The sequence below is a fragment of the Gorilla gorilla genome, chromosome 14 (assembly GCF_029281585.2).
Source record: "Gorilla gorilla gorilla isolate KB3781 chromosome 14, NHGRI_mGorGor1-v2.1_pri, whole genome shotgun sequence".
Lineage (NCBI taxonomy): Eukaryota > Metazoa > Chordata > Mammalia > Primates > Hominidae > Gorilla > Gorilla gorilla.
Window position 1 is genome coordinate 103,922,651 of NC_073238.2, and position 144,179 is coordinate 104,066,829.

Here is a 144,179-nt window from a genome sequence, read left to right on the forward strand (position 1 = left end):
AAATATGATGTGTGAGGAAGATTTAATATTATTATATTTGTGTGCTAAAACAAAGTTACAACTCCCTCACCTGGCTTTACTTTTCAGGCTACATTACCAAAATGCTCGTTTCTAACAGACATAAAGCATTATTAAATCTTGGGAGGAGAATAAGATGACTATTTGTATTTACTTTATGAAAGTGTCACTCTTTCCTAAATATCTCATGTCTTTATTTTACTTTCACAGAGAATCTGAAAATTGAAATAACAAAAAACTCATGGTAAAATACTTTACATACAAATTCAGATATATCTGTACAGTTCAAATATTAGCTGAAGAAAACAATATTATTTAGCCTCACATTTAAATACTGTCCTTGTATTTTTTCAATAATTTGTTTTATTGACTATATTTAAGTAATATATTCAAGTGAGATCAAAGTGTATCACATTTCCCTTGTTCTGCATAGACACTCTGAGAGAGATTTTGCTTCTATTTCATTTTAGAAAGATGTGGATATAGGTAAATCATTTACCAGTTTTTGGAATTTTGATAATTTCTCTACAGTGAAGGAATTGTTTCTCCCAATCTTTATTTTCCTTCTTCTGATATAGTCAAATCAAAGTTACTCTGAAGTAACCTGTAGAATTTAACATATTTCAAAGTGTCGAGCTCCACGAGACCACTTCTACTTTCCGTGAATACAGATTGAGAGGTAAGTGCCTGAATCCAACACATTAGCAAAATGTAGGATTGGATAGATTAAATAAAGCATATGAGCCCCATGAGGCATGGTGATATTTTTACCATTTTTTAGCTTACTGTGTAACTAAATAACGTAAAATATTTTGATATCACTTCACTATTAAGTGTTCCAAGATAGCAAGCCACTTTAATAAGATTCATATGGTACTACGATTATAAACATATGAGTTACTTTCATGTACATATTTCTGTATATAATTTTGTAAGAATAAGAAGCAAAATAAAACATTTTTATTAAAGATTGTACTTCAATATGATAGACATTGGGTTATCTTACAATGAATTTCTACTAATAATATAAATTATGTATAAAATACATATTGATGTATACATTTTATTATGTCCCAACACTACTATATTTGTAAGACTACTGAGTTTTTTACAAGCTCTTTTAAAATTAGTAAATCAAATGTAAAGGTGATATGTATGTATGTATGTATCTATCTAAGTATAATTTTGAGTGAACTATAAGTGAACCCAGAGTGAACTTAAAAGAAAATTTATTGTTTTGTTTAACAATAACAAAACATTTAAAATATTTTACATATGCAAATATAGGTAAACAAAGTCATCATGTGAGGCCACAAATTGAATCATAACTTTCTAGAGAGGACAAAGATCTCATCTTCTTTGACTATTTTACATAGTACACAAGGAAATAATACATTATCTAACTCTTCTGTAAGTCTCAAAATAAAACCAAATGACTATCACTAATTAAATGCTTTTTATTATTAATTATTCCAATAATGAGTCATAGTTAAATAAGTAATATGAAGTAACTATCCTTTGTATATCATAATACAGGAATAGGTGATAATATACAGAAAGTTACAATTAATAATGTGATTAAGAAATTATGATTCTCCTTTTAATTCTCTACTTTGTAAAGTAATACCAAGAACATTTTTCCCTTACACAAAGATTCAGAAGACTTATGACTTCTTTGCTATCTCTCACTAATCTTGGAACACAATGTGGTAGAAGATATTAGCATTCATTTATGGAAATATCACCATCTCATCATATCTCGTGTGTGTGTTTGTTTGTTTTGGCTAAAAATGTATTGAAAGAGGATGTAACCTCCTGTAGTTTAAAGTTGTGAAGTATAAATATAATTAATGCCACTGAATTACACATTTAAAATATTTAAAATGGCCTACTTCATGTTATATGTATTTCACCACAATAAAATAAAAAAGGAATGTAAATTTCTATTTAGTGTCTGAAGTACATGTTTATTTCAGGGATGTACACAGTGAAGATAAGGGTTTGTAATTCCTTGCATTGATTTGAAAGTAACTGATTATTATGTCTTAGAATGAATTTGTCATAATTTTAATAATTGTTTAAAACCTAAATATTTGGGTAGTGTGATATATTAGTATTAGGTATTAGTATTACATTTATATTTTATCCTATTATTATGCACCTTTCATGCTTTGTTCATCCAACAAGCCATATGTTAGTGTGTATTTCTGAATGGCTACACTAAAATTGGTGAAGGGTCAAACTTTTTTCTTTTTAATGTCAGAAGTAAGGCAGGCTTTGTAACACCTAATTGTGTAGCAAATAAGTTGATCACTAAATATTGTATCACAAATTTTACCCTTCATAGGTTTATGAGCAAATACAATTCTTTAAGCATAACTGAAAAGTAATAAGCGAATGAAATTTTAGTTATAGTGATTATAGACTCCATACAATCAATATCCAAACAATAACTTAATAAGGAATTAATTATTTTTAAAACAGTCTAACTTCAGAATTACTACTGTCAAACAAGAAGGTATTTTAAAAATAGTCTAAAGATTTTTAAGAAAAATATAGACATATAATACACACCCCAGTAGGGAATGACATAACCTGCTCATCATTCTACCCTCTCAGTATCACCACTAGCAAAAAAAAAAAAAAAAAAATTAGCATACCTCAGTAATGCTCATGAGATTAGTTATTTTTATATTGAAATGAGAAGAGCTATGAGAGTCCTATAAGAAAATGCAATGTTGATGAGGGAGAAGGCTCTGAAAACCCGCAGTGGATAACAGAGAAGAATAACCTAGAGTAACACAAGACCACCTAGAATGAGTCACATATCTTTGAGAAAAAATGTGTGTCTCTATAATCTGCTAAACTTGGAGGATCAATGTAAATTTACCAAGATTTAAACATTTAGGAAAGTATCCAGCCAATAACAGTATATGCCATATATTTTCTTTCCTGAATGAATTCTGACATAATGAAAAATTACATAAATTGGGAAGGAAAATAAAATCAAGCCAAGGTTGTAAACTCTATACCCACCACCTCTCCCCCAACACACACACACACACACACATAGAGAAGCTCTAAACATAGTTACTATTGTTTTGAATTCCTATTTCTCTTCGAAATGGCAACTGATTCAAAGAATATGTCAAAGGCCAGGTTGATAAATTTGCTACTAGAACAGTGATTAAAATATTTCTGAAAAAGGTTTTCTTTGTTAAAGAAAGAAGTAGAAGGATATAAAAAGCTAACTGAGGGAGGTAAATAATAGAAATAAGCTCATCCAGTGGAAAGGACATCAAAATTGTCCTAGCATTTCTTTATTACAGGTAGGTGCTCATCGGTATTCAAAATCTGCTGTACTGAGTAAACAAAGCCAAACATGAAGACAAACCACACAGGATTCCAGCAGGTTGCTGGGCTCCTTCCTGTTAACTGTACACTGTCACATTAACAAAGTGAACAATTAGAAAGGCAATAAAATCTCAGACGGCGGGAATATCATGATCATAAAAATAAAATGCCTAGTACAGCGCTGTATATCATTATTATGTGAGTGTGACACTGCGGTTTTCCCCAGCATATTAATTATCAAAATTTAATTACAAAGTAAGGAAAATTTAAACAGACTTAATAATGGATGAAGAGATAGGAAAAGCTTTCAAAGAATTATATCCAAGGTAGGCAACCTGCCAACATGGTACTAGAACAATTTTTTTTTTTTATCATTTTCATGGCATAGAAACCATTTTCATGTTGCAGAGAAGAAATTTAGATGAAAACATTCCCATTTAATGTATTGATATTAGTGAAGTTTAATATCAAATGCTGACAAAAAAAGAGATTGAAAAATTAAAATACAGATTTTTTATAAGAAAAAATGGTGGTTACTTTAAACATAACAATAATAATTTAGTCTTTCAACCCATTGTGAATTACTTTCTAAATAAGTGTAGTAATATAATTTATCTTATTAGAAAAAAAGGCAAAATGTAAAATGTCTTCAATGGCTATGAGATACTTAAAAGCAAATTTTTTTTGTTTTTTGTAACATGACACCTAAAATCCTCAAAGTAAATTAAGAACATTGGAATAATTCCGTTTTTAATTTTTTTTTAAATGTTGCCCTGGTTGGCCTCGAATGCATAGCCTCGTCTCCTTGTGCGCCAGGACAACTGGCCTGAGCACCTCAGCTCCCTGAATAATTCTTTAATATACCATTCATGCATTTGAAGCCAAAACACAATTACTTATTTTAAAGACAATTATCCAAGTAATTGTGTAACTCATATACAAGATACAGAAGCAAAAGTTATAATGAAAACATGTTGCGCGCCCTTGGATATTATCATATAACTTTTTTTAACATAATCACACCCAAATAAAATATTTTTTAATTTTTCACAATTATTCTAATTATGAAAATAATAAGAAAATTTAAAAATCTTTTTTGAAAACTTGGAATTTAGCACTTGTCTGCCATATATTAGGGTCACAGAATTGCTCAATTTGTCTTAAGAGTAATTTGTGTAGAACTCAAAATTTTGTGCTCAGAACACTTCGAATGTTAAAAAAGTCAATGGTGCGAAATAGGAACAATGGTAGTTGATTGTGGGCAGATGCAATAAATTGTCATCTGTGCCCTCTCTTCCCACCACCCCAGTTGCTATGTCTATATGGCTAGCAATACTTGCATAGACAATTCACTGGAGTTAACAAATGGTCAATGGAAAGTACCAGGTCTAAATTCAAAGTCAAGGGCTATCTGGTATCTTTATACCAGGCACCTTTATATTAGAGGGCAAAAAGTGACAGTATACCTCTCCAACTGAGTTATATTAGTCAGATCAAAAAGAGCCAACATAGTTTTATCAATGAATATATTCCTTCTGAGGCTAGAAACATGTTTGTTTGTTCCTTCACAAAATATGTATTTTGTGATGTAATACGGCCATGGCCCTTAATAGCAGAATCGGAAATTGAGTTATGTACTCTATTACTACTCCTGAGGTAATATGTTGTGTATATCAAATTTAACATTACCAAAAACAAAAATTTAAATGTACTGTGTCTATTCTATTGGTTAAGCTCCCTTTTTCTCAGATCTATATTCGGGTAACTTTTTTATTATTTGTATCTACATGTTTCTGCTAAATTTAGTAAAAGTTTACAACTGAACACAGCACATAGTGCATGTTAATCTTTCATTCAGCATTTGATAAAGTTAATAAAATAAACAGTTGCCATTACACTGCAAAGCTGATTACTAGGGAGTAATTAATTAACTACCAAGACTCTACAAAAGCCCTCAGGAAAGTTGGCAAATTTGCAGATTTCTGAGTGTTTCAGCAATGCTTAACTTCAAAGAGATATTAAAATGCTGCAACCCCTGATTTCATTCTGACTGTCCTTGGAAAGACTCCAACAAATTGGCTAAAAATCCTACCACAGGAAGCCAAACATATTCTATAGTCTGAAGAACAGAGTAACATTTTTGCTGAATAGAGCACTTACGGCTTTTCACAAAAACATGATTCTCTAATACACATCTAATAATGCATAATCTATCAATATACACATATGAAAGCTTTTCAAATTTTAGCATCCCACATGGTCTCTGCTGTGAGAGACAATAATGCACTTGTAAAATGGATGACATAAAGCCCTATGCATATTTCAAATGAGACAAGAAGATATTTATATAGTTGATGATGTTTGCTATTGTAATAATGGCATTATTTTTTCAATACACCACTCGAGTGCTATTGAGTATACAATTCCCTTGAAGCCTTTTCTTGTGTTATAGAGACTATTGCAGGACCTACTTTAACACTTACAATAATTTGAAATTATAAAAGAAACACATTCTGAAAGCTTTATTAAATAAACAGTACAAGCCACTCTATATTGAAACCTATTTTTCCATAACTGGCACTGGATGAGTGATATCATTGATACATAACATGCAAAGGATGAATTTCTTCTTGAGGATGAGTTGGTTTTCCTTTGATAGAATCCATATTGAATGTGATGCCGTAAAATGAGTCATTCAGTGGGACCCAGACAAGTGCCCGTTCTAAAACAATTACGTTTTAGGATCGTTTAAAATGTTGACCTTCACAGCACATACACCCTTTTGCTCAAAAGCTTCTATATTAAGTCTATAATTTAGGTAATTGTAACATTCCATGAAAGATGAGAGAATAAAATGAAACTCAAATTCAATACAACAAAAATGTATAGGGAGAGAATCTGCAAATCAGCTCCTTTCATCTTTCATCTTCAGGTAGTGCTCTTGATCTCAGCCAAAGGCCAAAAAGTGATCTGTAGGGAGTGTAGAGATATGAAGCGGAGTGAATACTGTCCATTCAACCCTGCTTTATTTCTTGACTAAGGTTGTGAATTTCAAATAACAAAGTACAAATTTTAAATGTTGCTATTTAATAAATTGTGTTTAAATGTCTATGTGGGCCGGGCGTGGTGACTCATTCCTGTAATCCCAGCACTTTGAGAGGCCAAGGGCGGCGGATCAACTGAGGTCAGGCATTCGAGACCAGCCTGGCCAACATGGTGAAACCCCGTCTCTAATAAAAATACACAAATTAGCGGGGAGTGGTGGTGGGCACCTGTAATCCCAGCTACTCGGGAGGCTGAGACAGGAGAATCACTTGAACCCGGGAGGTAGAGGTTGCAGTGAGCTGAGATCGTGCCACTGCACTCCAGCCTGGGCCACAGAGCTAGATTCTATCTCAGAAAGAAAAAAAAAAAAAAAGAAAGAAAAGAAAAAAAAAGTGTATGTGAAAGTGTGGGCCAGGTGAGGTGGCTCACGCCTGTAATCCCAGCACTTTGGGAGGCCGAGGTGGGCAAATTGCCTAAGGTCAGGAGTTTGAGACCAGCCTGGCCAATATGGCGAAACCCCGTCTCTACTAAAAATACAAAAATTAGCTGGGCGTGGTGGCGGGTACCTGTAATCCCAGCTGTCCAGGAGGCTGAGGCAGAAGAACCACTGGAACCCGGGAGGCAGAGGCTGGCAGTGAGCAGAGGTTGTGCCACTGCACTCCAGCCTGGGTGACAGAGCAAGACTCCGTCTCAAAAAAAAGAAACAAAAGAAAGTGTGTGCTAGTGTATGTGTGTGTGTGTGTGTGTGTGTGTTACAGTGGAGGTTTCTATTCATTGGTACATCATACACAAACATAACGTTTTAGAACAATAATTATCTATATATTCGAAGTGAATTTGATCAGCATTTGTTACTGAAATGACTACTAAATATAATAGATGGTTTGATTGAGTTATATCCACAAACACATTCTCATTAGGGATTCATCAATTCATAATAGATGAAAGATATGTTGTGGAGTCAGTATTTGGTTCCACTTCCTGCCATCTTATTTATTGATTGTCCTGTTACCACACAATGCCTTTCAAAGAACTGTAGTGTTCTTTTAATATAGTTCCCTTTAGCTTTCCTAGTTAAGTTTCTGTTGTCATGTCTTTAATTTCATAAAAGTAAACGAAAATTTCTGCTCTCTTCTTTTAATATATTAACTATTTTTATGCATAGTCAACTTCTGTAGTTTTTGTACTATTATTATCTAATAGGATCTACATCTTATGCAATTACTTTGTCTTTACCAACTCCATTTTGAGGGAATATATTTCATTAGATTTTAGTAAAGCCATTTTTTAATATGATTTTTTCCTTCTCATTATCTGTCGATCAACCCTATTTTATAACAACTTTTTAGCTCTGCATCAAATTGCCTACTGGCTACCAGGAAAATAATAAGCCTTACCAGACGGTTCAAAACTGGCTAAGTTTAAGGTGAAAAAAAGCACTGTATCCTCAGATTCTATGTTTAGCTCTATAACTATCTTTTTCCATCTTGCTCAGTTACTACTTTTCCTTCTTTTGTTCCTAGCTATAAAATTTCCCCAAAGATTTGTGTCCAACCCTCTATCCCTTTCTCTTTTCTCCCTAATTTCAAGAGATCCAATATTTTCTAATTGTAGACGTGCTAATTGGTAAAAATAATTCTCTGTGTTTTTCATGTTCCCTGGGAGCATTCTACAAGCTATGAGTGATATTATATTTGGGCATATAGAGTATTGATTTTTATAATTGCATACAATCTACATTTAATATCTTCTATATCAAAGTATATGCATAGATTAAATGAAATAATCCTCATTTGCACAATTTAGTTTTCAGATAAGTGAAATTAAATATCAGTCATAGATTCTTTCAAGAGTTAAGTTACTTATTTGCATTACAGATATTTAATTACTGTTAAGCTTATATAAAGTTTAAGAAATAAAAATGACTTCAACAAAAAAAGTTTTAAAATTAGTAAAACATTTCATGTTATAGAATTTCCTCATATATTTGAAGCAAAAACTAGCATAAACATATTATGAAAGCATTACAGTTTTAGTGGTAATTTATAAACTTACAATTTTGCATACTATCGAATTATAAAATTTCTCCCTTAAGGCTTTGCTTAATGGTAAGTGAAAGAGAGAAACAGTTAAGCCAGGTATTATAAAAATAATTTGAGACCTTTAATTCATTCAAGGGTAGTGACTTTATTATTTTTAGAAATATTTAACTTTAGTCTCTCGAAAAATAACTATCATCAATTGTGTGTCATCATGGCACATTATTAAATAAAGTAGAAATGGCCTTTCATTTTCTTGGGGCCAACTCCCAGACTTAAATGCTTCAGAAATTAGGATAAATGATCATTTTGAAGGGAGAAATTTTCCCATTGCAAAAGATGTATTCAAAGCTTTCTTATAGATATTACTTGCTTTGAAAATGAAGTGTCTGATGAGGCTTGTCTGTAATTAGAAAACATTAGATAAACTCTTCCCATTGTAGAAACATACTGGAACAACTATTTCACAGTAAATCAGAATTTCACTATCAAGTTATGTGATAAGCTCTTCTGTATTACTCAGTAAATCATGAAGTGTGACAATAAGGACACTCAATAAGCTCTAAGAACTGCATAATAAATCAGGAAATTTCACAGTAAGTTGCACAATAAGCTCCACTGTATTAGTCTCTAAATCATGGGCTTTCACAAAAAGTTATATAAGAATTTCTTTCTTCTTTACCATGTCTACTATTATTATGGGGCATCCATCAGTTAAGGATAAAACTTACCAATAAATGGAAGTCTTTCACTGTAGCCATGTGTTATTGAGAAAAATAGGTATAATTTGTCTGAAATAGAAAGAAGAGCTATTGTTTTATAAATATGAATAAATAATAAAATTAATTCCAGCAACAGTGTTAGCTTATGACTGTGATGTAGAATTCATTAATTTATAGTAAATACTATATTTTAAAACTATTTAAAATTAGTTTATATTTACTTTTTATAACGAATAACATATATAAATACATAAACATAATTATTGACAAGGGAAAGATGTAAGTATCTAAAATAGAGTAAGTAACCACAACTGTAGTTCATTTTTACTATGTGTACATGTGAAGAGAAAGAGAGATGCTTATATGCAATAATCTAAAATGTATGTTTATTCTCTAATCTTGATGGTAATAAAATGTAATTAAGCTTTTGATAAATTGAAAATTTGCTGTATACAGTGGTATGTGCCTGAAGTCCCAGCTAATCAGGGGACTCGGGTGGGAGGACAGCTTGAGCCCAGGAGTTCAAGTCCAACCAGCGAAACACAGTAAGACTTCATTTCTAACAAAAGTTGAAAATAATTTGAAACTTTATTTGAGAGATACAATATGTCTTTTTGTGAAATAGAAGTTACATAACTACTGAATTAAGATCCTAATTCCATTGCTTAAATGATAAGTAACTAAATGTAATTAACTACATTATTTAAATGTCAATTTATTTTTAAAATTACCTTTAGAAAAATCTATTAATTATTTTTTCAAGAAAATATTTTGAGAAAATAACAAAAGTAAGTAGATTTAACATAAACATGGGACTTCCCAACTAAATACTACTTAAGACAATTTCATCTTTGTAATGGAAAAAAGCCAAAATATATTTTTAAAATTTTAAATGCAGGTAATTTAAGAAAGTAGGATTTATACAAAAAATAAGATTTGTTCATAATTCGATACCTAGAATTAGAAAATCCTGTTACCCCAAATATGATAAGGCAGATGTTCCTATAATAATGACAACTGGGATTCTATGTGAAGAATAGGAGGACAGGGAAGTTCTTACTGCAAATGTCAACATCACTGGGGAGAGAGTTCTGTGGAATTTAGGCCCTACTTTCATGGGGAAAATTTAGGGAGTTTTTTGTTTATTTGTTTGTTTGTTTTTTGAGACGGAGTCTTGCTTTGTCGCCCAGGCAGGAGTGCAGTGGTGCCATCTTGGCTCACTGCAAGCTCTGCCTCCAAGGTTCATGCCATTCTCCTGTCTCAGCCTCCCAAGTAGCTGGGACTACAGGCGCCCGCCACCACGCCAGGCTAATTTTTTGTATTTTTGGTAGAGACGGAGTTTTACCGTGTTAGCCAGAATGGTCTTGATCTCCTGACCTCATGATCCGCTCGTCTCGGCCTCCCAAAGTGCTGGGATTACAGTCATGAGCCACCACACCTGGCCAGGGAGTATTATTTTTAAAGTAGTATTGAACTACTGCCTCCTTAAACAGAAACACATACATAAACACAGATATATTGTTGAGTTATCTTATGATACTCTACACGAATTCTTCTCCATGTTGATAAGCCACTGAAAATAGGAATTCTGAAGAAATTCAGATATCATCCAAGAATAATCACCCCTACTACATCCATTGCAAGCTAAATTCTTTGATAAGAAGTCGTCCCAGATCTTACAACATTTTACCCTGGGCCCAGTTATTGTTGAATAAAGTAAATTAACAGTAGTTACTTTTTTTATTTCTTCCCTACATCAAATATTTAAGGTTTTTCATCTCTTTTTATTTTCCCTCTTTTGATTTCCTTTAAATTGCTTGAGTTAAAAGAGCTCAATTTAGTGGGATCATGTAAGCCCCATAGAAGATTGAAATCGACTATAATTATCCTGAAAATCTCAATTTAAAAGCTTCTTTCAATAATTCTTAAATATTGTCAATTGACCCTGAGTTTGAGATAACTGTCTTTATGGAGATAAACAGCATAAATGGATTAATATCTCATCTCCAATTCTGCTTATTGCATTAAAAGAAAGACCAGTAACTACTTCTGACACCTATAATCTTTACATCTTTTGTTTTTTTATCAAAAAATAATCTGATTATATCATAAAGATAAATAAATATATAGTAGAGTTACATGGAATGATAACATCTTGTTTCCATTTATTGATATTGGATAAGTTTTTAAAACAGAAATTTTAGGAATTCCCCTCTCAGAAATAAAGCAACACATTCTAAATTACAAATGAAAACATTGGTTGAATTTGTATGTAAAACTGTACATATGTAAGTTGAAAGAAAATTCACTTACCTTTAAAATTATATTTCCTAAAATCCCTAAGGAATAGAGGAAAAGCTAATATGAGCAGAATATAAACTTGTTATTAATCATTATTACAATGTTTGAAAAGCTTTGAAACATTTAAATAAAGCCCACTACATATTCATCTGGTATTAATATACATAAACCATAAAATATCTAAATATTTAAGTCAACACAAAAACTCTAAAGTTGATGCCTTATTAGTTCACATAGGAGATATTAAAATCTAGAAAGTAATCATTAAACTCTGCATGAGTTGATGTCAAGAATATTAATGAAGAAAATGGCATAATTGTTATTCTCAAAGTCCCACATGTAATATTTCTATTTCAGCAAAACTAGAAAAGATGTCAAAACTACAAGCTTAGAATTTTGAAAGATCTTTTTTTCAAAATGTGTGGAACATTGCAGCATTTAAAAAAGTAAAACAAAGCCCCTTATTCAAAATAAATATTTGGTCATTTGCATTTAGTTTCAATATTTCATTCAGCATAATTAATCATTAAAATTCAATCCATACACATCTGCTTCCAGCCAAGATAGATTAGCTCCATTTTCCCTAGGTTGTTTCTCTTACAAGTAGAAGACCCAGGACATAGCATAATAATATAATCAAGAAGACTGAAAATTTCAAACAAGTAGGTAAACTTCATAAGGACATAGGAGCTTGAGGAATCACACAGTGTTGTATTCCCTAGGTCTTCTCTTTCCCTTCTATTTTTCCTACACAGAGCATCATAAAGGTCTCTGTCCTAGAACCAATAGGCATAAAACAAACAAACAAACAAAAAAACTCAAAAAAAAGTATGAGAAAAAAAAGCTCCATATTCCTATGCTTTACACTGCTTTTTAGCCGAGATGTGGGAAAATGGTGGCATCACCACAGGCCTCTTTTGGCAACACTGATCCAACTGTAGCCAAGCACCAGCATAACAATCATACCCTATTTATGGTTTTCATGCCAAGAATAAAGTAGATCTTCAACCTCACCCACTTGCTTGGTAGAAGGAGACAAGATGGCTTCTCCCACTGTGTGGTGCTAGCAAACTGAATGGGGGCTGATCTTCTCGAGGAAGAAAAATGGTGCTCCAACTTAATGCTCAAGTAGTGTCACTGGAATACAGTTAGTGATGTGAAGAACCTCTGTAACAGGCCAAGTTAATCTTGCATGCTGCCCAAAAAAGCCAATGCACTGGGAACAGCAGGTATTGCAGCAAGGAAAGTTTAATTAACACAAGGCCAGCCAAGCAGGCTAATGGGATATTTATCTCAAATCTTTCTCTGGAAAGCTCAGAGGCTAGGACTTTAAAGAATTATTTGGTGGGCAGGAAATGAAGAAATGGGCGCTGCTGATTGGTTGGAGATGAAATCATAGGGATGTCCAAATGGTCTTCATGTGCTGAGAGTTTCTAAAAGAAGGTTCCAAGACAGGTTGAGCCAGTTTCTTGGTATGAATCATGGGTCTGGAAAGAGTCAGCTGGTTTCCATAATGCAAAAATCTGAAAAATATCTCAAATACCAATCTTAAGTTCTGACAACAGTGTTATTTTCTATAGGAGCAATTGGGGAAGTTACAAATCCTGTGACCTCCAGCTATGTGATTCTCAAGCAGTGAGTGATTATAGAAAGGCAAGATAGAAGACAATGACCAGTTATCATTTTACTATGCTTACATTTTAGCAGAATTCAGGGCCCTCCCATAATCCTATTCTTGTGAACTTTCATAGTCTTACAAAGATGGTTTTAGTCTCTGAGCAAAGAGGGGTTTAGTTTTGGAAAGTGACTATCATCTTTGTTTTAAAATTAACAAAGGCAATTAGCTTGTGAGGTTAAAAGCAAGATGGAGTCAGTTAGATTAGATTTCTCTCACTGAGATAATTTTTGCAAAGGTGTTTTTACTTCCAGTCCCACTCTATAAAAATGAGACCTAATAAAGCATTGCAAACAAGGGCTAATTACCACTCCACTTCGCAGTACCCTTCCATATTGTTGGCAGGCACTAACAATGAGCTGAATCTCATCCAGTAGGCATCATCAAGACTGAACTCAAGACTCAAGGCTATAGGACTGAAGGCCAGTAAGAACGCCACTTGTCTTTAACCCTGTAGTCAACTGATTGCAATAGGGAGCTGACCCTCTACCCCTACCCAGCAGCAAAAAAAGTAGAATAAGAAAATGGAAGACAGATCTAGATTACATTTTAGTTTCATCAACTTCCTGTGGTGACAATGAACTCAGCAGAGAGCTGAACTTCTGCCTCTACCCTACTGCAAGAAATAAATGATCAACAAAACGAAATAACAGGATCTAATTGCTCTATGTAGAACATGTTAGCCAACAATTTTTTTAGTGCTCATAAAACATTCATCAAAGATAGAAGACATTATATTCCATAAAACTGTAACTAAATTTAAAGAAGTTAAAATTTTATTGCATTTTTTTCTGACCACAATGGAATCAAACTAGATTTCAAAAACACAGAAACCCTTGGAAATTCTCTAAAATATTAGAAATTCAATAATACACTACTGAATAATGTATACATCAAAGAGATAGTCTCCAAGGAAATTTAATAATATAAATAGGACTGAATGAAAATAATAATACAGCAAATCAAAATAACTGGGATGCAGCTAAAACAGTGCTGAGAGGTAAATGTATATCAATAAATGTTTACATTTTAAATGACAAAAGCTCTCAAATCAATCATCTATAGTTTCATCCTCAAGAAACCAGGAAGAAAAGAGTAAAATAAACTGAAAAGTGGTAAATAATAATGATTGATCAGAAATCAATGAAACTGAAAAAAAAAAAATAAACCAGTAGAGGAACAAAACACTACTTCTCTGACATAAAATAAAATTTATAAAACTTTAGCAGGAAGAACAATAAAGAGAGAAGACATAATTTAACATGTCAAGTATAAAATAGAGATATCACTGTAGACACTGCATTTAGTAAAAGGATAATAAGTGAATATGAGGAGTAACTTTACATGCATAATTTCAACAACTCAGAAGAGTGGACCGATTTCTCGAAAACTAAAATCTACCAAAACTTAGCCAAGATCTAATGAACAGTGTAAATAGTTCTATAACTATTGAAGCTGTTAAATTTAAAAGTGAAATCTGTTAAAAAAAATTGCCAGAGTAAGATTATTTCAATAGTGAATTCTATCAAACAATTAAAGAATAATTAACTACGCTCTTTTTTTTTTTTTTACAATCTATTGTAAGGGAACACTTCCCTACTATTTTGTAAAGTTACTATGACCCTGATACCAAACCTAAACAAAAACGATATTTTTAAAAAGAAAAAAAAACTGGAGAACAATGTCATCCATAAACATAGATGATAAAACCATCAACAAAATATTAGCAAATCCTATCGAGAAATGTGCAAAAAGAAGTACACCCCATGACCAAATGAACTTTATTCAAGTCATGCAAGACTTTGTTAACAGTTGAAAACTAATGAAATCTTCATAATAGTGGGCTGAAGAAAAAAATCAGAGGAATCTTACCATTTTACATGGTACTAACTTCCACATCCATTTCAGAATGATTTTTTTTTTTAAATTAGAAATAGAGGGAAACGTCTTTGACTTGATGTAATCGTGCATCTACAGAACACCCACAGCTAACATTACACTTAAAGTGAACGTCAAATGCTGTTTTTCTAAGATTGGGAACAAGGCAAGGGCGTTTGCTTTTGCAACATTTCTTCAACATAATACTGGAAGATCATGCCACTGTGAGAAGGGGAATAAAGGAAAAAAATTGTGCATACAGATTGAAATAAATAAAGCTTTTTTTCAGATGACATGATTGTCTATGTAGAAAATCCCAAGGGAGATACACACACACACACACACACACACACACACACACACACACACACGCGCACATGTGAACACACACAATCTCCTAGAACAAATACATGAGTTAAGTAAAGTCACAGGATATAAGAGCAATTGTATAAAGAAATATACAATTGATTAAAAAATACAGTTGCTACATAAATTGATACATGAATATAAATTAATTTATTTCTATATGCTGACAACAAACAAGTGAAAACTGAAATTAAAAATGCAACATTACTTACTAGTGTTTCAAAGAAAGTAGGTAGCTCTGTACTTAGCCAAATATATATAGTATTTGTATGCTAAAAAGTATAAAATCCTGATGAAATAAACCAAAGCAGTCCTAAATAGAGAAATATAGTGTGTAAATGGATAGGAAAACCAAAATAATTCATAAGTTCCTATATCTGTCCGTCAAAATATCAGTGATGCTTTATAAAGCGCCGAGAAGCTCATTCTAAAATTTATATGAAATAGCACAGAACCAAGGATAGCTAAAATTATCTTGAAAAAGAAGTGGTGTCAATTGCTCTGTCAGATGTTAAGCCTTACTGTGTAACTACAATTTGTAAAAAAATGTGGCATTCATGAAGGAGAAGCCTCAGATCAATGAAACAGAAGCAAGAACCATGAGAATAGAGAATCCAGAAAGAGTTTCAAAAAATTAGACCAACAGATTTTTAACAATAGTGTAAAAATGATCCCATGGAAAAGGAGAAAGTTTCTACTACATAGTAGTGGAGTAATTGGATATCCATAAGTACAAAATCATTTACAAAAAGATCCTTTAACTAAAACTCACATATTTTATAAAAAAATAACTAAAAATAGGGTCATGGGCCTAATTTAAAATGCAAAGCTGAAAAACTTTTTAGGAAAAAATAAAATAGTAAAGAAAAAAATCTTATGGCTAAGACATAGGGCTAGGTGAAGAGTTCTTGGTCTTAACACTAAAAGCACAATCCATAAAATAAAAACTGATGAACTGACATCCACAAAATGAAAACTTTTTTTTCTGTGAAAACTCATGTGAAGAGAAAGAAAATCTAAGCTATAGACTGAAAGAAAATATTTTCAATCCATGTATCCAACAAATGTATTTCATCTAAAATATATAACAGACTCTCAAAACTCAACAGTATAAAACCAAATTTTCCAATTAGAAAATTGGCAATAGATGAGGAGAAATTTTCCAAATAGTGTATACAGTTGATAAAAAGCACATAAAAAAGATGTTCAACATCATTAACCATTAGGGAAAAGCAAATTAAAGCCATGGTGAGATATCACTACACATTTAGAATGAGGAAAATCAAATAGGATTAACATCAAATGTTCATAAGCATATGAAGTAACTAGCTGGACCACTCTGACATTGCTAGCCGGAATGTAAAACAGACCAGTCACCTGGAAAAGGTTGTTGCAATTTCTTACATAACTAAACATTTGTTTATAATATATTCTGGGAATTGTACTTTGGGCATTCAATTCAGAAAAATGAACACTTATATTCATTAAGCTTGAAAGTAAATATTTATAAGCACCTTTGTTCATAATAGCCAAAAACTGGAAATAATCCCAATATCCTTCAATACATGAATAGTTGAACAAACTGTGATATATCTATGCTATAAAATAATACTCAGTGATAAAAAGCAACCAAAAGGATATAGCAATTTAGATAGATGTTAAATAATTATTCTGACTGAAAATGCTAATCTCAAAAGGTTGCATACTGTACAATTGCATCTATATTACATTCATGGAATAATAAAAATACAGAGATTCAGAGCAGGTTAGTTATTGCCAGGGATTAGGAAGCAGAGGTTAGAAGCAGCTAAGGTTACAAAAGGAGATCCTTATGATGCAGCTGTCCTGTATATTGACTGTGAGGGGGTGGTAAAACAAATCTGCAGATGGGACAAAATTGCATGGAAGTAAGGCCACATACACATATATCCATGCACACACACGCAAGAATTCATGTAAATCTGGTGAAATCTGAATAAGATGGATGGATCAGGTCAATGTCAATTTTCTGGTTTTGATATTATACGGCTGCTATGCAAGAGGTTACCACCATAGGAAACTGGGTGAAGGGTATATAGATTTTCTCTCGGTATTAGTTTTTCCAACTGAAGGGGAATCTATAATTATGTCAAAAATAAATAAATAAATCCATCCCGTGGTGACACAAATGTAATGTATGATAAAATCATGTAATTTTTAATGTTTGATGGGATATTGCTTAACGCTAAGAAAATCGTTTCTGTTTACCTACTTTTATGAAAAATATATGCTCTTGAGAAGAACTTCTCACATTTTCTTATGTACATTCCTGTGTCATCAACTCATGAAAGGTAGCAAGTGATGCAAACTGATGTGTGAATTGCCATAAAACAATACCTGAAATATTTAAATCAAATAAAAATTTGTTACAAATTTGATTTCAAAGATATTTTGCTTCTATTCCAGAGTTGAACTGCCCCTTAGAGCAGTGATTACATTTTAATAGTTTTTCTAACCTTTAATATATAAATATTACATATTATATTAATATATATATTCTTACTTAGATAATTACTTAAAAAATAAATTCAGTTTTCAATTACTTTAGGATAACCTGGTGCAAATAGTCCCCTGTATGTATTATGTGCCATGGTTTTCAACCCTGCCTCTAAACCAATAACCTTACTTTATTCTATATTTGAACATCATATTTCATTTATTTGCTGCATTTTTGTTCTCCAAAAAATTACTATTGTTCTATTTAGTGCTAATTTCCGTTTTTTCTCTAAAATATTTTAGGGATTGATGTGTATTTAAAACCTTGTCATGATTATGAGGGGTGAATGACTTATAGTTTTATCTTGGCTTGAAAATCAATTTTATCTTCCTGTTGACTGCATTTTATGTTTTCTGTACTCTCATCCTAAAAAAAGTTCTGAAATTAAGCCAAGTTATGATGAGATGTCCTCTGAAGTAATCAAATATTACACTGAGAGTCATCCATCACTGAAGGCCCACAAGTTTTTGTTACCTATATCCTTGGAAAATGTGAATTAAGTAATTACAAATAAACAGTGGACAATATCATTTATGCTGTTTCATTGTGTTAACTTAAATGGCTGGTTGGCAGCTCTAAAGCTGGGCCAGAGACAGGGGAATGCCATACATTTGTATGAGTGATTCATAATTTGAGGTCAATATCGTGCTTCAAATACAAATGACATATCTAATGTGGAATGTAAGAGCAAAACCATATGTCCAAATTATGTATATTCCTGTTTTATTTTGGGCGAGGTCAGTTTGATCAATATACATAGCTGAGCTTTAAATACAGAATGGAATCAAGAAATTAGGTTTGGTAAAAAGAAGTTTTAAAGAGAACAAGGTGGTCAATTCTACATTAATCATAGATTACATCAAAAGTCATTCAATGGCAACAGCTAAGAGAAAAATATCTTAGTTAATTCTTTGTTTTAAAGATATTCTATAATTTATATTTCATTACTCTTTTATTGTAAATTGGAAGGTAAAATATATGTTTCTGTGTGATGTGGGCATGGGTGTGTAGAAGTCCACTGTGCCTTGTCAATAAAACATCACGTAGTAATTTTAAATAGGGTTTTCTTTCTGATGAGCTCTAAAATCATCACCATTATATGCAAAATATGAAAGTAGTAAATAATATAAAATAAACCATTATGCGGCTGGGCACAGTGGCTCACGCCTGTTATCCCAGCACTTCGGGATACCAAGGCAGGCGAATCACTTGAGGTCAGGAGTTCGAGACCAGCCTGACCAACATGGTGAAACCCATCTCTACCCAAAATACAAAAATTAGCCAGGTGCCATCATGGGTACCTGTAAGCTGCTCGAGAGGCTGAAGCATGAAAATCACTTGAACCCAGGACACGGAGGTTGCCATAAGCCGAGATCGTGCCAATGCACTCCAGCCTGGGCAACAGAATGAGACCCTGTCTCAAAATAAATAAATAAATAAATAAATAAACCATTATGCTTTCTTAAAGGGCAGATAAAACATTTCTCTTAAAAGTGAAAAGTATACTGTAGTTATAATAAAAATTTATTTTTCTTTTGTCCACATATTTGTGCCATGGTCCTCAAACCTTTCAGAATATCTAGCCCATGTATTGATTCTAAGATGAAAGAAAAAATTTTGTGAATGAATATTGGGTATAAAAAATAATTATGCAGTTGGGGTTATCAGCCTAATTCAGTGGATCTACATAAGAAATAACATGGGTATCTCATGTGACTTAAGAAACTGCATTCCCACCAACAGTGTATAAGCATTTCCTTTCCTTGGCAGCCTCACTAGAATTTGTTTTTTGACTCTGTAGTAATAGCCATTCTAATGGGTGTGAGACAGCATCTGTTTGTGGTTTTGATTTGCATTTCTCTGATGATTAATAATGCTGAGCATTTTTTATATGTTTGTTGCCATTTGTATATCTTCTTTTGAGAATTATCTGTTCATAATTTTTGCCCATTTTTAATGGAGTTATTTGTTTTTTGCTTGTTGTTTTAAGTTCCCTAGAGCGTCTAGATATTAGGCTATTGTCAGATGCATAGTTTGCAAATATCTTCTCTCATTCTGTAGGTTGTCTGTTTGCTCTATTAATAGTTTATTTTGCTGGGAAGAAGCTCTTAATTTAATTAGGTCCCACTAGTCTAGTTTTGTTTTCACTGCAATCGCTTTTGGGGACTTAGCAAAAAATCTTTTGCCAAGCTCGATGTCGAGAAGAGTATTTCCTATTTTTGTCTTTCAGGATTTTTATAGTTTGAAGTCTTACATTTAAATCTTTAATACATTTTGAGTTAACTTTTATATATGGTGAAACGCAAAGGTCTGGCTTCAATCTTCTGCATATGGCTAGCCAATTATCCCAGCACCATTTTTTGAATATGGTGTCCTTTCCCCATTGCTTGTCTTTGTTGACCTTGTTGAAGATCAGATGATTGTAAGTGTATAGCTTTCTTTCACAGTTTTCTATTTTGTTCCATTGGTCTATAGGTCTGTTTTTGTACCAGTACCATGCCATTTGGGTTAATTTAGCCTTATAGTATAGTTTGAAGACAGATTGGGTGATGCCTCTAGCTTTGCTCTTTTCGCATAGGATTACTTTGTCTGTTTGGGCTCTATTTTGGTTCTATATAAATTTTAGAATAATTTTTTTCCCAATTCTATGAAGAATGATGTTGGTAGTTCGATTGGAATAGCACTGAATTGATAGATTTCTTTGTGCATTATGGCCATTTTAAAAATATTGATTCTTCCAATCAATAGTGGAATGTATTTCCATTTATTTGTGTAATTTCTGATTTCTTTCAGCAATGTGTTGCAGTTCTTGTTGCAGAGATCTTTCACCTCTTTGGTTATATATATTTCCAGGTATTTCTATTTTTTGTGGTTATTATAAGTGGGATTGTGTTCTTGGTTTCACTCAGTCTGGACATTGTCGGTGCATAGAAATTCTACTGATTTTTATACATTCATTTTATATCCTAGAACTTTATTAAAGTCATTTATCAATTCTAGGAGTCTTTTGGCACAGTCTTTAGCATTTCCTAATTATAGAATTATATCATCAGTGAAGAAAGATAGTTTTACTTCTTTTTTTCCTATTTTGGTGCCTTTTATTTATTTCTCTTGCCTGATTGCTCTGGCTAGGACTTCCAGTACTACGTTGAATAGGAGTTGTGAGCATGGGCAACCTTGTCTTGTTCCAGTTCTCAAGGGGGATAGTTCGAGCTTTTGCTCTGTCAGTATGATGTTGGCTGTAGGTTTGTCACAAACAGCTTTTATTATCTTGAGGCATATTTTCAACGCCCGGTCTTTTGAGAATTTTTATCACGCATCTTCTCGAATGCTTTCTCTGCATCTATTGAAATGATCATATGGTTTCTATTTTTGATTCTGTTTATGTGGTGAATCACATTTACTGATTCTTGGATGTTGAACCAGCCTTGCATCTGAGGGACAAAACCTATTTGTTCATAGTGTATGAACTTCTTGATATGCTGCTGGATTTGATTTGCTAGTATTTTGTTGAGGATTTTTGCTTCTATGTTCATTTGGTATATTAGTCTGAAATTTTCTTTTTCTGTTGAGTCTCTGCCAGATTTTGGTATCAGGCTGTTGCTGGCTACACAGAATGGGTTAGGGAAGAGCTCATCCTTCCCAATTCTTTAGATTAGTTTTAGTAGGATTGGTACCAGTTCTTCTTTGTGTGTCTGATAGAATTCAGCAGCGAATCCATCCTCCAGAACTTTTTTGCTTGACAAGTTCTTTATTAGTCATTCAATTTCCGAAGTCACAGTCTGGAGGTTTCTCCAAGAACTTCAAACAGGGCTAACGTTTAACCCAGCAATGCCATTACTAGATATATACACCCCCCCAAAAAAAATCATTTTACCTAAAAGACACATGCATTTGTATGTTCATCACTGTGCTATTAACAATAGCAAAGACATGGAATCAACCCAAGTGCCCATCAATGTTAGATTGGATAAAGAAAATGTGGTACATATAAACCATGGAATACCACACAGCCATAAAAAAGAATAAAATTATGTCCTTTGCAGCAACATGGATAGAGCCATAATCCTAAGCAAATTAATACAGGACTACCCAACTAAATACCATATGTTCTCATTTATAACTGAGAGCTAAGCATTCAGAACATATGAGCATAGCTACAGAAACAAAAGACACTGTGAATTACTAGAGGGTGGAGTGAGGGGAGGTGGGTTGATGAACTACCTATCAGGTACTAAGCTCACTACCAGGGTGACCAGATCTGTACTCCAAACCTCAGCATCATGCAGTATCTCCATGTAACAAATCTGCACCTATATACCCTGTATCTAAAATAAAATTTGAATTTTTTTCAAAAAAGAAAATTCAGATGACTTACCTCCTCCAAAGAATTCCACCTTCAGCCAATTTTATCTCAATTCCACAGTGGAACTTGTATGTTATTAAACTTAGGCACCTCCTTAGCTAGATAAATCTTGCCATTCCATTGCAAATACCAGAGTGTTAGCATACGTCAAACAAATAAGAGTTCCTTGGGAATAGGCAGGACCTCTTGTTATGGTAGGAAGATAAACGGGCTCAAAGTTAATGCATAGGACTCCCTGTGTACAGACAAGGGTCTAAGTGCTGATCAGTGTCCAGAGACAAGATTGGCGCCATTTTTAAAGAATAAAAATACAAGTCTGTGTTCTGCTTGGTGTGCTAAAGAGCAAGTTGATGCATTTTCTCATGTATTTGATCAGCCTAGACTTGGTCTGCAATTAAACTAATAAACTACTATTAAGTGAGTTCTGAAAATAATACTGGAGAATATGTGTAGTTTTATGTAGAAAAAGTAAATTAAATTAATTCCTCTAATTTTTCTGTGTATTTTTAATTTATTTTCACTTAAAAATGAGACTAGCCAACTACCCTGTGATTGTAATTTTAGGTAATTAATTTTACTAGAGGAAGGTAGATTGCACATAACAAGAACTGATTACTTACAATACAAATAAAATTATTTAAATATGTTATATTCATATATAACCCAGGAAATTTTAAAAAATGAGTGTATGTTCTGATTGGTGTGCAAAAGGGCAAGTTGATGCATTTCCACATGCATTTGATCAATTATTACCAACCTTTGAATAGACACAGTGAAGGGAGGTATTTTTTAAAAATCTTTGTTAGATAAATTTGGTCTGTACACATATTTCACTAATAATGTAGTTCTTAAATTACGCTGCCTTAATAATATATTATATAAATGAGAAATTAAAATAATAACCTCAAAAAAGCATCTTTTGTAATGTTTGAATCTATAGGTTAAAGTAATACTATGCCAAAATTTAAACTAAGCATTTTAGATGGCCCCAAGGTACCAGTGTACCAACAAAAATTATCAGGTTGGAAGATTCTAGATTTGACCTCGTGTAAGTGTTTAAGAGATATCCTTAAAGAAGACTCCAGATAAATCACAAGGAATAGAAAGGGTATTTCTGCTCGCCTCATTTCTAGGCTGATCTTTTGCACTTTTACAGCCACCCACGGTAACAATTTGCAGTCTTATACTCCCCTTCCTTATGCTGAAAACATGTTTGCCCCCTTCATGTGTGTTAATGTGCCTGAAATCCCCAAATTGGATGGAAGTAAATGGGCTCTTTCAATATCACTTTTCCCCTTGGGATAATAGTTTATCACAGTCTTGTGGAAACTTATGTTAACAGTTTACTTAAGTAGACACAACAATCAGCAGTTAAAGCTTGGCTTATTGGGGAGTGGGAAAGACAAATAAGTAGGTAATAGAAAAATCGGATTGTTTGGTTTCCCTTTTCTCTTCCTCTTAGCTCCTGGAATGAATGCTCTTACAGCTCAGACGTCTCTTTTTTTAAGACGAATTGTGACTATACTGAGATCAGGGCTTATCAGTTTTTTTATCCAAAGAAATCTTTATATTTATAAATCGATGCTTTAGGTTAAAGGCAGCTTTCTATAACTGTGGGTTAGCGCTCTTAAAGTGCTTATCCAAATTCCTATTCTACAGGAATGAGAATTTACATTTCATCTGTGTCTCCCAAGATTGCCACAATGGTGACCTCACTTGTGTCTAATAATTTTTTTATTACTAAATTTAGCACATTAGAAACAGGAAATTTTGGCCTTTTCTTTGGAGTTAGCAACTCTGTTACTTCCATACGCTTAAGCATTTGTTACTTGCTCTCATGCCTTCATCCCGTTTAATTAGCTAATTCGTAAATTTTAAACTTCATGTCACTCTGCAAAGCATGATAAAATCTCATGCTGTCCCTCCCTTTAGTCATTCTCATCCCATGCTGCTGTCAGAGGCATTTTATCATTTCACATCAACACAAGAAGGGTGAGTACAGTACAACAAGATACTTTGAGAGAGAGACCACAGTTACATAATTTTTTACAGCATATTGTTACAATTGTTCTTTTGTTTTTTTGTAAGTTATTGTTGTTAATCTCTTATTATTCCTGGTGCATTAATTAAACTTTATTATAGTTATGCATATGTAGGGGAATAATGGCATCTATAGGATTTGGCACTATCCATAATTTCAGGCAATCCCTGGGGGTCCTGGAGCACATCACTCATGGATAAGGGCAGATGACTGTATATTATGCTACATGATTATTACTCAGAATAAATAGTATACTACATATGTTTTTACTTGAATCTTTTAAATGTTCTATTGTGAAGTAAGAATGTGGAAAGCTGCATAGAATCAAACCATACAATTTAGCCAATAATTATGAAGCAAACACCCGAGTAAATACTATTTACTTCCAGAATTTGCCTTCGCCTGTCCTGTCAGTTATAACTCGTCCCTCCTCTATTTAGCTAGTCACTATAATGGATATATTTTTCCTGCGTAGCTCACTTTTAAGCATAATAACACCTGGCAAGTGTGTTTTCAAATAATATATATAAATATGAATTGCAAATTAAGCTCTAGCAAGCTATTAGAAGCTAAATTACTACTATCACATCTTCTTATAATCTAGGCACATTACAGGGAAAAGTATTATTTATCCCAATTGAACCTGATGAAATTGAAATTGTTCTCCATAAAGTATCATAATTTACAGAGTTGTAAATTTTAGAACCAGTTCTGACACCCAGTCTTCATGCCTCTTTCACTCATTTCTTTTTTTCCTGACAAAATAGAAAGACAATGTTGTAAAAAGAAACTGCATCATGAATACAAAGGTGTTCTTGGTTCTCTTCCAAGGTCAGCTATCATCCTTGCTTTGTGTACTGGGTAAATCACTTAATGTTTTTTAATATAGAAATGAATATAAAGTTAAATGGTAGACATCAAACTACCTACTAAATTAAGTGACTGTCAAAACTGTGACTGTTATTTTTCTCTTAAACAGAAATTCTAGTCAAGGGACAAAATAATTATTAAATATAGTACTGATTATGGTGATAACTATCACTTATGAATTGCTTATTAATTGTCAAGCTTGCTAAGTACCGTATATACAGTTTATGATTTATCCTTATTGACTTAAAATCAAGAATGAAATCCAAATCCACTCCATCCAGATTCCTCACTTTTATCAGTTCTCCCGAATCATCAGCTGTATATGTCTATAGCTGTATCTATATTTATTCATCTATGTATCTAGATACCTATACATGTGAATACACAAACCTATACAATAAAATAGGAAAAATTTTATACAGTTTAATTTTTGATTAAGATAATTATATACATTGTATATGTGCCTATAAATGTGATTTTTACTGCAAAAAACATTCTAGATTATTTATTAAATCAAATACTTGAACTATTTTAAAAGTTAATTATAGTTCCATATGTGAATACATTTTAAGAACTAAAAGAAATGAAAGCATTTTAACTTAAATGATGTGTCACTAAACCTATTTATTAAGCTGTTATCATGTAGTAGCTTTATAGTTGGCAATCTCTTTAGAAAAGCATGTGATAACCAGTGATGTGGTCAAGATTTCAATAAAAAGCATATTCCTTTCATTAATATGTTTATAGAATGTCTAATATTGATGAGGATCTTCTATGTAGAATTATATGTAAAAGGACTTATGTCTTATTTTACCAAAATAAAATAGTGTTTCAAAGGTACTGTTATAGTTTGGCTGTGTCTCCACCCAAATCTCATCTTGAATTTTAGTTCTCAGAATTCCCACGTGTTGTGAGAAGGACCTGGTGGGAGATAATTGAATCATGGGGGCGATTTCCCCCATACTGTTCTCATGGTAGTGAATAAATATCATGAGAATTGATGGTTTTATAAGGGGTTTCCACTTTCACTCCTCTCTCATTCTCTCTTTGCTGGCTGCCATGTAAAAGACATGCCTTTCACCTTCCACCATGATTGTGAGGCCTCTCCAGGAACCTGGAACTGTGAGTCCATTAAACCTCTTTTTCTTTATAAATTACATAGTCTCGGGTATGTCTTTATCAGCAGCATGAAAACGGACTAATACAGGTACTATTCAAAATCAATAATGATTTCAATTGCTTACTTAATTGACTAACTTTGTTTAATTTATGTGATATTTAAACAGCTTGATAGTTTTTATTTGAGCTAGTTTATCTGCTAGTATTTTTATGTTTTTATGTATTTCATGGTAATTATATATTTCTCCTTTCTTCTTTTTCTTCCTGTCTCCCTTCCTTCTTTTCCTATTTTACTCCCTCCCTTCCTTCATGTGGACAGAATATGGTGATCAAATTTAATTTGAATTTTAAGTGATAATGGTTAAAATTAGTTAAGATTCAATTAAATATTACAGTAATTTAACCCAGTGTTTACCAATATTTGGCTATGTAGCAGATAACTATGTTAGCAAATAAATCTGTGACCTTAATTCACTCTTTCAATAAATAAAGTTTTAGGAAAATCATTTCTTAAAAGAGTAACTAAAATTAGGAAAAAAATGTGATATCCCCCTCCGTTGCTTTTCTGCTGTATTTGAACTTTCATTGCATTCTGTCCTCATTTATAACTAGATAAAATGAATATAATTGATTCTTGCTAGCTTTATTATTAGAGAGTTAAGTAGAAGAACTAATGGGAAAAAAAAAAAATAACAGCACACCGTTCCACTATTTACTGTTTCATTCTTGGGATTTTGTGTAACTTATTATTTCTAAGTTTAAAACTTCCCAAGCCATTTTTCTAACAACCTTGGCCAGCGTGCTTGAGGTGGATAACCTGCTTTAAATTGCTTTGATTAACTCATGAAGAAATATTCTCAATGCATCCAATTGTATTGTGTATTTATAAGCTCTAGTGCTCTACCATGAACTTTGAATTAACAAAACTATAGAAATGAGCTGATAATGCCCTTAATTTCTTAAACTATACCTCTTATTTCAAGACTTTCCCATCAGTGCTTTTAGAAAAAGATACAATGTCTCTGATTTTTATTCACATTTTCCTAGAATAAGAACACAATATGCATTTATCTTTATTTTCAACATCTTTCTTAATATTAAAAATCACAATTTTTGACATTTGTATGCTACCTTAATTTTTACAGTATGGCCAGCATGTTATAATAGGTACTTTAAGGTATCTCCAAGTTACAGGTCTACAAATTAACACAAACAAAAATATTCAGCAATATTTCCCTAAAGAAACCATTTAATCATGGTAACGCAATCAAATCTGTTAACTCGTGTAAGCCTGCATATTTATTATAACTATTTAATTTTAGAAATCAACAACCCTCCATGAACATTAAAAGTGTCATCCACGCACTTTTAACAACTATATTGTTGCCATAAGCATCAGGTGGTTCAAAGAAATCACCATAAGGGAGCTTTTATGAATTTTCAATGGACTCTATGCTTCGTAAAATACATACCTCAAAAATATGTGACAGTCTTTCTGTCCTACTACCACTCATATTAATAATCTTCTATCAAATGTTTGGTTTCCCATCTGTCCAGATAGAAGCCACATTGTAAAGAAGAATCATGGGCCATGGCTTCATTTTGCCTAGATTCAAATCCCCTGCATTTCTTATTGTATTGAAAACCTTACTAACGTATATAGAAAGGAGGTAAGCACCTATGAGACATATCTGTCTCTTTGTGTATTTTATCTAAATGTCTTTAATGCTATTATTTTAAAATGAGTTTTTAATTTAAAGTAAATATGTCAACAATTTCTTCATGTTATAACATATGTATCTATGTAATCCTTGTGCACATCTCCTTCAGCACATACATGACCATTTCTCAAGAGTACATACTGGTGGAACCATAAGCAAATAATTAGGGAAATAAAAAGGAGGAAATGAATCTGGAGAGAATTTGGAAGGCAATGAATTCCATCCTTTTAAACTGAATTTTGAAAAACACCAAGAATAGCCAAGCATATGTAGAATTCAAATAAAAGTATACTCAAATACAGTCATATGTAGTATTCTAATAAAAATGTATTCAAATAGAGGCATATGTAGAATGCTAATAAAAATATATTCAAATAGAGGCATATGTAGAATTCTATTTGTTTACTAATTGTAATTCTAACTATGTAGGAGAGAACTTAATCGAGAGCTATAGTTTAGGGAAATATTAAGTGTTAGGAAAGAAAGCAAATGATAATGGGCATTTTTATTTTCATGGAGATGTAAAAAAGTAGACTGCTTTAAAAATATTTAGCAATAGTTGATGTGTGGATAATAGAAAACGTGAGAAATAAGCTTAGATTTGTTGAAAGAAAGCATGAAAGTATACTACAGACATGATATACCAGGCTAGTGGAATCAGTATATTTTCATCTTAGAAAAAAAATAAGTCTAGGTATAAAATAGACTAGATCTGAGGGTCAGAGTCCAGACACAGGACTACCTATATTTATTTTATTTAACAAAAACATGCACATGGCATTTATCATGCTTTAAGGACATCAGTAATAATCTGTAAGTCATAATAAATAGTCCATACATCACCATAACAACAATGTGAAGTAAATCAAGAGCTTCAAGCAGAGGAGTAGGCACAGGCATATATTGCCTTTAAACATGCTATGCCCGTGTCAGTATTAGCAAGAATGAAACAGGAGCACTAACTCAGAAACCTGTGCAGTACTCCTGCTTGGACAGAAGCCAGGCTGCCTTAGAAAGAGGGCATGTGAGTGGTGAGAAATGGACGGATATTAAATATATAACTGAAGTGGAATAAATAATAACTGATGCTGAAACTAACAAATAACTGTAGCCCAAACTTTATAAACATATGGCTTTTCAGAAGCTGTGTGCTACCAGATGGGAGACTTTGCGCTATGCACATGTTAATTAGGTCCTAACATCTTCTGGTTAGGCAGAAATTTCTTTTTCTTTTCCTTTTTTTCTTTTTTTTCTTTTTTTCTTTTTTTTTTTTTTTTTTTTTTTGAGATGGAGTCTCACTCTTTCACCCAGGCTGGAGTGCAGTGGAGCGATCTTGGCTCACTGCAACCTCCGCCTCCCAGGTTCAAGGGATTCTCCTGCTTCAGCCTCCCAAATAGCTGGGGCTACAGGTGTCTGCCACTACTCCTGGCTAATTTTTTTTTGTATATTTAGTAGGGACCAAGCTGGTCTTGAACTCCCGACCTCAGGCGATCTACCTGCTTCAGCCTCCCAAAGTCCTGGGATTAAAGGCGTGAGCCACCGCGCATGGCCCAGAAATTTCTTATACAACATTACTCTCTGGCACTCTCTTAAATAAGCCGTGAAGTACATTTAGGGACATGTACCAACAAGTCTGTCACACCTGGTTTTTCTGCCAGCAACAGAACAGATCACAGCTTCTTGGCTGAGTCCATTATAGTTTGTGTTTAGGGGGCATGAACAAAATAATTTTCACTGTATCTTTAAATATTGGATTCACACTCAGGAAAGTGAGAATGTCACACTGTGAGATACACAGGAGACAAAATTGAATGAAGGCAAAGGCACGTAACATCTCCCATCTCATTTTCATTCCATGGCGTATGCTCATTGAATAAAATAATTCATGAATCATGTTAAATACTTGTCTCTGTTACATTACCACTTCTTTCATCCTTTCCTCTCTCTCCTTCCATCCTAACTTTCGTTCTTTTCTTCCATTTTTTTTTGTTGTCTTCTCTTAGTACATATCTTAAATACATGTACACTAAATGCATAACTCATTTAACCTGAAACCCAGCAGTTTCTCTTAAAAATCATTAGTATGTATAGATAAATTTTTTATTAAGTTTTTTTAGTCTCTTCTACTTACCTGAGTAATATCTGATTAACTGAACACTGAGTTCCTACATCATTGCTATGTGATCAAATAGATACCCGTTATCTACAAGCTGTCTTTTAGAACAACAAATTATTTTTCTTCAATCAGAAGTTAATGTGGATTTAAGTGACTTAAAAAACACATGGTTTATGTATTGATATCTTTCCTTATTATGACTTCTTTCACCCAACATTTTCCACAATGGGCAAGGAGGCAACTAGAACATGAAACATTAGGATAAAAAGAAATGGTGAGCAAGGGAACTGAAAACACTGTCTGCATAGACCGTGTCTTTAGGCAGCTGTGGATGACTTTCCTAAAGCTGTCTCATTGTTTCTCTCTCCACTATTATGGAGTGTATTTCAACACATTTCAAAGTCTATGAGCCAACAGGATATTACAAAACACAGAGGATACTCACTTTTCTAATTTAGTAAGGCAAAAAATTCAAAGATTGATTGATTTTTCTGATAACAAAAAGAAAAAAGTTATCAAAATAGCAATTTTGGTATTTCATAAAAAATGTATCTAATACTCTTTTAAAAAAAAACAATTTTCATGAGCCCAAGAATTTCCATGTTTGAGTGCACTGTCTCCTCCTGGGATGGAACAGTTTATCTTCATGATTCACTCAACAAAGATACATTCTGAAAAGTGTGTCATTAGATGATTTTGTCATTGTGCAAACATCATAGAGTGTAATTAAGCACACCTAGATAGTATAGGCTACTACACATCTAGGCTGTATCCGTATGGTTTAGCCTATTACTCCTAGGCTGCAAAGCTGCACAGCATGTTACTGTGTTGAATACTGTAGGCAATTGTAACTATTTGCATATCTAAACATATCCAAACACATAAAAGTTATAATAAAAATATAGCATAAAATACAAATAATGGTACACCTGTATAGGGCATTTACAATGGGTAGAGCTTGCAGGACTCGAAGTTGCTCTGGGTGTCAGACAGTGAGGGGTGAGTGAATGTGAATGCCTAGGACATTACTGTACAATACTGTAGACTTTATAAACATGGTATACTTATGATACACAAAATTTATTTAGTTTTTTCTTCAATAATAAATCAACCTTAGCTTATTTAAACTATTCTTACTTTATAAACTTTAAAACTTTTTTAAAAAAACTTTTGCCTCTTTTGTAACAACTCAGCTTGAAACACAAGTTATACAACTTAACAACAATATTTTTTCTTTATATTCCTATTTTTATTTTTGTATTTAAAAAACGTTTAAACTGTTTTGTTAAAAACTAAGACCCAAACACATACATTAGCCTAGGCCCACATAGGGTCAGAATCATCATTACCACTGTCTTCCATTGGCACATCATGCCCCACTGGAAGGTCTTCAGGGACCATATGTATGGAGCCGTCATCTCCTATGATAGTAATGTTTCCTTCTGGAATACCACCTGAAGCTGTTTTACAGTTCACAATTTTTATAAGTAGAAAGAGTGCACTATAAAATAAAAATAAAATATACTAAATACATAAACTAGTAACATTATCGTTTATTACCATTATCAAGTATTGTGGACTGTCCATGATCTCATGTGTCCTGTTTTTATACCACTGGCAGAACAATAGGTTTATTAACACCAGCATCACCACAAACACATGAGTAATGGATTCTGCTACAAAATTAAGATGGCTATGATGTCTCAAGATACTTGGAATTTTTCAGCTACATCGTAATCTCATGAGACCACCAGTGTATATACAGTCCCTACTTGACTGAAACATCATTATGCAGCATATTACTGTGTGAATGGGCCATCAACAGGCCTAATCTACCGATTTATGGCCTTTCTCCCTTAGCAAGAGCAGTCCAAGGATTTAGCCTTACATAAAGCTTTTTAATATAAATTATATGTAAAAATACAATTAAATATATAAGCACATAGTGGAACTCATTGACCAATCATGAGCATGATAAGAATTCTGCAACTAACAATAGTGAGTTGCCAGGGAGGCAAAATACACTTCCAAATCCTACATTGAACCAATGATATCAAAGAAGCTTGATATTAGATAAATGATAGAATAATCTTAGCTCAGATATCTTTTCTAATTATAAAAATAATGCAAATGATGTAGAAAAATATTTTTATTGTAATTATGTATCAAAATTTTATTTTTTGCTTTCTTTTTGGACTATTGAATTATACTGTGTTGTAGTTTTGGAAAAGCTCTCAAACTGTGTTTTCCTTGTGATCTCGCACCAGCACAACAACATAGAAGACTTCTGTGACCTCAAAATATGTGGCAATATCTTCCCACCAGCAAGCAAGCAATCAGTTTTGCAGTGGACAGCAACTGGGTTTTCTCCATTCAATTCCAACACTATCTACCTGGAGATAATGTCGGATCCTACAGGCTGGGGTCTCAGTCCCCTAAGCTGACCCTTCTTCAGACACCAGTAACAAGTTTAAGCCTCTGCAACTTCTGACCAACTGGCTTCAAGTTGGGGTTCCTACAACCCTCTTTATGTTTAATTTACTGGAGCAGTTCACAGGACTCAGAGAAGCACTGACATTTACCAGTTTATTCTAGAGGATATTCTAAAAGATAAAGGTGCAGAGATACACAGGGCAAAGTATGGGGGACAGGGCAGCATTTATATGTCACCTCTGGGTGCGCCACCCTCCAGGAACCTCCATGGGTTTGGTTATCAGGAGGCACTCTGAACCCAGTCCTTTTGGGTTTTCATGGAAGCTTCATGATGTCAGTATTCCTTCTCCAAGGGTATGGGGTAGGTTCTTCTCTAGAATGGGAGTCTTATGACCTGCAATCAGAAAGGCAGGCAGCGGAAGTTTAAAGTCCTGCTATGGGGCAGGTGAAAGGAGGGTAGGAGTAGGTCAGAGAGATTCTCATTCCTGAGGCCTGCTCCTGAGGCCAGGCACATGCAACATCAATTATAACAAGGGCTATGGGTGTTAGGAACAAGGAACTGGGGAAGAAAAAGCAATGTTATGAATATATCCTTACACCACAATTGCATTATATTTTATCAATTATTTTCAAAAGAACTCCATTTGGTAGGTACAATTATATTTATGTTATATAGAAAGAAGCCGCAGCAGAGACTTAAGCAATTTACTCAAGGACACACAAATGTTAAATATTAAAGAAGTAAAACCAAGAAAAGTACTAGGATTAAAGTACTCATAAATGTAACCACAGTAATTATTCAATATTTATTTGCATCTTTTAGTATATTAACATTCTGGCCTCCTTCCTATCCTGTTTAACTATCTCCTTAGCACTGGCTCCCTCATATTTTTCTTCAATGTATGTATTTTAAAATGTGTGATTATAAACTGTTGCAGGAAGTCAGAGACCCCAAACAGAGGGACCGGCTGAAGCCATGGCAGAAGAACGTGGATTGTGAAGATTTCATGGACATTTATTAGTTCCCCAAATTAATACTTTTATAATTTCTTATGCCTGTCTTTACTGCAATCTCTAAACATAAATTGTGAAGATTTCATGGACACTTATCACTTCCCCAGTCAATACCCTTGTGATTTCCTAGGCCTGTCTTTACTTTAATCCCCTAATCCTGTCATCTCGTAAGCCTAGGAGGATGTATGTCACCTCAGGACCCTGTGATGATTGTGTTAACTGCACAAATTGTAGAGCATGTGTGTTTGAACAATATGAAATCTGGGCACCTTGAAAAAAGAACAGGATAACAGCAGTGTTTAGGGAACAAGAGAGATAACCTTAAACTCTGACCACCGGTGAGCTGGGCAGAACAGAGCCATATTTCTCTTCTTTGAAAAGCAAATGAGAGAAATATCGCTGAATTCTTTTTCTTAGCAAGGAACATCCCTGAGAAAGAGAATGCACCCCTGAGGGTGGAGGTCTCTAAAATGGCCCCCTTGGGTATGGCTGTCTTCTGTGGTCAAAACTGTAGGGATGAAATAAACCCCAGTCTCCCATAGCGCTCCCAGGCTTATTAGTAAGAGGAAATTCCCACCTAACAAATTTTGGTCAGACCGGTTGCTCTCAAACCTTGTCTCCTGATAAGATGTTATCAATGACAATGGTGCCCAAAACTTCATTAGCAATTTTAATTTCACCCCGGTCCTGTGGTCCTGTGATCTCACCCTGCCTCCGTTTGCCTTGTGATATTCTATTACCTTGTGAAGTATGTGATCTCTGTGACCCACACCTATTCATACACTCCCTCCCCTTTTGAAAGTCCCTAGTAAAAACTTGCTGGTTTTGTGGCTTGTGGGGCATCACGGAACCAACCGACATGTGATGTCTCCCCCGGATGCCCAGCTTTAAAAGTTCTCTCTTTTGTACTCTGTCCCTTTATTTCTCAAACCAGCCGACACTTAGGGAAAATAGAAAAGAACCTACAAGAAATATAAGGGGCGAATTTTGCCCAATATCTGGCTGAATTTCCCCCGATAATAAACCATCTTAAAAGTTGCATAATCATGTTTTGTTCTTAATGTGTAAAAATCTACTAAAATATTTTTCAAAGGTTTCTGGTGATATTTATGTTAAACCCTTAGAGAGAAATTAATTGAGATTGACTTTTAAAAATTATCTTCAAATCTCCCTTTAAATATTTTAATTATTTACATATAACATCTCTATCACAGACTGTTATAATAGCATATAGTATTTATTTTAATATATATGAATAATATATACAATATATTTAATATATGCAATAAATTTTATACATCATATGCTATACATTATCTATAGTGTATAATATATAAATATAAATATCAAATAAAATACATTTTAAACATTTGCATGCATACAATAACTGTTTTAACTATTATACCAGAAGATCCTACACATGTATGATATTGCCTATTTCATTCATTCTCACCAATGTTATTATTTTGTCTTTGACTTAATTTTAAATTTTATAAAAGGCAGGTTTGTTTGTTGATATGGTTTGGGTTTGTGTCCCCCAGTGTTGGAGGAGGGGCCTGGTGGAAAGTGAGTGAATCATGGGCAGATTTACGGCTTGCTGTTCTTGTGATAGTGAGTGAGTTCTCATTAGATCTGGTTGTTTAGAAGTGTGTAGCACCTCCCTCTTCACTCTCTTCTTCCTGCTCTGGCCATGTAAGATGTGCCTGCTTCCCCTTTACTTTCTGCCATGATTGTTAGTTTCCTGAGGCCTCCCCAGCCATGCTTCCTGTACAGCCTGTGGAACCGTGAGCCAATTAAACCTCTTTTCCTTTTATAAATTACCTAGTCTCAGGTAGTTCTTTATAGCAGTGTGAGAATGGACTAATATCTTTGTCTTAAAAATAGAAAGTATTCATAAGAGTAAAGTTAAAATAATATAAACAATAAAAGTTTAGATATTGGGAAAATGTGTCTGTGTATAGAAAATTAACATTACTATTTTTAGCATTTTAAATTTATTTTGTACAACATAAGCATGAAATCATACTTCATATACTGTTTTGTAAAATGAATTTCAAATATGTTATACTTTTTATTAAATTCAAAAGTCAAAGCCAAAATATAGAAGACATTTTTCATACTTACACAGATTAATGAAAAAATCCATTATTGAAGATTGAGGTATCTTGCCCCATTCTCCTCCTCTGTCAACCCATGTCATCATGTTGTATTCATCATATACATGAATGACTTTATAATCTTACTACAAATACAATAGCCCCCTAAATTACATTTCCACTAAATTTACATCATCTCACTGATCATACTTTATCATCTTCCTGAAACAATGTTTGATATTGATGATGGTGGATGAAAACTTTTCCTCTTCTCTGTTCAAAATTAATAGTATAAAATACAGACTAAGATGGTGATTGAAATGCAATATTACATTGACTCAGGGCTCTAGTTTTAGCCCCATTGAAAAATGTGCTGAGGTGTTAGAACCACTCCAGATTTACCCAGTGATGGGCTGAGAAAGTGAAAAATATCTCCCTGCCTGTGATCAAGGAAAGTGGGTTAATCCTTTCCCTAATTTATTTAAAGAATTGTACATTATTGGCATGAAAAAACAATTATCAGGTTAAATGCAAGAGAAGCAATAGTCATAAAACGTGATGATTAGTGAGCAATAACATATATTAGCCTATGCCAGCATACAAGTACAGATACATGAAAATTAGAATTTCAACATCAAATAATGCTCTCTGAATACAGCATTAAAAAATAAGTGGATGGCCAAAACTTTTCTCAACATCTTGAGTGATTGCTCACCTATTATTAAAAGTCACTTTATATTTCCTCTTGTGGGTAAAAATATTGTTGAAAGTTTCTCAATTGTGGCCAATGATTGTGTTTTGGAATGAGGGAAATAACAGTGTCTAGAATGTCATTCATTTGCACGTGACAGAATTAAGAAAAGAAAGATAAAAAATATTCTTGGACATATCATAAAACTCAAGTTAAGAAAAATGGTTGAATATCAAGGACAAATGTACATAGGAACCAGGTTTTTGTCTATATTTCTCTCTGTGACTTCCTCTGTCTTAGCTCTCATCCTTTCTTCTTTGTTGCTGTTGTTGTTGTTGTTGTTGTTTTCTTTTTCTGGGTTCTGGAACTCTCAATTTTTCTAGTTTATAAAATAGCAAATTACACAAGTTATCCTCAAAGCTTTGTATCTGACAAGCCAAGATACCAAATTCTCTCTGAATCCTTGTTTGAAAAGTTCTTATTTAGAACTCTGATTTATTATAGTACAGCAGCCACCAATTGCAGATGGCAAAAACACTTTGCAAGTAAACTAACAGGAAATGAAGGGAGAAAAAGGGCAAAGTCAGGAAAAGTTGTATTGTGCAGATAATGTCATTGTTTGCATGAAAATCTGACATCAGATAATCAAAGCATAAACTCAGTCTTAACACTTATGCTCTTGTTGCCACAAATGACTTTTAACAATATTGAATGCATTGCAATGATTCCACATAAAAGGCAATTACATGCCTAAATAAGGAACACAATCCAAATGAATATCCAACTGTAGTAACTACAGGGGTTGAGGGGTGGCTACTATTGCGAGTTCACACACTTACTTCGGCTTTTGGTCTAATGGTTCTGCAAACTAAGGTCTTAATGACGATATTTTACCACCATCAAGTACCATGTATGCAATAGGCGGTTAAAGGAAGATCGCTCATAACTTTCATATTTACCAAACTGGGAAATGAATAGCAGTTTTGCAATGGTCTTTATGCTAGAAAATATGTTAAGTGGATAAGGGCTCTGATGTACATAAGAGAAGTAACAGTCAACAGACACAAATTATTGACCTCCTCCTATTATTTTTTTAATAAGCAAGATATTGAGAAGAATAGCTAATTGTAGCTTATTTTGCCTTAATTGACGAATTTCTGTTTATGTAGATTCTTGCATCTAGCCTTTCCCAAAAGGATAATATTAACAACCTCTTGTTCATAACACTTGGTGTTTTGTTGGACTCATAACCCTTTTAAACATCAGTTGACTTATTTATTTCACATTGTGGACTTTATTAACACTGAATTTCATAATTATTCCTTAAACATACTATTTGAATCCCCCAAATACTTTTTTTTTTTTTGAGACAGAATTTCACTCTTGTTGCCCAGGCTGGAGTGCAGTGGCATGATCTTGGCTCACTGCAACCTCCACCTCCCAGGTTCAAGCTATTCTCCTGTCTCAGCCTCCCGAGTAGCTGGGATTACACGCTCCAGCCACCAAGCCCGGCTAATTTTTTGTATTTTTTTTTTAGTGGTGACGGGGTTTCATCATGTTGGCCAGACTGGTCTAGAAATCCCGACTTCAGGTGATCCACCCACCTCGGCCTCCCACACTGCTGGGATTACAGGCATGAGCCACTGCACCTGGCCAAATTCCCCAAATTCTTAAAATCACTATCTAAAGCTGAGGTATATGCTTTAAGCTTTTATTGTTAGTGGAAAATGTTGATTTTATTTTCATCTTATCAAGACATAAAAAATTGCTTCAAAGGGCATGGATCTAAACAACTTTAAAAGATATGTTTATCTGGTATGACTAATATTCTTTGTGAAATGTGATCACAAAGATCAATATGCATTCTAATCTAACATTGTTTAATCATAGTGGAAAAATACATAAGGACTGGTCAGGGTGAGATGTAGCACACCTCAGAAGTAGTTTTCAGATCACTTTGTTCCCACTCCTGAGGCTCCCCTGAGATATCTTAATTCCAATGCATAGATGTCCATAATTTCCTAGCAAGCATTGTAATTTCAGGTATAAATGCTGTGTAGCAGTGTTTCATCATGTTTCATGATTATCTGAGTCTTGTTTTTAGATCAGTGATTCTATCTAAAAGTCTTCCCACCTAACAAAATCACTGATTGTTTGCTTTGACTATTTTAAAGCAAGGCATCGAGGACGGGTGTTTCTCTTCTGTGAAGGCTTCTTAAAGGCTAAAATTTCCAGAAAAGAGGGTCTAAATAAGTGATACCATACAAGCTCATTCTGTTTTGTTTTGTTTTGTTTTGTTTTTGTTTTTGTTTTTGTTTTTGATATGGAGTCTCGCTTTGTCACCAGGCTGGAGTGCAGTGGTGCGATCTCGGCTCACTGCAACCTCTGCCTCCTAGGTTCAAGCAATTATCTTGCCACAGCCTCCTGAGTAGCTGGGATTACAGGCACATGGCACCACACCCAGCTAATTTTTGTATTTTTAGTAGAGATGGGGTTTCACCATGTTGGCCAGGATGGTCTTGATCTCCTGACCTCGTGATCTGCCTGCCTTCACCTCCCAAAGTGCTAGGATTACAGGCGTGAGCCAACGCACCCAGCCATATTGTATTTTTTTAATTAAAAAGAGTACAAGATGTTGTATTAATCAAGGTTTGATAAAGAAACAGAACCAATAGAATATATATGTGTATTTATGTATGTGTGTATATGTACATGTGTATATATCAATATATGGATATATACACAGAGAGAGGGATCTATTATAAGGAACTAGTTCTCCCAGTTGCACAGGCTGGCTAGTCCAGCATCTGCAGAGAATAGCAGCAGACTGGAGATCCCAGGGAAGAGTTGATGTTGCAGCTCCAGTCTCCAGAAGGTTGACTGTAGGGAGATTTTTCACTTCCTCAGGGGATTTCTGTCTTTTTTTTCTCTTAAATCTTTTGACTAATTGGGTGAGGCCCACCTCTATTATGAAGAATAATCTGCTTTATTCTGAGTCTACTGATTTAAATATTAGTCTTCTCTAAAAAATAACTTCACTAACAACATTTAGACTAATGCTTGATTGAATATTTTGATATAGCCTAGCCACATTGATACATAAAATTATAGTAGCATAAATTTCCTAAATAATATAAATCTCAAATATTTCGTCTCAGAATCTCAAAACACTTGATAATGAACACCCAAAGCGTCTATGAAATTTGTATTGCTACCATGTATTTATAGTTGCTGAAAATGAGGAAAAAGAATCTATTCTGGTTTTTTAGGTGTAAAACTTAAAACGAATCAAAATCACTGAGACTAAATTTACTGGCTAAGTTATACCTGCAAATGGAAAGAAAATGAAAAGAAACAGTTGTGTTCCAGGTACTTTGTCTTCCATAGTCTGTTACCAAAAAAATTTTTAAGAGCTTCAGAAATCTGTTCTAGTATAAAAATAAAGTCAAAAGGCTTCTGTAAAATAACCATTAAAAGTGTACAGAAGAAATCTGTAAATTCTTAATATTAAAGGGAACCTCACCAAACTCATAGTATAGAAAAATGCCCATCTTACTGGGTCTTATTATTGGAAGAAGCCGGATTCTCTTCAACTCAATACAATACAACTGCTCTGAGCATATCCCCCAATTGCCCAAAAACACCCAGAAATAATAGCTGATTCTGTCATTTCTGAGCAAGACAGTCTTGAGAACCCCTCAACATCCATTTAGGGTTGTTACTCAATTTTACCTCCCAGTAATGCCTGCCATAATTACATTTCTTAGAATCTGGACAGCAGAGCAGAAATAAAGCTTTCTTGTTTTATAATAAAGATTGTTTTTTCTTTCCATATTCCATAATTTTTCTATACTCAAAGATGTTAAGGTGAGGATGTGCTGTTTCAAGATACAGAATCACATCTGCTTGAAATAGCTTAATAATTTCATCCAACCCAGAATATTGTAGAAGACAGAATTCATATTTTTTAATCAAAATAAAAATAAATTAGGATATTTTGAGTTTCTATCATTCAGGTGAATGTTTGTAACTTCAGTAATTCCAGTTCAGAGTGCACATATGTGCTTTCTACCTCACTCCCTAGATATTTTAATGTGAATACATGATCTGAGAATTGTGTAAGGTTTTTAAGTTGTTATAATATCCATCCCTTCATCTTGCATCTGCCTAATAATAGTCTCTTGATCACTCAGTAAAAACAATTTAAGTTGCTCAAATTCAGAATGTATTTCTTCTCTCCTACATTTTTTTTCAGCTCCACTGATTTGTTGGCTTACAAATTTATCACTGTTCCAATTCCTTCCACACTATTCTTCAAATTCAATGCTACATTTAAGAATTTTCCTGTGGTGGAGGCAGCATTCTTAATGGGGCAAATGTAGCGCTTCCATTGTTTTGAGGAGAAATTGCACTGTATTTACAGAACCTCTAGGTTCTTTTCACAGAGAAAAGCCAGAAATTGATTATATTTATTATACCTGGTATTCTATCCTGTGTTTTCTTGTTGTTTTTTCTCATCTGTAGTATCTTATCAATTTCAGTCAAATTACCAAGCTAGAGATTTTGCCTGAAGTTTTCGTCTGGGCGGTAAAAATGGCAGACAGAACTGAAAAAGGTATTATCTAGAACTTTCCATGATATATTGATGCAGGAGCCACAGAGATTGTGCCCATAGTTGAGTCTTTCAAGTAATCCAGAAGGGATTACTTGGGCCATTGAGTCTTTCAAGTAATCCAGAAGAATGTCCAGCTAAACTCCTCTCGGAGGTTTGCAAGGGCTGTCACAAATTCCACTAAGCCATGACCAAATGGGGTGGGCTACAGAAAGCAAGGCCTCCATCTCTAGAGCTCAAGGCTGAGTGAAAATGGATACCTCCCCGGAAACCTCAAAGACTGACTGGCTGTAGGTTTCACTGGTCCTACCAAAGTCTCATTTAGGCCTCTGCCTCTTAGCTCCAGAAGCAGCTTGCATGTAGATCACATATCAGCCCACCTAAAGTTAAGTACGATGACTTTCTTCAAGAAAGTAGCCAGAGGTCCAAGAAAGTAATCATTTCTTTACAATATAGACATGTAAATACACTAACTTTATCTGGTAATGGGACAAACTGATTGCCTGGAGTAAATGGCTCAGAGACTTTGGCCTGAGGTTGTGCAGAAGCCTCTGAGTTATGTTCAGCCTAGGACTGGTGAAACCCCAACACGCCCCTGAGGATGGGTTTCTGCAAAAACGGTGCACACACAGTCCACACCATGATTGAGGATTACCCTGGAAGTAGCCTCCATAGTCTTTTGAAAATCATGCACACACACACACACACACACAAGCACACACACACACTACTCACACACACACACTAACACGATACAACTAAAACACGTAAACCTGAAAATAAATTCAGCCACAATCTTCAGAGGAAGAAGTTTCCCACCTTTGCTTTTATCCTTGACCCACTTTAGTCTATTGCCAAAAGTAAACCAGATTAATTGCATTACAACATGTCATGTTACTCTTCCAAGCCCATGATATTTAGTGTGGCCATTGGTCCAGCAACACGTTCTGGAGACAGATTTATGCCTACTGAATCAGAAATTCTGGAGAGAGAGCTCTGCAATATTTTTGACTGTCTTTTCAGGTAATTTTAATGCAACTAAATGTTAACAGCCATTGCTCTCCACAAAATATTGCATTGGGTCCTCATAAAGTAAACACCCTTACAATTCTCTAGAACTGAATGATATTTTTTCTTCTCATACTTTTTCTCTGCTTGTTAACCTCGCTAGATGCACTGCTTTCTTGGCTGTTTGTTCCTTAAATAAACCACTTTCCATAACATGTCCTTACACTGTACTTTTTCTTTCCATTGCCTGATGTTTTCCCCAGAGATCCACATTCTTCAATAGGCCACCTCTTGACTTCAATGCCACCCTTCCAGTGAGTCTCTTTTTACCTCAGGCCCAAAATTTACACCTTCCCACTGAGCATCTCTATCTTCACTCCTTGTTGAAGATTCTCCTTAATACTCATCACTACTTACCATGCTCTATTTTCATTTAATTTTCCTAGTAATTAAATCTATCACATTAGGCTTATTAATATTTTTTCTAATTCTCAGTATTTATCCATTTTCAGAAAGTTTATTCTGACCAGATAGGGAAATATATGTTAATATATTTTCTGTTTTAACAGTTTGGATTCAAATGGTTTTGTAGTTCAAACTTTGCAGTTCATTATGGGACCTCTATTAGGTTCAGTAATGATAGCATACTTACTGTATTTCTTCTAGGTTTTTTGTTCTTTTTTTTCAGTTATATGAAATAAATTTTGCAGCAAAACTCGTTTTTGCTAATTACTTTTTTTTCAGGCATCATCTTTTTTCTTTTATTATTCTTGGAAAAAGTTGAGGGAAGGATGAATAAAGAGGTGGATGGTCAGTTTCATCCATGAAAATAATATTATATCTACAGATGCTAAATAACATAAAAACAACAGTGGCACAAGAACAGATAGTCATATGAAATCACATTGCTCCAAACTTTTTAGGAGACACAAACATTTTTATAGAAAATCTGGAGGATGAGAAAAATATTTTATTTGTTTGCTTGTTAAGAAAATGCTTTGTGTGACATACAATTTTAACTATAAGTGATTTTCTTTATAGGAAATGCTAAATGAAAAGGATAGGTGTTTTATGTAGTTCTGCAGCCCTGAGGTTTCAGTTATATAAACAAGGATTGAACAAAAGAATATATTAAAAACATATAAATTTTGCTTATTTATCAGAATTATATGGTGCCTTTTCTTTTGCCACGTCAATAAATATATTGCTTACTTCCAGCATTAAGGCCAACTTTCCTTTGGAGGGACCATAGAATTTCTCCAAGTGCTGCTATTAGTTACTATTGCTAGTTCCTTTTTGATCTCCTCTGCAGATATTATCTGTCTGCAGTTCTTTACTTATCAAAGTAAGCCTTGCCATTTTATCAACTGTAGGTATGTCTGAGGGATAAAAGAAAAAAAAAAAAACTCAGAATATACAATATAATACTTTTGTTCCTCATCTTTTGAATTTATTCAGAACTGTTTCACCTGTAATAGCAACTGTCATAATGGTTCCCATGTGACTAATTATTTTCCTATTGCAAAAATATTAATTTTCATAAAAATTCTATTTAACAAATGAAAATTCTTACCAAAAAAACCCATATCTAAAAGGTCTGATTTTGAAACATATTTTTCTGCAATGTACTTATATTTGTGAACTGCCTATTTTTTTACTGCTTAAATAATTATGTGCTAAACTTTTTCTTAAATAATTATGTGGTAAACTTGATGTATTTATGACTCAAACTTTCTGACAAGATTTTTTTATCATCAACAAAGAAATGGCAGATGAAATAGCTACTTTAAACATATGCATACAATTTTTAATACAATCAATAGTGGTGGTAATGAATAAGCTAACTTCTTAATCCCAAAAGAGTTTATTTTAACATTTAGTCTGTATTTTGTGTTTACTTAGAATTAATTTTTAAAATGCAATCGATTTCTTTTTCTAAGAATAAGCCTTCCTATCCTACCTATAGGTACACTTACAAGACCTAAACTAATCCATTATGGTTCTTCTCAAGAGTGCTGTAGGTGGTGACTATTGAGGAATAGACAGAGATTGAGGATAACATGAAAGAGAAAAGTAATGAAAGTGATATAAACTAAACTGAATACCTAGAGGCACTCACAGACCACTAAATGAGGATAATTATCAATTTATGAGAGATAATGACTAATAAATGAGGGGTATGATTAACTTAATGTACCTGAATTATCAAAGATGTAAAGAGAAAAAGGAGACTACAAGAAGGACATTTTAGTTTTGGTGATCAAAGAAGTTCATGGGAGGAAGTGATGTAGACCAATAAGGAGATAAAGGAAAGATGGGAATGTGAGTAAAGATTGGGCTGTTGGGGAGAGAATTCCAGAAAGAGAAAGGAGAAAGCACATTTTTTCCTAAGTTGGGAAGGATTCTGATTATGCATGACATTGACTTTTTTTTTTTTTTTTTAAGCATGGAAGGGTGCATAGTCTCTTTTTAAATCTTTCATTCCTTTCTTGTGCTTTTCTTTCTGTTCTTTTTTTTAAATATTGTTATTTCTTTTACTCTTTAACAAACATTTGAGGGTTTATTTTTCTGAGCACATACTTAACTATGTAACATGAGTTTTATTGTATAGTACCTTTTTTACTGTTCTCATCTATAAAATGGAGATAAAAATAGCACACATTGGGCAGGGCGCGGTCTCTTACGCCCGTAATCCCAACACTTTAGGAGGTCAAGGCAGGTGGATCACCTAAGATCAGGAGTTCAAGACCAGCCTGGCCAACATGGTGAAACCCCTTCTCTACTCAAAATACAAAAAAATAGCCGGGTATGGTGGTGGGCGCCTGTAATCCCAGCTACTCAGTACTGAGACAGGAGAATTGCGTGAACCCGGGAGGTGGAGATTGCAGTGAGCTGAGTTCGTGACATTGCACTCTAGTCTGGGTAACAGAGTGAGATTCCATCTCAAAAAAAAAATAAAAATAAAAAATAAATAAATAGCACACTTTTTCTAGGGTTGTTGTGAGGATTGAATGAGTTAATGAATATAAAGGGCTAAAAAGACAGACAGCATTTGATATGGTTTGGCTGTGTCCCCACCCAAATCTCACCTTGAATTGTAGCTCCCATAAACCCCACATGGGAGGTACCAGGTAGGAGGTAACTGAATCATGGGGGTGGGTTATTACTGTGCTGTTCTTGTGATAGCAAATAAGTCTCATGAGATCTGGTCCTTTTATAAAGAGCAGTTCCCCTGCACATGCTTTCTTTGCCTGCTGCCATGTAAGATGTGTCTTTGCCTGTCCTTTGCCTTCTGCCATGATTGTGAGGCCTCTTCAGCTATGCGGAATTCTGAGTCTATTAAACCTCTTTTTCTTTATAATTTACCCAGTCTTGTGTATTTCTTCGTAGCAGTATGAAAATGGACTAATACTGCAATATCAAAATTGTTCACTGTATGTTAGCTACTTCCCCTTTCCTCTTTCTCTTCATTATTCTTAATAATATCCATGTTTCATTATGCATTATTTGTGCACTATTTTTCATTATTTGGTTTCACTTAGTGCACATTGACAGATCATGTTCTTACATTTACATTTTGTAATTTTTGAAATCTAGATAGTATTTTTACTCCACTATAACATCCATTTAAAAATTAGAACACATATATTTATACTAGCACTTCACTCACACTATACTATTTCTTTTGTCACCTCCAACTACACTATCCATTTTAGCTTTATTCATATTCATAAAAATTATATTCAGTTCCATAACAGAAGCCATTTAACATTATCCCTATAGTTAAATATTTTTTATTGCCATGTAAGCGATTATCCCAAAGCTTCATGGTGTAAACTTGCAAACATTTGCTGCTTGTCCATTTCTGTGGACCAAGATTCCAAATGTTGCTTAGCTGAGTGCCTCTGGTTCCTGATCTTTCATAAGCTACAGGCTGGAATGCAGTTGTTGACAGGATTCCACACCTGATGGTAGGCAGAAGCCCTGAGTTTCTCACGGACTCAGGGCCTCCCCACTTACGCATCTCCTTACTGCAGCTCACATAATGACAACTGGCTTATTTCAGAGCAAGCAAGGGAGAAACAGGACACAAGAAGAAAGACATGGTCTTTTTGCAGTCTATACTTGAAATTGACTTCTGCCATACTCTTTTCATGAAAAGGAAACATCTAAATGTAGCCCACATTCAAAGGGAAGGAATTACTCAAGGGTGTTAAGTACCAGGAGGCAGGGACCATTAGGAGGCCTCTTACCAGCTGCCTATCCTATTGCAAGTGGGTACAGCACTCAGCGCTTGATCTTTTGTCACCACAGAAACAGCAAGTGTGCATTATTTATTTTGACTTTTCTTATATTTGTTCCAAGTTTTCACCATCAAATAGGTCTTCCTATTTTGAAACTTGAGATATGAATTTTATATTTTAGGATTTGTGCTTTATTGTTACATTTTGCCTCACCTCCTGACCGAAAAAAAAAAAAAAAAAATCCTAGGTCGGGTAATTCTGGAATCTTTGCATAGTCTGAAGACATCATACCACTCTTTTATGAATCTTGATGCTGAGAAAAATTCTATCTCAAGTTAACCTTATTTTTTCATTTTATATGGTTTTCTTTATAGACATAGGCCATCTGTATGCTAAAGAAATGGAAGTAGGGCAATGATCTAGGTCAGATAGAAATTTCAAGTTACTTAGAATATCTTATAACAGTTTCTTTACAAGTCAGTTTTGACTTTTACCCTGAGGGTATATTAATGATAGTAAACATGGACTGAGTAATTATTAAGAGGCAGATATTGAACTCAGTAACTAATCGACATTATTTTAATTGCCATGAAAATTCTATATGAGAGATACTTTTTTCCTCCAATTCTACAATTGATAAAAAAGGACCAAGAATGTATTATACAGAATTATTTAAAGTAGACATGCTAGAGCATCCAAAATATTTTAGAAATATGATGTGACCCATTTACTCTCTATTTGATAACAACTCTAGAGGTGTCTATAGCAGTACAATCAAGCATATTGAGAAACATATGAATAAAAATATTAGCATGTCTGTATGAAACATTTGGATATGCATAGGTAACAGAGTTAATAAAATTTTAAATTTCCTTTTAAAGGACACCAAGTAAGTTTGTACCAAACCTTTACAATCTTTGATATGTTAAAGCTACTGAATTTTGGAATTGCAGAGAGGGGGATGTTAGCATGTGAATTTAGAGACCTGTGTGCAAAGGCTAGCAGCTGGCCAGTGGTTTCCCGGGGATTTTAAGCCAAGTAGCCTAACTTCAAGATCCACATTTTTAAGTGTTCCATATCAGTGGCTTGGACAAGTCTGGCGACACTCAATTTGGAGGTTTTTCTTCCACTTAGAATTCCTTTCACCTGGAATCAAATACTGCTTCTGAGACTTACTAAGTGTTTGTGACTTTGAGCAATTTGCTAACTCTTTTCGACAACCCCGGGTGACGAAATGTGGTACTTGCTACTGTGGCCACCCCAGATATCTTTCAATACTAATTGTGCTACTTTAAGACATTGTTTAACCAAGTCCCCAAAGCTCTTATCTCAGGAGTCAAGTGGTCTGAATCCTAAGATAACACTTAAAACTGATGATTCATTACTACCAACTTCATTGCTAATTTCCTTGCTAAAATAAAAGCATTCATAATGACTTCTACTACACATGGATTCAACTCACTTACCTTTTAAAAGACTGATATGGTTTTGTTGTGTCCCCACCCAAATCTCATCTTGAATGTAGTTCTCATATTTCCCACGTCATGGGAGGGACCTGGTGGGAGGTAATTGAATCATAGGGCGAGGGTGATTGCCCTCATGCTATTCTCATGATAGTAAGTTCTCACGAGATCCGATGATTTTATAAGGGGTTTTCCCTTTCATTCAGTTCTCATTTTTCTCTTTCCTGCTGCCCTGTGAAGAAGAACATGCTTGCTTCCCCTTCTGCCATAACTGTAAGTTTCCTGAGGCTTCCTCAGCCATGCTGAACTGTGAGTCAATTAGACCTCTTTCCTTTATAAATTACTCAGTCTCTGGTGTGTTTTTATTAGCAGTGTGAGAACAGACTAATACAAAGACGATCATGTGATAGTCCCAGTTTCTGAGAACAGTTTTAATAACAGAAAACTGAGTAGTAAATTTAAGAAGTATTATTAAGATGTGTGTAATTAAATATGGTTGCAGAAACAAGTTCTAAACAAGTCCTACACTTAAAATACGAATTTCATGCAGTAGTGCTTATATTCATTTTTTCTCTCTTGCTTTTTAAATTTAATGATATTTAAAATATAAGAATAATTTGAGCACTATGCCACAAGGAATGTTTAATGTCACATTTGATGTATGTAGTATTATGAATTCATTAGGTTTGTTGATAAAGGTCAGGGAAACTATGTGACTTTGCTCATCCCTTCCACTTTCACTGAGTACATCACTCTTCTGAAACTGGTGTGTAACTTTTCTATTCATAGTTCTGTAGTTTTACTTCACACATACAAGTGTATTACAGCATTATTTGTAAAATTTTGTAAACAACCTAAATGTTTATCAATATGGGAATGGATATCTAAATTTAAAAATTATGCGTATAATCATTAATAAGTATTTTTAAAATATATCTGATTGTATTGTTTACCCTTTAAAAATTCATGAGTAACAATATAGGAAAAAGGCTTGCCAGGTTTGCTGATAATGTTATCTGCCTTATCAAATTTGATTAGAAATTTTTTAAAGCCAAGGAGTTTCCTGTAATTTATTCAGAAAGTATTCTTCACAATGACCGTTAAATAAAACTGCAAAAATTATGTTGCTAACAGAAGAAGTGCAATTGGAAAACACTGACTGTAATCCAACTATGCCATAGGGTAACAATATTTAATTTGATTTGCCATCTCCAGCAACGTAAATTATGCTGACATGGAAATATGGGAGCAGTTTTATCAACTAGATTTATATTTGGCTTAGCAGAGCTGGAAGTCATGTAATGATGTCCATCCAGATGACTCGAGGGTTGAAGTTTAAGTATATCTGGTTAAATAATTTGATCTACTGCTAAATATTATCCATAGATTTTACAGTTTTCTGGTTTGGGTTGTGAGATTTCAGGGAACTATAGATGTAAAATAAAAATTAAACATTTTCAATACTTTTTTTATTTACTTGTGCTTTTCCTAATTAATTGAGGAAGAAAATTTGTAGGACTCATGCTATCAAATTTTAATTAAAAAGGAAAAAGAACAAATTAGTATTCATGAGCCTAGAGAAATCCTTAATATTTTTAATCAGTGAATGCCTATACCACAGAGAAAATCATGCTGATATACATAGAAACATACTAATTGCAGATTTCAAATAAATGTTCTTTAAATCTTCATGAATAAAAAAATATGTTGTGTTTTCAGAATCAGCTATTATTTTTAACAATATCCAGTAACAGGTAAAATTATAATATCATATTATTAGGTTGTATTTATATAAAGAAAGTGTCTCTTTACTTCCAGTTTCCCAGATTGCTACACATTTTCATTCATCATCTACTAAGAGGACTTTTACTGGGTTGCTAATTATTTGGGTTGCCCTTATTGTGGCTAAGATTGGGCGCTAGACCTAGGTGGTCCGAATCTAAAATGCAGCCAGATTTTTGTCCAAGCAATTGCAGTTTTTATTGCTTGATTGAATCTAATTCTTGCTTTCTTCTTTCTTTCATGATGTAATCTAGAAGCATTGAAAGAATTTGCTAGTTGGAAGTGTAACAAGAAAAATGGCTTGAAAAATGTTAAACTGGAGCACTTAGTTAAAATATTCCAGTTTGTTGTCATACAGTTTTGCTTTCCATTGGCATATGTTTAAACGTCTATAGAGTGGACTGTATAATTTTATATGGGTTCTGTTCTCATATCCTTATAATATTTCTTCTTCTCAGCCAGCATACAAGATTAATTCCTTTTGTAACTAAAACCGCTTATCAAGTAGCCTCTGTTTTCACTGCTTAAAAAAATGGGTTTTAAGGAATACATTCATAAACAGGGAAAAAATTCAAACCATGTGTAGGTCAGAAAGTAACCATCCTTCTACTTTCCAAGTCCATGAGTTCAGCTGTCTTAATTTAGGTTCCACAAATAAGTGAGATCATGCAATGTTCGTTTTTCTGTGCCTGGCTTATTTCACTTAACATAATGATTCCAGTTCTTGCCATGTTGTTTCACATGACTAGATCTCACTCTTTTTTATGACCAAATAGTACTCCACTGTGTATATGTACCATATTTTATCCATTCATCTGTTGAGGAACAATTAGGTTGCCTCCAAATCTTAGTTATTATAAACAGTGCTGCAGCAAACATAGGAGTGCAGGTATTTCTTTGAGATTCTGATTCCCTTTCTTTTGGGTATATACCTAGCAGTGGGATTGCTGGATCATATGGTACCTCTATTTTTAGTTTTTTGTTTATTTTTTGTTTATTGTTTATTTTTAGTTTATTTTAGTTTTTTGAAGAGTCTCCAAAAGGGTTCTCCATAGTAGTTGTATTAACTTACATTTCCACCAACAGTGTAGAGGGATTCACTTTTCTCCACATCTTCACCAGCCTTTGTTATTACCCACCTTTTGAATATAAGCCATTTTAACTGGGGTGAGATGATATATCATTGTATTTTTGATTTGAATTTCTCTAATGATCTGTGATATTGATCACCTTTTCATATATCTGTTTGCCATTTCTATGTCTTCTTTTCAGAGATGTCTATTGAAATCTTTTGCCCATTTTTGACCAGATTATCAGATTTTTTCCTACAGAGTTGTTTGAGCTCCTTATATAATCTGGTGATAAATTCATTGTTGAATTGGTATTTTGCATATTTTCTTCCATTTTATGTGTTGTCTCTTCACTTTGTTGATTGTATCCTTTACTGTGAAGAAGTCTTTTAACTTGATGTGATCCCATTTGTCCATTTTTGCTTCGGTTGCCTGTGACTGTGGTGTATTGCTCAAGAAATCTTTGCCCAGAACAATTTTCTGGAAAATTTACCCAATGTTTTCCTCCAGTAGTTTCATAGTTTGAGGTCTTAGGTTTAAGTATTTAATGCATTTTAATTTCATTTTGTATATGATGAGAGATAGAGATTTAGTTTCATTTTTCTGCATATGGATAACCAGTTTACCCAGCACATTTATTGAAGAGACTGTCTTTTCCCCACTGTATATTCTTGGCACCTTTATCAAAAACGAGTTCACTGTGTGGTGTGTGGATTAGTTTCCAGGTTCTGTATTCTCTTCCATTGGTCTATGTGTCTGTTGATATGCCACTACCATGCTATTTATGTTATTATAGCTCTGTAGTAGAATTCGAGGTCAGGTAATGTGATTCCTCTAGTTTGGTCCTTTTTGCTTAGGATGCCTTTGGCTGTTCTGGGTCTTTTGTGGTTTCATGTAAATTTTAAGATTGTTTTTTCTATTTCTGTGAAGAATGTCATTAGTATTTTGATAAGGATTGCATTGAATCTGTAGATTGCTTTGGGTAGTAGGGACATTTTAACAATATTGATTCTTTCAATCTATAAACATGGAATAACTTTTTATTTTTGTGTGTCCTCTTCAATTTATTTCATTAGTATTTTATAGCTTTCATTATAGAGATCTTTCATTTCTTTGCTTGATTCCTAAGTATTTAATTTTATGTGTGGCTATTATAAATGGGATTACTTTCATATTTCTTTTTCACATTGTTCATTGTTGGCATACAAAAAGGCTACAGATTCTCATATGTTGATTTTGTATCTTGCAAATTTATTTTTTTATTTTCATTTTTATTTATTTTTATTTTTTTGAGACAGAGTTTGGCTCTGTCACCAAGGCTAGAGTGCAGTGGTGCAATCTTGACTCACTGCAAGCTCCGCCTCCTGGGTTCATGCCATTCTCCTGCCTCAGCCTCCCGAGTAGCTGGGACTACAGGTGCCCACCACCACACCCGGCTAATTTTTTGTATTTTTAGTAGAGACGGGGTTTCACCGTGTTAGCCAGGATGGTCTCGATCTCCTGACCTCGTGATCCACCCTCCTGGGCCTCCCAAAGTGCTGGGATTACAGGCGTGAGTCACTGCGCCTGGCCCCTGGCAAATTTATTTAATTGTTTACCTGTTCCAATAGTTTTCTTGTGGAGTCTTCCAAATATAAGATTACATCATCTGCAAACAAGGATAATTTGACTTAATTCCTTCCTATTTGGATGCCTTTCATATAATTCTCTTGTCTGATTGCTATAGCTAGGACTTCCAGTTCTATGTTGAACAACAGTGGGAATAGTGGGCATCCTTATCATGTTCCAGATCTTAGAGAAAAGGCTTTCCGTATTTCCCCATTCAGTATGATACTAGCTGTGGGTATGTTGTATATGGCTTTTATTATGTTGAGGTATGCTCCTTTTATATATTGTTTTTGAATGGATTTTATCATAAACAATGTTGAATTGTATCAAATGCTTTTTTGGCATCAATTGAAATGATCAGCCAGCCGCGGTGGCTAGCGCCTGTAATCCTAGCACTTTGGGAGGCCGAGGCCAGCGGATCACGAGGCCAGGAGATCAAGACCAACCTGGCTAATACAGTAAAACCCCGTCTCTACTAAAAATACAAAAAACTAGCTGGGCGTGGTGGGGGGTGCCAGTAGTCCCAGCTACGGGGGAGGCTGAGGCAGGAGAAAGGCGTGAACCTGGGAGGCGGAGCTTGCAGTGAGCCGAAATTGCACCACTGCACTCCAGCCTGGGCGACAGAGTGAGACTCTGCCTCAAAAAAGAAATAAATAAATAAAATAAAGAAAAGAAATGATCATATGGTTTTTGTACTTCATTCTGTTGCTATGATGTAGCACATTTATTTTCATATGTCAAACAATCTCTGCATCCCAGTGGTAAATCCCACTTGGTCAGGATAAATAATCTTTCCAATGTATTGTTGAATTCAGTTTGCTAGTATTTTTTTATTTTGAGATATCTTTGGTTTTGGTATCAGAGTAATACTGGCCTCATAGAATGAGTTTGGAAGTATCCCATCCTCCTCTGTTGTTTGGAATGGTTTGAGTAGAATTGGTACTAGTTTTTCTTTAAATGTTTGGTAGAATTCAGCAATGAAGCCATCAAGTCCCAGGGTTTTCTTGTTTTGTTTTGTTTTGTTTGTTTTTTTACTGGGAGACTTTTCTTACTGATTTTCTCTTTTTTGCTTTTATTTCCTACTTGAAAGTATATATGTGCTTATCTTTATTCCCAATCTCATAATCTTTTGCCTTTAATTTTAATGCTTTTTCTACCTTCTTCACACGGATTCTGAGACTGTTGAATTTTAAGATTCCTTTTTTAAATGCATATATTTAAAGTTATAAGTTTCTTTTCAAGTAGAAATGTATTTGCACCCCCATAAGTTTAATGTGTTATATTTTATTAATATTAATTTCAAGCTGTTTCTAATTTTTACTGTAGTTTTTTCCAGCCACTTAATATAATTTGGTTGTTTTGTTTCTAAATATTTGTGCTTTTTTCTGTTATTGTTTTTATTGTATTAATTTGTAACTTATCAAGGCACTTTTTGTATAAATTCTTTTTTATTATTAATTTATAAACTTTATTTTAGAGAACTTTTAGGTTGACAGTAAAATTTAATGAAAAATACAGAGTTCCCATGAACCCCACACTATAAAAATGCACAGCCTCTTTCACTATGGACAAACCTCAACCAGAGTAGTACACTTGTAAAAATTATGAACCTACATTGACACATCATTATCAACTAAGTCCATAGTTTACATTAGGGTTGTACCACAGTTTAATTATTCATTCACCTGTTGAAAGACATCTTGGTTGCTGAGGCAAATGTCCATGTGGAGGCTTCTGTGTAGACATAAGCTTTCAGTTCATTTGGCTAAATATTAAGGATCATGATTTCTGGATAATATGGTTAGAATATGTTTAGTTGTGGGAATGTACCACTTTGCATTTCCACAAGCAATCCATGAAAGTTTCTGTCATTCCACATCTTCAGTAGCATTTGACACTATCTCTGTTTCAGGTTACAGCAATTCTAATACATGCATAGTGGTATCTTATTGCTGTTTTAATTTCCAATTTCCTAATAATATATGACATTAAGTTTTTTTATAAACTTACTTGCAATCTGTGTATCTTTTTTAATGGAGTGTCTGTTGAGCTCTTTTGTTTATTTTTAATCAAGTTGTTCATTTTCTTTTCGTTTTATTTTTTCTGGTTTTACTGAGATATAAAACTAAAAATTGTGTGTGTGTATATATATGTATATAATGTATCATGTGACGTTTTGATGTATAAAAACATTATGAAATGATTACCATAATCAAGCTACTTAACATATTCATCATCTCAGTAGTTATATTTTTTTGCATTGTGGGGGAGAAAGAGGACATTAACACCTACTGCATTAGTGAGTTTCAAATTACAATACAGTATTATTAACTCTATTTCCCATGCAATACATTAGATTCTCAGAACATATTCATCCTGCTTAAATAAAACTTTTTATCCTTTGTCCATTTTTTATCCTTTGTCCAGAATCTCCCTATTTCCCCCACCCTCTAGCTCCAGCAACCATTATTCTGAATTCAAATTTTTAAAATAACATATGATCTACTGTTTTTTACTTTTTGACATAAACTTTAGAATAATCTAGATATTACATTTTATAAATATCATTTAGTTGGGGCTTGCTGAGTGTTGTTTAAATGTATACTCACGGATTTTTCTTTTGTGTGCTTGTTGTGTTGTTTACTGAGATAGTTGCATGAAGAACACCAACTACTTCTGAAATATTTCTGTCTATTCTTCAAGCTATTTTGCAGTTTTTCCTTTAAAAATCTTTAAACTATTTCATTGAGCATTTACAAAATTAGGGTTGTTTTAGCTTCTTGATGTTTAACTTTTTAGCATTATTAGATTGTTATCTCTAGAAATGCTTCTTCCTTTGAAGTATACATTCTCTAGTATTAATGTAGCTATACTGCTTCCTTTTTGTTAATGTTCTCACATTACGCATGTTTTTATCCTTTGCTGTCAACCATTTTATTGATATTTAATATGGTTTTCTGTTATGCCAGCATATGATTAGAATTTTGTTTCTCAGCTAGTTTGACAATGTTTGCTTTTAATTGCAGAATATATCCCATTTACATTTTATGAAATGAAGGGATTTCATATTTAAATGTACCGCTTTATCATTTTATGTTTTTGTACTATTCTCTATTCTTTTATAAGTATGTTATTTTTATGGAATACTACATGTTATAGAACAAATACATTTTTTCTTTTCTTCCTCTCTGTTAACTTGTTAATTGAAACTACTTTTACTTATATTCAATGGTTATTGCACACATTGCAATATTTGTTCTTGATTAGTAAAATGAAATCAGTATATGTCTAATTATTTCCAAAAAATTCAAAGACCTCATAATTTTTGCCTACATTTATGTCCCCTCTTAGCTTTCCCACTCTTTTTCTTGCACTTTATATTTCTGCATATATTTTAAACCTCAAAAGATATTGCTATTATTGTTCTCAGTAATCGATGTTATCTTAGATTTATTCACATATTTGCCATCTGTATTCCTTTTCATTCCTTTCTGCATTAGTTTCTATCTGGACTAATTTTATTTCTGCTTAAATAATATACTTTACAATTTCCAAGGGCAGAGCTCTGCTGGTGAATGTTTTACTCTGTTTTTGTTTTTGCCGAAAATATATTTGTTTACCTTCATTTTTGGAGAATATTTTCTGTACAAAATATTCTTGCTTGGCAGTTATTTTCTCTCAGCACTTTCAAACAATGTTTTTATTTTTTTCTTATCTCCACTATTTCTATTTGAAAATTAGCTACCATTCTTATTATTGCCTCTTTAAGGAAAATGTGTTTTCTTCTTTTTGCTTTTAAGATTTCTTTTTTTCCTTTTTTAGCAAAGTAACATAGGTGTGTTTTTATTTTGTATTTCTCCTGCCTCTGTGTGTGTGTGTGTATGTGTGTGTGTGTGTGTGTGTGTGGTGTTTTGCTTCATATTGTTTTAGATCTCCTTGTAGTTGTAGATTCACATTAGGTTTTCATAAGTTTTAGAAAATTGTCCAGTTTTATTTTTTCAAGCATTGTTTCTGACTCAAGTTTTCTCCCTTCCCTTGGGAGCTTCATTAGATCTTATCATCATGAATTGTATGTCTTTTGAATACTATTGTGTATTTAAAATCTATTTCGGATGCATCAGTTCAGATAGTTTATCTTGCTCTAACTTTCAGTGTATTTGCTCTTTTTAATGCTGTGACTACACTATTTTTAAACCAATCTTTTAAATTCATAATATGTTATTGAATTATTCAGTTCTAAACCTCCCATCTAATTGATTTTTGTTTTTCTTTGCTGAAATTCCATTTTTGTCAATATTCTTTAATATTTAAATCACAGTAATTTTAAACTTCGTCTCCAGTAACTCTATTATCTTTATTGGTTGTGGGTATGAATTACTATCTTATGCATTTCTTTCGGTTTTCGTTCATTTGGACCTCTTTCTAACCACTATTTGTTTTTGAATTAAATTCTCTAAACTTATATATGGACAATTATATAGTGTGTGCAGGGTATTATTTTTCTCTGCAGAAGATCTACCTATTTTCACCACCTTGCACAGAACAAGAAATACATACCTGGTTTGTGCTTACATCTAGAGTTTAACCTTTTCAAGTCTCCCAAGTGATATCCTAGGGTATGTACAAAGGTCCTTCCTCTTATGTTGAGGGGTTCCTAAGCTCTGTATTTGTCTCTCCTGAGTGGTGAGACTGTTGAATCTATGCTTCGCTTTGTAGTTTCTGAGCAGCTGTTTTTATGCTTTCTTTATCTGAGTCATCACCTGTACTGGAACAGTGTAAAAGTTGAATAATGTCTTACAGCAATACTGTACTCACACTGTGTGGGTCATTTCTCTATGGTTTTCCTTTCTCTTAGGATATTGCCCTCATTCTTGGTTGTTCAGAAGTCATACATTTTAGTGACTGTTTTCTCAGCCAAGGGAATGCTGCAAGTCCTGGATTGCTACTCTCAGTTTGCCCCTATGTCTCGCACCTAGAATTGAATAAAGGCTCAAAAAGAAAAAGCAGCAGTAAATGCAGGGAACACCTCAATGCATGACCCTGTCCTATAGGATTGTGGCTCTGGAGTTCTGGCAGCCTTTGTTGTTTTATAAATGCCTTCAGTGATTTTTAAATATTTTATTCATCTTTTGTAGTTCTGTTCATCTGGCATCTGTCTCATGCCAGGTACACCCTGCTGAAATGGGTTTTTGTTGTCAACATCAGCTTTTCCATTTTAATCATTTATACATGTTTTATATATGAATGTGTTTGTGTGAATATATATGTACATTATTGTGCATAAATTATATATAAAGTATATACATTTCTATTCATGTATCGTATGTATATTATATATTCATGTATAATACATAAATTATTTATATATTATACATGAATGACAGATGATACAAAATATATATATTATGTATAATTTACATGAATTTTTAGTACATAGTTCCTATTTTAAATTATAACATAGAATAATCAAATTTTAGATGTAAATATGGACTAAGGGCTCTTTCCAATCAATTTCAAGTACATTTCTATTCCATATATCTATTAATTTAATAAGAATCTAGGTGGTTATTGCTGTTGTTTTTGTTTAATAGCACTATACTCAAATTTATATTTATATTTAAAAAAAGTTTTGCATGCATTATTAAAATAGTAACTGAATGTAAAGTACAATTATAATAATGAAGATTTTCTACTTTGACAAAATGAACTTTCAAAAATTTGACTTTGATTTAATAAATTCCATTAAAAATTCAAAACATTTATTAGTATTTATTCTTACTGATTTTCATTCTGAATTCTCTGATAATATTGATGTAAAACTAGTCATTTGTGGAAGGTTTCTGATAATAAAGTCAATACATAATTATTGCTTCACTTTGCATGTATGTGCCAAATACTTGCAAAAATGAGCAATATTAATATGGAAGTATAATTGTGAGATTTAGATAAAACTATTTCTAACTACATATAGAATAGATAACCATTATATTTCTGTGACAGGGTTCACAGAAATAGAAATGCACTTTCTATAATTGTACCTTGTGAAAGCATCACTGTTGGGCACATTTTCTTTAAATACATTTTTTACTTTTGAAGTAAATGATGGCATTTCTTAATTAGTCTGGTGTTATTTGGTTTTCATCTTGTCAGAATTATTGGTACAACCCCTAACATGAATAACTTTCTCAAAGATTTTGTTTCTAGTTACAAATTCATGAAAAATGTCCAAAGTAAATTAAAGTCAGTAGTTAAATGTTATGTTAAATTTTATTATTTCTTTTAGTTAAACTCTGTGGGCTTTTTGCTGATAAATGTGATTATTGCCTAAAAAGATACAAATAAATAATAAATTATATAAATAGATTTAGATTTACATTATGCAATAAAATACTAATCCACTCTTTTAAACGTTTGCATATACTTTATGTACTCCACATAATGCTGTTCCACGAAGATTTCCTGCACAAATTTGCTTTCCCCTAGCCTATAATCTTCCTGCATTTTCAGTGACCTCACTGAATGGAAACTGGGCACCTCGTTCCTTCTCACAAGGTAAGGAACAGTCTTATCAAAGTAATTATAAACTTTGTTTCTGAAAAATTGAATATATGTATTAGTTGTGGGAATGAATTGCTATCTTACTCATTTCTTCTGGGTTTTTTCATTTTGATCCTCTTTCTTGCCATGCCTTGTTTTTTATAAAATTAAAACCGGATTCCTGACAGAGAAAGCAGCATCCTACTTCTATGACCCCTGGCAACAACCCGGAGTAGCTAGCTTTCCCTGCAGACTCATGTTTTATCAGTAAGCACCCTGCAGTCTACACATGCAAATGAGATGGTAGCTATGATAGCTTCTGGGGAAGATGTTAGCTTCTTGGGGAGGTCAATAAAAGAAAGACAGGTTTGATCTCCTTTGCTTCAGATTTAGTGATGCGTTATTGTGGTAAATCTTTTCGTTTCACATGCATCCACTAATACATGACACTTCATCAGAGACTCAAAGTCCAATTGGGAGGTATAGCAAATCCTCCAGCTTGTGCTAATGAAAATATAAATAAAACATTTTTAAAATAAAAACGTTTAATATATATTAAACTGGAGGTAAAAGGGACTTTGAGTATGAGCCAGGATCCTCCCAGGCAAGTCATGATGTGTGACTTGTTCATGATACATAGGTAAAGTGTGATTATTTGAGAAATATTAAACATCATTGTTCCAGATCGAGGTGAAAACATAGACTATCTAGTTATCAGCATTAGCATACAATATAAACAATAGGCATTTTAAACAATGGATTATTTCAAAATATCAATTTGGCAGCTATATGGAATCCTCCACATTGCTTATTGAAAATATTAGTAAAAGTCTTATAGGGAAATATATTTACATCAACCAATGCATCAAAATCAATGTGATACCTTTATTTCAAAAGATATTATAAATAATATATGTGTTTCACTCTGCCCTATAGCAAAAAACTGCTAGCAATGTAAAAAGGGATACTTTGCAAAGAGTTTAATGAGTGAAATAGATACACAGGAAGAAGCAAAGTGTAGTGAAACCACAATAAATAGTGCAATGCCTTCTGGTTGGTAAAAATAGGTGTCTTTACGGTGCAGGCCAAAAGGGGCCAAGGGTTGAAGAAGAGAGGGGAATCCAGAAAAAGAGCTGCATGGGGAGGCAGCCAGCCAGGAGCTGTTTATTTTGGTCCAGGGACACATCCAGGACATGAAAAAAATGATGGCTAATATTTACCTTGACCTCACTCTATTCCCTCCTACTGATCTCCCTCTGGGGATGCCTATTGGCAGCTATTACCTGGAAGAGAGAGAGCAACAATCCAGCCAGCATCCTGGGGACAAGGAGAGGGATGAACAAGGATAAGGAATAGCTCTGAAGAGAAAAACAAAAGATAACCAGCACGATGTTGTTTCTTTCTTTTACATCACGAAAATATATAATTGAATTTACTTTGATTTCTGTCTCTGCTGCCAGAAAAATCTAATTTAAATTATATTTTTCTTTTATTAATTTATATCAAGTACTGTTTTTGAAAAGCATTCTCAATTCATTTGAAGAATTAGGATAGAAATATTGATCTAAGAAAATGAATAATTGAAGATTAATATTTTAATTTTTTAACATTATCTTGTAGACATTTTTCTTAATCATTATCCTTGTGGTATGTACAGTGACTAAGAAAACAAAGAGCATTTCTTGACATTCAGAAGGTGACCCAGCACTCACTGTAGGCCATGTTGTTCTCTTATGTAACAATTCCACAAAATTTCAACCTCAGACCAATCCTAAATCCATGATAAAATGAGACAAAGCAAGGCTACTTCATGAGTTTATCTAAGCAGAACAAAATCTAGGTTGCTCCTCAGCCCACAAAATAACAGTATTTCCATTCTTTTGCTAAACTAGTGACAGCTACTTCTTTTTTAACCAATCATAAAATTACCCCTGATTTCCTTTCACGTCAACCAGCGTATTAAAATCAATGTGAAATTCTTATTTTGAAATACATAAAATATATTCAAACTAGCAGAAAACCTTGCTTCCTTGGACCTTCTGCCAAATCACCCAAACTAAGTCCAAATCCTATAAAAGATTATTTATTTTTTAACCATCTTATCGTGACACCCAACAATTCCCTATAGTAAGCAGTCATACTCACTTCAAAGAGTAATAAATCCATTTTTTTAAACTACAGCTGTGTTCTTGGTGGTCTTTGGCTAAAGGGCATTAAAATAGCTACTCCTGTAGAGAAACTCCTCTGCACCGTAAGCATTACTTGTATTCCAGCCTGCCTTTCTTAAAATGATACAAGATGATATGAGAAACCTGTCAATATAGCTTTTATAAGATCTGTTATATCTTGAGCTGCTAAAATTGGGACTTTTTTAAGTAAATAAATCATAATCATGTAGCAAATATTTCAAAAGGACAATTGCTAAAACCTTTTTAATAGCTACAATTGTAGGTTAATTATCAAAATCCCCTGATAATATTCATTGCTTGCAGGTATGGTTCACTTCAGTGGAAAATGGTGTTAATTGTAGAACAAGAAGATGACAAGCAATTAGATGTCTTCCTGAAGGAATTTTAAAAGCCTAATCTTTATATTAAAATAGATTAAAGAAAAAAATATTTGGGGAGATAACGAGAATTGCGTTTCAAATGGTTAATCCAGTGCATTGCCAAAAGTGGCTTTTAGAATTCATATATTAAAACACATATGAGTTGGAAAAAATACATATTTTTTAAATCTCTGTAAGTCTGAAACATTTTTAGATCTGTTTTATGATTGATACATTAAGAGACTTCATAGGTTTTACTGTAAAAATCAAAATGTTATTTTATTAGGAAATTTTTGCAAGGTTCTGTATATTTTGAACTAAAGTGCTTTTTCACAAACAGATACAGGCAATATGTTCCAAAGCTTGTACCTGTGATGTAGACCCATTCATTATTTACTGTATGCGACTGAAGCAAATTATTTAATCTTTTAAAATCTCAGTTTCTTTATCCTAAAATAAGGATTAGATTTATTAATTCACAGATAATTCTTATATCAAGGAGGTGGTGCTGATGCTATTGTTATTAGGCCTGATGCTCTGGGTTTTATTAACGGTAGGGGTAGCCACCAAATCAGCATATTTGCAATTGTTTTCTTTTCTGGGCACTTTTTAAAAATAAGGACTCAGAATAATGTGCTTCATTTCTTCCCTAAACATTTTTTCCCTCTAAAAATTTATGGTAAGATTTAGAACCTGCCAGAAAACAGAGACCTGCCAAACAGAAACAGAAACCTGCCAAAAATATACGTAAAAATATTAAATAAAATTTACTAGGAGAAGCCACAGAATTGGAATCCTCAGAGTTTAGGCCACTCCTTTCACACTTAATTCAGTCAGCCCTTTAATAGCCCCATTCTTTGTCTGAAGATCAATTCACTTTGTGTTTTTTTTTTCCCTCAGAAATTCCATCATTGTGGAGCTAATTATATCTGTGTTGATGCTAATCATTAATTAGCTTATTTCTATATATTTTTTCTTATTATAGTGTCATAATACACCATGAGGTGGTTGGGTCCCATTTCCAGAACAACCAGAGTGACGTCTGAGCAATGCTCTCTGAACAAGATCTTCATGTCTGCTCCCAAAGAGGGTTGCTACATTCTTAGCTTCCCTCAATTCAATTCTTTTATGATAAAAAGAAGGTAATGTACAAACATGATAAAAAAAGATAACATGATTAACCTGTCTTGTCATTTCACTCTCCTTTAACAATGCTGTGCTGACATGTCAATTTTCCTGCATTTATAACACGATCTCATTTTTGGCTCTCCTCACTAAAGTTGGTGCTTTCCTCTTAATATATACAACAGATTTCAGGTTTGAGCAATTCCTGTCACTTACTAATCATATATTCGATACAAAAATCATAAGTTTTTGAGTTCTTATTTTGGATCAGCCACTTTTCCATTCTATTTCATTTAAGGCTTATACAAACATTTTGTATTAGACTTTATTGTCTCCATTTTATAGATGAGGGAACAAAGGTCAAGTAAATCAAATAATGTGCCCAAAATTATACAATGTTTAAGAAGCTCACAAGAGTTTGAAATTAGGTGTGTCTGTGGCTAAATTAAATGTATCATCTATTTATTATCCTATACTCCCTCATTGAGAACATTTAAAAATATGCTACATTATATTAAGGGACCTGAAATAAACACAATATAACTTGATCTGCTAATGCTGCTCTGTGTGTGTGTGTGCGTGTGTGTGTGTATATATATATATACACACACACACAAACACACACATATATGCACACACACACATATATGCACACACAATATATATCTGTATATACCCATAAATTAGTATATATGTAATCAATCATATACCTACATAAATTTTAGTCGACAACTATGTAACAGAAGCTCGGGAATTAGATTCTGAATGGCTCTCCGTGGCCAAAAGCAGACTATTCCTATTTTATTTTTATTTTTGTAGTGTGAAAGTTATAAACTTTGCCTTTGACCTTTGTCTCTCAGCATTTGTAAGAAAGGGCACAGATTTGTGAAATAATTGATTTTTAATGTTTAAATGTGAACTTTATTTTTATAAAATAATTATCCTCCCTGAGAAGTCAAGAATATTAAGTTGAAATTGTATTTTCATCCTCAACAGCATTCATTATTAACCAATTATTACTAAAAATGACAAAATAGTTTAGATGGGCTAACAGTCTAAATTTAGTCACTTGATTTTTCTTGAAGCACAACATAATCAGCAGAAAAAATGTTGATAGTTTTCTACTCCCTTCAAAAATAAAGACAAAATATAACAATTTTGGTGACAACTATTTTTCATGTAAATAAAATCTCAAATTTTTGTGACAGTGAACAAAGTGCTTATTTGATTTTAATTCTTATAATAATGCTATGAGGCAGGTACTAGTACATTAAGTTTGTAAAATAGATCGAGAACTCAGTGCAGAATCTGAAGATAGATTTCATATATCTTTTTCTTGACCACAAAGCTAAAAATGTTTTCACTAAGATTGAAATAAGTTCACCTCATTTCAGTAAGAGTGAGCCATTGTACTGCACAATTCAATAGATAATTAAACCCACGGCTCTTTATATTTTTTAATGAAAAACTATATTCTATTCTAAATATTTGCTATGTGCCTGTTTCCCACAATAAACTGTGGCCTTACTGTCATCTAAAAAAGTATCACTGAGACTTAGTAACATGACAATTATGGTACACATGGTTTTTGGGAAATAAACATTTAGTTTGTATAAATTAACTGTGAGTTAAGAAAATATGATAGGATAAAGAGAGGAGAGAAAATAAAAAATACTTTAAGTAGAAAAATGAATGGGCCACCATCGATGCCTTTTCTAGCCTCTAAGTTACAGCTTTCCAAAGCTAATTTACCATTGATATTGAACACATGGATTTGTGCCTAAAAAATGTGTGATTCTTAATTAAGGGCAGAAAATTCCTCCTCCTCTTTGCAAGCGCAAATATAATTCATGTTTCCAGTAACAAAAGAATACTTTGTATTCTTGTAAAAGAAGAGGTAATAAATATGAAATGAATTGAGAGAGTTCAATACATATTCCCCTGTGGAACTGTGCAAAAGCCACTTCACCATATGAGCAAATGAATAACAAAATTATTTTATAGCTCTCTATGCTCAATAGTTTAATGTCAATTTTAAACTTAGAGGCTAGTAAGATGATGTTAATTTAAAGTTTTCCAGTTCCTCTTCATTTCTTTCTATTGAGTAGTGTTTGACTTTTTTCTTTTGAACTCTTTAATAAAAATGAATATCCATTTTGTATTAGCATAACCTTTAAACTTCATAAGTTGATAAAGTACAAAGCTTGGTTTTATGCTGACTTCAGATATAACTATATCTTATGAGAAAGTTTTCTCACTCAGGGTTCTCTGGGGTTTCACGACCTTTGAGAATATGTGCTTCAGTAACTACCAATTGCAAGTTTGTCATTTAGGAAAAGTCAATTAGCAATAAAGCATGAATTACAGAATGATATAAAATTGTGAACTCTTCAATAATATCTTAAACCATAACACTGTATGTTGGTTAATATTTTATGCTCTTTCATCTTTAATTAGTGTGCCTCTACGATATTTAAAAACCTAAATATTTAAGTCTCAAGTATTGTCAGTTCAAATTAAAAATCAGTGTTTTATTAAAACTTTTGGTCCTTAAACATAATTTATTTGTTATGTTAATAAACATCTTATAGGAAGCTATGCAACTTTTCTTATTGATGACACCTTTTAATTTTTCTCACATTTACTCTTTTGTTTCTATTTATTTTGTCATTACCAACATTATGACATTTTTAATAATCTCAAAATTCATCTATTGCAAGGCATCTTGATTCCTTACAGGATGATATTAGATGTTTTAGTCCAAGTAATTTCATCATTCTAAATTCCCACCATCATTTAGAATATGGTAAAAATATAAAAGCCTTGAAATTAAGAAAACTATAAGTAATTCTTAGATACTTTGGTATTTGACATTAGAATGCAATTCTTTTATTGTTCAGAGACAAGAAAAAGTTTACTGAGTCTTTAAATATTTGTTTAACTTGGACTGTGTGTAAAATGTTGGTCCTCAAGTAATTCACAATTCAATGAAAAGGACAAACATAGAAAGTAGTAATTATAAAATAATCCAGTACAAGGGACAGCAAGTCACTTCTGTGAAAGACCAGAGAGCATATATTTTCAGCCTTGCAGGACACACTCTTCTCTGCAACAACTGCAAAGCTCTACTATTTAGCATTAAAGATGCTACAGACGATGTAAAGGGGAGCCTGGGTATATTCCAACAAAACTTTGAGGATGATTGAATTTGAATTTCATGCAATTTTCAAGAGTCAGATAATATTATTCTCTATTTCATTTTTTTCAGCCATTTAAAAATATTTAAAACACTCAAAATTTTGGGCTGTACAAAAACAGGCAATTGGCTGAATTTGGCCAATAAATCTACATTATTTTCCTATAGCTGCTGTAGTAAGTTACCATAAACTTAGTGGCTTAAAATAACAGAAATTTACTATCTCACAGTATTAGAGGCCAAAACTTTGAAATCAGTTTCCCTGGGTGGAAATCAAGGTGTTTTCAGGGTTCTACTCCACCCAGAGGCTTAAAGGAAAAAATCTGTGCCTTACTCCTTCCACCATCTGGTAGCTTCTGACATTCACTCCCATCTCTCAACTCTTTCCTGTGCTGAGTGGGTCCCTCCTGTAATTTTGCTGATCCTTCTGCCAGCATGTTTTTCCTTGCACTAAGAATCTCCTGCTGGTGATTAACGCTGGTTTGTTTTATACACACACACGCGCGCGCACACACACATACAAACGGAAGTTTCCTTTCTGGATTTGATAAATGAGATTATTTATTTATGGTAAAGAGGTAATTAATTAGAAGGAATAAGATCTATAATTTGATAGCACAACAGGGTAACTATAGTCAACAATAATGTAATGTATACTTTAAAATAACTGAGTATATAATTGGAATATTTGAAACAGAAAGAAATGATAAATGATAAATGCTTGCAGTAATGGTTACCCCCTTTACCCTGATGTGATTATTATAGATTGCATGCTTGTCTCAAAATATCTCATGTACCCCATGAATATATATACCTAGTACGTACCCATAAAATATTTTTTATTTTTTTTTTAAAAGAGGCAGTAAATTATTTTAAGCAATGGTGATAGCATGCGTATAACCACAGAAGTAAAATTAAATAAGTAAATAAATGATTTTAAAAATTAAAATACATTTTGGCTATGGAAGAATTTCAGTCCTTTTGGAAAATAATGTAAATAGAAAAGACCAGTGAGTTATGAGGCAGAAGAAGTAAAAACGTCCAAATCATAATGATAAGCTAAGATTTCATCCAACTGCAGTGATTTGGTAGGGTGAGAAGATATATGTTAGGTTCTGTGCTTTGAATTTGTCACCATGTCTACAGTATAGATAGATTTGTAGATAACTCTGAGTACATTTATGATTTCTTTTCCGGAGGCCAGGAATTAAAGAATGAAGACTGGATTTAGGTGATATTAGAAGTGCTCAAAGGAAAGGTTGAATTCAGTAGAGAATTACAATATTTAGGAAGCCAAGTGGACAGAATTTGAACTACTGTTAGTGGGTAGTAAACATTTGGGACAAGTCAAATATATCTCTTGGTATATTAACTAGGGTGAAAATATATGATGCTGCAAAAAATGCAGTAAAGAGTTTAGGTGACTGTCAGGAGCCCAGCTGAGGTGGGAGAGAGCTGAGCTGGCAAATATCAGCATAGCCTATAAAAGCAACAAGCCAAACATAAAAAAATAGGCCTTTAATCATTTTCTGTAGTGGAAGAAGCTAAAACTGGAGAAAGCACTGATAAAAACCTGTTTTATTTTACCTCACAGAGTTGTGCCTCAGCGAAGGGTCAGCATGGGTATGGGGTCCCCTCAGTTGAGGGAACCTGAAAGGCTCCTGCGGTTGTATGGACCCTGGAATGATGATGCAGGAGAGAGTTAGGAGTGGAAAAGTACTAGAAAAGTGTGGAAATTGTCTTCATGTTTTCCCTGTCTTTCCTCCAGTAAGGAGGCTTAGCAGAGGTGCTTGAAGAAGGCCTCCACCTAAAGCCTCAGATAAAGACACCTAGGAATGAAGGTGCCTGGGCTTGGAATGCAAATGGCGGAAGAACATGATGGACCAGAGCAGCCTGGCCTGAGTCCTTTTCTGCCATTCCCCTTGGACACTGCCATCCTCTGGCTGGGCGTCAAGCTTGCTGTGGGAAGGGCAGCTTCCACTTCGAGGCCTGTCACGTAAACCTTTTGTAATCATTTGTGGTCATACCTGGAAAACAGTAAGTAGGTTTTTAACCAGGAGTTGGACTCCTCACTCCAATACTGTTTAAAAAAATGATAATGTAAGTTTCATACATGTTTCTTTTGAGTAGCCTGTGAGAAAGGAAATTATAAATGTTTAAAATAAAGTGAGCATAACTTTGGGAATAATCAAGATTGAGTTTGAAGAATTATCGGCCTTGGTTGTTAATTGATACAAGAAAGAAAGAGAGTAATCACCCAAAAGAATGAGTAGCGTGAAAAGAACAACATCAAATATTTGAAGTTCAAAACTATTCAGAAAATATTTGGAAGGAGAGAGAGCATTCAGAAGATAGAGAAGATGAAATGAAGATGTTTGGGTTTAGACACAGGGGTACTTTGTCACAATAGAACATGAGTAGGTAATTTTGAAGAAAAATATACAGGAATAAACAGAGACAAAGAACAGGCAGCTATATTCATAAGCAAATAAAGTAAAAATGATAAAATACTACAACATTATCAAATACTACAAACTCTTCTATGAGTCTGTACAAATTGAAAAAAATGATAAGGTTCTATCCAAATAGTAAATAGATACCTCTGCATTGTAGGACCCAACATGCCTTTGACCTCTGAACCTCTGAGAACTCCGAATTCTTAGTGCTACAACCTTTTCTCTTATCAAACATGCCCTCCCACTCACCAGCAAAGCCTCCCTATCCAGCTAGGTCCATTTTCAGCTGAACCACCTGCACCCAGCTTGGTCCTCAACCTTCCCGCCTGCACAAGATCCTATTCAACCCAGTCAGTCACAACCCTCATGAGAACCAGGTTGCACCCCACCTTCCTATTAATACAAAGCCTGCCTCTCGCATCCCTCCTGTTTCACTCTGCTCCTGAGTGTAGCCTTGCACTGAATGTGGCATTCTCCTTTCTTGGGCTGTGAGTAAACGTGACTAATAATCTGCTGCTAACTGCGTCTGTTCATTGTCAAGTGTCCTGTGTTCAACCGCCTTGTGCTATTTATAATGAGGGATTCCTTCTTCACCAACAGGGTGAACAGAAAATGTCCAGAGCAATCATCCTCTGAAAATTCATATAAATGACAGCAGAAATACAAGAAGGAGATTGGATTTCAATCCTCTTGGAAACAATTGATTTGGAAGTGGTCTGTGGTCTAAAGATTTTGACAAAATTTTAGGAGCAAGTAAAGATGATATAAATATATAAAGAGACAGAACAGAAGGCAGATAGCCACATTTCAGAAAACATGGAGAAATTATACAAGTGATTCTTCCCAAGAAATTCTTCAGAAATGTCCAAAGAAAAAATTATGGACTTACAAATCTGACTGTGCGATGACTGCAAAATCCTCCTTTATCTTTCTCTCCCTGACATGCATGCAAACATACACACATACACACACACACACACACACAGATACACACACACCCTGAGATTTGCATCATTTGTCTTTAGGCTAAAAGAAGGGAAAACATTTCAAAATGATTTACCGATTTTTTTAAATGATGGGCACAGTAACCATAATTAAGTCTTCCGTATTTGGCATTGGAATGAAGGTAACGGGATCAAACCCTTCTATTTACTGCTCCTTACTCATCCAAAGACGCAGTCAACCATCAACAAACAGTTCCCTAGTATACTGCCCACAAAGTCAGCTCGTAAATTCAGGGAAAATAGTTTATAAAGGTCTCAAGGCTGTTTAAAAACACCAACACCATAAGAGAGATGGACTAGGTGGAAAAAATACACAAAGAAAGCGTAATGAACAGAAACAACTAAAATAAACAAGGCACATTCAGCAAAAATTTTAAATGTTGTATTATCTGTTATGATTTTTCTTTTATTTTTCCTTCATAAGTAAACCATTTATTTTTCCTGAAAATTTTGAGTGTATTATTTCTATCATCATTATGCTTAAACATGATGGGAAACTTACTGGGCATTACTTACAAGGCACATTTCTCCACACACTTGTTCCTTTGCTTTTCAGTAACTTTCATCTATGTAAGCACAACAGGCTCCCTTATTTTTCTCTGTTCTTCTGCAAAGTCACCTTCCATATGAAAAAACTTCCCTGGAAAGTATTGCCTTGCCACTCTACCTAAAACTTCAGTGTATTTTCCAGATATTCTATATGCCCTCTCCTGATGTGATTTGTTCTCCTTATAATTTTGCACTGATTGTTATACTATATTTATCTTGATTATTGTCTTTCTCCTCTACCAAAATGTAAGAACTGTAAGTGCAATGACATTTTTCTCTTTTATCACTGTATTCCTGGCTCCTAGAGGAGCACCTGACATGTTATGATTGTTCTTACTGAAGAAAATAAATAGCTGATTTGGTGAAAAACCTAAAACTGTCCATCATTTTATTTTTTAACTCAGTTGATTTTTTTAAACAAATGTTTTTGAATAGTTGGGGTGGGACGTGGTGGCGAAAAAAGAACCTAGATTTAATAGAACATATAAAGAAAAAATGAGATGAAAGTGACATGGTGAAATTTCTAGAAGGATATGAAATGAGGAAAAGAGGTGCATATTTGAATTTTAAAAGCTGAGATGAAATAACATGATATGGTAACAAGATCCATGGGGAGATCCAGCATGTGGTGACAGACCCGGAGAGCAACTGGGCTGAGGGAACTAGAGTAAAATTAATTGCTGTCCTGGAATATGGTCAAGATGACAATATTAAGAAATATGTGTTCAAAAGGTCTGTAATCATGCACTCAGAAGCTGCACAGTTTTTGGTTTAAGGTGTGACATTGCTTAAAAAGAATTGACAAATGCAAGGCAGGACTCCCCTTTAAATCACTTGGTGTTATTAGTTTATCAAGATCAAAACTTCAGCTGTGGATGGATATCCAATTACCATAAACTGGGAGGAAAGTGCAGCTTTACCTTTAGAAACAAGAGGGGAGACCGTTTACTAAACTTGGATCACAAATTTGGAGGTGGATTTGCCGCAGTAATGACATAATCGTCTCTTACCTAAGGGATGGCATAGGCACATAATTTTTCACAGTTGTATGTGATATTCCATCCAACATGAGTTTCGTTTCAAGTAAACTTATAAAACACTGCGTAACTGATTCCACCCTCGGTGTGTCATAATACAGGTTAGCAAATTTAAAGCTATTTGAAGTTTGACAGGAATGAACCTGCTTTGTTGAACGCAGTTTTTCTCTGACTATATTTAATTAACGAACCCATTATTCACAGCGTGTCTATTAATTTCCTGTGGAACTAGTGAGAAATGCTTTTCTACAGCAGAGCGTGAGGCCATGGCTATAAGCAGAGATAAATTGGCTCAAGTTGCTGAGAAAATTAAACTCTTCGGTCAAAAAACAAAACAAGTCAATAATTTAATGTGTTGGCATTGATCCATTGACACTCTTCTTTCCAAATTTTATTTTTGACTTAGTTGAATATGTGTGAGAATGCAAATGAATTATTCCTGGAAAAATAATTAAATAACTCAATAGGGGCCACAGTGAAAACCACTACAACAAATTCATTTTATTGAAACAACCAAAGCATACTCTTTTATAACATTTTTGCAAAAGATTATTGAATGTTTTCCTAGGGCATTTCATATAATATTCTTGAATTTTGAAGGAGGCAATATTCTTACCAGGGCTTTAGTCAGTTGAACAATATCCTCCCAAAATCCACATGCATCTAGAATCTCAGAATGTTACCTTATTTGGAAATAGGGTTTTGCAGATGTAATTAGTTAAGTTGAGATCATACTGGATTATGGAGGGCCCTAAATTCAATAACTGGTATCATTATAAAAGAAGACTTCACTCAGAGAAACACAGAGAGGAGGCCATGTGAAGATGGGGTCAGAGAATTGAGTTATGCTGCCATAAATCAAGGACTCTCTGGGCCATCAGAACCTGCAAGAGACAAAAAGACTTCTACCCCAGAGACTGACTTTACAGGGAGCATGGCCTTACCAAAACCTTGATTGCCAACACATTGATTCCAGACTTTTAACTACCAGAATTATTAGAGAATGAATTTCTCATATTTTAACCCATCAAATTTATAACAACCTGCTATGGCAGACCTAAGAAACTAATACAATGACCAATCAGTTATCATGCTTTTGTATGTTTAGAAATTTTTTTAATGTTAAGATGCATGCCACTGATTGGTTTAGCAATATCATGTCAATTACATGGGCATATAGGGACTTTTTTATATCCTGTTATTTACCTTTAACAGCTTTTCTAAGGTATAACTTGCATGTAGTTGATTTGATTCATATGTAATGCAAGTTCATGCATTTTATGTTATTTTATTATTTTATTTATTTATTTATTTATTTATTTATTTATTTATTTATTTATTTATTTTGAGACGGAGTCTCGCTCTGTCACCCAGGCTGGAGTGCAGTGGCGCATCTCCGCTCACTGCAAGCTCCGCCTCCAGGGTTCACGCCATTCTCCTGCCTCAGCCTCCCAAGTAGCTGGGACCACAGGCGCCCGCCACTACGCCCGGCTAATTTTTTGTATTTTTTAGTAGAGACGGGGTTTCACCGTGTTAGCCAGGATGGTCTCCATCTCCTGACATCGTGATCCTCCCGCCTCGGCCTCCCAAAGTGCTGGGATTACAGGCGTGAGCCACCGTGCCTGGCCAGTTCATGCATATTTAATACAATGTAATGGAAGGATTTTTAGTAAATATGTAGATTCATTCAACCATTAGCAAAATTCAGTTTTAGAAAATTTCCATTGTCCCTTTAAGTTCCTTCATGAGAGATTACAGTCTCCTATTTCTACCACATGATAAAGGCAGCCATTGATCTACTTTACCAAGAATTTCACACAAATGGAATCACATAGTATGTTGCCTTAGTGTACTGCTTCTTTCACTTAGTTATTGTTCTGGCATTTATCTATATTGTAGCATGTATCAATAATTAATTTCTTGTTAATTCAGAATAGTATTCCATTGTGTGTTTGTGTAATGACATTATCTAGTATATATTATTATGCCACCTATTTCTTTGCTTACATCTACATATGTGAGATTCGTGTCTCTTGATATTAACTGATTCCCAGTATTATATCTCATATATCAAATACAATTTGTTTATTCTTTCTCCTGATGTTGGACAATTATTACTAATTTCCAACTTTCATTTTCTACTCTTAAAGTTATCAATATCTTGTGTGTATCTCATTCTGCACACTTGTAAAACAGTTTCTACTATATGTAGTTAGAAATAAAGTTTCTATTTTGTTTATATTATTGAATAATTAGCAATATTTGACCCAATCATGGAGAAGAGAAAATAATGCATGAAATTCCACAGCTTTTATGCTTAAATTTCTTTTATTTCTAGGAAATCGTGTTTGCGTGTTTGCTTGGCCATACAGTGCTGCCTTTAATTATCTGGAGCTAATACATAATTTATCTTTTGTTTCATTTGTTGGTTTAAGTTTCATAAACTTCCATATGTTATGTGTAATTTTGCAGGTGAGAAGATCAGCTCATTGTTCATTTATTCACTCCCTGTCACAATTTAATTGATTTTATGATTGGCGTCAGACATCTACACAAAGTTGGAGTGAAACTCTGAAGAATTAATCCTGTTTGGGTGAAAAGTATCATAAAATACAGGTTTTCCATGATGTTCATTAAAAATTTAATGTATATCTTGGTATGATGTTTCACATAATCTATGATATACTATTCAGACACAATATTCTGCTGTCTTTTCTTATAATTTCATCATGATTTGAGCATTATATTGATACAATTTTAGAAATCTTTTTTCTCAGTTTTGAAATTTAGGTGAAAATAGTAAATATTTTGAAAAGAAATTGTTGCCTCAGGCTTGAACTAGCACATTTGGAGCCTCTGTAAACTGGAGTTAGGTTTACTTTTTGTTTTCTCCTACTCTCTTTTTGTGACTTTTAAAGTGTTATTTACTAAGTAAAATGTTTATCATATTTTCCATTATGTTTTCTAATACTGCCTCTACTTCATGTTCATAACTGCCCCCATGTCCTGCCTCTAGACTTATATTGATATCTGATTCAAATTAAACCGTAAATTCTAGAGGCACAAAATATAGAAATTATGATTCATTGTTAGTTTAAATGTATTATTGTTGACATTAACATGAGCAACTTGGACAATATATTTTCCATTGAGGAAACCTAAAAAATATACATTGTCTCTTTACATTGGAAAGAGGTAGAAATCAAACATACTTTTAAACTAAATAAAGTGTGGGTTTAGCATTGTGAAACTATTGTTTCATTATGAAATGGGTTTTGGTAAGATCTCTATTTAAATAAGAATAGTAATGAGAATAATTCAATAGTATATGAAGGACATTTGTTTGACAGGGTCAAAAACAAATAGTGATCAGAGAACATGCATATTGGTATTATGAGATTAATATTGAGCAAAATAAGTCTCAAGAATTATTACAGAAAAGTCATAAATTTTGCTACTTAGAATTTCATGAAGGCTAAAGTCAAACATGACTCAATGCAAAATGGAATAAATATGTACATTTCTGCTGACAACAACCTTAACTATAATAGATATGTTGTACTTCGCAAAATATTGCATTTTCTATTTTTTTAAGTATAGTTTTGTTATTTGCGTAAGTTACTTGTATTCACACACACAGTCTTCATTTGAATTAATGTTCATTTATCCTAAAATAATATATACCACTATCTCATCTCACAAAACAACAATTTCATCACCTTTACATGTTGTAATGTAGAACTGAGTGCTAAATAATGCTAGGAAAAATATAAATGCCATAAAATGTAAATATAAAAGTTTTCAGAGATCCTCACATTTGGAGGAAAAAGGGCATATAAAAATATAATAAATCATCTCCTCTAGCTAAGTAAGTCTATACCACCATTTCGAAAGATATTACACTGACACAGTTGAATAGCATCAACTTGGGTTAGAAATATATGCCACTAAATATAGTTTTTCCTTTTTTATATAGGTGTCACTTTGTTTTATAGTTGGAGTAAATAAAAATACTGCTTTTCTTTGGGCTGATTGTTAAAATTGCACCGTACAATTCCCTGTTAGTCCTCAAATGGTTATAGAGTCTCAGAGTATCAGAATGGGCTTATTTTGTAGAAACATGAAATTCTAATTTATCTTTAATAATAATTATTGATGAACAGTACTAATTATTACAAAATACTGCTATTTTCTCCAATATATTTATATATTCAAAAATATTTAAGATTATTTACGATTATTTGCATATTATCACTTAACCCAATGATGGATAAAAAATATACAAAACTGGTATAAATAAAAAGTGAAAAGCTTCCAAAAATGGTGATTTTTTTTATTGACCTACCTTAACACTTGCCCTTTGGGAAAGTAAAAAGGAAAAAACACCATAATATTATTGTAACATATTTTAAATAAAAAGACTTATTAACAATATAGTCGCAATGTATTTCAATGTTTATCATATTTTGGGAAGTTTCTATTTTAAATTTAAACTGAGAAATGTTTATATAAATCATATGCCATGTTATGGACTGACTTGTGTCCCTACAAAGTTTGTATGTTGAATCCGTAACCCCCAATTGTACCTGAATTTGGAGATAAGGTCTTTCAATATGAATTAAAGTTAAATGAAGGCATAATGTTGGGGGCTAGATTTAATATGACTGTTGTCCTTGCAAGAGAGAGACACCAGGGAAGTGCCCACAGAGAAAACGCCATGTGAGGGCATAGTAAAGAGGTGTTCTGCAAGCCAAGAAGAGGACCCTCACCAAACATTGAATGTGCCAACACCTTTCTCCTAAACATCCAGTCTCCAGAAATGTGAGAAACAAATTTCCGGTAAGCCACCCAGTCTGTGGTATTTTGTTATGGCAGCACTAGCAAACTAATACCATGTCCCAATGTTGCTAATTTTCTCTTTCACAGTCCAGGAGATAATTGATAAAAGAAAGTGCTTTCTTTTTTCTGAATTTTTAATTATTGTTATAGGTACATGGTATGTGTATATATTTATGGAGTACATGAGATGTTTTGATACAGGCACACAATGTGTAATAATCATACTATTGAAATTGGGGTACCCATTTCCTCAAGTATTTATCCTTTGTGTTATAAACAATCCAATGTTACTCTTTTAGTTATATTTAAATGTACAGTTAAAATTATTATTGATGAGATAGTGTTACAGGATCTTTGGGGTGTTGCTTTTCTGGCTGGAAACCTCTGTGTCCTGTGGTGCCTTTGGCCGAGTTCTTGTCCTGCATCCAGGAAGAATAAGGTATGCAGACAAGTGGAGGGTGTGCTAGATGACATGGAGCTTGCTGGAGTGTTAGAACAGCTGAGAGGTGACCTGCAGTTGGTAGCTCATCTCTGTAGGCAGGTTGTCCCCTTGAGTGTTCAGCTCTCAGCAAAGAGAAGGCCCTGGAGTGGGTGGCTCCTCTCTGCAGCCAGGTCATCCCATCGTCTCTGCAGCTCTTAGCAGAGAGATTGAAGTGCGTAGCTCTTCTCTGTCAGTAGGTTATCCTAACGAGTCCCTGGAGAGGGTAGCTCCTCTCTGCAGCTGCCCATCCCAATGTCTGCCCAGCTCCTAGCAGAGAGGGAGCCCTGGAGTGGGTTGCTCCTCTCTGCAGCTAGTAGTCCTGATGTCTAGAGGGCAGCTCTTCTCTGCAGCTGGTTGTCCCATCATCTTCTCTGCTCCGGCTAAGCCCGGCTCTTTTATGGGCCTCAGAGGGGAGGAAGTGCATGCTGATTCGTCCATGGACAGCCATAGGAAGGCCCAAAAAAGTCACCACAAGTTCCCACTCCAATCCGTGGGTCTGGCTCCCAGCCTTCAGGAGAGGCCTCACTGGGGATCCACTCCCTTCCATCTAGGAATACATCTGTCTCCTGCTACCCTTCATGGTGCCCGGGGTCAGCCTGGACTTTGCTCCAATGTTGGAGCAGGCGGCCGCAGCAGGGAGAAGCCAGGCAGTGGGAGCAGGCACTTCTGAGACTGCAAGGGCAGGGAGGGGTCTTCCCAGGCTCGGAAGAGTGCAGGGATGCCTGAGTCTGCAACCATGGTTTCAGCAGTGCAGCTGTCCTGTTGGGGGTGGGGTAGGGGGGCAGGTGGTGGTACTCCTGCCTGCTCCTGGCCCCCAAGAGCACAGGAAGGCTTGGATTCCTTAGATCCTCAGTCACGACTTGGGTGGCTGCAGCCCAACCTGGGAGGGTGGGTTTCCTGCCTGCTCTGTGGATTGAGAGGCCCAGGTCTGCAGCCATGGTTTGGGTGGCTGCAGCAGCAGCCAGGGAGCTCCCACCCCTACTCAGAAGTGGCAGGGATCACTTTTGTCCCTGGCTCCCATTGGCTCCATGGAGAGTGCAGCCCTGGCCACGCCTCCCTGCTGCAGCAGGTATGATGGCAGCAGCAGGCCATCTGGAGAGGCCACTGCCGTCAATTGTACCATGTTATTCTGTCAAATACTAGGCCTTACTCATTCTTTCCATTTTTGTGATATCCATTCACCATTCCCACCTCCCCACCAATACAAACCCACTTCCCTTTCCAGCCATTGGTAAACATCCTTCTAATCTGCATCTCCATGAGTTCAATTGTTTGGATTTTAAAATCCTACAAATAAGTGAGAAAATGTGATGTTTGTCTTTCTGTGCCTTGCTTATTTCAGGTAACATACATAATGACCTCCAGTTCCATCCATGTTTTTGCAAATGACAGCATCTCATTGTTTTTTGTGGCTGAATAGTATTCCATTGTGAATAAGTACCACATTTTCTTTGCCCATTCATCTGTTGATGAACACTTAGTTTGCTTGCAAATTTTGGTTACTGTGAACAGTGCTGCAACAAACATGGGAGGGCAGATATCTCTTTGATATACTGATTTACATTTTTTTGTTGTTCTGGGTATATATCCAACAGTAGGATTGCCAGATCATATGGGAGTTCTATTTTAATTTTTTGAGAACCCTCCAAACTGTTCTCCATAATGGTGGTTCTAATTTATGTTCCCACCAACAGTATATGAGGGTTTTCTTTTCTGCAAATCCTCTCCAGGATTTATTGACTGTCTTTGGAATATAAATCATTTTAACTGGGGTAAGATGCTATCTCATTGTAATTTTGATTTGTATTTCTTGGATGATCAAGAGCATCTTTTCATGTACCTGTTGCCATTTGTGTGTCTTCTTTTGAGAAATGTCTATTCAAATATTTTGCCCATGTTTTAATAAAATTGTTTTTTCCTATATAGTTGTTTAAGCTGCTTATATATTCTAGTTATTAATACATTGTCAAATACATATTTTTCAAATATTTTCTCCCATTCTGTGGGTTCCTCACTGTGACGAAGCTTTTTAACTTGATGTGATCCCATTTGTGTATTTTTGCTTTGGTTGCTTCTGCTTGTAGGGCATTACTCAAAAGTTTCTGCACAGGCCAATGTCCTAGAGAGTTTATCCAATTTTTTAAATCAGTTTTATCATTTGAGGTCTTAGATTTAAGTCCTTAATCCATTTTGATTTTACTTTTGTATATGGCAAGAGATAGGGGTCTAGTTTCATTCTTCTGCATATGGATATCCAGTTATCTCCACACCATTTATTGAAGACAGTGTCTTTTCTCCAGTGTATATTCTTGGCACCTTTGTGAAAATGAGTTCGCTGTAGGGGCATGAAGTTGTTTCTGGGTTCTCTACTCTGTTCCATTGGTCTATGTGTCTGTTTTTATGCCAGTACCATGCTGTTTTGGTTACTGTAGCTCTGCAGTATAATTTGAAGTCAGTTAATGTGATTCCTCCAGTTTTGTTCTTTTTGCTTAGGATAGCTTTGACTATTCTGGGTCTTTTGTGGTATTATATAACATTTAATTTTTTTTCCTATTTCAGTGAAGAATTTCATTGATATTTTGATACAAATTGCATTAAATTTGTAGATTGCTTTGAGTGGTATCAACATTTTAACAATATTGATTTTTCCAATCCACAAACATGGAATACCTTTCCATTTTTTTGTTTGTTCATTTTAATTTCTTTCACCAGTGTCTTATAGTTTGTATTTTAGAAACCTTTCACTTCGTTGCTTAAGTTAATTCCTAAGTATTTTATTTTATGTGAGACTATTGTAAATAGAATTTTTTTTATTTATTTTTCAGATTGTTCACTGTTGACATATAGAAATCTACTGGGGTTTTTTTAGTGTTGATTTTGTATCCTGCAAATCTCTGATCTTGTTTATCAGTTCCAATAGTTTTCTTGTGGAATCCTTAGGGTTCTCCAAATGTAAGATCACATCACCTGCAAAAAGGATAATTTAACCCTATTTAGATGCCTTTCATATATTTGTCTTGTCCGCTTGCTCTAGCTAGGCCTTCTGGTAAGTACTATGTTGAATAACAGTGGTGAAACAGTGACATCCTTGTCATGTTCCAGATCTTGGAGGAAAGGCTTTCAGTTTTTCCCCATTAAGTATGATACTAGCTGTGGTTCTGTCATATATGACTTTTATTATGTTGATGTATGTTCTTTCTATACCCTGTTTTTTGAAGGATTTTATCATTAACAATGCTAAACTTTCTCAAATGCTTTTTTGGCATCAGGTGAAAAGATCATATTTTTTGTCCTTCATTCTGTTAATATGACTTATTACATAAATTGATTTATGTACATTCAAGGATCCTTGAACCCCAGGGATAAATCCCACTTGGACATGAAGAATGTTATTTTAATCTTTTGTTGAGATCCGTTTGCTAGTATTCTCTTGAAGGATTCTGCATCAATATTCATCAAACATATTGGCCTGTAGTTTTCTTTATTTGATGTGTCTTTATCTAGTTTTGGTATCAGAGTAAGACTGGCCTCATAGAATGAGTTCAGAAGTATTTCATCCTCCTATTACTAAGAATGTTTTTAGTAGAATTGATATTAGTTCTTTAAATTTTTAATAGAATTAGCAGCGAAATCACCACGTCCCAGGCTTTTCTTTACTGGGACATTTTTACTATGGCTTCAATCTCATTATTTGTTATTGATCTGCTTTGGTTTTATATTGCTTCATGATTCAGTCTTGGCAGGTCGTATGTGCCTAGGAATTTGTTCATTTCTTCTAGATTTTCCAATTTATTGACATATAGTTGCTCATAGTAAACACTAATTATTATTTGAATTTCTGTGGTATCAGTTGCAATGTCTCCTTTTTCACCTTTTGTTTTATTTATTTGGGTCTTCTCTTTTTTTCTTAGTCTGGCTAAAGATTTTGCTATTTTGTTTAACTTTTCAAAAGCAACTTTTTTGTTATATTGGTCTTTTGTACTGTTTGCTTCATTTGAATTTCATTTATTTCTTCTCTGATATTTATTATTTCTTTTTTATGCTAATCTCAGCTTTGGTTTGCTCCTGATTCTCTAGTTTGTTAAGATGCATTGTTATTTTGTGTATTTGAAGTTTTTCTGCTTTTTATGATGTAGACACTTATTGCTATAAACTTCTGTGTTAGTATTGCATTTGTTGTATCTCATAGCTTTTGGTATGTTGTGTTTTCTTCATCATTTGTCTCAAGAAATTTTTTAATTTCCTTCTTAATTTCTTCATTGACCCACTGGTCATTCAGGCACATATTGTTTAATTTCCAGGTATTTTTATAATTTCCAAAATTTCTCATTATCAATTCCTAGTTTTATTTCATTGTTGTCAGAGGAAATGCTTGATATTATTCCAATTTTTTGGAATGTTTTAAGACTAGTTTTATAACCTAACATATGGTCTATCCTTGAGAATAATTCATGTGCTGAGGAAAAGAATGTGTATTCTGCAAGCATTGAATGAAACATTCTGCAAATGTCTGTTAGGTTCGTTGGATCTATACTGGAGATTAAGCTCGATGTTTCTTTGTTGACTTTCTGTCTGGAAGACCTGTCTGATGTTGAAAGTAAGGTGTTGAATTCTCTAGCTGTTATTTTATTGGGGGCATATCTCTCTCTAATAATATTTGTTTTATATAGCTGGGTGTTTCAATGTTAGGTTTACATATATTTACAATAGTTCCATTTTCTTGCTTAATTGACTCCTTTATCATTATATAGTGACCTTGTCTGTCTCTTCTTATACTTCTTGTCTGGAAATCTATTTTGTCCCCATACCCTTATTTTCAATCTGTTTCTTTCTAGACAAAGTGTGTTCCCTGCAGGCAACAGATTATTGGTTCTTGTTTTGTTTTTGTTGTTGTTTTTTTTAATCCATTCAGCTACTCTGTGTCTTTTGATTGGAGAGTTTAGCCTATTTACCTTCAATATAATTGTTGATAAGTAATGACTTACTCCTGCCATTTGTTAGATGTTTTCCGGTTGTGTTTTATAATCTTCTCTTCCTTCTTTCCTTTCTATCTTCCTTTTAGTGAAGATGATTTTATCTAAGGATATCATTCAGTTTCTTGCTTTTTATTTTTTTTATATTTGCTGTATATTTTTTAGTTTGAGGTTCCCAAGAGGCTTACAAATACTATCTTATAACCCATCATTTTAAGCTGATAACAGCTTAACATTATTTTCATAAACAAGCAAAAGGAAAACTAAAATAAAAGACTCTGTGCCTTAACTTTATTTTCCTGCTTGTTATTTTATTGTTTCTATTTGTATCTTCTTGTACTGGCTATGTCTTGAAAATTGTTGTAGTTATTATTTTTTATTCATTCATCATTTACTGTTTCTGCTTAAGAATAGTTTACATACCACAGTTAGAGTGTTATAATATTCTGTTTTTCTTTATAATCACTATTACCAGAGAGTATGGATCTTCAAATGATTTCTTATTGATTATTGTCTTTTTCTTCCTGATTGAAGTACTCTCGTTAGTATTTCTTGTTGGACAGTTCTGGTACTGATGAAATCCCTCAATTTTTGTTTGTCTGGGAAAGCCTTAATTTCTCCATGTTTGAAGGACATTGTCACCCGATATATGATTTTAAGTAAGAGGTGTTTTTTGTTGTTTTATTTTTTTCCCTTCAGCACCTTGTATATGTCATGCCACTCTCTCCTGACCTGCAAGGTTTCCACTGAACAGTCTGCTGCCAGGCATACAATACAATCGGAACTCCATTGTGTAGCATTTTTTTTCTTTTGCTGCTTTTAGCATCTTTTCTTTATCCTTGACCTTGGGGAGCTTAATTATTAAATGCCTTGAGGTAGTCTTCTTTGGGTTAAATCTGCTTGGTGTTCTATAACCTTCTTGGACATGGATATTGATAGCTTTCTCTAGGTTTGGGAAGTTTTATGTTATTATCCTTTTGAATAAACTCTCTACACCCTTTCTTTACCTTCTGTTTATGGCCAATACATCTTAGATTTGCGCTTTTGAGGCCATTTTCTAGATCCTGTAGGTATCCTTCATTGCTTTTGATTCCTTTTTCTTTTATCTCCTCTGACTCTTTATTTTCATATAGCCCATCTTCAAACTCACCAAGTTTTACTTCTCCTTATCAGTTCTGCTATGAAAAGACTCTCATGCATTCTTCCATATGTCAATTGCATTTTTAAACTCCAGAATTTCTACTTGATTCTTTTTAATTATTTCAATCTCCTTGTTAAATTTATCTGACAGAACTCTGAATTCCTTCTCTGTGTTATCTTGAATTTCTTTGAGTTGCCTCAAAACAGTTGTTTTGAATGCTCTGGCTGAAAGGTCACATATCTCTGTTTTCCAGAATTATTCCCTGGTGCCTTATTTAGTTCATTTGGTGAGATCATGATTTCCTGAATGGTGTGGATGCTCATAGATATTCTTCTGTGTCTGGGCACTGAAGAGTTAGGTATTTATTGTAGTCTTCATATTCTGGGCTTGTTTTTACTCATCCTTCTTGGAAAGGCTTTCCAGCTGTTTGAAAGGATTTTTGTGAATAGTGCCGCAATAAACATATGTGTGCATGTGTCTTTATAGCAGTATGATTTATAATCCTTTGGCAAAGACTTGGAACCAACCCAAATGTCCAACAACAATAGACTGGATTAAGAAAATGTGGCACATATACACCATGGAATACTATGCAGCCATAAAAAATGATGAGTTCATGTCCTTTGTAGGGACATGGATGAAACTGGAAACCATCATTCTCAGCAAACTATCGCAAGGACAAAAAAACCAAACACCACATGTTCTCACTCATAAGTGGGAATTGAACAATGAGAACACATGGACACATGAAGGGGAACATCGCACTCCAGGGACTGTTGTGGGGTCGGGGGATGGGAGAGGGATAGCATTAGGAGATACACCTAATGTTAAATGACGAGTTAATGGGTGCAGCACACCAACATGGCACATGTATATATATGTAACAAACCTGCACATTGTGCACATGTACCCTAAAACTTAAAGTATAATAATAATAAAATTAAAAAAAAAAAGAAAGGATTTTTGTGTTACAATCTAAGCTGCATCTGCTTTAGGGGGCGCCCAAGCCCAGTAATTCTGTGGTTCTTACAGGCTCATAAAGGTATTGCCTTGACGACCTTGGATAAGATCCAGAAGAATTCTCTGGATTACCAGCTGGAAACTCTTTTTCTCTTCCCTTATTTTCTCCCAAACAAACAGAATCTCTCTCCCTCTCTCTCTCTTTCTCTCTCCTCTGCCACCTGGATTGGGGCTGGAGTAACACAAGCACTGCTGTGGCCACCACCCCTGGGACTATGCTAGGTCAGACCCAAAGCCAGCGCTCCCTTAGCCCACCCTCTATCCAGTGTCTCAGTATGTCACATCCGCCCCGACCAGCCCACTGGCTCCGGGCCCAGTTCAGCACTAGGATTTGCTTAGGATTTTTAGTCCTTGTGGCCTAGACTGCCTTTCAAGTTTATTCAGAGTCCCACAGCACTTTAGCTCATGGTGATGAGGCTTGTGGCAAATCAAGTTCCAACCTCTGGAACTGGCAATTCCCATCTGGCTAGCACTGGTTTAAATGGCCCCTTTGTGGGTGGGCATCAGCTGTGTTTGGTCCCGCTTTTCTTTCTGCGTAACAGGGCAGCACTGAGTTCAGTGCCTCGCAATTGCTAAACTCTCCATCTCTTCAGTGCACGGAATCACTCACTGCACCACGCGGCTACTGCCATGAGGTAGGGGAGGGGTTGCATCAGCAATTCAAAACTGTTTTTCTGATGTCTTCAGTGCCTCCTTCAGTGATATTAAGTTAAAACCAGGTATTGTAAGTGCTTACCTGATTTTTGCTTCTCACGAAGGTGCTTTTTATGTGTATACAGTTGTTAATTGGTGCTCTTGCAGGGAAGATGATTAGTGGAGCCTTCTATTCTGCTATTTTGCTTTGCCCCTCTCACCACAAAGTGCTTTCTAGTAACTTTTATCTGTCTAAAATAACGAGCACTAATATCTTTTGAATTCTTGTAGGAAAGTTAGAGTATAAACATTTTTTGTGTATTAAATCATTTAATCTTTAAAATAAACCAGGGAGTTAGGTTCACTCTATTTTGCAAATGAAGGGATGAGAGCACAGTGCTCTTAAGAAACTTGACCGAGTTCACTGAGTATGGGAAACCTGCAGTTGATACTTCCACTTAACAGGTATAACTTTGTTTTCTGTACTTGTAATTTCAAAGTTAACTGTATTTTAATATATCAAATATTTGTACCGACTTGAGAATGTCTTTTTCTCACTCCAGCTGGTAAATGCCATTTAACAAATAATCTTGGATACTTCTGTCTTTAGTGAGTGACGGAAGCTTTCTCTAATAATTGGGTTATTTCACAGGGAACTTGTAGAAAGTTTACAAGCAAAGAAAAACTATAAATCATTATTTTCATACTTTTTATAGTAACATTCAATTATATTAAAATTAAATTACATTAAACATGCCAAAAACATTTCACACTTATCAAAAAAGAGTTTGAAGTTTTGAAAAATAAAAATTGCCATGCTGTTTCTTTCAATGGATAAGGCATTTTACATTTCTTACCAGCAGTTTAGAGGAATATCAGTTGCTCTGCATTCTCATGAACAATTGCCATTGTCAGGTTTTTACATTTTAGTCTGTCTAATAAGTGCATAGTAGTATCATATTGTGGTTTCAATTTGTATTTTCTTAATAACTGATAGATTTGAGTGTCTTTTCTTGTGCTTCTTTGTCTTCTATATCTTCTTCATTAAAGTATTTGTTTAAATTTTGCACATTTTATATCGGAAAATATTCTTTTATTGTGTTTTAAGAATTCTTTATATATTCCAGGTAAAGTACCATTACCAACTAATTTATTTGTAACTATTTTCTCAGTCTGCATTTTTTTATTTTTATTATCTTAACGTTGTCTTTAGAAGAGAAGACATTCTTAATTTTGATAATGTTAGAGTCATCAGCAGATTACTTATAGATTGTATTTTTGGCTTAGTACTTAAGAAATATTTGCAATCCCGAGGTTGAAAAGTTTTACTCCAGTGAATTTTCTTCTGAAAGTTTAATAAATTCAGGTTTTGCATTTAAATCTACTATATATTTGAGATTTTAAAAAATATAATATAAGGCATAAAAACTCTTTCTAAAAAACAGATTATCCAATTTGTCAAGAATAATTTATTGTTAATGTTATCTTTTCTGGGTAAATTGCCTTTGTACATTTGTTAAGAATTAGTTGTCTATATATAGATGTGTGTCTTTTATTTCAGAACTCTCTTATCCTTACTCATTTATTTATCCATTTTTATAACAACATCACACTTTCTTACTCGAATAGTTATTTTTATAAAGTTTAGTTTATCTCAATAAAGTTAGTCTGAATTAAACATGCCCCTACTGTATGATCTATCCATTCTATTCCTATGAATTTATATAAGAGAAATGAAAATAGATGTCCACACAAATACTTGTATGTGAATATCCACGGGAGTTTTACTTAAAATAGTCCAAAACTGAAATGTCCATTAACATGGCTTGAATATTTTGTCCCCTCCAGAAATTTACATTGAATACTAATCCCCAGTGCTACAGTGTTGGGAAATAGGGCCTTTTGGGAGGCATATAGATTATTAGGACTCTGCCATCATGAATGTATTAATGATGCTATAAAAGGCCTTGATAGAGAAAATTTCTCCCTCTTGCTCTTTCATCTTCTACCATTTGAGGACACAGTGTTCCTCTCCACTGGAATATGAAGTCTTCACGGTTCCATCTTGGAAGCAGAAAGCAGACCTCACCAGATGCCGGCACCATGACCTTGGACATCTCAGCCTCTAAAACTGCTAGAAATCAATCTTCATTTTTAATGAATTACCCAGTCTGTGGGTATTTTGCTTTAGTAGCACAAAACAAACTGAAAGAGAAATCAGTATCAAAAAAGTGGAACGTTGCTGAAACAAATATCTACAAATGTGGATATGGCTTTGGAGGTGGGTAATGAGAAGAGACTGGACTAGTTTAGAATTAAATGCTTGATAAAGCCTGGATTGCCATTAGTGGAGCATTAAGTATGATTCTTGTGAGGCTTGAGAAGAAAAGGCAAATAAAAGAAGCCCCATTCTTACAGATTACTTGTGTGGTTGTGAATGGAATGTTGATAGAAAAATGGACAGTAAAGGCCATTCTCATGAGGTCTTAGATGGAAATGAGAAACAAGATATTAGAAACTGGAGAAAACGCCATCCTTGTTTTAAAGTGGCAAATAACTTGAGTGAATTGTGTTTATGTCCTAAGACTTTGTGGAAGGCAGAACTTAATAGTGATGAACTAAGATATAGGGTTGGACAAAATCTTTAAGCAGGAAAGCATTAAGGATATACTGTGTTGTTTCTCTTGACTATTGTAAAACACAAGAAGAGGGAAACTATTTAAACATAGGATTTTTAATTAAAATGGAAGCAGAAGGAAAATATTTGGAAAATTCTCAGACCGTCCATGTAAAAAATAAGAAAGCATGCTTAGGATAGAAAACCAAGGGTGTGACTAAAGGGTAGTTTGATAAGGAGATTAGGATACAAGGAAGCCAGGCATTATTCACTGAGATGATGGAAGAATGACCCCACAAATTTTCCCATATTTTCAGGGATGCCATGTCCATGATAGGCCCTTGAGTGCTAAGGCCTTGGGTGTAGAATGGTTTTTGGAGAGGGGCCCAGGGCCCCTTTAGGACATTGAGACTCACTACACAGGACTGTCATTGGTCTCTGTTCCCCACATTTTGATCCAGTGCTATTCAGCTTCTCCAGATACAACTCATGTAGGCTCAGGTGTGTCTTGGGCCACTGCTCCTGAGGATTCAAGTACTGTGCCTTGGCAGTGTCTACGTGGTGCTAATTATGCTTTCACACAGAGTACAAGAGCCATGAAATCACGGCTTCCCCTACCTAGACTTCAACTGATGCATCAGTGAGCCTCAGGGTGCAGAAGAAGTTTCACCATGGAGAGCCCCCACCAGGAGGATATTTAGTGGAGCCATGGGGGCAGGACAGCCCCAAATGGCCCAGAACTGTAGAGCCATCCGTGTGCACCGATAGCCTGGAAAAGCTGCAAGCATGTGACTGCTGAAGCATGGCTTACTGCCAGCAAAGCCCTGTGGTGGGGCTGCCTGGGGCCTTGATGGCCCAACCCTTAGCCTTGTGTGTCCCAAAGACAGGACATCGAATCAATGAAGATTGTTCTTCAGCCTTAAGGTTGAATGTTGTTTGCCTTGTTGGGTTTTGGACTTACTTGGGACATGTTACTCCTTTTTTCTTGCCTATTTCTCCCTTTTGGAATGGAATTGCCTATTTTATGACTGTGTCACCATTGTATTTTGAAAGGACATATCTTGATTTTGACTCTTGGTTGGAGGAAAATTTTCTTCAGGATGAATTATACCTTGAGTTTAATGCATATATGATTTAAATGAGATGGTAAATTTTAGACTTTTGAGTTGATGCTGGAACAAGTTCAGACTTAGGGCTATTGAAGTGGAATAAACATATTTGGTGAGGAGGACACAAATTTTGAGGGCTCAGGGAAGAATGCTATGGTTTGAATGCTTTCATCCCTTCCAAAAATTCATATTGAAACTTAATTCCCAATGCAATGAAGTTGCGAGGCAGGTGAGGTGTTTAGGTCATGAGGACTCTCATCATAAATGAATTAATGCCATTATAAAAGTGCTTGATGGAGCCAGTTCTCCTTTTGCTCTTTTATGCTCCACTACGTGAGATCACAGTATTCCTTCCCTCTGGAGGACGCAGCATTCCAGGTGTTATTTCAGAAGCATAAAGCGGCCATTGCTAGATCCTAGCAACTTGATCTTGGACTACCCAACCTGCAGAACAGTGAGAAATAAATCTTTAAATTGTATATAAGTTACCCAGTTGGTGGTAATCTGTTATAACATCACAAAATGGACTAAGGCACCCACTATCAGTTGCATGGATAAACAATATATGGTATATACATATGTGATGGTTTATTTTATTTTAGGTGTTAACTTGACTGAATTGAAGGATGCCAGGATGTCTGGTGAAGCATTGTTTCTCAGTGTATCTGTGAGGGTGTTTCCAGAGGAGATTGACATGTGCCAGTGGACTGAGCATAAGAAGACCTGCCCTTAATGCAGGCAGACTCCGTCCAGTTGACTGGGGGCCTGCCAAAGATAAACAAAGAAGAGGACTCTCTCTGTTCTGGGGCAGGATGCTTTTTCTCTTCCTGCCCTTGAACTCACACTCCAGATGCACTGGCTTTAACACTCTATGATTTGCACCAGTAGCTTCCCAGGGGCAATAGGTCTTTTGGCTTCAAACTGATGGCTGCATCATCAGCTTCTGTAGTTCTGGGGCTTCCAGACTAAGCCGTGCTACCTGCTTCTTTGATGCTCTAGCTTGTGGATGGCTTGTGGTGGAACATCTTTACCTATGTGATCATGTAAGCCAATACTCCCTAATAAATCACCTTTCACATATATTCTATTGGTTATGTCTCTCTGGAGAATCCTGACTGAAACACAATTAAATGAAATGCTACTCAGGAGTAAAAATGAATTACCGATACAAGCTACAACATAAATGAATCATGAATACTTATGCTGAATAGAAGAAGCTAGAGAAAAAGAATGAATACCTTCTATTTGGCTCTCTTTATGTGAAATTCTAGAAAATATACACTAATATATAGTGACAGGAAGCAAATTGGTGTTTGCCTGGGGATGGAGAAGAGGGATACTAAAGGGCTGGTGAGAAAGGTTACAAAGGACACAAAGGAACTTTTGGGTGTGATGGATACATTCGTTGCTTATATCATGCTGATGGCTCCACTGATGTACAGATGACAATATTAAACACATGTAAAACATACTCAATTTTATACTTTAACAGAGTATATTATTTGTCAATTACATCTCAATACATGTTTTAAAAATATAGGTGGAGAAACACTATCGCATATGTTCCTCCTAATCATTTTTTATACCCATAATGATTTATTCTACCACCATGCAAGCTGAGACCCTGATTTTAGCCTTCAGGTCACAATTTGCTACTTGGCTACCCATGTACATGATAATTTACTCTACATCTCCAACTGAATATACCATAACATTTAACTTCTACACATTAAACTAAACATTTTTAATCTACTTAGTATTTCAATCTACTTCAGACAATGTTAATATCTAGAACCCAGTAACTACAGATAATCTTGAGGGAAATGTCAAGTTCTTCCTCTTCTATGTATCAAGAATTTCCAGTAACTGGGCTTTTGCATAGAAAGACTTTCAGGATCTGGCCCTTCATCTTCTGCAATTATGTCTTCTCTCATTAAATTTTTTTTAAAAAATCACAATTGACTGTTTTCTTGATGAACTTACTAAGTTCTTTTGTGTCACACACTTCACTTCATGTTGTTCCATCTGCCTGTAAATCTGCCCCTTTCATCATTTGTAAATCTTAATCCAATGCTATATTCCTTATAGAGTTTGTTCCCACATCTCTCACTGACTTTGGAGTGCCATTTCCTTTGGACTCACTATATTAAATAAATATCATCATTGTATTAAATATATTAGTTTATCATATTTGTTCGAAGTCAGATATTAACTTTACTGGGAACAGGGCATGGAGGATGCATTTTCATTTGTACATGGCTAGTGCTCAGCACAGCACTTGGCATCACAGCACTTGGCTCAGCACAGCACTTGATATGTAATGAATTGCAAGATGTGAAAAAATGAACAAGATAATTGGCCAAGAAGTAACAGTGCTTCTACATGCCCAGAGAAGGCTTGTCTAGCTTAAATTGTTTTTTTCTTTTCTTTAGGTATGAAAAGATAGGTTCTCAAAGCAGGCAGCAGTTTTATTTATGTGGCAGAATGTACCAGTCTGAGGTGTCATACTTAATAAGCACTCTCCGGAAATTATTTGTGTAATAATTTTTTTTTATCTGAAGAATCATTAGTGATGAGGGAGATAAGTCATAATGATACACGGTGGCCTTTCATTTGGTGGGTGGTGTGATCAATAAAGTAGTCCAGTAAGATTTATATCTGGACATAGATTAGAAGAAAATTTTTTACCCCTCAAATCCTATATGCAAGAAAGCACTATTCATACAAATTCTGCTTGCCATTTATGAATGAAATTAACTATGCATAACTAACATTGGAATTAACTTAATGAGAAAGATATATAATAGATCAAATTGTGAATGTCATGGATCACATTAACTTTTAAGATGGTAGTAATACATTAACTGTGCTATTTCCAAATGTTCATTTAATTTATTTGTTTAGTATGTAATTTTTTATTTATTCAGCGCTCCATGGTATTTCAGAGAAGCTAATGCTTCCTTTTTCCAAGTCACATATTTGGGGTTGGTAAATCAAAAAATTATGAAAGGAATTTTAACCTACCTCCCAAAAATGTTCCTTCTTCTCCTCTTCCTTCTCTCCCTTTTTATTTTTGCTCTTCTTTCTTTTCCTTTTCCCTCTCATTATTATTATCATCATTATCATCATCATCATCATCATCATCAATCCATTACCCTTAGAAGTCATGGTAGATCATGTCTCTTTTTAAACATCCATTATTTTGCATTTATTAAAAACTTAAAAGATGATTAAACACTGCTTTAAATCACATTTCACCATTCATTTCATTTCATATTTCAAGACTGTGTTGATCTTAAAATTTAATGATACACTTATAATTTTTTTACCTTTTAGGCCACATAGTATAATTAGATGTGATTCATAAAAGAATTTAACATATAATTTTCTATCATACATTAAACTACAATTTTAGGGGAGTAAAATGTGGTAACCAGGGACTGGGACAATGGAGCGGTGAGTGTGTTGGGGAGATATTGGTCAAAGAATACAAAATTTCAGTTAGCTAGGAGAAATAAGTTCAAGAGATCCATATCACATCATAGTGACTATAGTTAACAATATTATCTCTTCTGAAAAAATACTAAGAAAGTAATTTTCAATGTCCTTATCACAAAATAACTTTGTGCAGTAATGAATACATGAATTAATTAGATTTAACCATTTTGCTATATATGTATATATTTCAGACAGCATGTTGCACCCAATAAATGCATACAATTTTACTTGTCACATAAATAAAAAACTGCATATTTAATTAAAATCTGAAACTTTTCTAAATAATTTTATTAGGCAATGCACTGCATAGGATTTTAATGACCAAATAGAATGTTACACACATATATGTGCACATACTTAAATATAAATACATCCATATATATAGAGACACACACACATTTCACAGGCAAGGTCTAAGTTACTGTAAAATAATTTATCCTCTAAAATTTCTGGTTGTCTTTAAGTTTCTTGAAGAACTGTATGATGTGAAGCTTCACGCATACACACTGAAGTCACTAGACAGATAGATAATATTCTGTCAGTAACAGATAATATAGTGACAGATAATATCTGTCACTAGACAGATAGACAGACAGATAGATAATGAAACAAAAATGTACTTCCTATCAATACAATATGATTTGGAATATGAAAACTTACATTTCTAAACTGACATTTAAGAATAATACAATATTTACAAAAATTTTAATTTTGAGAAAATGTGACTGTTTTCAGGTCAATATACTTCATCGAAAACAAAATATTCTGAAAGGAATAAATTCACAACCAAAAAAAGCCTTAGTTCCAGTCAGGCACAGAGAGTGGGTCACACCAGTTAATCTCCAGTCTAACATATTCCTCCCCCTTGATGTTAGGCATGGCCAAATATCTCATTTTGAACAACATATTGTGAGCAAATCCTATTCCTTCTCCTACTATGATATCCAGGAACATTCTAGAAGGGGAGACTGATTCAACTGAGTCCCTGAGTGCCATTGTAGGGTACCTTTATTTTTTTTATAACAACCTTCATTGAATATGGAGTGTGATCAATATAAAATATTTTTTGTGTTAAACTGCTTCATTTTCAGTGTTGTTTTTAGTGTTATTCTATCAACAATTATTTAAGCAGGAAGCCAAGGATGGTAATGATGCCTCATATTTTTCCTTGAATACCTTTAAACCACAGTGTAAAGCCACCAGTTTGCAGTAAATTACTTGTAGGATTTGTTTTATTTATTTATTTATTTATTTATTTATTTATTTATTTATTTGTATTTTATTGTGACTAAATATATGTATCATAAAATTTGCCACCTTATCCACTTAAAATGGTCTTCTATAAATTCATAATGTGCAAACATTACTACTACTCATCTCCATAACTCTTTTCATCTTGTAAAACTGAAAGTCTATATCTATTAAACAATAAATTCTTATAAACTCTGTCACCCAGCACCTAGCAACCACTCTTCTACTTTCTATAGTTTTGACTATTTTAAGTATATCATGTAAATGGAATCATACAGTCTTTGTCTTTTTTGTGACTGGCTTATTTCACTTGGCATATTGTCTTCAATACTCATTCATGTTGTAGCATGTGTCAAAATTCCCTTCCTTTCTACCCTGAATAATATTTTACGGTATATGTGTACCATATTTTGCTTATCCATGTATCTGTCCTTGGGCACTTGGGTTGCGTCCACATTTACCTATTGTAAATAATGTTGCTAAAAACATGAGTGTACAAGTATCTCTTCAGGATTCTGCTTTTAATTGAGGGGGGTACAAAACCTTAAGTGTAACTACCATACTCTTTTCCATAGAATCTGTTCCATTCTGTGTTCCTACCCACAGTGCACAAGGAATCCAATTTCTCCACATCTTCATCTGCTATATTCTATTTTGTTTTTTTTTTGATAATTGTCATCCTAAATGGTATTTCACTGTAGCTTTGATTTTCATTTATCTAATGATTAGTGATGTTGAACATCTTTTTGTATACTTATTGGCCATTTTTACATATTCTTTGGAGAAACATCTACTCAAGTCATTTGCCTACTTTTGAATCTGGCTGTTTTTCTGTTGTTGAATTTTAGTAGTTCTCTACATATTCTGTTTATCAATCCCTTATCAGATACATGATTTGCAAATAGTTTCTCCCCTTCTGTGAATTATCTTTTTCCTCTCTTGATAATGCCTTTTGATGGACAAATATTTTTAATTTTCATGAAGTCCAATTTTGTCTACTTTTTTTATTGCCTATGCCTTTAATGTTACTACTGTTTTGTATTGATGTGACACTCTAGAACGAAAACGAAGCAGGTACTTATTCATACATATGCATCTAGATTACAAACTCAGGTAGGTAAACAGGTACACTGTTTAAATCAAAACATGAATTAATAAAATGCAGAGGAAATATGACCATGAGTTAATCATAAACTATCAGGAAATCACTCTCCTTGACAACTCTCTATTAAGGGTTGGGACTAGGTATGTGGAAAATAAAGTGTGGACTAGGTTTTAGAGATTAAGGAATACTGCAAACACTTTTTAATCTTATTAAATGTTTGCTAACCTAGAAAATTGCAGTGATTAATGGGTTGTCATTTTTCTGGGGATGATGGAGTAATGCAGTCACATATTGGTAGCCTGCAGGCCAAATCCATTTCACATATGAGTTTGGTTTGGCTTGGATGGTTGTAGCTCAAACAATATTTTTAAACGAAGGAACAAACAAAGTATTGTTCTACATTCCAAAAATATACTTATCCACTTTTTCTTCAAAAACTAGAAGGTTTTTCAAAGATAATATTTAGGTGGAGAGCACCTGCATTTATTTCAAAGGGTATAAATTCTTCATTATAAAAGAGTCTCCACATCTCACATTTTTATGCTCATACTCAACTGGCTTTATTTATTTTTCTTATCTTCTGGGCAAGTGCATATTTTCATATTTTATTATGGAGAGTAAACAATTTGAGTGGTAATGAGCATCAATTCATTTTGAAACTTAACAATCAAGGTGTAATTCAATAATTATCTAATGATAGGGTCACTAAGAACTAATAACTTATTTTGAGCCTATAACTTTTGGTGAAACTGATTTAACAATATAAAGGAGGTGGACAGAGATAAGAAGAATGAGAATTTGGATTAAATGAATGAGAGTCGCAAACTAAGAGATTTGTTTCAGAACACAAATCTAGATAATTAAGCCTTTGGTTTGATAAATTTTTAATAATTTTACCCAGCAACTATGGGTATTTACGTATATTTTTTTATGACTTTAAGTGTGTTCATCAATTAGGTTCTTAAGTCTTAAAATGTGATAGTGTTAACAATAAAAGAACTGTGGAAATGTAAATAAAAATGTTTCTTGCACTTCAGAAATCGAAATTCCTGTGATCTTGATATATAGAAATGAAAATGTTAATAGCTATTCTTTGTTAATTGCCTCAGTCAGTCAAATATTGGCTGTGTGCCTGTTCTGTGAAGGACGCTGTGCTAGGAACCTAAGTAGATCAGGAGTTTAAAGAGAAAATGCTACATATATGTTACTGGTTTGCCTACATAATGTGGTGTGAGGAGAAAACAAAAAGTAAATATCATGCGTAAATAGTATGTTAATTTTTTTAATGTTTTGGAAAACTGGAGGAGGATGAGTTGTATCATGAGTGCTGAAATGAGTGGATAGGATGTGAAATAGGTTGTTATTTCATTTTAAATAGGATGAAAATGGTAGATTTTATTAATAGGGTGGAATTTAAGCAAATATTTGAAGTGAGTTAGGCAGGTGAATATCTAGAGGAGCATCCCTGATAAAAGGAACAGTCAAAGCAAGAGGAGACAAGAAAGGATTACCCTTGGATTATTAAAACAAAACAAAACAAAACATTAAGGTGGCCCAGGTGACCTTGAAAGGAGTAATCAGTAGAAAAATAGTGGGGGATGAAGTGTGAGAGGTAATGGGAGCCTGACTTGTCAGTCCCTTACAGTGACTTTGGCTGTTTCTTTGCATAAAATGGGAATCACTACAAGGCTTAAAGCAGAATAGTAACATTAACTGGCTCGCATTTTCAAGGTATCACCTTAGAGGCTATCTGGAGTATAGAATGTACCCTTCTAAGGACAGGAGAAGGAGGCTAGTGTAATAATTTGGAGAAGCATTGCTATTGGCTTGAACCAAGATAATCAGAGTGATGATCAGTGGTTACAGTTTAGGTGTAATTTCCACGGTGGTGCCAAGCAGATTTGCTGAGGTATTGATCATGTTTGGGGAAAAAAAAAAAAGAAGAAGAAAGAAAGAAGGAAAGAAAGAAAGAGAGAGAGAGAGAGAAAGAAAAACAATATGACCCCAAATTATTATATTTAAATAAGTACAAGGGGGACGCTTTGAGTAAAGGAGGATGAGGTGGGGCATGGGGAATAGTTTCAAGGAAGAAAGACCGGACTTTGATTTGACATTGATATATCTATTAGGGCTGTATGTCAACTGCTTAGATGAATTTGCAATTGAAAGCAGCAATCTAGAAAAAAATGAAAATTATTGGCAAAAATATAATTTTTAAAGATAAAAATTGATGAGATTATAAAAGGAAGGATTCTAGACAGGAAATAGATGAGTATCCGGAGCTGTGAAATATGGAATAGTCAACATAAATAGATGAAATATCGGCAAAGTTATTGAGGAGCAAATTTTGAGATAGGCATTGTGCTAGTTTCCAGCGGCTGCCTTAACGAATTATCACAAACGTGGTGATATAAAACAACAGAAATTTATTATTTCACAATAGTGGAGATCAGAAGTTCAACCGAGTTTTACTGGGACATGATCCCTCCAGAGGCTCTGGGGAGAAGCTTTCCTTGCTTCTTCCAGCTCCTGCCAGGTTTTCTTTGCTGTGTTCACATCACTCCAATCTCGCCTTCAGTCTCACATCACATTTTCTCTTTTGTATGTGTCAGATCTCCCTCTGCCTCTCTCCTATAATGACATTTCTGATTGAATTGAGGACCTACTTCAATAATTAATAGTGATCTTTCCATGACAAGATCCCTGACGTAAACACATCTTTTTTCTTTACAAGGTAATATCCACAGATCCCAGGGATAAGGAGTTAATATCTTTGAGAGGTCATTATTCTGACTAATACAAGCAAAAAATAAGAGTGTGTTCTGTCAGTTACAGCTAAATTTAAGCAATAGGTCCAAGGAGTTTTGCTGCAAAGGGGAATTAAGCAATTGGGCGTAAGCTGAAGAGTAAACTCGGGTCAGGATTATTACTATTATTTTTTTAAGGTGAAAGAAATGTAGTGGAAGTGGCAAGTAGGGATTGATAGTGATCAAAAAGATGAGAGTATGTGTGTTGGTGTTCTTTGCTAAATGTCAAATAGGTCTTATAACAAGAATGAATTCAAATATTAATAGTTTATTTGAATGATAAAAGAATGAGGGAATGAGAGGAAAGGAAGAAAGGGAGCCAATAAGTGTGTGCTATGAGATGACCACTGTGGGGAATTGGTGATTAGTAATACCGAGACCTCGGAAAGACCACATGAAATACACTCAGGGTTTTATCTCTCAAAGAACAAGAGTTGCAGTAAATTACTCACCAATTCCTTTCTATCATTGAGTGAGGGCACTACTGGGATCATTAACTATGCAGCCCTTCTGACCTGGCCTGTACTTAAGCTCAACTGATCCCTGCGGATGAAGACTTCACGGGGAATCACAGGTTCTGGAAGTAGAAACTCTTTAGTGTATACAAGCAAAACTGAATATCATTGGGTTATAGACAAGGTCCCAACAGGAACTGTTACAGAAAGGGAGAGAGATAGGGTCAAGTGCTCAAAGATCAGTATATTTTATTTGTATCACTTGTTTAACAGCTTTCACATCTCTCTCTTGAATATCTGTGTATCTATGTATATCTCTATGTAGCTATTTCTATCTATCTGTAGTTTAAATTAAGTAAAAAAGATAAATTAGATAAATTGATACACTTGAAGCCTAGAGGAGAATTATTTTACAGTGCTAGTATCTACCACCTTTTAATTAAATGTCAACGATGGCATTTACCAAGATTGCTCCAAAGCATAACAAACAGTATATGCAGTGAAAGGACTAGTGTGTGACATATTTTAGAAATACAGTAACCAGAACCTTTGCTTCATTATAGCAGCAAAAATTTTTTCAGCATGTGCCACAGATGTATTTAAACCGTGCAGACATGGATCTTACCATTTTCAAACTTGCTTTGATTATTTCATATTTTCTGGAAAAGAAATACTTAGTTTATGTCCAAGTTTAATTGAATTGAAACAACAGCCTTATCTCCCATAGATAAATTTAGCTTATAATGAACAGAGGAAGATGGACATACTTTTATTACCATTCCTCTTTGAGATTTATGATGAAATTAAGTTATGTTTGTTTTCATCAACAAATTTACTTTAAAAAGTGAAAAATTATCCATGACAAAGAAATGAGGGTATTAGTCCTTCATTTCTATTATACATGTTTAATAAAATATATGTATGTTCTTCTTTTCATTTTTGTTATAATTTTTTGTTTTACATATGAAGAATATTTCTTTGAAATTGGTTAATTAACAAAGAAATCAATAGATTGAGGTTATTATAAACCCATTGAAAGAAAAATGATTATATCCTTCCAGCTTTTAATTGTATTGGAAATAACAGACTGATTCTATTCACAATACTAAGATAAACAATAATTAAATTTAATTTATAAACTTTATCTTTTGTATTTTTAGATAAGACAATATGTATATTTATAACCTGAGAATCTATTTTTAAGCATTAAGTTGATATCTGTACTGCGAGAAAATATTTCTAACACGCTTTCACTCTGCCCTTTAGAATTTAGTCCAATAATCACCAAAATCACAACTCTGTCCCTTAGATTTCCCTTCTTACTCTGACAGAAAACGTGATTTTTCCCTGAGAACATCTATTTCCCTGCAAATGTCTTAGGCATTGTTTTCTAAGGCTTTGGTAATCCATTGCCATAAACCAGGTGGATTAAAACAACAGAAATTTATTCTCAAAGACTGGAGATGAGAAGCCCACAATCAAGGTGTCACAGGTACTTCTCTCTGAAAGCTCTATGGAAGAATTCTTCCTTGTCTCTTCCAGCTTCTGGTAGTTGGCAGTAATTGTGTCATTCCTTGGATTCTCTCCATCACACCACTCTCTGCCCCTGTCATCTCATAGCCTTCTCTCTGTGTGTCTATATGTCTGCGTCTCTTCTATTATAAAGTATCTTTGATTATATTTGATCAAGGCCCATCCTAATGACCTTGTCTTAATATGATTACATCTCCAAAGACCCTATTTCCAAATAAGTTCACCTTCACAGCTACTTGGGGTTCAGTTTCACATATGATTTAGAGGGACACAACTCAACCACAACTGGCACTGACTGTTTTTTTAAGTTTAATTTAATGAAGACTCATGTAGGACAGTATGTGAGTTTTCCACCACAGCTCTAGTAACACTGGATGGAAAAATGCTCTCTTTCTGAGAGTTACCTCCAGAACCTTTTTTCTCCAACTGGCCTAAAACCATCAGGCCTTGACTCTTATGTGCTCTCATTATGGCAGCCAATAGATTCTCATTTTTTAAATGAATTTAGAAACTAACTCCAATATCTCCAAATCTAACTTGATCTTAAATCTTGGTCAATTTTCTATAGATGTAGGAGGTCCTTCCAATAGTCTGCACTCTCAGCTCTTGGAATTTGTCTTCCTCTATAAGTTTGTCCTTCATCCTATTGTGACCAATTATTTCCTTGGTCATAACCAAACCGTTTGTCTTTATCAATGGCAGCACATTGTCTATAATTACAAAAGCATACATTCTGCTTGCTGTCCATTGGCCTTTGTACTTTGAGTGTATTCTCTCCAGCTTCCTCACACCAAAATCTTTTGACTAATGAATATTTAAGCTTCATTAATTATATTGGCTTTGCCCTATTCCTATCTCTAGCCTCATATACTTTGTTTCACCTTTAAAAAAACACTTTGTTTTAACATTTTGGTTTTTAAAGGTGAAATTCCACAGTCAGACCTTTTTATCAATTGCTTTCATGTATCCTCAACTCCATTTCTCTGTTTGTTTTTATTACATACAAACTTTTGATTACATACAAATTTCTCCGTAATAAACATCCAAAACTCTGCAACAGAACCTGGCTGAAAAGTTATTCATAGCTATGCTCATTGTTCACTGTAATTTATAACTACAGAAGTGAAAGTTTATCCTGAATGCAATCTGGCATCTTCCTTTCAGCTGCCCAAAAATCTTACTTTGTTTCGTCATTATTCACTCCACATCTCTCTTGGGTACTTAGTTCATAACTTCTACATTCTTCTCAGCCTCTAACTTTACACCCCACTCCATCTTATTTAACTGATGTAGCCTCCTATTTCACTAGGAAAATCGTAGCACTCAGAAGATGACTTGGTCAAAATCTCACTATCCCATTTGTCCAAGCACTTGCATGCACAAATATATAACGTGGATTCTTATCAAAATAAGAAAACACATGTTTGCAGTACTTTGAGATTTGACCATATATTTATTCTAGATTGGCAAGTTCTATCTCACATTTTGTCTGGCTTTAGAACTAAAATAATTTTGAGAGAAGACTGACAAACCATGTGTGTGTTTGTGTGTGTGATTTCTCTGAGGGGGTGTTCTAGTTTCTAGCAAGTTGAAATATTTAACCTGCAAAGATGTCATAGGAGGGAATAGAATTGTTTGTATGTTTTATTGTATAAAAACTACACTATTCAAAGAAAATTAATCAAAGGTTTTTTGGCTGTGAAAGCATCAATATTTGAAATTTGTAATAGAATTTATAACTAAAAATATTTTGTTTCATTCAATTCTCTCTTCTTTCTGCATGCTTGTGTTTGCTTACTAATGTTTGTAAATTTCAGTTCACTCATTCAGAGTGCTTTCTAGTTTAATAAGAACTACAGTTTAAAGTATTAGGTAGTAGATAACCAATAGATAAAAATGGAAGGAAACATAATATATTTTATTATGGAACAAAATAGTCTTTCATAAATATTACATTAACACATAATATATAAACATTAAAAAATATACCTTACTAGACCAAAAATTCTGTAAGAGAGAAATCATATATTTATCTTTCTAAACTTCAACAACCTATCAAAATATATGGATGCATTGCTATTCAATGAACGGCTTTTTCAATGTATTAGTCATGAAAGAAAGCAAACACAGTCATTGTTTACTTAAAATTTAAACTCAACTGTAAATTATTTTCATACGATTTCTCATATATTCTTGATACTGTGAGATTTTTGTGATAATGCTATTGTTTTTCATCAGCATATCCTTGTAGATAGTTTATTATTGGTTTTTCAGATCAAACATGTAGTTAATGGAAATGATGGAAAGTACAGCTGTCTTCTCTGTTAGGCCCTTGGAAACATGTTATCCAGAACTAACTCTTAGCATGAAATTGCTGTATTCTAGCATTACACATGATGAATGAGTAGTGTAATTCCCACGTGCATTGTCACATTACAGAAGCCTATAAATCCAAAATTTTATTGTTAATGGCAATGAACTCCATGTGTAATAGCTGACACATTAGCACAGAAATGCTTCTTTTTTGTCACAAATGTATTGTTGAAGCTGTTTAATACTTGTTTGCTTACCCATAATGATGCAAAAATGCATCTATAATTACTGTCATGGGGCTGAGCCTATACCATCTGGTGTGGAATAAAAATGTTTATATCCAAGCTTCCTAGAGCGGAATATATATTCTGAACCTTTATTGTAAAGACATTCATTTTATCTAATAACTTCTTCACTATATGAGCACAGACTAATGAGCATAAACACAGTTGAGGCTATAAAAATTCCAGAAAATACAATGTTTGGTAAAATAGTGTTGACTATCTCACCCAGAAAATAGTAAACATACCTATGTATCTATAGGTTGTCTTCAAAATATTTATTGACTGTATTGAATATCCAAAATATATTTACACCATTGTGAATATCAGAATGCCCTAAAGTTAAATAAGAGTTGATTTAGATAATATTTATTAACCCAAGTGTTGTTTTTGGTTCATGTTTACGAGTTTCAATAATTATATTATCCCCTCATCTTCATAAAAAATTTTCAAAGTCCTACATCCTGCAGAACTTTATATTAGGGTTAAGGAGTCATATTTTAAAAAGAAAGCAGAATAGAATGGGACATCTTATATGGTTTGGCTGTGTTCCCACTCAAATCTCATCTTGAACTGTAGCTCCCATAATTCCCAAGTGTTGTGGGAGGGACTCAGTGGGAGGTAATTGAATCATGGGGCCATATCTTTCCCATGCTGCTCTTGTAAAGTGAATAAGTCTCATGATCTAATAATTTTATAAAGGGGAATTCCTCTACACAAGCTCTCTTGCCTACTGCCATGTAAGACGTGACTTTGCTCCTCATTCTCCTTCAGCCATGATTGTGAGGTCTCCCCAGCCATATGGAACTGTGAGTCGATTAAACCTCTTTCCTTTAAAAATTACTCAGTCTTGGGTATGTCTTTATTAACAGTGTGAGAAAAGAATAATACAACATTCAAAATTTTAACAAGGCAAATCATAAAATTATCTTATCCAGATAACTATCTGACACAAAAGAGATGTAAACAAATACAAAATCAGCTTGTTTTCTTGAATATAAAGTCTGAAGAAATAGTAATTCTCCCTTAAGTAATCTGTAATTGAGTATTACCTGTTTAAAATGCTGAGAGTTGTTTTGTTCTGGATCTAAATAACTTTGTTATAAAACTTATTTGGAAGAACATACACAAAAGAGTGAACAGAAACATACTGCAAAAGCAGAGTGAGAAGCCGAGTAAGTGCTGTCAGATATTAAAACATATTTTAAAACCTATATAATTACAGAGGTATGGCATTGGAAATGAATAGACATAATCAGTGAAATAGAATACAACATTCAGAAAATTTCCCAATTTTGTGTATCTCACCACCATAAAGTTTACACTTCAAATCAGTGAGGTATTGATGGACACATACAGACAGAATGTTACCAATTAAACCCATTTCTATGCAGGGCCAAATTTCAGATGGATCAGAATTAAATGTAAAAAAAAAAAGAAGGCAACGATAAAAAACCTGGGATAAATTGCAAATTTATTTCCTCTATAATGTACAATAAGTAGCAATTTTATATCGCTGAATATTAAAGAACCTCAAATTGTAATAATAAAATAACAATCATGCTTTGCTCTTGCTTCTGCTGGGCTGTCTTTCGTATCTGGGCTGGGCTTAGCTGCTCAGCCAGTTGGTGGGGCTTTTAGGGACAGGCTGGTTCCGGATGGACTCAACCCTGTATCTGGAGGCTGACTCAGTGTCAGCAAGGGTAATAGTCTCTCACCAACAAGCCAGCTAACCCAGGTTTGTTTGGGTTCCTAGAGCAAGAAGATGATCATAACCTCCAGGGTATGAGGATTGTTTTGCTCTTGCTTCTATTGCTCACCTTCACTAACGCCTCATTGACAATTATTGCAAGTCACTTTGTTGTTTCAGATTGAAGGAATGAGAAACAGATTCATCTTTGTATGAAAGGAGTGAAAATTCCTGATCATTTTTATAATTTACCAAACCTGAAAATGAAGAATAATCCTCAAAACTATGTATTAAAACTCTAGAGCACTAAGGGTAATTATAAATAAATTTGATAAATTAAAGTTTTTAAATTATGAAAAAGGAATATGCAGAGTAAAGAGAAAACAAACTGGGAAAAGACACAATTGTAAAATACATCACAGACAAACAGTTATAGTCCTACCTAGAAATGCTTCTAAAAATAAACACAGAAAACCATCAACCCAGTGGGGAGTTGAGGGGGAACAAGAGCTATAGAAATAAAGAGACAGAGGGCGTGGTGGTTCACGCCTGTAATCCCAGCACTTTGGGAGGCCAAGGCAGGAGGATCACTTGAGGTCAGGAGTTCGAGACCAGCCTGGCCAATATGGTGAAACTGTGCCTCTAGTAAAAATACAAAAATTACCCAGGCATGGTAGTGCGTGACCTGTAGTCCCAACTACTCAGGAGGCTGAGGGAGGATAACTGCTTGAACCCGCGAGGTGGAAGTTGCAGTGAGCCGAGATCCTGCCACTGCACTCCAGCCTGGCAGACAGAGCAAGACTCTAAAAAAAAAGAAAAGAAGAAAGAAAAGAAAGGGAGAGAGAAAGAGAGAGAAGAAGGAAGGGAGGAAGGGAAGGAGGGAGGGAGGTAGGGAAAAGAAATGAAAGAAAGAAAGAGAAAAGGAAAGAAAGAAAGAAAGAAAGAAAGAAAGAAAGAAAGAAAGAAAGAAAGAAAGAAAGAAAGAAAGAAAGAAAAGGAAAGAAAGAAAGAAAGAGAAAGAAGGAAGGAAGGAAGGAAGGAAGGAAGGAAGGAAGGGAAGGAAGGAAGGAAAGAGAAAGGAGACAATTCACAGAAAAAGAAATGCGATGTGAGTCGTTCTTCACCGAAATCTAAAGTTGTTTCACATTCTACAGTAAGAAAAATAAATATTAAAAAATATTGTGATACCAAATTTTACATACTGGATTGGCAAAGACAGAAGTTTGAACTCGTTCTCTACTGGTGAGGTTGTGAGAAAATAGCTCTTTCTTGAAATATAAATATCTAATGAAGGGAATGTGTTAACATTTACCAATCTTACATATCCTTTACCATTTGTTGCAACAATCTTACCTCAAGGGATTATCTAAATATAAAATCTAAATATATAGAAAGGCAAATGCACATATCTCTTCATTACAGGACTATTTTTCATACTAAATGATGGAACCAACTTAAATGTTTATCTCAAAGAGACTTGGTTGAACAAACCTATACACAACAATATGTTCTGCAGCCATGGGTCAAATAAGCAATATTTTTATATTCTTCTTTGGAGTGATTATAAGAATCTGAGTTTTGTAAAGATAAATGAACTATATTTAATATACTAATGGCAGTCATGCAATTGAATATTGAACACTAATAACTTGAAATGTATTAAGAAATATCAATTAATTATTACTAAATATTTTAGGGGTGATAATGACATTCTGGTTATTTTTAATAGTCCTTAAATTTAGAGATAATTATTGCATTACCCATAGTTTAAAACATATATCTAGGATTTACTCTAACATAAAATAATGAAAGAATGTGAGCAAAGATACTGATGATTGACCATGATTAATGATTTTTGAACGGGGGAGTCTATAAATGGTGCCACATTACACTATTCTGAACCAAAGAGTAACAGAGACTGAAATCCAAATAAAGGGGTTTATTGTTGGTCTTACAATGACAACTGAGAAACACAGATTCCAGAGGTATCTGAAATTGTGTCCTGACCAGCTATTTTTGAGTCAGACTTTTAAAGGAATTAAGAAGTTAGTACTCAATAGCTCACTCAAAACCTACTATTTTGATTGGTGGTAAAGTGTTATCATAACAGTTCATTGGCTTCTAGAAAAAAATACCTTGAATCTGAGGTTTAGAAAAATTCAGTTCTCAGCATAAAGTCTTTTTTATCAGTGTCAGCAATTTTCGTCTGCAGCAGCAAGTACATTCTGAGGTCAGGCAGTTGTAAAATGGCAAACAGAAACAAAACGGCATTGCTCTGAACATGTCCAGTTGCCTTCCTTCCAAACTATTCTCTATAATTTTGTAGATATGCACATTTTTTACATAATGTAATATTAAAACAGATAAAGAAAAAGTTGGAAATCATATTTACTTTTAAATACCACAGGGATGCAAATATTATGAGTATAACTTTATACCAAACTTAACCAACCAGTATTTAAAATGAAAGCCCTGAGATAGATTTACTGGAATTCTAAAATTGGGAATTTTCTTTGTATCTTAAAACAGGAAGAAGTCTTGGAAAGGATGCTTGGAAGACAAGAAAATATGTTTCCTGCACTCTTGATTACTCATGGAACCTACAAGCTTTTTTCCCCTGTACCTTAAGCATTTGAAAAATGTGTGTAACGTTTTAAAGTATAGCTGTCAACAGAATCATTTGCCTTAATTTAAAATTTTAAATTACACATTTTAAAACAGAACTAGACAGAATTGATCATTATATTACAGAGTTAAAACACATGTTTTGAAATCTCTAATAGTATCTGGACTAATTAAACATTTATTTTTTAAGTCTATTTAAAAGCATAGTTATATAAGAGCATTCAATACCATAGAAATAAAAAAAAATTAGTAAGCCCAAGATGAAGGAGTGATGAAGAGACTAGTGTATTGCTCAAAGGAATTAAGAGAATGAGGGCTTCAAGGAAAAATCAGAGCCCTTACTATCATGCCAAAACCTGACAAAGGCTGTTAGAGAGATAGAGACCATGAATCAGTACCAGTACCAGCTATAAATATATATGTAAATACATATATAAATATATGTGTAAGTAACATAAAATTACATGAATACTCTGTATTTTAAGAATCATTAAGTATTAGAGCTATTTAAACACAATTTATAATACTAGTGGATCTAAAGATTGAAAACGTAGTTTTTTGCAATAATTGGGCAAAATAGAATAATTCTTAATTAAAACATAAAGCCCTTAAATAGACTAGTATTAGTAAATATTTCCTTGTATCATGTATGTATGTGCTTGTGTATATTTACATGCATATGTGTGTCTGTACATATATAGATATACGCACAAAAGAAATTACAATTACACACATATGGTCATTGCAGCAGTATTCACAATAGCAAAGACATGGAATCAAACTAAATGCCAATCAGTAATAGACTGGATAAAGAAAATGTGGTGCATATATAATATAGAATACTATGCAACCATAAAAAATAACTAGATCATGTCCTTTGCAGGAACGTAGATGGAGCTGTGGGCCATTATCCTTAGCAAACTAACACAGAAGCACAAAACCAAACACTACATATTTGTACTTATAAGTGTGAGCTAAGCAATGAGAACACATGAACACAAAGAAGGGAACAACACACATTGAGGCCTGCTGGAGGGTGGCGATTAGGAGGAGGAAGAGGATCATGAAAAATAACTAATGGGTACTAGGCCTAATACCTGGGTGACAAAATAATCTGTAAAACAAACTCCCATGAGTTTACTTGTATAACAAACCTGCACATGTACCCCTGAACTTAAAAGTTAAAATTAATTTATTCATTCATTTCACTTCATATAAATGTGTATATATTTACCTGCACAATACATACAAACACATACATACATTTTTCACATATATAATTGTAAAGATGTGTGGTGTGCCCATTTTTGTATGTGTACACAGTTCTTAAGCCAGCATCGTAATTAGTAAATACGCATTATTTATTAGTAGCAGTTCCACTAATATTAGGAAGAAATAACATTTTCTATGATGGACTATAGACTTTAAGCTAATGAAAGAATGTGATATGTAGAAACAGGTACAAATGTTTTAATATCAACATATGTAAACATTTATGAATACTCAAATTAAAAAATATTATTTTTGTCCAAAAATTAATTAAAAACTTTTACTATAAATAAACACATTCCATTAGTGGTACATAAAATTATTGTACATACATCATTAACCAGCTATACAAAAGTTTGAAAATGTAATGGAAGAAAATATCATTTGTCTAATCATAATAAAAAACAAAAAGTCTAGAAATAAATGTAATAAAAAAAGTTCTAGATTTAAACAAAAATCAACTTTATAACACTTATGAATAACAAAAATTACATTGAACAAATGCAAAATTACCCATAATTTCCAATAAAAAGGATAAACATGACAAGCATGCCATTTATCTATTTATTATTATATTCAAATGCAATTCAATACATTTATCATTTTTTCTAAAAATATACAATTTCTAACTTTATAAGAAAACAATCACAGACATATTTTCAAAATCTCTCTGAAAGAGTAAAGCAAGGGGAAAGGCTGTCTTCGCCTAATTTATATTGTATGGTTCTATCAAATACATGGGCAAACAGAATATTGGAACAGAATATAAATTCCAAAAACAGACTCAAGTACTTATGGCAATTTTATATATAAGGAAGTTAGAATCTCAAATCAGTGGTAATACAGATGAATATTTAAATCAATGGTTATGGGAAAACAAAGAAAAAACAAAATAAAAATTTCTGAAAACTGTAAATTTTTATATTAATTTAAAGTTGAGCAAGTATTTCTAATCATTGCTAAAAACAGGAGCTATGGCCAGGCGTGGTGGCCCACACCTGTAGTTCCAGCAGGTTGGGAGGCAGAGGTGGTCAGATTACCTTAAGTCAGGAGTTTGAGACCAGCATGGCCAACATGGTGAAATCCTGTCTCTACTAAAAATACAAAAAATTAGCCAGATGTGGTGGCACATGCCTATAATCCTAGCTACTCAGGAGGCTGAGGCAGGAGAATCTCTTGAAATCAGGAGGCGGAGGTTGCAGTGAGCCAAGATGGTGCCACTGCACTCCAGCCTGGGCGACAGAGTGAGACTCTGTCTCAAAAAACAAACAAACAAACAAAAAACACAGGAACAACAAAATTTTTGATACATTTGACTAATAAAAGTTACACATTTTTTAAAAAAATAAATGAAATCACAAACAATAAGTAGCAAACTAAAAAACAAAAATTGAAACCCATGCCACAAAGGATTGATTTTTGTAATGTAAATGGCTCTTAGACATCAATAACAACAGAACAAATAGCTCATTAATAAAATGTATACAAGAGGAATAAACTGACAATTATTAAAATATATGAATCATAGGAAAACATATGAAAAGGTCCTCAACCTCACTCATAATAAAATATATGAAAATTAAAGGTACAAAGAGAAATTATTTCTCCTGCATCTGATTAGCACTATCCAAAAGTTGACAGGTTTACAGCACATTCTATTCATGAAGTTGTGGAGAAACAGGCACTCTCAAACATGGCTTTTGAGAATGGAAAGTGATACAACTCTCAATGAGGTGAATTTGCCAACTTCTATTATAATTAACCTTTTGATTCTGTAGTTTTTCCTCTAAAAATTATTCTATGATTAGACCCATATACACACAAAATTATATTTGTACATCATTATTTATTGCTATATTCTTTGAAGTAACAAAATAACATGTAAAATATTAAAGTGCTTCTCTTTAAGGGTATTTTAAAATATACTACGCTATAACCACTTATTAGAATTAGAATATTCAAGTAATCCTGCACTTTGGGAGGCCAAGGCTGGTGGATCACTTGAGGCCAGGAGTTGGAGACCAGCCTGGACAACATGGAGAAATGCCATTTCTACTAAAAACACAAAAATTAGTTGGGGGTGGTGGCAGGTGCCTGTAATCTCAGCTACTCAGGAGGCTGATGCAGGAAAATAGCTTGAACCCGGGAGGCTGAGGTTGCAGTGAGCCAAGACCGTTCCACTGCACTCCAGCCTGGGCCACAGAGCAAGACTCGATCTCAAAAAAAAAAAAAAAAAAAAAAAAAAAAAAAGAATGCTTAATAGCTACACACCCAAAAATGAAGATCACTACAGTTGTATAAAAATTATCAAGATACATTGATAAAGGGCATATAGATGGTTGAGAACAGCATATGTTATACACTACAAAGAGGGGAGGAAATAAAAAATGTGTTTTATTTGCATAAAGAAATATTGGAAAAAAATTTCCGAAACTTACTTTTTTTTTTTCTCCAGGGTCAGGGAAGTAGATATGGGATAGACAGAAATGTGTATAAGATGGTTTTCAGTTTATACTATTTTATATTGTTTTATTTTGAACCTTTTAAATGTTTTAACACAATATTACCTTTTCTAAAAAACAACTTTTTCAAAGGCTCCATTCCATATTTTGAATTACATGATTAACGGCATATGCTTTAAAAGAGCCCCTAAGGATACAAATGATTATTGAACATTGAGAAAATCTAACTGTGGATATAGTTACTTACTATTTTGCCACTATAGTGATAGAAATTACTCCGTTGCCAATTGTAAATAGTTCCATTCTGAAGACAGCCATATTCTCCAGAGGTTATTTCCAGTGTCGCATTGCAACCGGCCATCATATGTCTCAGCACTTTTCTTAGGCCATCAGTAATTGGTGTATCACAACCAGAGATGACTTCCAATTTGCTCTCGTGGACAATTATGCATGGGAATTTTTATAATCACTTTATCATTGGGAAGCATATTTCATATAACACTATGAAAGTAACAGTGCTGGCCAGGCACAGTGGCTCACACCTGTAATCCTAGCACTTTGGGAGGCCGAAGTGGGCTAATCACCTGAGGTCAGGAGTTTTAGACCAGCCTGACCAACATGGAGAAACCCCGTCTCTACTAAAAATACGAAATTATCTGGGAGTGGTGGTGCACATCTGTAATCCCAGCTACTCAAGAGGCTGAGGCAGGAGAATCTCTTGAATCCGGGAGGCAGAGGTTGCGGTGAGTCGAGATGGCACCATTGCACTCCAGACTGGGCAACAAGAGCGAAACTCCACCTCAAAAAAAAAGAAAAAAAAAAGAAAGAAGAAAAAGAAAGAAAGGAAGGAAGAGCAGAGAAGAGAAGAGAAGAAGAGAGAAAGAAAAAAATGATAGTGCTGCTAGAGTTCCTTAGCAAATAAATGCCAAAGATGACAATGTCTAGTGATGCAAATTGATAGGATGTTTGTTTTTACTTCATTTTGGTAAATTCTGAATGTGATGCATTCTTGTGTCAACTAGAACGTCATCTTTGAAGTTAGTTCAGTTCTTTTTTTTAGTCAGAATATTTTCTACATTTGTATATTAGTGCATTTTCCCTTTTGCATGATTAGGTTAGCTAGAATTTAATTTTATTTTTCATATAATCTGGAATTTTGGTTCTCAACTAATTATGTATTTTTTTCTCTTTTGTAACTCTTAATTTCTGCATTTATATTTATCATTTTGTCATTCTTTTTTCTTTCTATAAATGTGTGCTCTCTTTTCAATAATCTGAGTTGCACACCTCATCTGTATGATTTCATAATTTATTTTTATTGAGAGAACCATACAAGGTACGGAATTTTCTGTGAGTATTGCTGTGCATTCAACCCAAGTGTCCTGTAACCAGTATTTCAATTATCATTCTTTCTAAAACCTCCTTTGACATAACAGCTATTGAAAAAGAAAGATTTGTGTTAAATTTCAGATAGAAGCTTGTATTTGTTTCTGATTCATTATTGATTTCTAATTCTATTATAATTAGTTAAAGATATTGCTGTATTATAATTATTATACAACACTTATTTTTCTTGTTTTTGGTAATAATTATTGTGTATACATGGACATACACATATTACATATGCACACACAGCATATCATCAATCTACCTGATTGGTTATATTTCTTAAATTTTCAGTTTTTCTTCTTTTCAGTTTTTTTGTTGTTGTTATTGTTGACCACTTAATTCCTTAATTAATGGATTCAGTTAATCCATTCTAATAGGAATTAAATGTTGCCTTTATATTTGTTGCATAGTTAGGTATAATTTTTTAAATTGTGAATTGTAACATTTAGCAGAATAAAGTTCAGTCTTTACCTTATGAAATGTTTTTGGCATTAATTCTACCTAATATGATATTCAGTTAACCAATCAACTTTGCTTTCTTTATCTTTAAATTTGAATGCCTACAAATACTTAATTCTTTTATTTTTAACTTTCATAGAGTGCAAAGTTATCTGTTTTCAATTTAGTGGTTAGAATTATATATTTGTTCTGAAAAACAATCTTTTAAATTCACATTTTCATTTTAATTGCTTTAAGTTGTGCAAAACTGTTACTTGGGATTTTTAAGAATTTCTTTTTTGTCTACAGTTATTTTCACCTTGATTTTTAAATTTTGCCTATTTATGTTCTATTTGTCTTTCATGGCATTAACCAGGGTTCATCACTCCTGCCAATTGTTTCAAATAGTCTGTTTGTGATTTTATTCATTACCACTTTGGGTATTCTCTTTTTTAATTCATAGGGAACATTTATCTTGATTCTTCCTATAATAGCAACCATACTCATGTTTCCCAAGACTACCATTTGCTATGGGAGAAGGATGCTGCTTGCAGTGTGCATGACTATCACATAGGAGGCTGTCCACAGGAAACCTATCAGATAACTGGTGGTTGCAGGATTTGTCTCTGGCTAACTGGAGCTCATTGATAGAAAACAGCCACACTGTGTATCAGCTTCCTGCAGTTTTCTGTCCTTCTCATATCTTTTCTCTTCAGTTTACCCGATTCCTCAAATGAGTCCTCTTCTTTCTCCAAGCAAAGTCACATCTAGTATCAAGGAAAAAACGTATTTATTGCAATTATGTAAATATTTCTCTCTCAAAAGTTCAGTTCCCTGTCTTTTCTTTGAATCTTAGATATGGCATCTCATTACGTGTTAGGAGAAGAAAATACACAAGGCTAGGAGTTGTAGTGATAGAGAGCCACAGGAAAACAGAGGAGAAAATCACAGATCGATTCTTCAAGATACAGTTGTCACTGTACTTAAATTTGAAGCTAGTTATTCTTTATATGATGTTTTCATATCACCTTAAAAAAGACATAGTTCTATATAGGCCAGAGCTATTATTAGTGTCATCATTGATGTCATGGGGTCTACCTAATAAGTAACATCATGATGCCAATGTTCCCAGGGTGTCTAGACAGGCATTTATCAGTTCCTTCTCATGCAATTTTGCACTGACTTTTCTGCTTTGGCTGTGAGGGCTTTGGGTCACTTTAATAGAATGTGCACTCTGTAGCTCAATAGCCACTAGTGTAAACAAGTAATTTCGAAAGGATCCATGCTGATTAACGATTAGGTTTGCAAAGTGGGGAAAACTGTTATGTACGCAGGGGGTAAAAGAATCATATGGTTCACAGTAAGTAATTTTGTATGTGATTATCTTGCCTTTGAGTCACTGCGGAGTACGATTAATATAGATTTTTTAACCAAAACAAAATATAAAATAATTAAGAAACAAAGTGTTGTAAAATAACTACTGATTTGCTATAATTTATTCTCTTGTATGCCACTTTTAATCTTATTTCCAGAAACAGTGAATGAGCATCTAATGTGTATGAAGCAACACGCTAGAACAAAAAAAGCTTGGCACATAGTGGATTTGGTGTTAATGGCTACCAAACCCACCTGCATTTTAACACATGCAGGTTCTAATTTAAAATAAATACATATCCAATAAAAATTGATAATTACACACTTATATAGAGGTCCAAATGTTTTCTATACACACAGACACACTCATGGAGACATAACTTGACATATTTCCCAATTATTTTTTGTCTGTGAGTTCATGAACATGTGTACACCCTCATATTTGCATTATAATGATTTTAGAGTTCTATGGCTTTTATTTCTGCCCCATTGTTCTCAGACCCATACCGTTATTCAAAGAGTATTATCGTGTAGTATAGCACTCCAACCACCACCTGACGACATAACTGCATCTTTTATACGTCTTCTGGCAATCACTTATGACCGGTGTCAGTACATTGCCTCACTTCCTTTGTTGTAAATGATTTGAAGCATTTTCCTGTAGAGCAAAATAACTGAGAATAAGGCATTTGAATATTGGTTTTAAGTGAAAAAGTCTTCCAGGAGGAAAGCATTTTTTTTAAAAAAAAAAAAAAAAAAAGGAAAACTCACACTCCTCCGTGATGAAAGACCCCAAACTCATCAACTTGCCAAGAGATGACAGAATGTTTATCAGAGGAAGGTGTTATGCTCAGGGTCAGCATTAGCCTTTGCATTTGGTTAGTCAGGAATGTCACTGGTGATAACTAGATAAGCTTTTGTAAAAGGTAATCCCTGTGGTTAATCTTGTGAATAAGATCCATCACTATCAACATGGTCATTTTATTTATGAGCCAGTTGACTAAGCCCAGTATCAGGTAGAAAAAAAAAAAAAAAGCTGACTGACCTTCAAATAATGGAGTCTTCTTCAACTCGTTATTAAAAGCATTTTCTGAAGATGTGTGTGTGTGTGTGTGTGTGTGTGTGTGTGTACATTCACATAGACAAAAATATTCTGAAAATATACGGCCATTCATAGAGTTTCTTCCACAGACTGCATTTTTCAGACTTTCTGTTATTAAATTTTATAAAGTTTTTGCTTCCAAGTCTTTGACCTGTGGAAGTAAAAATGTTACTGGACAAAGTTAAACATTTAAGGAAAACTATTTAAGGCTATTGCAATGAAAGAGAAAAACAAAAAAGCAACCTGAAGACATAAATAATGAGAGAATTTTTTAAAGCTGGTATGAGGGGATTATATGTCATTCATATTTGGTAATTGGTCTTATCCAAAAGTAAAGTAAACTTTCTTTTATCTTCATGACAGGAGATAGTTTTACAACTTGGAACAAGGGGCCCTCTGAAGTTAGGCCCCTACCTTCCTTCAGAGACTAGCATAGGAACACTATCTTTTTAATGGTTACATTTCAAAGGGATGGCTTTGAGATCCTTGAGAAAGAAAGTACTGGGTTGTAAACTGTCAAAAGGCTTTTTGAAAAACAAAACAAAACAAAAATCCTTATATTTCAAAAGGACAGAAAAAAATTGCAATTACAAGTTTTCTAAACTAAATGCTTTGAAAAAAACGAGGTGAGAGATCTCTCTGGTTAGGTCATCTAGATTTTGCAAGGGCTGTAAAGGCAAAAAGACACCTCCCTACAATTTGTCAAGCTGAGGGAAGTGGTCAGACCATCTTGGTCAGATCACTTTTGCCTGTTAATGAGGGTGAGGCAGGAGAATAGGGTCTGGAGGCAGGGAACATAAGGCCAATTTACGATGACTTCCTAGAACTAAATCAAATGGAAACACTTCAGCAATGACAGGAATGTGAATGGCTTTGCAACTTCACTTTATCCTCTCCTTTTATATAGACAATACACACTCAGTAACATCCTCTCCATTTACACACTCAGTAACATCCTCTCCATTTACTTAGGGGGCATACTGGTAAATGACTTTGTAACTTGACTTTATCCTCTTCATTTACAAAGGGCATACACCAAGTAGCCAATGGGAAGCCTCTAGAAGTTATTGAAACTCTAGAAAATTCTGTAACCAGGGCTCTTGAGCCCCTATGCTCGGGCCTGCTTCCACCCTGTGGAGAGTACTTTCATTTTCAATAAATCTCTGCTTTTGTTGCTTCATTCTTTTCTTGCTTTGTTTGTGCATTTTGTCCAATTCTTTGCTCAATACACCAAGAACCTGGAGACCCTCAACCATAACAAGGGTAGATTTCTATCTATGGCAATCTCTCTTTTTATTCAAAGTGGACAACCCCATGAATGACTAGAATTTCTGGCAGATAGGAAATTTTACTTTCTCTACTTTCATTCAAGCTATTTCTACAATGACTTCAGTTTCTCCATTTTCAACAAGGGATAGGGTATCTCCTAGGAATACCTGTAAACCAATTGTTAGCTTTTCTGGTGATAAGGAACTGTCCAGGAGGACGTATGGATGAATACAGGGAAATTTGACAATACAACAGAAGGAAGTACCTCATATATAGCACTTCCACTTAAAGATGGGGAGCTGATGACCATACCCAGTTTAATGGCAATTTTGATCATACAACATCCAAAATGATGGTTATTATGTGCAGCTAAGGTTATTGGGTCTCACAGCAAGCCAAAATCAGCCATTCAATACCTAACAGAATCTAGCTGTAAGCCAGAATCAGTTTCTCTGAAGATTACTGTTTAAAATTGGGCATTCAACGATTTTAGGGTCTACACTGTGATTTCTTACCTTACCTTGCCATGATATACATAATATTTCTGTTTCATAGTAGTAAGCTGTCCAAGTCAGAGCTGTTTATCATATTATTTAAAGGTTATATCTCAGCTGTTGCAAACCTCTGAGATCCAGGAAACTAAATGGGGTGCCAGACCCTGGAATATTATTGGGAATTTTCTCACGCTCTGGAAATGACATGTCTTAGTGTTTATCTAAGTTGCTTGCAACTCCCACTCATAAAATCCAGGTAGCTTAATTTCATCAGTACAGTGAAACAATTTAATATCTTGTGAAATTTTTAGTCCCTAAAAGGTATTGTTGTTGCAAATTAAAACAATAAAGGTCTATTGTTATTCTTGCTAGGTGAAAAAAAGAATGCCTTGTGATATTTACCGTTAAATTTTTTTAAAAAAAATTGTATTTGGCAGATGGATAGCCTCAAACAAGTTTCCAGAGATTATGTCAGTTTTCTGTAGTACATCTGAAGCTGCAGATTCAATTAGGGATAGCACCTGATTAAACTTAAAATAATCTCAAACAGTTTCACATTAGCCAAAGAAGTGAAATACACATTTTAGAAAAATCAGTAGCCTTATACCTTTCAAGTCTCTGACTGTGACGTTTTTTTCTACAATTTCTCCATGAATGTGATATTAGTTTCACTGTACTGCCTTAGTCAAGAAGAAAGTTCACTTGATTGATCCTATTATAATGAACTTCGCTCCAAAGGTAAAGGAATAATGTGGGGTTCTACAAGTTAGCAAGTATGCATATGGAGCATATCACTCAATAACAAGATGAGATTACAGAACAGCTGGCCCATCATGAGATAAACTCAGGCAAATATTTCAATTATCATCTTAGTGAAAAATCCAAATTTTGGCTGGTGCACTACTGTGGTGTTTTGGGTCCTTAAGCATCAGCATCTCTTTGATATAACATGTCCATGCTTTTTTTTTCCCAGTGCTTTTCCACTGTGAAAATATCTGAAGTTCCTTTGGAAAAGGCTATCTTCAAGATTACTTCTGCAATTTCCACTGAGTTCTTTCTTAAGAAAATTCAGCCTTCTCTTTATTTAAAAGGGCCCATGGAGTTAGCCCAGGAGGCGGAGCTTGCAGTGAGCAGAGAAAGTGCCACTGCACTCCGGCCTGGGCGAAAGAGCCAGACTCGTCTCAAAAAAAAAAAAAAAAAAAAAAAAAAAAAGGGCCCATGGAATGGCTCTGGTTTCAAATTGGAAGAGGATCTGGGATTCCACTATAGCCCTCAATTTAGGATTCTTTGGACCTGGCCATTAATTTTGCCTGCTCATGTACTTCAGTACTTTGGAAACCATAAACAAATTGTTACCAATTAAGTTATTGCCTCTTATGAGTGGAACAATTATGATTGTTCCATTTTTTTTTCCTGTTCATTAGGGTAGCTGTATTAGTCAGGGTTCTCCAGAGAACAAAACCAATAAGAGATTATATACATATATATAGTGTGTGTGTGTGCATCTGTGTGTATGGGTGTACTCAAGGAATTAGGGAGACTAAGAAGTCATATATTCTGCCATCTGTAACTTGGAGACCTGGGAAAGCTGGTGGTTTAGTTTGACTGCTTGAGATCCAGAGAGCCAATGGTGTAGATTCCAGTTCAAGTCTGAAGGCCTGAGAACTAAGAAGCAGAATCCCTGAGGATAGGAGAAGATTGATGTCCTAGCTTAAAGAATCATGCAGAATTTGAGTTTATGCCTCATTTCTGGCCTTTTCAGGCCCTCCAGGCCCTCCCCAGATTGAATGACGTCCACTTATATCAAAGAGGGCATCTCCTTTACTCAGTACATCAACTCACATGTTAATCTATTCTGGAAACACACAGAGACAGGAAGAAACAATGTTCAACCAGACATCTGGTTTCCCATGGCCGAGTCGAATTGGCAGATAAGATTAACCATTATAAGTCCACCCTTAGTCAATTTGGCACCTATATATATCTCTTTATACCCTGCCTAATCTTCAAATGAAGCCAGTAACAAGATCACAGTTCTTCTTAACATAATCAAAATATTCTTCATATAACAAAAATGCACTAGTCTTTCCCCAGAAGAGGAGGTAAATTTCCTGATTTTCTTTGATATCCCGTAACTTATATTCTGTGATGTAAAATTAACAATATTTAATTACTGTGGCATAAAGTCAATACATCTTAAATCATCTGATAAAGGATTAAGAGAGGAAATAAAATACATATACATACACACATACACATATATACATACACACACGTATTCATAACCAAGTAAGGAAAAAGTACTCATGAGAATTAAAGTCCTCATTTCTCTAACTACTCACATGGTCATACCTGGTATTTTTAACTACTTTCTTCTGCTAAACATTCTGTGTTCCCTTCTCCTTCAGCAACACTTTAGCTGGTAACAGTTCTTTACCTAGTGGGGTGACCCAAACCTTCATTCTTGAGAGTCTGTGCCATTAGTCGTCCTGCCTGGATAATATTGCTCTAGTTTTCCATTGATGTTAATCATAAGGCAAGGTAATACTAACAGACACGGTAAAAAAAAGTTCCTGCATTCCTGCCGGGGGCGGAGGCTCACGCCTGTAATCCTAGCACTTTGGAAGGCTGAGGCGGGCGGATCATGAGGTCAGGAGATCGAGACCATCCTGGCTAACACGGTGAAACCCCGTCTCTACCAAAAATACAAAAAATTTTTTGTAAATTTTGTAAATTCCTGCATTCCGGCTGGGCGTGGTGGCGGGCGCCTGTAGTCCCAGCTACTCAGGAGGCTGAGGCAGGAGAATGGTGTGAACCCGGGAGGCGGAGCTTGCAGTGAACCGAGATCTCGCCACTGCATTCCAGCCTGGGCGACAGAGCGAGACTCCGTCTCAAATAAAATAAATAAATAAATAAATATAAATAAAAATTCCTGTATTCCAGACATACACTTCTTTCCTTCTTTGTTCAGTAAGTCTAATTTACTACTGGCAGTGAGGATCAGTCACTTCAGTCAGCACCGTAACTCCCTTCCTTGCCTGTTGATTCAGAGGCATGAAGAGCCCAAAGAGTCCACATAGTCCTTGCTTTTAATTTAACGGAATTATTTTTGTATTTCCTGGTGAAATCACTTATCCCTTTGGAACTAAGACCTCTACGCTAGCAAAACATCAAATTGTACAAGAAGCAAAACTTTTGATAGTTGGTCACTGGGTAAAATAGTGAGTAGTGCCACTCCCATTTCTAGCCCTCGTTTCATGGACCAGTGAATCTTAGCTATGGGGAAGAAAAGTACTATATATTGGATGTAGATTTAGAGCATATAAGCCTTTTGAATAACTTTATCCTAGCCCTCCAAGATATTGCCAGCTAGCTCACATTGTAACTTAGTATTCAAAAGCCATGCCACTTTTCTATCAAACACTATCAGGATTGTGGGGAACATAGTAAAATGAATAAATTCAACAACCTTGGGATTATTTATATTCCTTGATCAGAGGCAATGCCTAAAATATGGCGACCTGAGTATTTACAAAAAACCATAATATATTATGGTTGTTTTGGCAGAAGCGTTACATGAAGGGAAGGGAAGTCCATATTGAGAGTGTCTATTCTGATAAAAACAAAATGTTGCTACTTCCATAATCAATTAGTCTAATGTAATCAGCTTGCCATGGAATAGTGCTTTATCAGGGACTCAGTGTTGGTCTCTGCTGCTGGCAACCGGGGCACTCAGCAGTGGCTGCACCACATCAGCCTTAGTGAGTGGAAGTCCATGTTGCTTAGCCACACGTAACTACCATCCTTGCCGTGATGATCACCATGTTCATGAGCTCACTAGGCAATGACAGGGGTGGCTTGTGAAAGAGGATGACCAGTATCCACAGAGCAGGTCATTCTATCCATTTGATTATTAAAACTCCCTCTACTGAGGTCACCCTATAGAAAACGTAAATAATATATTTTACCAATAGCATAAATATTTTTAAAAGATTATTAATATAGTCAAATATTACCAAAAACAAATGAAAGAAAACACAATTATCACATTTTTAAGGAGTAGGAGACATGCATAAGATTGAATGGAGGATTGAAATGATTTGTGAATGTATGTATGAATCTTTAACAACCAATTTGAAATCCGGTGAAATTAAGAATTTCCATGGAGAATTCACTTACTGAAAGAGAATTCAAAACAAGCAACTTGAATATAGATGTAGTCAAGGTATGAATTTAAATAGAATAAAAATAATCACATAAAAATGACTCAGGCTGAGAAGTCAAAGAGAGTATTTATCAAACCATGAAGGATTGATTATTCGGGAATTATTTGTTTCAGACTAAAGAAAAATAGTGGTATGTTTTCCACATCATTTGTTTAGGTGGAGAATTCTTTGTATAAAAAACAAAGGAAGCAAGCATAAAAATAGAAAATATAAAGATAATGTGATGACCTGAGTATTTATCAAAAAACCAAACTACAATTATTTTTAAAATTAGTCTTTGGGATTGTGTATGTGCACACATACATATGCACATATCTGTAATTAACATCGTATTCAATTCAATAAGAAAAAAATCAAATATATGAACACACGTATATGTGTGTGTGTATATACATACATACATATATATATATATATATATGGAAAAAACCATCAGTATTGGATACCTATGCAATATTCAACCTAGAAATTATCTTTAACTTGAGTTTTAAAGTTGGATGTAGTATTAGTCTGTTCTTTCATTGCTATAAAGAAATATTTGAGTCTGGGTAACTTCTAAGAAAAGAGGTTTAATTGGCTCATGGTTCTGCAGGCTGTACAGGAAGCATGGCAGCATCTGCTTCTAGTGAGGCCTCAGGGAGCTTTTACTCACAATGTAAGGAAAAACAGGAGCAAGCATCTTACATGGCAGGAGCAGCAGCAAGAGAGAGAAGGAGATGGGAGGTGCTACACACTTTGAAACAACCAGATCTCATGAAAACTCACTCACTATCTCAAGGACAGCCATCAAGGGCATGGTGTTAAACCATTCAGGAGAACCCCGTCCCCATGATCCAATCATCTCCCATCAGGCCTCACCTCCAACATTAGGGATTAAAATTGAACATGAGATTTGGGTGGGAACACAAATCCAAACCATATCATATATATTTATGTAAACACACATATATATGATATGTATATATTTTATATATGTATGTGATATATATGTATGTGGTGTATATATCATATGTATCACAGATATATGATATAGGTATATGATATCTATATATATACACACACAAACACATACACACACTGCATGGATATATGTATACATAATGTATGTATGCATATGCATACATACATATCCATTGCCTTTTATAAATTTATATTGTGCATTGTATTTTCCTTTGCATTTTAGAATAATTCTAAGTTATTTAAATATTCTTGTTGCTATTATAAATGTGTTTCTCACTATATTTTGTAATAGAAAAATCTTGGAATGTAGATATTTAGATGACCAGTTTCAGAAATGCTATTTTCTCACTCTTGTCAATCCAAAGCACTGTAGGTCTGAACGTGATGTCTCATGTCTGTAATCCTACCACTTTGGGAGGTCAAGGTGGGAGAATCCCATGAACCCAGGAGTTCAAGGTTACAGTGAGCTATGATTGTGCCACTGCACTCCAGCCTGGGTAACAGAGTGAGACCCTGTCTCTAAAAAGAAAAAAGAAAATAAAAAGCATGATATATTGTTGATTGATGTTTGGATGGCTTTCAATGAATCATGCCTCTCAGTATTTAATTTGTAACATCAACTCTAGTTTTGGCCGTGTGACTCACTTTCACCAAAACAAGTGCTCTAAAATGCTCATAGTACTACTACTATAGTAACCCAAACTTTAAAATGACCCAAATACACATCAACAGTAGAATGGATAAGTTGTGATATATTTTCATAATGGAATTCAATGAAAACGTAAATTACAACTACATGATTAGAAACATAATATTGAGCACAAAAGGGACACACAAAAGTGTACATAGCATGTGGCTCTGTTTATGTAAAGCATAAACAAGGAAACAAAAGTCTAGTCTATGTCAGCAATATGATGTTAACCCTTGGATGTAATGCCAGGTTCCTTCAATGCTAATTATGTCTTGTTTTTCATCTAGGTAATGGATGTGTTCAGTCTGAAACAATCAGGCTCTACATATATATGCTCATGTTTATAGAAATATACTGTCTCAAAATGCAAAAGACAAAAAAAGTCATCCTGTATCTTCTCCCAGAGTCTTTAAAAAGTCAGTTCACTGGGCAAAGAAGGAATGTGCTTGAGAATCTAGATGAAGACAATATTAATCAACCTTGTTTATTTGTTTCCCCAAAGAGCTATGCCTTCTATGTTTAAGTATATAAAAGGTGGATTTAATCAGAGGAAACCGTGAATGTTTTAATTAACAAGGGAAAGAAAGAGAATGCTATTATTTAAAAATAGCAATATATCTCCAATGACTAAGTCACCAAAAATATGCAGATATTTTAATTATTAGATGATATTAAGAGCAAAAATTGTAACTATTATACAACCCTTTTATAATAAATATTAATTTTGATCATAGACTTTAAAATATTGACAAATGTTTGGTTGAAAAAGTAACTATAATTTCATATATATGAATCATTAGATAATATATATTATTTGTTCCAAGATATCTAATTAATCTGAATAAAATATATAAAGCTGTGCATAACGATTCTTTCATTAGGTATTTCTATTGATGCTGTTGTAATTTATGCCAGTATTTTGATAGAAAGTCACCAGAACATCATTTAATTTGAGTAGATAACGAAAATGTTGAATGAGTCTCCTAATAAGAACCCAACTTTCGCAAAAACACATTATCAGTCACAAAATATAAATAAAAATATTTTAAAGGGGATGCTAAAAGAAATATGAGAAAGTAAAAGTCACACTATTAAAAAAAGATTAAATATAATTTATATATGCAGTACCATGAAGTTTCATGGTATTTATCACATAACCAAGAATTCTGATTAAAATAGATTTTTTTAATATTTTGTATCAAGAAATAGCTATATTCCATATTAGCTTATAACAGATTCTGTGTAGATACAGAATCAAAGTGTCTGGGTTTTGTTTTTATGTATAAATGTTTTGGCAGCCCTTCATTGTGGGCTTTTCATTTTCTACACCAAAGCTAAGGAGACAGTGAATTCTTTACTGTATAAAATTATGCTTTTGGAAACTATACTTTTCAGCTTCTCCTTCATCCATTAGTTAGCACTCCCTGATGGCTTGGGGTGTGGTGATTAATATATTATTGAATTAGGCGTCAATCCAGGAAGCAATAGAATGTGTGAACTGAATGAGACTGTACAATTATCTGGTTCAGTTTTTTGAATTATAAAATAGATGTGAAAATACGTGGCCCAGAAAAATTAAATGCCTGACCCAAATGAAAAATACTCAGGTATAAACACTGTCAGTATAAATAATAGAACTCCTAGATTCTTTTCTTGCATGTTTCAGTCTATGCCTTCAGGATCCTATTGACAATATTTTCAGAGTATAGGTATTCTCCATTATGAAACTTGGGTAAACTGTTGACTTAGCTTCTACTCCAATACATTTGTTTAATGTAAATACAAACTAGAAATGTTTGTTATAATAAATGTTATTTATAGAAACAAATACCATGTGTGAGATTCCCAGATTCTAAACAGTAGCGAAGAATTTTATATGGAATCAGACCATTTTAAATAATGCTTTCAAATGAAAGAAAAAGACAATTAACTGACAGTAGATTTGTCTTTTTAAGTTGGATGTCATTTTAATATTGATTGGTTAATTAACGTTCCCCTTTTGAATGTTTCTATCAAGTTTTTTTCTTTCATGTTATAATTAGATCATTTTCTTTGATGTAGATAACAAGCCTGTATTTTAGTATTATTCCCATCAATGTTCTCTTTTTTCCCTTCCAGTATACAAAAGATAACACAAGAAATTTACAACTCAGATATTTCTGAGTGAACCCTGATCAGCTTTATCCAAAAGTATTTCGCCTGAAGTAGGTCTTGTGTATCACCTTTCCCCAGAAATCAGAGATGGATGGTGAGGGGAGAAAAGAGAATCAATTCTTTAAAAAAGAAAATTATGCTTATTTCATATCAATACTTCTTTGAGAAATAAACTGAATACCAGCAGCATAAATATCTATTTTAATGCACCAGAGAGTAAACAAGGCAGCCGAAGATTTCAGAAAAAAATAAAAGTCATTTGAGAGTAGGTGTCATCTTTGGTGCTTTATTCTTTGAAATGTTTACAGTTTGCTTGCTTGTTTGTTTCACTAATGGGAGACCGAACTGTAAGAATGCAAAGAGAAAATAAGTAAAATTATGAACTTAGAAATCCTATAAAATATTGCAACAGTGTTATGATGTGGGAGGACAAGAATGAGCATACAGTGCCTATCAATGAGGAAGAGTCTTAATAGAAAGCCCAGGCTAAAGAGTTGAGGCTCTCAGTGAAATAGAATACTAGAAATGTGTGACCACTTAGGAACAAATGATAGGTAACATCAAACAAGCTCATTATCAAGTTTGAATAAAATGGCCTAAGTATATTGTAGAGAGTAAAAATAAATTTTCTCTGGAGAAAGAACATACCAGAGAAAACCTTAAATTACCAGTTTTTCAAACACACCATGTAGTCTAAGCAATTGTTACTTGACACACTTATAATTAGAAATTAATGAACAGAAAGTAATAAGTCATATGGACTACAGACAAAGATGGACAGGTGGTCTAGATATTGAATTGATCACACAGTGGAATAATCTGTATACAAAACCCCCTGGACATGAGTTTACCTATATAACAAACATGCACATGTACCCCTGAACCCAAAATAGCACTTTAAAACAAAGAAAAAGAAGACCATGTCACCAATGTGGATGATAAGAGAATGTCACACCACTACTGGGGGATCGTCTTTGACCGCAAATTAAACAAGATACTACAGCACACATATTAGAACAGCTAAAATCCGGAACCCTGACACTTCAGGCTGACAAGGATGCAGAGCAACAGAAACTCTCGTTCATTTCTAGTGGGAACGCAAGATGGTATAGCCACTTTGGAAGAGAGTTTCATATTTTCTCATAAAACTAAACATACACTTACTATAGAATGCAGCAGTCGGCAAGGTGCAGTGGCTCATGCCTGTAATCCCAGCACTTTGGGAGGCCGAGGTGGGTGGATCACAAGGTCAGAAGATGGAGGCCATCCTGGCTAACACGATGAAACCTCATCTCTACTAAAAATGGAAAAAATTAGCCGGGCGTGGCGACGGGCACCTGTAATCCCAGCTACTTTAGAGGCTGAGGCAGGAGAATCGCTTGAACCCGGGAGGCAGAGGTTGCAGTGAGCCGAGATGGTGCCACTGCACTCCAGCCTGGGGGACAGAGCAAGACTCTGTCGAAAAACAAACAAAAAAAAAAAAAGAAAAAGAATGCAGCAGTCATACTCCTTAGTACTTACCCAGAGAAATCAAAAACTTATGTCTACTTAAAAACTTGCACATAGAAGTTTATAGCACCTTTGTTCACAATTGCCAAACTTGGAAGAAAATATGTTTTTCTATTTTCAGTAGATGAATGGTACAAATGGACAGTGGAATATTATTTGGTGCTAAAAAGAACGAGCTAAACGCCATGAAAAGACGTGGAAGGAAATTAAGTGTGCATTACTAAGCGAAAGAAGCCAGTCTGAAAAGAGTACATAGTGTGATTCCAACTATTTCACATCCTGGAAAAGGACAGCAAACGAGACAGTGAAAGATCAGTGGTTGCAGATGTTGGGTTGCAGGTGCTTGTAGAGGGCGGAAAAGGTGAATAAGAAGAGCATGGAGGATTTTTAGAGCAAGAAAACTATTTTGTATGATACTGTGATGGTGATATATGTCATTGTCAAAACCCACAGAATGTACATCTCCAAGAGTGAGTCCTAATGTGAACTACAGACTTTGGGTAATAATGATGTGTCAAGGTAGGCTCATCAATAGTAAGAAGTGTACCACTGTGGTATGGGATGTTGATAGTTGGGGAGGTTGTATTTGTCTGTAAGGACAGGGGTTGTATCTTTACAAAATAAAGTTTAGCTATTAAAAGAAAAAGAAATATTGTAGGATATAAAGTTTCATAGAGAATTTTTATTTAATACATAAACTTATTATGCATTTATTTAAAAACATAAATAAATGAAAAGTAAAATGAGTGAAATAAAAAACTCAATAAATAGGCTGAACAGTAGACTAGGCATGCAGAAGAGAGAGTGAATTTGGAGATAAGTTCAAAACAAAAGGTGGAAAGTAAAAAGCAAAAATGAATATAAGTAGGAAAAGGGTCAAAGCAAAAATAGCATTTGTTGGCCGGGCACAGTGACTCACACCTGTAATCCCAGCACTTTGGGAGGCTGAGGTGGGTGGATCACTAGGTCAGGAGATCGTGACCTTCCTGGCTGACATGGTGAAACCCCGTCTCTACTAAAAATACAAAAAATTAGCCAGGCGTGGTGGCAGGCACCTGTAGTCCCTGCTACTCGGGAGGCTGAGGCAGGAGAATGGCATGAACCCAGGAGGCAGAGCTTGCAGTGAGCCAAGATGGCGCCACTGTACTCCAGCCTGGGCGACAGAGTGAGTGAGACTCCGTCTAAAACATAAAAAAATTAAAAAAAAATTAAAAAAAAGCATTTGTGTAATTATTTTTGCAGTAGAAGAAAAGAAAGGAAGAATGATGCAGAGGCAATATTGAGAGGGATTTGGGGCAGGAATTTTTCAAAATTCATTAGAGTTATTAAAGAACAGTTTAAAACTAATAATTCCAAGAAGGAGGGATAGATTGTTAAAAAAAAAAAAAAAGCTAATAATTTCAAGAAAGAGGGGAGGGAAGGATTTTAAAACGAGCTAGAGAAAACACATAGTTACCTTTAAAAGGAGAAGCAGGAAGACTGGGAGCTGTCAACAGATATGTTGGAAAAAATAAAGAGTGGAATAACATTTTAAAAGTATTGACAGATAATATATCAAATGATAATTCATTATATAGAAAATAAATATATTTTCAAAGTGAAGGTAAAAAAATTTATTCCATTCAAACAATATTAGAGAGAATATGCTAACAAAAAAAATACTAATAAGTACTAGTAAATAAGAACCTATCCTAAGAAAGCTGATACTGAACAAATAATAGGCAGAAATGACTGAAGACTAACATAATGCTTAAAGATTTGGAAATATCTAAATGTATGCTAATTGGTGAAATAAAAATAATAATTATAGCTATTGTATTTAAAATATATACAGAATTAAAATGCATGTCAACAATGGCATACAGACAAAAGGATGTGGAATGCAGTTGCTAAGAGCTTAGCATTATCAAGGAAATAGTAAAGAATGTTATCAATATCAGTTTAAAAATGCATACTATCATCTCGAGTAATCACTAAAAAAGAATAAAGAACTTACAATGGAAATTACACATATATTTAATTACATGAACAAACCTGTAGGATTTATCTAAATCAAGTGCTTAGAAGCAAACAATTCATTATCACTTGATCTTTATTAGTTTTCTATATTGCTGTGTAATAAACTAACAAAAAATTAGTGCTGTAAAAGCCATTTATTAGTTCGCAGTTCTCTATGTCAGAAGTCTGAGCACAGTGGCAGAACGCGGTGGCTCACGCCTGTAATCCCAGCACTTTGGGAGGCCAAGGCAGGCAGTCACTTGAGGTCAGGAGTTCGAAACCAGCCTGGCCAACATGGTGAAACCCTGTCTCTACTAAAAATACAAAAATTAGCTGGGCATGGTGGCGGGTGCCTGTAATCCCAGCTACACAGGGGGCTGAGGCAGGATAATCGTTTGAACCCGGGAGGCGGAGTTTGCGGTGAGCCAAGATCCTGTCACTGCACTCCAGCCTGGGTGACAGAGCAATACTTCGTCTCAAAAAAAAAAAAAAAAAAAAAGTCCAAGCACAGCACAACTAGGTTATCTACAATAGGTTTCACACGGCTAAAATCAGTGTATTGGCCTGGCCTGTGTTCTCTGGAGTTCAGTGTGTTCTTCCAGTGTCATTGAGGTTGTTGGCAGAGTTCAGCTCCTTGTAGTTGCAGACTGAACTCCTGATCTTCTTGAGGCCACAGGACAATGGTCAATCACTCTTAGCTCCCAGAGGCTACTTCAGGTCCTTGCCATGTGAGTCCTCTTCCATTTTCAAAGCCAGCAGTGGAGAATCTCACATCAAATCTCTCTCATAATTCATATCTTTTTCTGGGAAAAATAGGGTACACTTAAAATGATCACTGACTAGATCAGAGAGACTGAGGATAACCTCTCTCTCTTAAATCAACTGACTTTGGACTTTACTTACAAATGCAAAATTCCTTCACAACAGCAGAAAATTAGTGTTTCATTGAATGCTTGGGAAACGTGTGTGTATACCAGGAAGCAAAGAATAAAAGTTAACTAAGCCCAAATTTTGAGGAAGATTTAGAATGTGAGAAAGTAGAAATTACTGATATTAGGAATAAAAAAGGAGAAAATATTAACTGCAATTACTATTCAATGTTGACATTTTTCCAGAGATTTTAGCTATTTCAATAATACATTAAAGTGAATATAATTTATAAGAAGTTAAAAGTAACAAAATTGCTATGGTTTGCAGGCATAATTTTGTACATAAAAAAGAATTAAAAGTGAGGTCAGCAACATAACTTGATTAAAGTTCAATATACAGAAATCCATTGTACATAATAAACAATTCGAAAATTAAATTCAATTAAGTTGAAATGACAACATAAAATATAAAATGCTTGAAAATAAATGCAATAAAAATGTATAAGACTTCTACATGGAAAACTTATATTATTAAAAATATTAAAAGAGCAAAACAGTTGAGAGATATATAAAAATTATGGGTTATAAGACTTCATATTATAAGGTTAATTCTCTATGATTTGATCCATATATTGAATATAATCTCAATCCAAATCTCAATAGTTTTGTGTATGTGAAAACTGAGAGGGTGAGTCCAAAATTTATTAGAGAATTAAAAGGCCTAGAAAATATAACACAAAGAGATTAAGCAGGAGGAATTCAAGTTCCAGATAACAAGACCCATGAAAACCTGCTTTAATTAACAAATCAATTCTTGCAGAAATATAAAAAAAAAGGCCAACGCAATATAATATAGGATCAATAACAAGCCCAGACAGTCTTGACTTAGAACAAATGGATATTGAACAGTCATGGGAATAAACAAGCCTTCAGTGAATAAAGCCAGGTCAATAGGACCATGAGTGAAAATTAATCTTATTTCCATCAACCTCAGATGCAATACTATCTAGATGTAAAATATAAAACATTAAAATTTCTATAGGAAAACATAGAATATTGTCAGGACACTGGCATCATAAAACACTTAAATGAGGTACAAATGAACCTATCCTAAAAAACAGATTGATAATGTGGGTTATAATAAAATTAAGAACATTTGAAATTCATCAAAAGACACTCCCAAGTGTACCTGTGACATCTTGGTATATTAATAATATGGAATAAAATATAGCAGTGAAAATTTGTGCAGTAGCAGTTTATTTTTTACTTTTATATTTTATTCTGCATTACTAATATATTATACCTAACTACATGTATTTATTCATCTATTGGTGGATGGGTTTTTTCTAATTTGAGACTTTTATAATTAATGCATATATGAAAATTCTTATAAATGTCATTTATTATATACAGATATGCATGCCTGCTGAGTATCTTCCAGGATAATATTGCAGGAATATGCATATATACAAATTTGGTAAATGTTGCCAAGAAGCTTGCCACACAGTGTTTGTAACAATTTAGCCTCTTCTCAGCAGTGTTACAAGACTTGTGTGTCTTCTGAGACAATTTTTTTCTGTTTAGCACGTGTCCACAAATGACCATGAAAACATTGCAAGTATTGATTTTGGGATTACAAATAAATTTTACTACATAGGCAAATTCACTAATACAGAATTCATGAATAATGAGGTTAAACTACACACACACACACACACACACACACAATATACATATATGTATATTTTATACACACAAATTCATATTTTCAGATTGCTTATTTGGAATTGTTTCTCAAACATGAACATTTTTGAACAAGCTTAACTGATACGTTTACTTCTGAAGTGGAGCATATTCCATCTATTGCTCATCAATTTCATCCCTGAAGAAGGGCAATGAAGTGTATATTCAATTACTTTGTCATCTCATTGAGACCAGAAGGGAAGAATTTGGGGCAGCTAAACAATCTTAACCAGCAGGGATTACTATAGCTCTGAAAACTGTGCCAATCTACAGGCCAAAAGTTTTATATTTCTTACCCTAAAACTTAAGAAAAACAGAAAAATATTCTCCTTCAAAGAGATAATATTGCTGTTTTTATTTGCCTCTGTTGCTAATCATGACATGCTATAAATTCATGTTTTCTACCTGATAACCTCATGTCAATCATATAGAGTTATAAAATCTTAATATCATAATCCTCCAATGACAAATGCTGGAGCCAGCCTTAGACATTTTACGTTTCCCTGTGTCCACAATCACCTCTTTCAAAAAGCTCCAGATCCAAAACCTGTGGCATTGAAAGCTTGTTCCCTTTTTTATTTTCTGTGTAAGCAAAATTAGATTTGTTTTCTAAGCCAATGGTCTCAAAAAGATCAAAAAAAGATGATTTATTTTCTCAAAAATTTTCCCATTTAATTATTAATAATCAATGATGTTTCTGTATACTGTTAAGTTTACGAAGTAAATCTAAGAAATTTAGAAATGTGTTATATTCTAGTTGTCAATTTTTAAAAATTATGCTACCAAAACAATGGAGTAATTTCAAACTAATTCACTTATTTATTTAATAGAGATTTATATTTCATTTCTCTGTAAATGTACATTGAATAACTCTGTCAAAGTTTATGTAAGTAATCGATATATCTACTTTATGAAAATTCAATATGAAGACCAATTATTTTAGGAACACTGACTTCTTCAGAAGACTTATTGTATTTTTGTTACCCTTGCACTTGTTTTGCTGACAGAAATCTCAGTTTATCATTTCTACAATAATATCTTAAACATAATTCTCCAAATGTCACATTACTATTTTTTGGAGAACTTTTCAGAAGAATTTGCTTAAAGTATAAATTAATTATTTGAAAGTCTTGACCTAACATCTATTAATTGCTTGGCAACATTCAATGTATCTTACACCCGGAAGCATTTTTAAAATTATGAATTTGCTTTATGTCACACATTTTTAACTCTTTTTATTCATGTCTCTCAAATTCTTATTGGATAATAATGTCTTTTTCTTTCATATTACCAAAGCGTCTAATTTCTTTCCATTTCTATTCTGGGACACATCATTGTCTTTGGCTATCCTACTCTCAATTCTTTGCCCTATCTCTGCTTACACAGACCTTTGGAGCAATCTATCGTCTTTGGAGTTTTATGACCAATAATTATTTGAAGAAATCTACCAAGATAACTGACACTTGCCTATGTCCCTTCCAGAACTGCATTATTGAGCCTCCTATTTCATCTCCAGAAGAGAGTTGTTCTAGAGTGATGAAGCTCTATCATAGACTGACGGACCTCCATTCACACCTCATATATTAGCATATGAAGTAATTTTCCAGAGTGGCCTTCTCTGAATTCCACACTGAATTTGTCCCCTTCAATATTTTCTCTGCATCACTTCATATTTTTTTATGAAATTGACACCGGTGAGAGTGAGTGTGTATATGCAAGAGAGAAACAGAGACAGAGAGAGAGATTACTTTTAATATTGATTTCCCTCACTTGACTATAAATCCCTAAAGGCATGGTTTTCTTTTCTATAGTGTATCCATGTCTATCACAGAGCTGAATTATACACAGTGTTCAAAGACAATTACTGAAAATAATTAATAGAAACAATTGAACAAATGTTTTCTTTCCTTTTAAAGAACATACTCCGAAAACAAGTATGCCTAAACTCAAATATTATTGAGGAAATAATGTTTTAACTCTTTTCTTTTGCACCCTAAAATTCTTCAAGGTTGGCAAAGATCTTTAGAATTTAGTCACACATATCTAATATTTTAACACTGTAAATGGTTTACAAATATTTATACCACAAATGAATTGGAGTATATTATTTATACACATGCATGTGCCATTGGGATTTCATATTTTTTGCTCAAAAATGCCTGAATGCAGAATGTCCGTTTTGTCAGTGTCATATACACCCAATCTTCTACTTCTCTACCAAATAATTTACCAGGGCCAACTATTAATTAATTTGTTTTGATTTCAGTAATACGGACTTCACCAAAAAATAGTTTATGAAATAATTCCAGATGTCCAAATATGCTACTCAGGATGCTCTGATCTCTAAGCTGCTTTTTCCCTCCCACAACCTCACCTGTGCCCGCTGCCAGTGAATTTCCAAGCCACTGCAGCAGAGGTCACAACACCGTCTATAGTTTCATATCCACAAGATTTTGAAAAAACATCCAGGCAGGGCAGGCACAACGACCTGTGGAATAAACAGAGTGTGTGCTTAGAGTCTCTCTCTCTGTGTGTCTGTCTATGTACATGTGTGTGTCTGTGTATCTGTGTGTGTGGTGTGTGTGTCCAGCTTTGGATGATACAGTGAACGAATCAGGCAAATTCCACAGGGATCAAGGCCAAAGCTCCCAGCCAAACATCAAAAGACACAATTAAATGGGAGTAGGAATAGCAGAAAAAGGCACTTCTAATGTCTTGCATGAGCTGAGATTAGGATTTATTCTCGACTTTCATCAAAAGCACATGATGGTCCCAGTGCAGGATGCAAGGATGAAATGCTATTCTGTGGCAGGAGTTGCTTCATTCTGCCCAGGTCAGCTGACCTTGATAAGCTCTACTCTGTTCTACTGGCTGAAAGACTGCTGCATTTTTAAGCTATATATCTTGGAGAAAGTTGATCATAACCCTCTCTTTATCTAAATTCTCTCTCCACCTTATCAATGGCATGAAATTTTACCGTGAACATATATTCCTCATTCCTCACTTTTTTTATTTTTCACTGGTGTCTTTCTGACTTAGCATTTCTTTCTCCGTTTTGACTTACCTGATTGTTGAGTTTGGAAACAAAAAGGTGTGTGTTTGGCATAGAATATATTGGCTCACCCTTTGTGTCAGTTTCACCTTGCTGACTCTCCCTCACAAGGGCATTGTGTATGTCCAGCTGTGTCAGCAACCCTTTGAGAGAAGGGATGGAAATATTAGCCATCTCTATATCCAAAGCTATGACTCTAATCTGCTCAATTAGTATTAAACCTTATCTTCTCTCTTCGGTATCTTTTTCATGTGTTTGTTCTCAGATATTTGTGAATGACAGAAAGAAATTAAAGGGTGATAGTTACTGGCCATTCAGAACCCCACTGTGTAAAATCCAGGAGAAATAAAAAATAATGTGGCAGTAAAATCTATCTGGGATTTAAATAAAATATAAAGAGGGCTGCCCTTGAGCATAATATTAAAGCATGAGTAGATATGCACTAGACAAAAAAGTAGGTGGGGAACACTGAAACTATGAGTAATAACAAAGTTATCTGTCATATTCTGAGAACTGAAGTCAATTTATTCATAACAGATATCTGTTTCAAGATGATCAAAGAATGCAGTGGGAGATGCAGATACCTGATACCTGAAACGCTGATATCATTAATATATTGTAAAAAAATATATACCATATATATTATAATAACAAATATTGCAAGAATGCTAGCCTTGTGGTATTATTAAATGAGGGCCTTTTTTTTGTTATCCCTTCATTAGAACACATGGATTTCATGTCACTAAATAAAACTTCACAGTTTTTATAATTACAAGGAGACATTATTTCAGAAGGACTGAGATCTACTGGTACAGGAGGTATAAAGCAGAGGTTTGTTTTTTTTTTTTTTTTAAAAACTGTTGGAGCTGAAATTATCTATAAAATAGTCTCTGTTGAGCATATAATAACAGAAGTCCTGAAGACGAGATTAGTCAATTAGTGTTCATTGTTCTATATAGGTTGATCAAAACATTATGAAAATAGGGTAGTACAGTTTTATTTAAGAAACAAAAGATGAAATCAAATCATAAGGCAAAGCCTGTTATTTTCAGCTGCTAAAAATATCACTTTCTTTTCAGGGTGAAGGCCTAGCAATCTTTTTGTAGAAAGGACTTGTAAATGTTATATGAATAGGACCAGGGTCAAAAAGGGTCTGTAGCATGTGAATTTCATAAAATAACTTTAATATTGACTTGAGTGATGAGAATATAAGTTATTTTAAGATGTTTGCTAGGTAAGAAGAATAAAACTTATGCTAAAGTAGCCAATCCAATATGCTTCTTAACAAATATCAATAAAACAAAATGAACAAGGAAAAGCAAGAAGCATCACAAGCACAACTTCAAAACATAAGCACTAAAAAAAATTAGAAATTAGATCTCAGAATACTAACATATAATCCCTAAGGAAAAATATCTTTATGTCAGTGTTGTTGGATATTAATACTATATTAATAAGCACTATTTTAGTTCATGCATTGAATTTATTTTTAAAACAAATCAGAACAGATTTTTTGAAATGACTATTGTTAAATATAAATACAGAAATGCATTTTGTTGTTTTTGTTTGTATTAAGAATTAATTTTCTCAAGTTTTCTTTCATAATCTACACAACAAAGAAAAGCCTTAGGTATTTATATTTAAAAATTATAAAACCGCAGAAATAATGGGCTAGTTGTAGAATTGACCTGTGGAAGTCTAGAATCCCACTAATTATTAAGATTAAGACAGAGGCACTTTGGAATATGTCTCCATCTGTTGAGAATTCATTATGCAGGACATGATACTAATACTTGTACAAGTAATTTATTCAACTATTCATATCTCCTTAGACAAAGTTTTAAACATAATACAAAATATACTTATTCCTTCAGTCTAATTTACATATTCTTCTCATGTGTAACCTAATCTTCCCTATATCAAATTGATTATTTTATACTTGTCTATTACTCCCACTATATTGAAAGCTATATAGTACAGAAAAAAATGTTCTCTATTAGGCCAGGCATCATTGCCTACACCAGTAATCCCAGCACTTTGGGAGGCCAAGGCGAGGGGATTGTTTGAGCCCAGGAGTTTGAGACCAGTCTGGGCAACATGGCAAAACTCAGTTTCTACAAAAATTAGCTGGGCATGGTGACATGCACCTGTGGTCCCAACTATACAGGAGGCTGAGGTGGGAGGATGGCATGAATTTGGCAGGTTGAGGCTGCAGTGAGCTGTAACCACACCACTGCACTCCAGCCTGGTCAACACAGCTAGATTCCGTCTTAAAAAAAATTCTCTATTATGGTTTTATTTTTTAACCCTCAGCCAAGAAAACTGCTGCTAGTCAAAGATCATTTAGTTTAATTAAAGGTTCGATTAATTTAAACTTGATTTTCAACTTCTGCTACTTGCAATTAACTTGACTTTTTATTGCATAATAATGTATATAAAAATTATATCAATGTGCTACTGTCAGCAAATAGTCATTGGTATATCCAATTTTGTTACAATGCTGTTATATTATAAAATCTTGATTCACTATTATGTGGACAATTAAAGATAATTAATACAATATTCATAACAGTTAATAAAAGGTTTAAAATAATTAAATATAGGCAAGTAAAATACTCCCATATAAAGAATATAATTTTAGAAACACACTATTAACAGAAGAAAAGAATGCTACTCCAAATATATAATACTATTATTTTGAAATCAATTTATATTTTATTGGATAGTTTTTACATTTTTCTCACATATTACTAGCTTGCTATAAATCACAAAACTGCATATCCATGTTTAAAAACAAGTCAATATATTACAGAAAAATTTATTATCCCCCTTCAAGTAACACACCCACTCTTGAAAAACATATAGATCTATAGCTATCTTTCTAAATATATGAGTAAAATTGTAAAACATATATAATTAAAACGGAAATTGATTTCAAAGTAAAATTATTATATATTTGGAGTAGCATTTTTTCTTCTGTTAATAGTGTGTTTATAATTATAACCTATATATATCTATATCTATAGAGATTCATAGATATATACATTTTTCAAGAATGGATGTGTTACTTGAAGGGGGGAAATAAATTATATATAGATAGATATATTTGTAGATACATCTATAAACCCACGATGGGGGCTAAAACCACAATGTTATTGTCATGTTAATGACGTGATAGTAAGCTGGGTTAAGTTAAGGACATTTAGGTTCATCTATAAGTAGATGTATCTATAGATAGCTATAGATAGGTGTATCTGTATATATCTATAGATGTATCTATATAGGTGTATCTGTAGATGTCTATATCAATAATATATAGATCTACATAGACCTATGTATCTATATAAGTATATATACTTATACATAGATATACTTATGTGTATCTCTTATGTGTATATATATCGAGAGAGAGAATGTATATACATCATATGCATGTGTTTGTGTGTATTTCATTTGCTCCCTTTTTTAAAAGTTGTACAATATGAACCCCAATTAAAATGTGAAAAGTAATGATTGTATGATACAAATTCCAGACTAAATATTAAAAGCAATGCAAAGACATATAGATTGAAAGCTAATAAAAAATTTTAAAGGAATTTCTGATGACACAGGAAAAGAGATATATAAGAATAAAAAACATAAGGGACAAAACAATTTTTTAAGTATAATTAAATCCAATTATGTGAATAATTACAGTAAATATCACCGTTACAGTCTACTTAGTCCCTAGATTAGCTATGTCCAAGTTCTTGTCCCACAACCAAGAAAAATACAGCACGTGGACACTGGAGAGTGAGCAGAGTAGGATTTATTAAGCAAAAGGAAAATTCTCAGCAAATAGAAGGGGCCTGAAGGCAGTTTGCCAGAAATGGGACTGATTTCTGGGTCTTTTATATGGCAGAAGCCAGTTAGTTTTCTGTGGGTTTTGCCGGAATGAGAGGGGCAAATTCCCTCCTAGGGGTGTTGTATTTGTGCAAGCCTGGAGTTGGCCAGAATGATTACATCTTGGTTATTTTGCCTAAGCAAAACCCATGGTGGGGGCTAAAACCACAATGTTATTGTCATGTTAATGACATTATAATAAGCTGGGTTAAGTTAAGGACATTTAGGTTCATTTATTGCACCTGTGCCTAAGTTGGGACAGTCTCTTCTGAGCAATGTCCTGGCACAAGAAGAAGGTAGGTACTGTAGGTACTGTCCCATGGTTGTTCCTGTGAACATTGTCCGTCTCTGCCCTTTTCCTGAGACCCTCCTTCTCAATCTACCTAACCAGCCCCCAACTGCCTCCTGTCTCATTACTACATTAGACACTGGAATAAAAAGTTTCATGTTATCTGAATGGACAAAATAGTGAAACTCAACTATATGCTGTCAATAAAATATGCTATTTAATATAAAGAGACAGACATTTGAAAAATAACTAGCTAGAAAAAGATAAAGCATGCAAACAATAAATATTAGAAAGGTAGAGTGGAATATTAATATCAAAAAAAGTATTATCAGAAATAAAGAAGGATGTTTCACAATGATACCAAAATAAATTTAAGAAAAAGACAACTATAAATGAGTATGCTCCTAATAATAGTGTTTCAAAATATATTAAGCAAAAATTGACTTAAAAACTAGTTAGTCATCAAGTGATAGAGAAACTGCAAAAAAGTAAAGAGGTAGATGATTTGACTGATAAATAGAACTATACTGAAATAAACCTAATTGAAATATAACATAAAAGTTGTGGTATGCAACAAGAGAATTGTATAAAGGACAAAGTACAGCTTTAAATGCCTGTTTTAGAAATAGTGATATATCTAAATTTCGATGATCCTAGCTTTCACTTTAAAAGGTATGAAAAGAAACAGCAAAGTAAGTTAAAGAAAGGTAAATTATAACATAAAAGGGAAAATCAACAAAATATAAAAAACAGCAAATAATCTATAAACAACAAAAACAATTTCATAGTAATTAACAAAATCGATATACTAAAAAAATAGAAAGCAAACAACATAATTATCAGTATTGGAAATGAAAGAAGGGTTATCATTACAGATTCTACAGAAGTTGAAAGTGATAGAATATTATGAATAAATTTATGACAGCAATCTAGCAAATTAGATGACATACATACTTTTAAAAATATATAACTTATCAAAAATGATGCAAGAAGAAAAAAATCTCTATACAAATAGTCCTCAACCTATGATGTTGCTACTTATCAATAAACCCATTCTAAATTATAAACATCACAAGTTGAAAATGCATTTAGTATTCCTAACCTACTGTATTAGTCCCTTCTCATGTTGCTATGAATAAATACCCAAGACTGCATAATTTATAAAGGAAGGCGGTTTAGTTGACTCACAGTTCTGCATGGCTGGGGAGGCCTCAGGATACTTACAGTCAAGGTAGAAGGAGAAACCAACATGTCCTTCTTCACATGGCAGGAGAGAAGTGCAGAGTGAAGAAGGGAAAGACCCCTTATAAAACTATCAGATCTCATGAGAATTCACTCACTATCACTAGAACAGCATGAGAGAAACACCTCGATAATCTAATCACCTCCCACAAGGTTCCTCCCCTAACACACGGGGATTACAATTCAGATTACAACAAAATGAGATTTGGGTGGGGACACAGAGCCAGACTGTATCAATCACCTACCAAACATCATAGCTTAGCCTAGCCTACCTTAACATGGTTAGAACACTTACATTAGCCTACAGATGGGCAAAATTATCTACCACAAAGCCTATCTTATAATAAAGTGCTGAATATCTTATGTAACTTATTATTAAACTTATGTAACTTATTAATTTCACTGAAAGTGAGAAACAGGATGGTCATATAGGAGGTAAAGTACAGTTTCTACTAAATGCATATCGCTTTCTCAGCATCATAAAGTTGAAAAATCAGAAGTCATACCCTTGCAAGCCACGGACCATCTGTATAGTCACACGTACGCATAAATGTGCACACACATAAACACACCATTCCTACAAATGTACACCTTATATAAATTAAATTTGTTATCAAAAAATTTTTTCTAAAAAAATTACTTCGGAACTACATGGCTTTCTACTTAAATTCTGTCAGACCATTAATAAAGAATTGTCATAATTCTTCTACAATTCCTCTTAGAAAATACTGAAAGAATATCCTATATAAAACTTTTCAGGAAATAGAAGAATAACTTTCTAACTTGTTTTATTAGTTCATCATAACCCTAGTAACAAAAATCTGATAGAGACAAAAATGCAGAGCAATGTCGCTTGTGAATACAGATTCAGAAATACTGAACAGGATATTAGCAAATCAAACTCAGATATACATAAAAAGAACCCTATATTAAAACACAGTAAGGTTTTTCTTAGAAATTCAGATCAATTTGACATACGAAATGGAATCAGAGCATTTCACCACTATACCAAAATAAAGTATAACCCATACAATCATTTTAATAGATGCATATAAATAATTTGAAAACAATACCATCCATTCATGATTTTTAAAAATACCAGCAAGCTAGGAATATAAGATAACTTTCTTTATCTAGCAAGATCTATGAACAATTTATAGCACATAGTCAACAATAAACTGTTCACTTCTTTCCCTCTTGGATGAAGCACAAGATATTGGCAGGCTCTCACCAATTCTGTTCAGGTTTGTTCTGCAGTTTCTAGTCAGGAACATAAAAATAAATATAATAAATAAATAAATAAATAAATAAAGTATGTAAACATCAAAGAGGAAGAAGGAAAACTCTCTGTATTTGCAAATGACATGATACTGTCCATACAAAATCTTACAAAAATTTGCAAAACAGTTACAAGAACTAATAAGTTAATTGGACAAAGTAATGGACTATGAGATTCATATACAGGCCTAAATTTCATAGTTACTTACTAGCAGAAAACAATTGAAAATAAAAATAAAAATCAATTACAATAACATCAAATATCACTTTAAAATACTTAGAAATTAATTTAATAAAATATGACCAGGATCACCACACTGAAAGTATAAAATGTTGATGCAAGAAACAAAGACACTCTTAAAAATGAAGATATATACAGTGATCATGGATTGAAAGATCTAATATTGTTAAGCAGTTAATTTTACAAATGTAATCTAATAACTCAGTGTAATCCTAATAATATGATTTAGAAAGTAACATCTGGCCAGCTAGGGTGGCTCATGCCTGTAATCCCAGCACTTTGGGAGGCCAAGGCAGGTGGATCACTTGAGGTCAGGAGTTCAAGACCAGCCTGGCCAACATGGTGAAACCCCATCTCTGCCAAAATACAGGTATATATATTTATATATATAGCCGGACATGGTGGTGGACACCTATAACCCCAGCTACTGGGGAAGCTGAGGCAGGAGAATCACTTGAACCCGGGAGGTGGAGGTTGCATTATCCAAGATCACAACACTGTACTCCAGCCTGGGCAACAGAGTAAGACTGTCTCAAAAAAAAAAAAAAAAAAAAAGTGACATCTAAATAAATAAGTGAATAAATAAGGTCCTAACAGTCAACTTAAAGCCCAGTTGTTACAGGTAGCTAGATAGGTATGAGCAGGGTAAGAGGGGGCTCTCCCCGGACTCAATAGGAATATCAGGTGATTGTTTGACAATTATCACACTGACTCTCTAAAAATGATAATTTAGCAGCCCACCCAGAGTGCCAGGGAGAGGCTGTCTCCTGATGATTAACAGCTATTAACATTAAAAGTGTTAACTGAATGCAGATGCCAGGGAGAAGAAACTGAGCATGCGCACTAAGAGACAAAACGGTGAAATATGAGCTTCTGGGTACACTCCACCAAAAAAAGGGAAGAAAACCTCAAATGGATATGCATAAACATCGTAAACACACTGAGCGTGCTCATTTCCCAAGGCTAAGGAAGGCACTGCGCATGCGGGAAGCCCACCATAAGGGAAGAATCATGGGAAACAGGCAAGCCTATAAAGCCCCATGATCAATGTTAAACACCCTTTTGTTTCTCTCTGTGACCTTCAGGCGCCCTCTTGGATATCTTCCAAGTGATCTCTCCTTTCTTTCCTGTTCTGAAGCCTTTTTAAATAAACTTCCACTCCTGCTATGAAACTCGTCTTGGTCTCTTTTTCTGCTTGACACACCTCAGTCAAATTCTTTCTTCTGAGGAGGCAAGGACTGAAGTTGCTGCAGACCCATGCGGATATGCCGCTGGTAACTCAGGGTAACTCTGATCTCTCCCACAGGTAACACAGTCATATATTGTTTTTAAATTTTAATATTTTAATTCTGGATCTCTAGAAGCTAATTACGTTGTTACTGCTTCTTCAAGTCAATGTTTTCTTATTTCTTTGACACATGGCTCATTACTTTTAAAAGCCAAAGGTGTATGGAAATTGTAAACCAAAAATGAAATTCTAAGCGCCCCCGCCCCGCCCCAACCATCTGAATGGACTTTCTTCTCTTGGCCAGGGCACTCTTTTAAAATCTAACCTGAGAGACTTTGAGGCCGTGACAGGAAGTGGGGGGTCAGATATGCCTCGTTATACCTCTGCAGCACTAACATCAACACAGACCTTTAAGAAGCATTAACAAACATTTGCAATCTATTCTCTCTGAAGCCTGCTACCTGGAGGTGTCATCTGCATGATTAAAATTTCTCTATAATCTCTTATCTTAAGCCAGACATTTCTTTCTATTAATCCCATGTCTTTTGATAAACTCAACCAATTGTCAACCAGAAAATTTTTAGACCTACTTGTAAGCTGGAGTACCTATAAGCCCACTTCAAGTTATCCCACCTTTCTGGACTTAACCAATGTATTCCTTGTATGTATTTGATTGAAGTTTCATATGTCCCTAAAATGTATAAAACCAAGCTGCACCCAGACCACTTTGGGCACACATTCTCAGAGTCTCATGAGGGTGGTGTCATAGGCCATAATCACTCACATTTCACTCAGAATAAATCTTTTCAAATATTTTACAGAGTTTGTCTCTTAATCGACAAAATCAAAACTGTGACCTTGAAACAAATAAAAATGTTCCTCTTGGTTGATTTAATGACTTTCAGAATGACAGGTAAATTTTAACTACTACAAAATTTACCTGTTTTTTGTTTTTGTATATGGTGGATAAAGTAATATTTCTATCACTCAGATATCCCTCAAAGCTAGAATATATGAGAGTGCATTTAAATTGTAACAGTTTTCCAAATTTTTTGCCTGTGTGTAAGGGAAAATACTTGATCTTATTATTTCGTGTGATTCTGATGAGTAATTTAGTATCATTCTAGGATTAAAGCAAAGGATCTTATTTTGACCATTGCATGTAAAAAGTACTCATTTAATTGGTTATTTTCAAGATATCATAATTTATTTAACCTATTACAAAGTAGTAATGAAAGAAGAGTAAATACTGAAGTGATATTTAGCCATGGAATTCAGAAGCATGATTACCGCTTGAACAGGAGTAAAACTAAGGAAAAAACAGACACCAAAGATGCTAAAACAAATAATGTTACTTTGCTATTTAACATGGTGTTGTTTCTCAATCTAACCCAGAACTGCAGTAACTCAGTCAGCACCATGAGAAAGGCTCTCTAACCCCAATGGGCTTGGCTGGTCTAAAACCATAGCAGACACTGGGGCCTTCTTTGCCAACCTTTGCCTTCCCACTCTCCATTGCCAACCTTTGCCCTCCTGTTCTCCATTTTCAGTGCTCAAATGTGAGTCTCTGATGCAAGAAAAGGCCAAATCAAAGCAAACTTGCCAACATCAGAAGAAAAAACGGTAAGAGAATCAGCAGCTGACTGATTATTTTTATCAATTCCTAGGGCACAAGAACCCATTAAAGGTTGCTTTTTGTTTCTTGTATTCTCATTCTAGAGCTGATTCGAGTTTACTCTGGCTGAAAACTCCAAACTAAACCTTTCTATAACAAAAGTTTTAGGCAGAAAAATAAACAGCACAGTTGTTTTTGTGTTTATTATTTGGTTGGTTGGTTCTGATACTTTTTCTCTATCAAAAGTTTTCCTATTGAAGCATTAGCTAATTAATGTTTTTACACATATGCAACACCCCTTACATTTGAATATAGTGTCTTTTATTTTTCATAGCTTGGGTTGATTAAGGCATTAGTTGTTAAAAAGAGACAATAAAAACACTACATTAATGTGTAAATACATATAAAACTTGTTTGGAGTTTCACTGTTAATCCAGAATTATGTGCTAATAATTCAGTAAGTGAAGTACTCAATTACAAGATTGTATACAACAGGATTTTTGTATTAAAATGTATTCATGAAAAATATACATCTTCCTTATGCAAGGGGAAAAAAAACGCTTTTACTATATGTGCAATCATTAGTGCGATATGTTGTAAATAAGACTATACTAAACTCTGAAGGCCCAATTTTCTCCTTTGGCCTTGACTAAACTTTGTTATTATTTTAATTTTCTGTGATATCATCAAGGTCAAATTATTTGCCTATATTTCTTTACCACTACTACAAACTTGCTAATGCTTCAATTCTTTATAAGTTATGAAATGTGCTAATTAATGCTGAAATCCTTTGAGGTATTCAAGATACAATGTATTGATTGACTTTGACCTGCACCACAGGATACGGTCAGAATCCAATAATGAATATTATACAGGAATCATTCCTGCTATCTGATGATCAGATACCAAAGGGAAAAAACAAATAGAAAAATCAAGACAATGCAGAGAAAACTGAGACACTTGGACTGCTACAGTATTTCAGCCATATCACTACTGACATTTATGAAAACAATTGGCTCATGCAGGAAGGGAGCAAACCATAGAGACCAGCCTGTTACGATTTTGAGGATTACTTTAATATTGCCGCATACAAAAATACTATGGTTTCCATTCTATATCAGGCTATTAAGCTCTTACTTCTTAAACTTTTTACATTAAATTTTGCAAATATTTTCTTCATTATTATCTGTATTTGTTAACAAGTTTTTAATAGCTTGGCATGGAGTCTTATATTAAAACAGATTAAAATTATAATTAAAACTATTTCTTTAATCATAATGAAAGACAGCAGAGGAAGGGGTGCAGACAAGATAAATATTAGAAGTAGGAACAGAAAAATTATTGAAAATTAGTTTAACAGAACCTGCAATAAGCTACTTGTTGCATTTTTATGCACAATTACATGCAAAAGCTGTATGAAACTATTATGATGATCTGAGATATATACATATTAAGATTTCAGGGGTTTAAACTGGATATTCTCTCACCTCTATTCAATAACATACATTTTTGCCTATAATTTGCATATAAGTTATGTGGGATAAAAATTAAGTATTCAATAATAAATACCCTTGCATTTACACTTATTTGTTTGCTTTAAATTAATAAGACTCAGCTTAATACTCATTTAAAATCAGAATGTTCTACCATTGTGCAGAATTTGAAAGTATACGTCCATAACTACTAAATTAGAGTAGGGGTAGTAACAGCAGCACTAGAATGAAAAATTCTCAAATCAGACTTTCTCAGTTTTCATCTTAACTCTGGCACTTACTAGCTCTGTGGGTTTGGGAAAGTTATATGACCTCTTTTAAAAATCGTTTTTATGACCTCTTGTAAAAATCGTTTTACATATTGTTACAGAGGTGACACTATTAGTGTCTAATTCTTAGAGTTGTTATGAAGATTATATAATATTAGCCAACCAGGATGTCATTATCAAATAGCGGCGGCAGCAGCAGCATTGCCTTCACAATTTTCTATGCTTTCCTTTGTTTAGCATTAAATATGTGCTGAGCATGTTCCTTTTGCTATCTAGTTAATTCTCTCTCAAAACGTCTAAAGTAGGTCAGGAATAAAACATAGATGTCTACAATAACCCAGCACCTGGATGAAGAGGACAGGGGAGGTAATATGGAATGTTGGAAAAGTTTCAAAGTGGAGGAGACAATCTTCTGTAAAGCAAGCAGGCATTAGCTTCAGGGGATTCCTGTCATGCTGGCCCAATTGTGTCAAAATTTCTTTCTTTTCAGTAAAGCCAGTAATCTGTATTTGGGATTAAAATCTACTTCTGCTTAATGTTAGAAAAAAATTAAATAATTTAAGACACTTATGAGGCCAACATCATAGGACACATTTTTGATGGCTACCTGTTTGCTGCCTCATAAATGGGCA

General features: G+C 34.1%; 2 long non-coding RNA genes across 2 annotated transcripts; one reads left to right on the forward strand and one right to left on the reverse strand.

Annotated features, from left to right (window-relative positions):
* Positions 1-5,860: 5,860 nt before the first annotated feature.
* Positions 5,861-27,872, reverse strand: LOC101128310 (uncharacterized). The gene is made up of 5 exons (XR_176136.4): positions 27,803-27,872; positions 11,492-11,517; positions 10,524-10,662; positions 9,188-9,247; positions 5,861-6,342 (listed from the first exon to the last, which is right to left on the reverse strand). It is a non-coding gene; the product is annotated as an uncharacterized lncRNA (long non-coding RNA).
* Positions 26,266-69,236, forward strand: LOC134757087 (uncharacterized). Its single transcript, XR_010130694.1, has 4 exons — positions 26,266-26,333; positions 58,672-58,740; positions 62,259-62,415; positions 68,651-69,236. It is a non-coding gene; the product is annotated as an uncharacterized lncRNA (long non-coding RNA).
* Positions 69,237-144,179: the final 74,943 nt, after the last annotated feature.